The sequence below is a fragment of the Opisthocomus hoazin genome, chromosome 25 (assembly GCF_030867145.1).
Source record: "Opisthocomus hoazin isolate bOpiHoa1 chromosome 25, bOpiHoa1.hap1, whole genome shotgun sequence".
Classification (NCBI taxonomy): Eukaryota; Metazoa; Chordata; class Aves; order Opisthocomiformes; family Opisthocomidae; genus Opisthocomus; species Opisthocomus hoazin.
Genome location: NC_134438.1, coordinates 1,183,697 through 1,325,299, shown reverse-complemented (window position 1 = coordinate 1,325,299; position 141,603 = coordinate 1,183,697). Strand labels below are relative to the sequence as shown.

The following is a 141,603-nucleotide window of genomic DNA, read 5'->3' as shown; positions in this document are numbered from 1 at the left end:
TGCTCGCACAGGCAAAGAGACTGGGGCTGCTTGCTTGTCTTGCCATCTCAAACTTCAAACGTAGCTTTGGAAGTCAGTGCAGTCGGCCTCCGGCAGACCTGATCTGAAAATGCGAACGTCTGCGGAAACATCGCAGCCAGAAAGAGCTCGCCTGGAAAGCTGTTGCTCAGCCTCATCTGCCCATGGCACTGCTCGCACAGAGGCACAGAGACTGGGGCTGCTTGCTTGTTTTGCCACCTCCAACTTCAAACGTAGCTTAGGTGGTCCATGCCGGGCACCTACGGCAGCCCTGCTCTGAAAATGCGAACGTCTGCAGATAGCTCGCAGGCAGAAAGAGCTAGCCTGGAAAGCTGTTGCTCAGCCTCATCTGCCCATGGCACTGCTCGCACAGAGACACAGAGACTTTGGCTGCTTGCTTGTCTTGCTACCTCAAACTTAAAACATATATTAGGTGGTCCATGCCGGGCGCCTTCGGCAGCTCTGTTCCGAAAATGCGAATGTCTGCAGATAGCTCGCAGGCAGAAAGAGCTAGACTGGAAAGCTGTTGCTCAGCCTCATCTGCCCATGGCACTGCTCGCACAGAGGCACAGAGACTTTGACTGCTTGCTTGTCTTGCTACCTAAAACTTAAAACATATATTAGGTGGTCCATGCCGGGCGCCTTCGGCAGCTCTGTTCCGAAAATGCGAATGTCTGCAGATAGCTCGCAGGCAGAAAGAGCTAGCCTGGAAAGCTGTTGCTCAGCCTCATCTGCCCATGGCACTGCTCGCACAGAGGCACAGAGACTGGGGCTGCTTGCTTGTCTTGCCCCCTCAAACTTCAGACTTAGCTTTGGGGGTCCATGACGGGCGCCTCCAGCAGCCCTGCTCTGAAAATGCGAACGTCTGCAGATAGCTCGCAGACAGAAAGAGCTAGCCTGGAAAGATGTTGCTCAGCCTCATCTGCCCATGGCACTGCTCGCACAGGCACAGAGACTGGGGCTGCTTGCTTGTCTTGCCATCTCAAACTTCAAACGTAGCTTTGGAAGTCAGTGCAGTCGGCCTCCGTCAGACCTGATCTGGAATTGCGAACGTCTGCAGATAGCTCGCAGCCACAGAGATCTCGCCTGGAAAGCTGTTGCTCAGCCTCATCTGCAAATGGCACTGCTCGCACAGAGGCACAGAGACTGGTTCTGCTTGCTTGTCTTGCCACCTCAAACTTCAAACGTAGCTTTGGTGATCCGTGCAGGGGGCCTCCGGTAGCCCTGCTCTGAAAATGCGAACGTCTGCAGATAGCTCGCAGGCAGAAAGAGCTAGCCTGGAAAGCTGTTGCTCAGCCTCATCTGCCCACGGCACTGCTCGCACAGAGGCACAGATACTTTGGCTGCTTGCTTGTCTTGCTACCTCAAACTTAAAACATATATTAGGTGGTTCATGCCGGGCGCCTTCTGTAGCTCTGTTCCGAAAATGCGAATGTCTGCAGATAGCTCGCAGCCAGAAAGAGCTCGCCTGGAAAGCTGTTGCTCAGCCTCATTTGCCCATGGCACTGCTCGCACAGAGGCACAGAGACTGGGGCTGCTTGCTTGTCTTGCCACCTCAAACTTCAAACGTAGCTTAGGTGGTCCATGCCGGGCACCTACGGCAGCCCTGCTCTGAAAATGCGAACGTCTGCAGATAGCTCGCAGGCAGAAAGAGCTAGCCTGTAAAGCTGTTGCTCAGCATCATCTGCCCATGGCACTGCTCGCACACAGGCACAGAGACTCCGGATGATTGCTTGTCTTGCCCCCTCAAACTTCAGACATAGCTTTGGGGGTCCATGACGAGCGCCTCCAGCAGCCCTGCTCTGAAAATGCGAACGTCTGCGGAAACATCGCAGCCAGAAAGAGCTCGCCTGGAAAGCTGTTGCTCAGCCTCATCTGCCCATGGCACTGGTCGCACAGAGGCACAGAGACTGTGGCTGCTTGCTTGTCTTGCCCCCTCAAACTTCAAACGTATCTTAGGTGGTCCGTGCCGGCCGCCTCAGGCAGCCCTGCTCCGAAAATGCGAACGTCTGCAGATAGCTCGCAGGCAGAAAGAGCTAGCGTGGAAAGCTGTTGCTCAGCCTCATTTGCCCATGGCACTGCTCGCACAGAGGCACAGAGACTGTGGCTGCTTGCTTGTCTTGCCCCCTAAAACTTCAAACGTAGTATTGGTCAGTTTTGCAGGGGGCCTCTAGCAGCCCTGCTCTGAATATGCGAATGTCTGCAAATAGCTCACAGGCAGAAAGTATTAGCCTGGAAATCTGTTCCTCAGCCTCATCTGCCCATGGCACTGCTCTCACAGAGGCACAGAGACTGGGGCTGCTTGCTTGTCTTGCCACCTCAAATTTCAAACGTAGTATTGGTCAGTTTTGCAGTGGTCCTCCAGCAGCCCTGCTCTGAAAATGCGAACGTCTGCAGATAGCTCACAGGCAGAAAGAGCTAGCCTGGAAAGCTCTTGCTCAGCCTCATCTGCCCATGGCACTGCTCACACAGAGGCACAGAGACTGGGGCTGCTCGCTTGTCTTGCCACCTCAAACTTCAAACCTAGCTTAGGTGTTCCGTGCAGGGGGCCTCCGGCAGCCCTGCTCTGAAAATTGGAACGCCTGCAGATAGAACGCAGGCAGAAAGAGCTAGCCTGGAAAGCTGTTTCTCAGCCTCATCTGCCCATGGCACTGCTGGCACAGAGGCACAGAAACTGGGGCTGCTTGCTTGTCTTGCCCCCCTCAAACTTCAGATGTATCATTCTGGGTCCAAGCATGGGTCCTCCGGTAGCCCTGCTCTGAAAATGAGAACATCTGCAGATATCTCGAAGCCAGAAAGAGCTAGCCTGGAAAGCTGCTGCTCAGCCTCATCTGCCAAAGGCACTGCTCGCACAGAGGCACAGAGAGTGGGGCTGCTTGCTTGTTTTGCTCCCTGAAACTTCAGATGTATCATTCTGGGTCCATGCATGGGTCCTCCGGCAGCCCTGCTCTGAAAATGCGAACGTCTGCAGATAGCTCGCAGCCAGAAAGAGCTAGCCTGGAAAACTGTTGCTCAGCCTGAACTGCTCATGGCACTGCTCGCACAGAGGCACAGAGACTGGGGCTGCTTGCTTGTCTTGCCCCCTCAAACTTCAGACATAACTTAGGCGGTCCATCACGGGCACCTCCAGCAGGCCTGCTCTGAAAAAGCGAATGTCTGCAGATAGCTCGCAGGCAGAAAGAGCTAGCCTGGAAAGCTGTTGCTCAGCCTCATCTGCCCATGGCACTGTTCGCACAGAGGCACAGAGACTTTGGCTGCTTGCTTGTCTTGCTACCTCAAACTTAAAACATTTATTAGGTGGTCCATGCCGGGCGCCTTCGGCAGCTCTGTTCCGAAAATGCGAATGTCTGCAGATAGCTCGCAGGCAGAAAAAGCTAGCCTGGAAAGCTGTTGCTCAGCCTCATCTGCCCATGGCACTGCTCGCACAGAGGCACAGAGACTTTGGCTGCTTGCTTGTCTTGCTACCTCAAACTTAAAACATATATTAGGTGGTCCATACCGGGCGCCTTCGGCAGCTCTGTTCCGAAAATGCGAATGTCTGCAGATAGCTCGCAGCCAGAAAGAGCTAGCCTGGAAAGCTGTTGCTCAGCCTCATCTGCCCATGGCACTGCTCGCACAGAGGCACAGAGACTGGGGCTGCTTGCTTGTCTTGCCCCCTCAAACTTCAGACTTAGCTTTGGGGGTCCATGACGCGCGCCTCCAGCAGCCCTGCTCTGAAAATGCGAACGTCTGCAGATAGCTCGCAGACAGAAAGAGCTAGCCTGGAAAGCTGTTGCTCAGCCTCATCTGCCCATGGCACTGCTCGCACAGGCACAGAGACTGGGGCTGCTTGCTTGTCTTGCCATCTCAAACTTCAAACGTAGCTTTGGAAGTCAGTGCAGTCGGCCTCCGTCAGACCTGATCTGGAATTGCGAACGTCTGCAGATAGCTCGCAGCCACAGAGATCTCGCCTGGAAAGCTGTTGCTCAGCCTCATCTGCAAATGGCACTGCTCGCACAGAGGCACAGAGACTGGTTCTGCTTGCTTGTCTTGCCACCACAAACTTCAAACGTAGCTTTGGTGATCCGTGCAGGGGGCCTCCGGTAGCCCTGCTCTGAAAATGCGAACGTCTGCAGATAGCTCGCAGGCAGAAACAGCTAGCCTGGAAAGCTGTTGCTCAGCCTCATCTGCCCATGGCACTGCTCGCACAGAGGCACAGATACTTTGGCTGCTTGCTTGTCTTGCTACCTCAAACTTAAAACATATATTAGGTGGTCCATGCCGGGCGCCTTCTGTAGCTCTGTTCCGAAAATGCGAATGTCTGCAGATAGCTCGCAGCCAGAAAGAGCTCGCCTGGAAAGCTGTTGCTCAGCCTCATCTGCCCATGGCACTGCTCGCACAGAGGCACAGAGACTGGGGCTGCTTGCTTGTCTTGCCACCTCAAACTTCAAACGTAGCTTAGGTGGTTCATGCCGGGCACCTACGGCAGCCCTGCTCTGAAAATGCGAACGTCTGCAGATAGCTCGCAGGCAGAAAGAGCTAGCCTGTAAAGCTGTTGCTCAGCATCATCTGCCCATGGCACTGCTCGCACACAGGCACAGAGACTCCGGATGATTGCTTGTCTTGCCCCCTCAAACTTCAGACTTAGCTTTGGGGGTCCATGACGAGCGCCTCCATCAGCCCTGCTCTGAAAATGCGAACGTCTGCAGATAGCTCGCAGGCAGAAAGAGCTAGCCTGGAAAGATGTTGCTCAGCCTCATCTGCAAATGGCACTGCTCGCACAGGCAAAGAGACTGGGGCTGCTTGCTTGTCTTGCCATCTCAAACTTCAAATGTAGCTTTGGAAGTCAGTGCAGTCGGCCTCCGTCAGACCTGATCTGAAAATGCGAACGTCTGCGGAAACATCGCAGCCAGAAAGAGCTCGCCTGGAAAGCTGTTGCTCAGCCTCATCTGCCCATGGCACTGCTCGCACAGAGGCACAGAGACTGGGGCTGCTTGCTTGTTTTGCCACCTCCAACTTCAAACGTAGCTTAGGTGGTCCATGCCGGGCACCTACGGCAGCTCTGTTCCGAAAATGCGAATGTCTGCAGATAGCTCGCAGGCAGAAAGAGCTAGCCTGGAAAGCTGTTGCTCAGCCTCATCTGCCCATGGCACTGGTCGCACAGAGGCACAGAGACTGTGGCTGCTTGCTTGTCTTGCCCCCTCAAACTTCAAACGTATCTTAGGTGGTCCGTGCCGGCCGCCTCAGGCAGCCCTGCTCTGAAAATGCGAACGTCTGCAGATAGCTCGCAGGCAGAAAGAGCTAGCCTGGAAAGCTGTTGCTCAGCCTCATTTGCCCATGGCACTGCTCTCACAGAGGCACAGAGACTGGGGCTGCTTGCTTGTCTTGCCCCCTCCAACTTCAAACGTAGCTTAGGTGGTCCATGCCGGACACCTACGGCAGCCCTGCTCTGAAAATGCGAATGTCTGCAGATAGCTCGCAGGCAGAAAGAGCTAGCCTGGAAAGCTGTTACTCAGCCTCATTTGCCCATGGCACTGCTCTCACAGAGGCACAGAGACTGGGGCTGCTTGCTTGTCTTGCCACCTCAAATTTCAAACGTAGTATTGGTCAGTTTTGCAGTGGTCCTCCAGCAGCCCTGCTCTGAAAATGCGAACGTCTGCAGATAGCTCACAGGCAGAAAGAGCTAGCCTGGAAAGCTCTTGCTCAGCCTCATCTGCCCATGGCACTGCTCACACAGAGGCACAGAGACTGGGGCTGCTCGCTTGTCTTGCCACCTCAAACTTCAAACCTAGCTTAGGTGTTCCGTGCAGGGGGCCTCCGGCAGCCCTGCTCTGAAAATTGGAACGCCTGCAGATAGATCGCAGGCAGAAAGAGCTAGCCTGGAAAGCTGTTTCTCAGCCTCATCTGCCCATGGCACTGCTGGCACAGAGGCACAGAGACTGGGGCTGCTTGCTTGTCTTGCCCCCTCAAACTTCAGATGTATCATTCTGGGTCCAAGCATGGGTCCTCCGGCAGCCCTGCTCTGAAAATGAGAACGTCTGCAGATATCTCGAAGCCAGAAAGAGCTAGCCTGGAAAGCTGTTGCTCAGCCTCATCTGCCAAAGGCACTGCTCGCACAGAGGCACAGAGAGTGGGGCTGCTTGCTTGTTTTGCTCCCTGAAACTTCAGATGTATCATTCTGGGTCCATGCATGGGTCCTCCGGCAGCCCTGCTCTGAAAATGCGAACGTCTGCAGATAGCTCGCAGGCAGAAAGAGCTAGCCTGGAAAGCTGTTGCTCAGCCTCATCTGCCCATGGCACTGCTCACACAGAGGCACAGAGACTGTGGCTGCTTGCTTGTCTTGCCCCCTCAAACTTCAAAATTATCTTAGGTGGTCCGTGCCGGGCGCCTCCGGCAGCCGTGCTCTGAAAATGCGAACGTCTGCAGATAGCTCGCAGGCAGAAAGAGCTAGCCTGGAAAGCTGTTGCTCAGCCTCATTTGCCCATGGCACTGCTCGCACAGAGGCTCAGAGACTGGGTCTGCTTGCTTGTCTTGCCCCTTCAAACTTCAAAATTATCTTAGGTGGTCCGTGCCGGCCGCCTCAGGGATCCCTGCTCTGAAAATGCGAACGTCTGCAGATAGCTCGCAGCCAGAAAGAGCTAGCCTGGAAAACTGTTGCTCAGCCTCATCTGCCCATGGCACTGCTCTCACAGAGGCACAGAGACTGGGGCTGCTTACTTGTCTTGCCCCCTCAAACTTCAGACATAACTTAGGCGGTCCATCACGGGCACCTCCAACAGGCCTGCTCTGAAAATGCGAACGTCTGCATATAGCTCGCAGCCAAAAAGAGCTAGCCTGGAAAGATGTTGCTCAGCCTCATCTGTCCATGGCACTGCTCGCACAGGCACAGACACTGGGGCTGCTTGCTTGTCTTGCCATCTCAAACTTCAAACGTAGCTTTGGAAGTCAGTGCAGTCGACCTCCGTCAGACCTGATCTGAAAATGCGAACGTCTGCAGATAGCTCGCAGCCACAGAGAGCTAGCCTGGAAAGCTGTTGCTCAGCCTCAACTGCTCATGGCACTGCTCGCACAGAGGCACAGAGACTGGGGCTGCTTGCTTGTCTTGCCCCCTCAAACTTCAGAAATAACTTAGGCGGTCCATCACGGGCACCTCCAGCAGGCCTGCTCTGAAATGCGAACGTCTGCAGATAGCTCGCAGGCAGAAAGAGCTAGCCTGGAAAGCTGTTGCTCAGCCTCATCTGCCCATGGCACTGCTCGCACAGAGGCACAGAGACTGTGGCTGCTTGCTTGTCTTGCCCCCTCAAACTTCAAACGTATCTTAGGTGGTCCGTGCCGGCCGCCTCAGGCAGCCCTGCTCTGAAAATGCGAACGTCTGCAGATAGCTCGCAGGCAGAAAGAGCTAGCCTGGAAAGCTGTTGCTCAGCCTCATTTGCCCATGGCACTGCTCTCACAGAGGCACAGAGACTGGGGCTGGTTGCTTGTCTTGCCACCTCAAATTTCAAACGTAGTATTGGTCAGTTTTGCAGTGGTCCTCCAGCAGCCCTGCTCTGAAAATGCGAACATCTGCAGATAGATCGCAGGCAGAAAGAGCTAGCCTGGAAAGCTGTTGCTCAGCCTCATCTGCCCATGGCACTGCTCGCACAGAGGCACAGAGACTGGGGCTGCTTGCTTGTCTTGCCACCTCAAACTTCAGCTGTATCTTTCTCGGTCCGTGCATGGGTCCTCTGGCAGCCCTGCTCTGAAAATGCGAACGTCTGCAGATAGCTCGCAGGCAGAAAGAGCTAGCCTGGAAAGCTGTTGCTCAGCCTCATCTGCCCATGGCACTGCTCACACAGAGGCACAGAGACTGTGGCTGCTTGCTTGTCTTGCCCCCCTCAAACTTCAAACGTAGATATGGGGGTCCGTGCAGGGGGCCTGAAGCAACCCTGCTCTGAAAATGCGAACGTCTGCAGATAGCTCGCAGGCAGAAAAGCTATTGCTCAGCCTCGACTGCTCATGGCACTGCTCGCACAGAGACACAGACACTGCGGATGATTGCTTGTCTTGCCACCTCAAACTTGAGACGTATCTCTGGTGGTCCGTGACGGCCGCCTCATTCAGCCCTGCTCTGAAAATGCGAACGTCTGCAGATAGCTCGCAGGCAGAAACAGCTAGCCTGGGAAGCTGTTGCTCAGCCTCATCTGCAAATGGCACTGCTCGCACAGGCACAGAGACTGGGGCTGCTTGCTTGTCTTGCCATCTCAAACTTCAAACGTAGCTTTGGAAGTTCGTGCAGTCGGCCTTCGTCAGACCTGATCTGAAAATGCGAACGTCTGCGGATAGATCGCAGCCACAGAGAGCTCGCCTGGAAAGCTGTTGCTCAGCCTCATCTGCCCATGGCACTACTCGCACAGAGGCACAGACACTGGGGCTGCTTGCTTGTCTTGCCACCTCCAACTTCAAACGTATCTTAGGTGGTCCATGCCGGGCACCTACGGCAGCCCTGCTCTGAAAATGCGAACGTCTGCAGATAGCTCGCAGGCAGAAAGAGCTAGCCTGTAAAGCTGTTGCTCAGCCTCATCTGCCCATGGCACTGCTCGCACAGAGGCACAGAGACTCCGGATGATTGCTTGTCCTTCCACCTCAAACTTCCAAAGTAGCTTTAGGGGTCAGTGCCGGGCGCATCCAGCAGCCCTGCTCCCAAAATGTAAATGTCTGCAGAAAGCTCGCATGCAGAAGAGCTAGCCTGGAAAGCTGTTGCTCAGCCTCATCTGCAAATGGCACTGCTCGCACAGAGGCACAGAGATTCGGGCTGCTTGCTTGTCTTGCCACCTCAAACTTCAAACGTAGCTTAGGTGGTTCATGCCGCGCTCCTCTGGCAGGACTGCTCTGAAAATAAGAACGTCTACAGATAGCTCGCAGGCAGAAAGATCTAGCCTGGAAAGCTGTTGCTCAGCCTCATCTTCCCACGGCACTGCTCGCACAGAGGCACAGAGACTGGGGCTGCTTGCTTGTCTTGCCACGTCAAACTTCAAACGTAGATTTGGGGGTCCGTGCAGGGGGCCTGAAGCAACACTGCTCTGAATATTCAAACGTCTGCATATAGCTCGCAGGCAGAAAGAGCTAGCCTGGAAAGCTGTTGCTCAGCCTCATCTGCCCATGGCACTGCTCGCACAGAGGCACAGAGAGTGGGGCTGCTTGCTTGTCTTGCCCCCCTCAAACTTCAGACGTAGATATGGGGGTCCGTGCAGGGGGCCTGAAGCAACCCTGCTCTGAAAATGCGAACGTCTGCAGATAGCTCGCAGGCAGAAAGGCTGTTGCTCAGCCTCATTTGCCCATGGCACTGCTCGCACAGAGACACAGAGACTGCGGATGATTGCTTGTCTTGCCACCTCAAACTTGAGACGTATCTCTGGTGGTCCGTGACGGCCGCCTCAGGCAGCCCTGCTCTGAAAATGCGAACGTCTGCAGATAGCTCGCAGGCAGAAACAGCTAGCCTGGGAAGCTGTTGCTCAGCCTCATCTGCAAATGGCACTGCTCGCACAGAGGCACAGAGACTGGAACTGCTTGCTTGTCTTGCCACCTCAAACTTCATACCTAGCTTAGGTGTTCCGTGCATGGGTGCCTCCGGCAGCCGTGCTCTGAAAAGGCGAACGTCTGCAGATATCTCGCAGGCAGAAACAGCTAGCCTGGGAAGCTGTTGCTCAGCCTCATCTGCAAATGGCACTGCTCGCACAGGCACAGAGACTGGGGCTGCTTGCTTGTCTTGCCATCTCAAACTTCAAACGTAGCTTTGGAAGTTCGTGCAGTCGGCCTTCGTCAGACCTGATCTGAAAATGCGAACGTCTGCGGATAGATCGCAGCCACAGAGAGCTCGCCTGGAAAGCTGTTGCTCAGCCTCATCTGCCCATGGCACTGCTCGCACAGAGGCACAGACACTGGGGCTGCTTGCTTGTCTTGCCACCTCCAACTTCAAACGTATCTTAGGTGGTCCATGCCGGGCACCTACGGCAGCCCTGCTCTGAAAATGCGAACGTCTGCAGATAGCTTGCAGCCAGAAAGAGCTAGCCTGTAAAGCTGTTGCTCAGCCTCATCTGCCCATGGCACTGCTCGCACAGAGGCACAGAGACTCCGGATGATTGCTTGTCCTTCCACCTCAAACTTCCAAAGTAGCTTTAGGGGTCAGTGCCGGGCGCATCCAGCAGCCCTGCTCCCAAAATGTAAACGTCTGCAGAAAGCTCGCATGCAGAACAGCTAGCCTGGAAATCTGTTGCTCAACCTCAACTGCTCATGGCACTGCTCACACAGAGGCACAGAGACTGGGGCTGCTTGCTTGTCTTGCCACCTCAAACTTCAAACGTAGCGTAGGTGGTTTGTGCCGGGCGCCTCCGGCAGCGCTGCTCTGAAAATGCGAACGTCTGCACATAGCTCGCAGGCAGAAAGAGGTAGCCTGGAAAGCTGTTGCTCAGCCTCATCTGCAAATGGCACTGCTCGCACAGAGGCACAGAGATTCGGGCTGCTTGCTTGTCTTGCCACCTCAAACTTCAAACGTAGCTTGGGTGGTTCATGCCGCGCTCCTCTGGCAGGACTGCTCTGAAAATAAGAATGTCTACAGATAGCTTGCAGGCAGAAAGAGCTAGCCTGGAAAGCTGTTGCTCAGCCTCATCTTCCCACGGCACTGCTCGCACAGAGGCACAGAGACTGGGGCTGCTTGCTTGTCTTGCCACCTCAAACTTGAGACGTATCTTTGGTGGTCCGTGACGGCCGCCTCTAGCAGCCCTGCTCTGAAAATGCGAACGTCTGCCCATAGCTCACAGGCAGAAAGAGCTAGCCTGGAAAGCTGTTGCTCAGCCTAATCTGCCCATGGCACTGCTCGCACAGAGGCACAGAGAGTGGGGCTGCTTGCTTGTTTTGCCCCCTCAAACTTCAGATGTATCATTCTGGGTCCATGCATGGGTCCTCCGGCAGCCCTGCTCTGAAAATGCGAACGTCTGCAGATAGCTCGCTGGCAGAAAGAGGTAGCCTGGAAAGCTGTTGCTCAGCCTCATCTGCCCATGGCACTGCTCACACAGAGGCACAGAGACTGTGGCTGCTTGCTTGTCTTGCCCCCTCAAACTTCAAACTTATCTTAGGTGGTCCGTGCCGGGCGCCTCCGGCAGCCGTGCTCTGAAAATGCGAACGTCTGCAGATAGCTCGCAGGCAGAAAGAGCTAGCCTGGAAAGCTGTTGCTCAGCCTCATTTGCCCATGGCACTGCTCGCACAGAGGCTCAGAGACTGGGTCTGCTTGCTTGTCTTGCCACTTCAAACTTCAAAATTATCTTAGGTGTTCCGTGCCGGCCGCCTCAGGGAGCCCTGCTCTGAAAATGCGAACGTCTGCAGATAGCTCGCAGCCAGAAAGAGCTAGCCTGGAAAGCTGTTGCTCAGCCTCATCTGCCCATGGCACTGCTCGCACAGAGGCACAGAGACTGGGGCTGCTTGCTTGTCTTGCCCCCTCCAACTTCAAACGTAGCTTAGGTGTTTCGTGCCGGGCGCCTTCGGCAGCGCTGCTCTGCAAATGCGAACGTCTGCAGATAGCTGGCAGCCAGAAAGAGTTAGCCTGGAAAGCTGTTGCTCAGCCTCATCTGCAAATGGCACTGCTCGCACAGGCACAGAGACTGGGGCTGCTTGCTTGTCTTGCCATCTCAAACTTCAAATGTAGCTCTGGAAGTCAGTGCATTCGGCCTCCGTCAGACCTGATCTGAAAATGCGAACGTCTGCGGATAGATCGCAGCCACAGAGAGCTCGCCTGGAAAGCTGTTGCTCAGCCTCATCTGCCCATGGCACTGCTCGCACAGAGGCACAGAGACTGGGGCTGCTTGCTTGTCTTGCCCCCTCCAACTTCAAACATAGCTTAGGTGGTCCATGCCAGGCACCTACGGCAGCCCTGCTCTGAAAATGCGAACATCTGCAGATAGCTCGCAGCCAGAAAGAGCTAGCCTGGAAAGCTGTTGCTCAGCCTAATCTGCCCATGGCACTGCTCGCACAGAGGCACAGAGACTGGGGCTGCTTGCTTGTCTTGCCACCTCAAACTTCAGCTGTATCTTTCTCAGTCCGTGCATGGGTCCTCTGGCAGCCCTGCTCTGAAAATGCGAACGTCTGCAGATAGCTCGCAGCCAGAAAGAGCTAGCCTGGAAAGCTGTTGCTCAGCCTCATCTGCCCATGGCACTGCTCGCACAGAGGCACAGAGACTCCGGATGATTGCTTGTCCTTCCACCTCAAACTTCCAAAGTAGCTTTAGGGGTCAGTGCCGGGCGCATCCAGCAGCCCTGCTCCCAAAATGTAAACGTCTGCAGAAAGCTCGCATGCAGAAGAGCTAGCCTGGAAAGCTGTTGCTCAACCTCAACTGCTCATGGCACTGCTCGCACAGAGGCACAGAGACTGGGGCTGCTTGCTTGTCTTGCCACCTCAAACTTCAAACGTAGCGTAGGTGGTTCGTGCCGGCCGCCTCCGGCAGCGCTGCTCTGAAAATGCGAACGTCTGCACATAGCTCGCAGGCAGAAAGAGGTAGCCTGGAAAGCTGTTGCTCAGCCTCATCTGCAAATGGCACTGCTCGCACAGAGGCACAGACACTGGGGCTGCTTGCTTTTCTTGCCACCTCAAACTTCAAACGTAGCTTAGGTGGTTCATGCCGCGCTCCTCTGGCAGGACTGCTCTGAAAATAAGAACGTCTACAGATAGCTCGCAGGCAGAAAGAGTTAGCCTGGAAAGCTGTTGCTCAGCCTCATCTTCCCACGGCACTGCTCGCACAGAGGCACAGAGACTGGGGCTGCTTGCTTGTCTTGCCCCCCTCAAACTTCAAACGTAGATTTGAGGGTCCGTGCAGGGGGCCTGAAGCAACCCTGCTCTGAAAATTCAAACGTCTGCATATAGCTCGCAGGCAGAAAGAGCTTGCCTGTAAAGCTGTTGCTCAGCCTCATCTGCCCATTGCACTGCTCGCACAGAGGCACAGAGACTGGGGGTGCTTGCTTGTCTTGCCACCTCATACTTCAAACGTATCTTTGGTGGTCCGTGACGGCCGCCTCAGGCAGCCCTGCTCTGAAAATGCGAACGTCTGCCCATAGCTCACAGGCAGAAAGAGCTAGCCTGGAAAGCTGTTGCTCAGCCTAATCTGCCCATGGCACTGCTCGCACAGAGGCACAGAGAGTGGGGCAGCTTGCTTGTTTTGCCCCCTCAAACTTCAAATGTATCATTCTGGGTCCATGCATGGGTCCTGCGGCAGCCCTGCTCTGAAAATGCGAACGTCTGCAGATAGCTCGCAGGCAGAAAGAGGTAGCCTGGAAAGCTGTTGCTCAGCCTCATCTGCCCATGGCACTGCTCACACAGAGGCACAGAGACTGTGGCTGCTTGCTTGTCTTGCCCCCTCAAACTTCAAACTTATCTTAGGTGGTCCGTGCCGGGCGCCTCCGGCAGCCGTGCTCTGAAAAGGCGAACGTCTGCAGATAGCTCGCAGGCAGAAAGAGCTAGCCTGGAAAGCTGTTGCTCAGCCTCATCTGCCCATGGCACTGCTCGCACAGAGGCTCAGAGACTGGGTCTGCTTGCTTGTCTTGCCCCTTCAAACTTCAAAATTATCTTAGGTGGTCCGTGCCGGCCGCCTCAGGGAGCCCTGCTCTGAAAATGCGAACGTCTGCAGATAGCTCGCAGCCAGAAAGAGCTAGCCTGGAAAACTGTTGCTCAGCCTCATCTGCCCATGGCACTGCTCTCACAGAGGCACAGAGACTGGGGCTGCTTGCTTGTCTTGCCCCCTCAAACTTCAGACATAACTTAGGCGGTCCATCACGGGCACCTCCAACAGCCCTGCTCTGAAAATGCGAATGTCTGCAGATAGCTCGCAGCCACAGAGAGCTAGCCTGTAAAGCTGTTGCTCAGCCTGAACTGCTCATGGCACTGCTCGCACAGAGGCACAGAGACTGGGGCTGCTTGCTTGTCTTGCCCCCTCAAACATCAGACATAACTTAGGCGGTCCATCACGGGCACCTACGGCAGCCCTGCTCTGAAAATGCGAACGTCTGCAGATAGCTCGCAGCCACAGAGAGCTAGCCTGGAAAGCTGTTGCTCAGCCTCATCTGCCCATGGCACTGTTCGCACAGAGGCACAGAGACTTTGGCTGCTTGCTTGTCTTGCCCCCTCCAACTTCAAACGTAGCTTAGGTGGTCCATGCCGGGCACCTACGGCAGCCCTGCTCTGAAAATGCGAACGTCTGCAGATAGCTCGCAGGCAGAAAGAGCTAGACTGGAAAGCTGTTGCTCAGCCTCATCTGCCCATGGCACTGCTCGCACAGAGGCACAGAGACTCCGGATGATTGCTTGTCTTGCCACCTCAAACTTCAGACTTAGGTTTGGGGGTCCATGACGAACGCCTCCAGAAGCCCTGCTCTGAAAATGCGAACGTCTGCAGATAGCTCGCAGGCAGAAACAGCTAGCCTGGAAAGCTGTTGCTCAGCCTCATCTGCAAATGGCACTGCTCGCACAGGCACAGAGACTGGAGCTGCTTACTTGTCTTGCCATCTCAAACTTCAAACGTAGCTTTGGAAGTCAGTGCAGTCGGCCTCCATGAGACCTGATCTGAAAATGCGAACGTCTGCAGATAGCTCGCAGCCACAGAGAGCTCGCCTGGAAAGCTGTTGCTCAGCCTCATCTGCCCATGGCACTGCTCGCAGAGAGGCACAGAGATTGGGGCTGCTTGCTTGTCTTGCCCCCTCCAACTTCAAACGTAGTTTAGGTGGTCCATGCCGGGCACCTACGTCAGCCCTGCTCTGAAAATGCGAATGTCTGCAGATAGCTCGCAGGCAGAAAGAGCTAGCCTGGAAAGCTGTTGCTCAGCCTCATCTGCCCATGGCACTGCTCGCACAGAGGCACAGAGACTTTGGCTGCTAGCTTGTCTTGCTACTGCAAACTTAAAACATATATTAGGTGGTTCATGCCGGGCGCCTTCGGCAGCTCTGTTCCGAAAATGCGAACGTCTACAGATAGCTCGCAGCCAGAAAGAGCTAGCCTGGAAAGCTGTTGCTCAGCCTCAACTGCTCATGGCACTGCTGGCACAGAAGCACAGAGACTGGGGCTGCTTGCTTGTCTTGCCCCCTCAAACTTAAGACATAACTTAAGCGGTCCATCACGGGCACCTCCAGCAGGCCTGCTCTGAAAATGCGAATGTCTGCAGATAGCTGGCAGGCATAAGGGGCTAGCCTGGAAAGCTGTTGCTCAGCCTCATCTGCCCATGGCACTGCTCTCACAGAGGCACAGAGACTGGGGCTGCTTGCTTGTCTTGCCACCTCAAACTTCAAATGTAGCTTAGGTGGTCCATGCCGGGCACCTACGGCAGCCCTGCTCTGAAAATGCGAATGTCTGCAGATAGCTCGCAGGCAGAAAGAGCTAGCCTGGAAAGTTGTTGCTCAGCCTCATTTGCCCATGGCACTGCTCTCACAGAGGCACAGAGACTGGGGCTGCTTGCTTGTCTTGCCACCTCAAATTTCAAACGTAGTATTGGTCAGTTTTGCAGTGGTCCTCCAGCAGCCCTGCTCCGAAAATGCGAACGTCTGCAGATAGCTCACAGGCAGAAAGAGCTAGCCTGGAAAGCTGTTGCTCAGCCTCATCTGCCCATGGCACTGCTCACACAGAGGCACAGAGACTGGGGCTGCTCGCTTGTCTTGCCGCCTCAAACTTCAAACCTAGCTTAGGTGTTCCTTGCTGGGGGCCTCCGGCAGCCCTGCTCTGAAAATGCGAACGTCTGCAGATAGCTCGCAGGCAGAAAGAGCTAGCCTGGAAAGCTGTTTCTCAGCCTCATCTGCCCATGGCACTGCTGGCACAGAGGCACAGAGAATGGGGCTGCTTGCTTGTCTTGCCCCCTCAAACTTCAGATGTATCATTCTGGGTCCAAGCATAGGTCCTCCGGCAGCCCTGCTCTGAAAATGAGAACATCTGCAGATATCTCGAAGCCAGAAAGAGCTAGCCTGGAAAGCTGTTGCTCAGCCTCATCTGCCCATGGCACTGCTCTCACAGAGGCACAGAGACTGGGTCTGCTTGCTTGTCTTGCCATCTCAAACTTTAAATGTAGCTTTGGAAGTCATTGCATTCGGCCTCCATCAGACCTGATCTGAAAATGCGAACGTCTGCGGATAGATCGCAGCCACAGAGAGCTTGTCTGGAAAGCTGTTGCTCAGCCTCATCTGCAAATGGCACTGCTCGCACAGAGGCACAGAGACTGGGGCTGCTTGCTTGTCTTGCCCCCTCCAACTTCAAACGTAGCTTAGGTGGTCCATGCCAGGCACCTACGGCAGCCCTGCTCTAAAAATGCGAACATCTGCAGATAGCTCGCAGGCAGAAAGAGCTAGCCTGGAAAGCTGTTGCTCAGCCTCATCTGCCCATGGCACTGCTCGCACAGAGGCACAGAGACTGGGGCTGCTTGCTTGTCTTGCCACCTCAAACTTCAGCTGTATCTTTCTCGGTCCGTGCATGGGTCCTCTGGCAGCCCTGCTCTGAAAATGCGAACGTCTGCAGATAGCTCGCAGGCAGAAAGGGCTAGCCTGGAAAGCTGTTGCTCAGCCTCATCTGCCCATGGCACTGCTCGCACAGAGGCACAGAGACTGTGGCTGCTTGCTTGTCTTGCCCCCCTCAAACTTCAAACGTAGATATGGGGGTCCGTGCAGGGGGCCTGAAGCAACCCTGCTCTGAAAATGCGAACGTCTGCAGATAGCTCGCAGGCAGAAAAGCTGTTGCTCAGCCTCATTTGCTCATGGCACTGCTCGCACAGAGACACAGAGACTGCGGATGATTGCTTGTCTTGCCACCTCAAACTTGAGACGTATCTCTGGTGGTCCGTGACGGTCGCCTCAGGCAGCCCTGGTCTGAAAATGCGAACGTCTGCAGATAGCTCGCAGGCAGAAAGAGCTAGCCTGGAAAGCTGTTGCTCAGCCTAATCTGCCCATGGCACTGCTCACACAGAGGCACAGAGACAGGGGGTGCTTGCTTGTCTTGCCACCTCAAACTTCAAACGTAGGATTGGGCGTTTGTGCAGGGGGCCTCCAGCAGCCCTGCTCTGAAAAGGCGAACGTCTGCAGATAGCTCGCAGACAGAAAGATCTAGCCTGGAAACCTGTTGCTCAGCCTCATCTGCCCATGGCACTGCTCACACAGAGGCACAGAGACTGGGGCTGCTTGCTTGTCTTGACACCTCAATCTTAAAACATAGCTTTGGGGTCGGTGCTGGGCGCCTCGAGCAGCCTTGCTCTGAAAATGTGAACGTCTGCAGATAGCTCGCAGGCAGAAACAGCTAGCCTGGAAAGCTGTTGCTCAGCCTCATCTGCCCATGGCACTGCTCGCACAGAGGCACAGAGACTGGGGCTGCTTGCTTGTCTTGCCCCCTCAAACTTCAAACGTGGCTTTGGGGGTCCGTGCAGGAGGCCTCCCGCAGCCCTGCTCTGAAAATGCGAACGTCTGCAGATAGCTTGCAGGCAGAAAGAGTTAGCCTGGAAAGCTGTTGCTCAGCCTCATCTGCCCATGGCACTGCTCGCACAGAGGCACAGAGACTGGGGCTGCTTGCTTGTCTTGCCCCCTCAAACTTCAAACGTAGCTTAGGTGTTACGTGCCGTTCGCCTCCGGCAGCCCTGGTCTAAAAATGCGAACGTCTGCAGATAGCTCGCAGGCAGAAAGAGCTAGCCTGGAAAGCTGTTGCTCAGCCTCATCTGCCCATGGCACTGCTCGCACAGACGCACAGAGACTGTGGCTGCTTGCTTGTCTTGTTACCTCAAGCTTCAAACGTAGCTTAAGTGTTCTGTGCATGGGGCCTCCGGCAGCCCTGCTTTGAACATGCGAACGTCTGCAGATAGCTCGTAGGCAGAAAGAGCCATCCTGGAAAGCTGTTTCTCAGCCTCATCTGCCCATGGCACTGCTCGCACAGAGGCACAGAGACTGGGGCTGCTTGCTTGTCTTGCCCCCTCAAACTTCAAACGTAGCTTTGGGTGTCCGTGAAGGAGGCCTCCGGCAGCCCTGGTCTGAAAATGCGAACGTCTGCAGATAGCTCGCAGGCAGAAAGAGCTAGCCTGGAAAGCTGTTGCTCAGCCTCATCTGCCCATGGCACTGCTCGCACAGAGGCACAGAGACTGGGGCTGCTTGCTTGTCTTGCCACCTCAAACTTAAAACGTAGTATTGGTCAGTTTTGCAGGGGGCTCCAGCAGCCCTGCTCTGAAAATGCGAATGTCTGCAGATAGCTCGCAGGCAGAAAGAGGTAGCCTTGAAAGCTGTTGCTCAGCCTCATCTGCCCATGGCACTGCTCGCACAGAGGCACAGAGACTGGGGCTGCTTGCTTGTCTTGCCATCTCAAACTTCAAACGTAGCTTTGGAAGTTCGTGCAGTCGGCCTTCGTCAGACCTGATCTGAAAATGCGAACGTCTGCGGATAGATCGCAGCCACAGAGAGCTCGCCTGGAAAGCTGTTGCTCAGCCTCATCTGCCCATGGCACTGCTCGCACAGAGGCACAGACACTGGGGCTGCTTGCTTGTCTTGCCACCTCCAACTTCAAACGTATCTTAGGTGGTCCATGCCGGGCACCTACGGCAGCCCTGCTCTGAAAATGCGAACGTCTGCAGATAGCTCGCAGGCAGAAAGAGCTAGCCTGTAAAGCTGTTGCTCAGCCTCATCTGCCCATGGCACTGCTCGCACAGAGGCACAGAGACTCCGGATGATTGCTTGTCCTTCCACCTCAAACTTCCAAAGTAGCTTTAGGGGTCAGTGCCGGGCGCATCCAGCAGCCCTGCTCCCAAAATGTAAATGTCTGCAGAAAGCTCGCATGCAGAAGAGCTAGCCTGGAAAGCTGTTGCTCAGCCTCATCTGCAAATGGCACTGCTCGCACAGAGGCACAGAGATTCGGGCTGCTTGCTTGTCTTGCCACCTCAAACTTCAAACGTAGCTTAGGTGGTTCATGCCGCGCTCCTCTGGCAGGACTGCTCTGAAAATAAGAACGTCTACAGATAGCTCGCAGGCAGAAAGATCTAGCCTGGAAAGCTGTTGCTCAGCCTCATCTTCCCACGGCACTGCTCGCACAGAGGCACAGAGACTGGGGCTGCTTGCTTGTCTTGCCACGTCAAACTTCAAACGTAGATTTGGGGGTCCGTGCAGGGGGCCTGAAGCAACACTGCTCTGAATATTCAAACGTCTGCATATAGCTCGCAGGCAGAAAGAGCTAGCCTGGAAAGCTGTTGCTCAGCCTCATCTGCCCATGGCACTGCTCGCACAGAGGCACAGAGAGTGGGGCTGCTTGCTTGTCTTGCCCCCCTCAAACTTCAGACGTAGATATGGGGGTCCGTGCAGGGGGCCTGAAGCAACCCTGCTCTGAAAATGCGAACGTCTGCAGATAGCTCGCAGGCAGAAAGGCTGTTGCTCAGCCTCATTTGCCCATGGCACTGCTCGCACAGAGACACAGAGACTGCGGATGATTGCTTGTCTTGCCACCTCAAACTTGAGACGTATCTCTGGTGGTCCGTGACGGCCGCCTCAGGCAGCCCTGCTCTGAAAATGCGAACGTCTGCAGATAGCTCGCAGGCAGAAACAGCTAGCCTGGGAAGCTGTTGCTCAGCCTCATCTGCAAATGGCACTGCTCGCACAGAGGCACAGAGACTGGAACTGCTTGCTTGTCTTGCCACCTCAAACTTCATACCTAGCTTAGGTGTTCCGTGCATGGGTGCCTCCGGCAGCCCTGCTCTGAAAATGCGAACGTCTGCAGATATCTCGCAGGCAGAAACAGCTAGCCTGGGAAGCTGTTGCTCAGCCTCATCTGCAAATGGCACTGCTCGCACAGGCACAGAGACTGGGGCTGCTTGCTTGTCTTGCCATCTCAAACTTCAAACGTAGCTTTGGAAGTTCGTGCAGTCGGCCTTCGTCAGACCTGATCTGAAAATGCGAACGTCTGCGGATAGATCGCAGCCACAGAGAGCTCGCCTGGAAAGCTGTTGCTCAGCCTCATCTGCCCATGGCACTGCTCGCACAGAGGCACAGACACTGGGGCTGCTTGCTTGTCTTGCCACCTCCAACTTCAAACGTATCTTAGGTGGTCCATGCCGGGCACCTACGGCAGCACTGCTCTGAAAATGCGAACGTCAGCAGATAGCTTGCAGCCAGAAAGAGCTAGCCTGTAAAGCTGTTGCTCAGCCTCATCTGCCCATGGCACTGCTCGCACAGAGGCACAGAGACTCCGGATGATTGCTTGTCCTTCCACCTCAAACTTCCAAAGTAGCTTTAGGGGTCAGTGCCGGGCGCATCCAGCAGCCCTGCTCCCAAAATGTAAACGTCTGCAGAAAGCTCGCATGCAGAACAGCTAGCCTGGAAATCTGTTGCTCAACCTCAACTGCTCATGGCACTGCTCACACAGAGGCACAGAGACTGGGGCTGCTTGCTTGTCTTGCCACCTCAAACTTCAAACGTAGCGTAGGTGGTTTGTGCCGGGCGCCTCCGGCAGCGCTGCTCTGAAAATGCGAACGTCTGCACATAGCTCGCAGGCAGAAAGAGGTAGCCTGGAAAGCTGTTGCTCAGCCTCATCTGCAAATGGCACTGCTCGCACAGAGGCACAGAGATTCGGGCTGCTTGCTTGTCTTGCCACCTCAAACTTCAAACGTAGCTTGGGTGGTTCATGCCGCGCTCCTCTGGCAGGACTGCTCTGAAAATAAGAACGTCTACAGATAGCTTGCAGGCAGAAAGAGCTAGCCTGGAAAGCTGTTGCTCAGCCTCATCTTCCCACGGCACTGCTCGCACAGAGGCACAGAGACTGGGGCTGCTTGCTTGTCTTGCCACCTCAAACTTGAGACGTATCTTTGGTGGTCCGTGACGGCCGCCTCTAGCAGCCCTGCTCTGAAAATGCGAACGTCTGCCCATAGCTCACAGGCAGAAAGAGCTAGCCTGGAAAGCTGTTGCTCAGCCTAATCTGCCCATGGCACTGCTCGCACAGAGGCACAGAGAGTGGGGCTGCTTGCTTGTTTTTCCCCCTCAAACTTCAGATGTATCATTCTGGGTCCATGCATGGGTCCTCCGGCAGCCCTGCTCTGAAAATGCGAACGTCTGCAGATAGCTCGCTGGCAGAAAGAGGTAGCCTGGAAAGCTGTTGCTCAGCCTCATCTGCCCATGGCACTGCTCACACAGAGGCACAGAGACTGTGGCTGCTTGCTTGTCTTGCCCCCTCAAACTTCAAACTTATCTTAGGTGGTCCGTGCCGGGCGCCTCCGGCAGCCGTGCTCTGAAAATGCGAACGTCTGCAGATAGCTCGCAGGCAGAAAGAGCTAGCCTGGAAAGCTGTTGCTCAGCCTCATTTGCCCATGGCACTGCTCGCACAGAGGCTCAGAGACTGGGTCTGCTTGCTTGTCTTGCCACTTCAAACTTCAAAATTATCTTAGGTGTTCCGTGCCGGCCGCCTCAGGGAGCCCTGCTCTGAAAATGCGAACGTCTGCAGATAGCTCGCAGCCAGAAAGAGCTAGCCTGGAAAGCTGTTGCTCAGCCTCATCTGCCCATGGCACTGCTCGCACAGAGGCACAGAGACTGGGGCTGCTTGCTTGTCTTGCCCCCTCCAACTTCAAACGTAGCTTAGGTGTTTCGTGCCGGGCGCCTTCGGCAGCGCTGCTCTGCAAATGCGAACGTCTGCAGATAGCTGGCAGCCAGAAAGAGTTAGCCTGGAAAGCTGTTGCTCAGCCTCATCTGCAAATGGCACTGCTCGCACAGGCACAGAGACTGGGGCTGCTTGCTTGTCTTGCCATCTCAAACTTCAAATGTAGCTCTGGAAGTCAGTGCATTCGGCCTCCGTCAGACCTGATCTGAAAATGCGAACGTCTGCGGATAGATCGCAGCCACAGAGAGCTCGCCTGGAAAGCTGTTGCTCAGCCTCATCTGCCCATGGCACTGCTCGCACAGAGGCACAGAGACTGGGGCTGCTTGCTTGTCTTGCCCCCTCCAACTTCAAACATAGCTTAGGTGGTCCATGCCAGGCACCTACGGCAGCCCTGCTCTGAAAATGCGAACATCTGCAGATAGCTCGCAGCCAGAAAGAGCTAGCCTGGAAAGCTGTTGCTCAGCCTAATCTGCCCGTGGCACTGCTCGCACAGAGGCACAGAGACTGGGGCTGCTTGCTTGTCTTGCCACCTCAAACTTCAGCTGTATCTTTCTCAGTCCGTGCATGGGTCCTCTGGCAGCCCTGCTCTGAAAATGCGAACGTCTGCAGATAGCTCGCAGCCAGAAAGAGCTAGCCTGGAAAGCTGTTGCTCAGCCTCATCTGCCCATGGCACTGCTCGCACAGAGGCACAGAGACTCCGGATGATTGCTTGTCCTTCCACCTCAAACTTCCAAAGTAGCTTTAGGGGTCAGTGCCGGGCGCATCCAGCAGCCCTGCTCCCAAAATGTAAACGTCTGCAGAAAGCTCGCATGCAGAAGAGCTAGCCTGGAAAGCTGTTGCTCAACCTCAACTGCTCATGGCACTGCTCGCACAGAGGCACAGAGACTGGGGCTGCTTGCTTGTCTTGCCACCTCAAACTTCAAACGTAGCGTAGGTGGTTCGTGCCGGCCGCCTCCGGCAGCGCTGCTCTGAAAATGCGAACGTCTGCACATAGCTCGCAGGCAGAAAGAGGTAGCCTGGAAAGCTGTTGCTCAGCCTCATCTGCAAATGGCACTGCTCGCACAGAGGCACAGACACTGGGGCTGCTTGCTTTTCTTGCCACCTCAAACTTCAAACGTAGCTTAGGTGGTTCATGCCGCGCTCCTCTGGCAGGACTGCTCTGAAAATAAGAACGTCTACAGATAGCTCGCAGGCAGAAAGAGTTAGCCTGGAAAGCTGTTGCTCAGCCTCATCTTCCCACGGCACTGCTCGCACAGAGGCACAGAGACTGGGGCTGCTTGCTTGTCTTGCCCCCCTCAAACTTCAAACGTAGATTTGAGGGTCCGTGCAGGGGGCCTGAAGCAACCCTGCTCTGAAAATTCAAACGTCTGCATATAGCTCGCAGGCAGAAAGAGCTTGCCTGTAAAGCTGTTGCTCAGCCTCATCTGCCCATTGCACTGCTCGCACAGAGGCACAGAGACTGGGGGTGCTTGCTTGTCTTGCCACCTCATACTTCAAACGTATCTTTGGTGGTCCGTGACGGCCGCCTCAGGCAGCCCTGCTCTGAAAATGCGAACGTCTGCCCATAGCTCACAGGCAGAAAGAGCTAGCCTGGAAAGCTGTTGCTCAGCCTAATCTGCCCATGGCACTGCTCGCACAGAGACACAGAGAGTGGGGCAGCTTGCTTGTTTTGCCCCCTCAAACTTCAAATGTATCATTCTGGGTCCATGCATGGGTCCTGCGGCAGCCCTGCTCTGAAAATGCGAACGTCTGCAGATAGCTCGCAGGCAGAAAGAGGTAGCCTGGAAAGCTGTTGCTCAGCCTCATCTGCCCATGGCACTGCTCACACAGAGGCACAGAGACTGTGGCTGCTTGCTTGTCTTGCCCCCTCAAACTTCAAACTTATCTTAGGTGGTCCGTGCCGGGCGCCTCCGGCAGCCGTGCTCTGAAAAGGCGAACGTCTGCAGATAGCTCGCAGGCAGAAAGAGCTAGCCTGGAAAGCTGTTGCTCAGCCTCATCTGCCCATGGCACTGCTCGCACAGAGGCTCAGAGACTGGGTCTGCTTGCTTGTCTTGCCCCTTCAAACTTCAAAATTATCTTAGGTGGTCCGTGCCGGCCGCCTCAGGGAGCCCTGCTCTGAAAATGCGAACGTCTGCAGATAGCTCGCAGCCAGAAAGAGCTAGCCTGGAAAACTGTTGCTCAGCCTCATCTGCCCATGGCACTGCTCTCACAGAGGCACAGAGACTGGGGCTGCTTGCTTGTCTTGCCCCCTCAAACTTCAGACATAACTTAGGCGGTCCATCACGGGCACCTCCAACAGCCCTGCTCTGAAAATGCGAATGTCTGCAGATAGCTCGCAGCCACAGAGAGCTAGCCTGTAAAGCTGTTGCTCAGCCTGAACTGCTCATGGCACTGCTCGCACAGAGGCACAGAGACTGGGGCTGCTTGCTTGTCTTGCCCCCTCAAACATCAGACATAACTTAGGCGGTCCATCACGGGCACCTACGGCAGCCCTGCTCTGAAAATGCGAACGTCTGCAGATAGCTCGCAGCCACAGAGAGCTAGCCTGGAAAGCTGTTGCTCAGCCTCATCTGCCCATGGCACTGTTCGCACAGAGGCACAGAGACTTTGGCTGCTTGCTTGTCTTGCCCCCTCCAACTTCAAACGTAGCTTAGGTGGTCCATGCCGGGCACCTACGGCAGCCCTGCTCTGAAAATGCGAACGTCTGCAGATAGCTCGCAGGCAGAAAGAGCTAGACTGGAAAGCTGTTGCTCAGCCTCATCTGCCCATGGCACTGCTCGCACAGAGGCACAGAGACTCCGGATGATTGCTTGTCTTGCCACCTCAAACTTCAGACTTAGGTTTGGGGGTCCATGACGAACGCCTCCAGAAGCCCTGCTCTGAAAATGCGAACGTCTGCAGATAGCTCGCAGGCAGAAACAGCTAGCCTGGAAAGCTGTTGCTCAGCCTCATCTGCAAATGGCACTGCTCGCACAGGCACAGAGACTGGAGCTGCTTACTTGTCTTGCCATCTCAAACTTCAAACGTAGCTTTGGAAGTCAGTGCAGTCGGCCTCCATGAGACCTGATCTGAAAATGCGAACGTCTGCAGATAGCTCGCAGCCACAGAGAGCTCGCCTGGAAAGCTGTTGCTCAGCCTCATCTGCCCATGGCACTGCTCGCAGAGAGGCACAGAGATTGGGGCTGCTTGCTTGTCTTGCCCCCTCCAACTTCAAACGTAGTTTAGGTGGTCCATGCCGGGCACCTACGTCAGCCCTGCTCTGAAAATGCGAATGTCTGCAGATAGCTCGCAGGCAGAAAGAGCTAGCCTGGAAAGCTGTTGCTCAGCCTCATCTGCCCATGGCACTGCTCGCACAGAGGCACAGAGACTTTGGCTGCTAGCTTGTCTTGCTACTGCAAACTTAAAACATATATTAGGTGGTTCATGCCGGGCGCCTTCGGCAGCTCTGTTCCGAAAATGCGAACGTCTACAGATAGCTCGCAGCCAGAAAGAGCTAGCCTGGAAAGCTGTTGCTCAGCCTCAACTGCTCATGGCACTGCTGGCACAGAAGCACAGAGACTGGGGCTGCTTGCTTGTCTTGCCCCCTCAAACTTAAGACATAACTTAAGCGGTCCATCACGGGCACCTCCAGCAGGCCTGCTCTGAAAATGCGAATGTCTGCAGATAGCTGGCAGGCATAAGGGGCTAGCCTGGAAAGCTGTTGCTCAGCCTCATCTGCCCATGGCACTGCTCTCACAGAGGCACAGAGACTGGGGCTGCTTGCTTGTCTTGCCACCTCAAACTTCAAATGTAGCTTAGGTGGTCCATGCCGGGCACCTACGGCAGCCCTGCTCTGAAAATGCGAATGTCTGCAGATAGCTCGCAGGCAGAAAGAGCTAGCCTGGAAAGTTGTTGCTCAGCCTCATTTGCCCATGGCACTGCTCTCACAGAGGCACAGAGACTGGGGCTGCTTGCTTGTCTTGCCACCTCAAATTTCAAACGTAGTATTGGTCAGTTTTGCAGTGGTCCTCCAGCAGCCCTGCTCCGAAAATGCGAACGTCTGCAGATAGCTCACAGGCAGAAAGAGCTAGCCTGGAAAGCTGTTGCTCAGCCTCATCTGCCCATGGCACTGCTCACACAGAGGCACAGAGACTGGGGCTGCTCGCTTGTCTTGCCGCCTCAAACTTCAAACCTAGCTTAGGTGTTCCTTGCTGGGGGCCTCCGGCAGCCCTGGTCTGAAAATGCGAACGTCTGCAGATAGCTCGCAGGCAGAAAGAGCTAGCCTGGAAAGCTGTTTCTCAGCCTCATCTGCCCATGGCACTGCTGGCACAGAGGCACAGAGAATGGGGCTGCTTGCTTGTCTTGCCCCCTCAAACTTCAGATGTATCATTCTGGGTCCAAGCATAGGTCCTCCGGCAGCCCTGCTCTGAAAATGAGAACATCTGCAGATATCTCGAAGCCAGAAAGAGCTAGCCTGGAAAGCTGTTGCTCAGCCTCATCTGCCCATGGCACTGCTCTCACAGAGGCACAGAGACTGGGTCTGCTTGCTTGTCTTGCCATCTCAAACTTTAAATGTAGCTTTGGAAGTCATTGCATTCGGCCTCCATCAGACCTGATCTGAAAATGCGAACGTCTGCGGATAGATCGCAGCCACAGAGAGCTTGTCTGGAAAGCTGTTGCTCAGCCTCATCTGCAAATGGCACTGCTCGCACAGAGGCACAGAGACTGGGGCTGCTTGCTTGTCTTGCCCCCTCCAACTTCAAACGTAGCTTAGGTGGTCCATGCCAGGCACCTACGGCAGCCCTGCTCTAAAAATGCGAACATCTGCAGATAGCTCGCAGGCAGAAAGAGCTAGCCTGGAAAGCTGTTGCTCAGCCTCATCTGCCCATGGCACTGCTCGCACAGAGGCACAGAGACTGGGGCTGCTTGCTTGTCTTGCCACCTCAAACTTCAGCTGTATCTTTCTCGGTCCGTGCATGGGTCCTCTGGCAGCCCTGCTCTGAAAATGCGAACGTCTGCAGATAGCTCGCAGGCAGAAAGGGCTAGCCTGGAAAGCTGTTGCTCAGCCTCATCTGCCCATGGCACTGCTCGCACAGAGGCACAGAGACTGTGGCTGCTTGCTTGTCTTGCCCCCCTCAAACTTCAAACGTAGATATGGGGGTCCGTGCAGGGGGCCTGAAGCAACCCTGCTCTGAAAATGCGAACGTCTGCAGATAGCTCGCAGGCAGAAAAGCTGTTGCTCAGCCTCATTTGCTCATGGCACTGCTCGCACAGAGACACAGAGACTGCGGATGATTGCTTGTCTTGCCACCTCAAACTTGAGACGTATCTCTGGTGGTCCGTGACGGTCGCCTCAGGCAGCCCTGGTCTGAAAATGCGAACGTCTGCAGATAGCTCGCAGGCAGAAAGAGCTAGCCTGGAAAGCTGTTGCTCAGCCTAATCTGCCCATGGCACTGCTCACACAGAGGCACAGAGACAGGGGGTGCTTGCTTGTCTTGCCACCTCAAACTTCAAACGTAGGATTGGGCGTTTGTGCAGGGGGCCTCCAGCAGCCCTGCTCTGAAAAGGCGAACGTCTGCAGATAGCTCGCAGACAGAAAGATCTAGCCTGGAAACCTGTTGCTCAGCCTCATCTGCCCATGGCACTGCTCACACAGAGGCACAGAGACTGGGGCTGCTTGCTTGTCTTGACACCTCAATCTTAAAACATAGCTTTGGGGTCGGTGCTGGGCGCCTCGAGCAGCCTTGCTCTGAAAATGTGAACGTCTGCAGATAGCTCGCAGGCAGAAACAGCTAGCCTGGAAAGCTGTTGCTCAGCCTCATCTGCCCATGGCACTGCTCGCACAGAGGCACAGAGACTGGGGCTGCTTGCTTGTCTTGCCCCCTCAAACTTCAAACGTGGCTTTGGGGGTCCGTGCAGGAGGCCTCCAGCAGCCCTGCTCTGAAAATGCGAACGTCTGCAGATAGCTTGCAGGCAGAAAGAGTTAGCCTGGAAAGCTGTTGCTCAGCCTCATCTGCCCATGGCACTGCTCGCACAGAGGCACAGAGACTGGGGCTGCTTGCTTGTCTTGCCCCCTCAAACTTCAAACGTAGCTTAGGTGTTACGTGCCGTTCGCCTCCGGCAGCCCTGGTCTAAAAATGCGAACGTCTGCAGATAGCTCGCAGGCAGAAAGAGCTAGCCTGGAAAGCTGTTGCTCAGCCTCATCTGCCCATGGCACTGCTCGCACAGACGCACAGAGACTGTGGCTGCTTGCTTGTCTTGTTACCTCAAGCTTCAAACGTAGCTTAAGTGTTCTGTGCATGGGGCCTCCGGCAGCCCTGCTTTGAACATGCGAACGTCTGCAGATAGCTCGTAGGCAGAAAGAGCCATCCTGGAAAGCTGTTTCTCAGCCTCATCTGCCCATGGCACTGCTCGCACAGAGGCACAGAGACTGGGGCTGCTTGCTTGTCTTGCCCCCTCAAACTTCAAACGTAGCTTTGGGTGTCCGTGAAGGAGGCCTCCGGCAGCCCTGGTCTGAAAATGCGAACGTCTGCAGATAGCTCGCAGGCAGAAAGAGCTAGCCTGGAAAGCTGTTGCTCAGCCTCATCTGCCCATGGCACTGCTCGCACAGAGGCACAGAGACTGGGGCTGCTTGCTTGTCTTGCCACCTCAAACTTAAAACGTAGTATTGGTCAGTTTTGCAGGGGGCTCCAGCAGCCCTGCTCTGAAAATGCGAATGTCTGCAGATAGCTCGCAGGCAGAAAGAGGTAGCCTTGAAAGCTGTTGCTCAGCCTCATCTGCCCATGGCACTGCTCGCACAGAGGCACAGAGACTGTGGCTGCTTGCTTGTCTTGCCCCCCTCAAACTTCAAACGTAGATTTGGGGGTCCGTGCAGGGGGCCTGAAGCAACCCTGCTCCGAAAATGCGAACGTCTGCAGATAGCTCGCAGGCAGAAAAGCTGTTGCTCAGCCTCATTTGCCCATGGCACTGCTCGCACAGAGGCACAGAGACTGGGGCTGCTTGCTTGTCTTGCCACCTCAAACTTCAGATGTATCATTCTGGGTCCATGCATGGGTCCTCCGGCAGCCCTGCTCTGAAAATGCGAACGTCTGCAGATAGCTCTCAGCCAGAAAGAGCTAGCCTGGAAAGCTGTTGCTCAGCCTCATCTGCCCATGGCACTGCTCGCACAGAGGCACAGAGACTGGGGCTGCTCGCTTGTCTTGCCACCTCAAACTTCAAACGTATCTTTGGGTGTCCGTGCATGGGTCCTCCGGCAGCCCTGGTCTGAAAATGCGAACGTCTGCAGATAGCTCGCAGGCAGAAAGAGCTAGCCTGGAAAGCTGTTTCTCAGTCTCGTCTGCCCATGGCACTGCTCGCACAGAGGCACAGAGAGTGGGGCTGCTTGCTTGTCTTGCCCCCTCAAACTTCAGATGTATCATTCTGGGTCCGTGCACGTGTCATCCGGCAGCCCTGCTCTGAAAATGCGAATGTCTGCAGATAGCTCGCAGCCAGAAAGAGCTAGACTGGAAAGCTGTTGCTCAGCCTCATCTGCCCATGGCACTGCTCGCACAGAGGCACAGAGACTGTGGCTGCTTGCTTGTGTTGCCACCTCAAACTTCAAACGTAGGATTGGGCGTTTGTGCAGGGGGCCTCCAGCAGCCCTGCTCTGAAAATGCGAACGTCTGCAGAAAGCTCGCAGGCAAAAAAGCTAGCCTGGAAAGCTGTTGCTCAGCCTCATCTGCCCATGGCACTGCTCGCACAGAGGCACAGAGACTGGGGCTGCTTGCTTGTCTTGCCACCTCAAACTTCAAACGTATCTCTGGTGGTCCGTGACTGCCACCTCAGGCAGCCCTGCTCTGAAAATGCGAACGTCTGCAGATAGCTCGCAGGCAGAAAGAGCTAGCCTGGAAAGCTGTTGCTCAGCCTCATCTGCCCATGGCACTGCTCGCACACAGGCACAGAGACTGGGGCTGCTTACTTGTCTTGCCATTTCAAACTTCAAACGTAGTATTGGTCAGTTTTGCAGTGGTCCTCCAGCAGCCCTGCTCTGAAAATGCGAACGTCTGCAGATAGCTCGCAGGCAGAAAGAGCTAGCCTGGAAAGCTGTTGCGCAGCCTCATCTGCCCATGGCACTGCTCACACAGAGGCACAGAGACTGGGGCTGCTTGCTTGTCTTGCCACCTCAAACTTGAGACGTATCTCTGGTGGTCCGTGACGGCCCCCTCCGGCAGCCCTGCTCTGAAAATGCGAACGTCTGCAGATAGCTCACAGCCAGAAAGAGCTAGCCTGGAAAGCTGTTGCTCAGCGTCATCTGCCCATAGCACTGCTCGCACAGAGGCACAGAGACTGTGGCTGCTTGCTTGTCTTGCCCCCCTCAAACTTCAAACGTAGATTTGGGGTGAGTGCAGGGGGGCTCCGGCAGTCCTGCTCTGAAAATGCGAACGTCTGCTGATAGCTCGCAGGCAGAAAGAGCTAGCCTGGAAAGCTGTTGCTCAGCCTCATCTGCCCATGGCACTGCTCGCACAGAGGCACAGAGACTGTGGCTGCTTGCTTGTCTTGCCCCCCTCAAACTTCAAACGTAGATATTGGGGTCCGTGCAGGGGGCCTGAAGCAACCCTGCTCCGAAAATGCGAACGTCTGCAGATAGCTCGCAGGCACAAAAGCTGTTGCTCAGCCTCATTTGCCCATGGCACTGCTCGCACAGAGACACAGAGACTGCGGATGATTGCTTGTCTTGTAACCTCAAACTTGAGACGTATCTCTGGTGGTCCGTGACGGCCGCCTCAGGCAGCCCTGCTCTGAAAATGCGAACGTCTGCCCATAGCTCACAGGCAGAAATAGCTAGCCTGGAAAGCTGTTGCTCAGCCTAATCTGCCCATGGCACTGCTCACACAGAGGCACAGAGACTGGGGCTGCTTGCTTGTCTTGCCACCTCAAACTTCAAACGTAGGATTGGGCGTTTGTGCAGAGGGCCTCCAGCAGCCCTGCTCTGAAAATGCGAACGTCTGCAGAAAGCTCGCAGGCAGAAGAGCTAGCCTGGAAAGCTGTTGCTCAGCGTCATTTGCCCATGGCACTGCTCGCACAGAGGCACAGAGACTGGGGCTGCTTGCTTGTCTTGCCACCACAAACTTCAAACGTTATATTGGTCAGTTTTGCAGGGGGCCTCCAGCAGCCCTGCTCTGAAAATGCGAACGTCTGCAGATAGCTCGCAGGCAGAAAGAGCTAGCCTGGAAAGCTGTTGCTCAGCCTCATCTGCCCATGGCACTGCTCGCACAGAGGCACAGAGACTGTGGCTGCTTGCTTGTCTTGCCCCCCTCAAACTTCAAACGTAGATATTGGGGTCCGTGCAGGGGGCCTGAAGCAACCCTGCTCCGAAAATGCGAACGTCTGCAGATAGCTCGCAGGCACAAAAGCTGTTGCTCAGCCTCATTTGCCCATGGCACTGCTCGCACAGAGACACAGAGACTGCGGATGATTGCTTGTCTTGTAACCTCAAACTTGAGACGTATCTCTGGTGGTCCGTGACGGCCGCCTCAGGCAGCCCTGCTCTGAAAATGCGAACGTCTGCCCATAGCTCACAGGCAGAAATAGCTAGCCTGGAAAGCTGTTGCTCAGCCTAATCTGCCCATGGCACTGCTCACACAGAGGCACAGAGACTGGGGCTGCTTGCTTGTCTTGCCACCTCAAACTTCAAACGTAGGATTGGGCGTTTGTGCAGAGGGCCTCCAGCAGCCCTGCTCTGAAAATGCGAACGTCTGCAGAAAGCTCGCAGGCAGAAGAGCTAGCCTGGAAAGCTGTTGCTCAGCGTCATTTGCCCATGGCACTGCTCGCACAGAGGCACAGAGACTGGGGCTGCTTGCTTGTCTTGCCACCACAAACTTCAAACGTAGTATTGGTCAGTTTTGCAGTGGTCCTCCAGCAGCCCTGCTCTGAAAATGCGAACGTCTGCAGATAGCTCGCAGGCAGAAAGAGCTAGCCTGGAAAGCTGTTGCGCAGCCTCATCTGCTCATGGCACTGCTCGCACAGAGGCACAGAGACTTTGGCTGCTAGCTTGTCTTGCTACTGCAAACTTAAAACATATATTAGGTGGTTCATGCCGGGCGCCTTCGGCAGCTCTGTTCCGAAAATGCGAACGTCTACAGATAGCTCGCAGCCAGAAAGAGCTAGCCTGGAAAGCTGTTGCTCAGCCTCAACTGCTCATGGCACTGCTGGCACAGAAGCACAGAGACTGGGGCTGCTTGCTTGTCTTGCCCCCTCAAACTTAAGACATAACTTAAGCGGTCCATCACGGGCACCTCCAGCAGGCCTGCTCTGAAAATGCGAATGTCTGCAGATAGCTGGCAGGCATAAGGGGCTAGCCTGGAAAGCTGTTGCTCAGCCTCATCTGCCCATGGCACTGCTCTCACAGAGGCACAGAGACTGGGGCTGCTTGCTTGTCTTGCCACCTGAAACTTCAAATGTAGCTTAGGTGGTCCATGCCGGGCACCTACGGCAGCCCTGCTCTGAAAATGCGAATGTCTGCAGATAGCTCGCAGGCAGAAAGAGCTAGCCTGGAAAGTTGTTGCTCAGCCTCATTTGCCCATGGCACTGCTCTCACAGAGGCACAGAGACTGGGGCTGCTTGCTTGTCTTGCCACCTCAAATTTCAAACGTAGTATTGGTCAGTTTTGCAGTGGTCCTCCAGCAGCCCTGCTCCGAAAATGCGAACGTCTGCAGATAGCTCACAGGCAGAAAGAGCTAGCCTGGAAAGCTGTTGCTCAGCCTCATCTGCCCATGGCACTGCTCACACAGAGGCACAGAGACTGGGGCTGCTCGCTTGTCTTGCCGCCTCAAACTTCAAACCTAGCTTAGGTGTTCCTTGCTGGGGGCCTCCGGCAGCCCTGCTCTGAAAATGCGAACGTCTGCAGATAGCTCGCAGGCAGAAAGAGCTAGCCTGGAAAGCTGTTTCTCAGCCTCATCTGCCCATGGCACTGCTGGCACAGAGGCACAGAGAATGGGGCTGCTTGCTTGTCTTGCCCCCTCAAACTTCAGATGTATCATTCTGGGTCCAAGCATAGGTCCTCCGGCAGCCCTGCTCTGAAAATGAGAACATCTGCAGATATCTCGAAGCCAGAAAGAGCTAGCCTGGAAAGCTGTTGCTCAGCCTCATCTGCCCATGGCACTGCTCTCACAGAGGCACAGAGACTGGGTCTGCTTGCTTGTCTTGCCATCTCAAACTTTAAATGTAGCTTTGGAAGTCATTGCATTCGGCCTCCATCAGACCTGATCTGAAAATGCGAACGTCTGCGGATAGATCGCAGCCACAGAGAGCTTGTCTGGAAAGCTGTTGCTCAGCCTCATCTGCAAATGGCACTGCTCGCACAGAGGCACAGAGACTGGGGCTGCTTGCTTGTCTTGCCCCCTCCAACTTCAAACGTAGCTTAGGTGGTCCATGCCAGGCACCTACGGCAGCCCTGCTCTAAAAATGCGAACATCTGCAGATAGCTCGCAGGCAGAAAGAGCTAGCCTGGAAAGCTGTTGCTCAGCCTCATCTGCCCATGGCACTGCTCGCACAGAGGCACAGAGACTGGGGCTGCTTGCTTGTCTTGCCACCTCAAACTTCAGCTGTATCTTTCTCGGTCCGTGCATGGGTCCTCTGGCAGCCCTGCTCTGAAAATGCGAACGTCTGCAGATAGCTCGCAGGCAGAAAGGGCTAGCCTGGAAAGCTGTTGCTCAGCCTCATCTGCCCATGGCACTGCTCGCACAGAGGCACAGAGACTGTGGCTGCTTGCTTGTCTTGCCCCCCTCAAACTTCAAACGTAGATATGGGGGTCCGTGCAGGGGGCCTGAAGCAACCCTGCTCTGAAAATGCGAACGTCTGCAGATAGCTCGCAGGCAGAAAAGCTGTTGCTCAGCCTCATTTGCTCATGGCACTGGTCGCACAGAGACACAGAGACTGCGGATGATTGCTTGTCTTGCCACCTCAAACTTGAGACGTATCTCTGGTGGTCCGTGACGGTCGCCTCAGGCAGCCCTGGTCTGAAAATGCGAACGTCTGCAGATAGCTCGCAGGCAGAAAGAGCTAGCCTGGAAAGCTGTTGCTCAGCCTAATCTGCCCATGGCACTGCTCGCACAGAGGCACAGAGACAGGGGGTGCTTGCTTGTCTTGCCACCTCAAACTTCAAACGTAGGATTGGGCGTTTGTGCAGGGGGCCTCCAGCAGCCCTGCTCTGAAAAGGCGAACGTCTGCAGATAGCTCGCAGACAGAAAGATCTAGCCTGGAAACCTGTTGCTCAGCCTCATCTGCCCATGGCACTGCTCACACAGAGGCACAGAGACTGGGGCTGCTTGCTTGTCTTGACACCTCAATCTTAAAACATAGCTTTGGGGTCGGTGCTGGGCGCCTCGAGCAGCCTTGCTCTGAAAATGTGAACGTCTGCAGATAGCTCGCAGGCAGAAACAGCTAGCCTGGAAAGCTGTTGCTCAGCCTCATCTGCCCATGGCACTGCTCGCACAGAGGCACAGAGACTGGGGCTGCTTGCTTGTCTTGCCCCCTCAAACTTCAAACGTGGCTTTGGGGGTCCGTGCAGGAGGCCTCCAGCAGCCCTGCTCTGAAAATGCGAACGTCTGCAGATAGCTTGCAGGCAGAAAGAGTTAGCCTGGAAAGCTGTTGCTCAGCCTCATCTGCCCATGGCACTGCTCGCACAGAGGCACAGAGACTGGGGCTGCTTGCTTGTCTTGCCCCCTCAAACTTCAAACGTAGCTTAGGTGTTACGTGCCGTTCGCCTCCGGCAGCCCTGGTCTAAAAATGCGAACGTCTGCAGATAGCTCGCAGGCAGAAAGAGCTAGCCTGGAAAGCTGTTGCTCAGCCTCATCTGCCCATGGCACTGCTCGCACAGACGCACAGAGACTGTGGCTGCTTGCTTGTCTTGTTACCTCAAGCTTCAAACGTAGCTTAAGTGTTCTGTGCATGGGGCCTCCGGCAGCCCTGCTTTGAACATGCGAACGTCTGCAGATAGCTCGTAGGCAGAAAGAGCCATCCTGGAAAGCTGTTTCTCAGCCTCATCTGCCCATGGCACTGCTCGCACAGAGGCACAGAGACTGGGGCTGCTTGCTTGTCTTGCCCCCTCAAACTTCAAACGTAGCTTTGGGTGTCCGTGAAGGAGGCCTCCGGCAGCCCTGGTCTGAAAATGCGAACGTCTGCAGATAGCTCGCAGGCAGAAAGAGCTAGCCTGGAAAGCTGTTGCTCAGCCTCATCTGCCCATGGCACTGCTCGCACAGAGGCACAGAGACTGGGGCTGCTTGCTTGTCTTGCCACCTCAAACTTAAAACGTAGTATTGGTCAGTTTTGCAGGGGGCTCCAGCAGCCCTGCTCTGAAAATGCGAATGTCTGCAGATAGCTCGCAGGCAGAAAGAGGTAGCCTTGAAAGCTGTTGCTCAGCCTCATCTGCCCATGGCACTGCTCGCACAGAGGCACAGAGACTGTGGCTGCTTGCTTGTCTTGCCCCCCTCAAACTTCAAACGTAGATTTGGGGGTCCGTGCAGGGGGCCTGAAGCAACCCTGCTCCGAAAATGCGAACGTCTGCAGATAGCTCGCAGGCAGAAAAGCTGTTGCTCAGCCTCATTTGCCCATGGCACTGCTCGCACAGAGGCACAGAGACTGGGGCTGCTTGCTTGTCTTGCCACCTCAAACTTCAGATGTATCATTCTGGGTCCATGCATGGGTCCTCCGGCAGCCCTGCTCTGAAAATGCGAACGTCTGCAGATAGCTCTCAGCCAGAAAGAGCTAGCCTGGAAAGCTGTTGCTCAGCCTCATCTGCCCATGGCACTGCTCGCACAGAGGCACAGAGACTGGGGCTGCTCGCTTGTCTTGCCACCTCAAACTTCAAACGTATCTTTGGGTGTCCGTGCATGGGTCCTCCGGCAGCCCTGGTCTGAAAATGCGAACGTCTGCAGATAGCTCGCAGGCAGAAAGAGCTAGCCTGGAAAGCTGTTTCTCAGTCTCGTCTGCCCATGGCACTGCTCGCACAGAGGAACAGAGAGTGGGGCTGCTTGCTTGTCTTGCCCCCTCAAACTTCAGATGTATCATTCTGGGTCCGTGCACGTGTCATCCGGCAGCCCTGCTCTGAAAATGCGAATGTCTGCAGATAGCTCGCAGCCAGAAAGAGCTAGACTGGAAAGCTGTTGCTCAGCCTCATCTGCCCATGGCACTGCTCGCACAGAGGCACAGAGACTGTGGCTGCTTGCTTGTGTTGCCACCTCAAACTTCAAACGTAGGATTGGGCGTTTGTGCAGGGGGCCTCCAGCAGCCCTGCTCTGAAAATGCGAACGTCTGCAGAAAGCTCGCAGGCAAAAAAGCTAGCCTGGAAAGCTGTTGCTCAGCCTCATCTGCCCATGGCACTGCTCGCACAGAGGCACAGAGACTGGGGCTGCTTGCTTGTCTTCCCACCTTAAACTTCAAACGTATCTCTGGTGGTCCGTGACTGCCACCTCAGGCAGCCCTGCTCTGAAAATGCGAACGTCTGCAGATAGCTCGCAGGCAGAAAGAGCTAGCCTGGAAAGCTGTTGCTCAGCCTCATCTGCCCATGGCACTGCTCGCACACAGGCACAGAGACTGGGGCTGCTTACTTGTCTTGCCATTTCAAACTTCAAACGTAGTATTGGTCAGTTTTGCAGTGGTCCTCCAGCAGCCCTGCTCTGAAAATGCGAACGTCTGCAGATAGCTCGCAGGCAGAAAGAGCTAGCCTGGAAAGCTGTTGCGCAGCCTCATCTGCCCATGGCACTGCTCACACAGAGGCACAGAGACTGGGGCTGCTTGCTTGTCTTGCCACCTCAAACTTGAGACGTATCTCTGGTGGTCCGTGACGGCCCCCTCCGGCAGCCCTGCTCTGAAAATGCGAACGTCTGCAGATAGCTCACAGCCAGAAAGAGCTAGCCTGGAAAGCTGTTGCTCAGCGTCATCTGCCCATAGCACTGCTCGCACAGAGGCACAGAGACTGTGGCTGCTTGCTTGTCTTGCCCCCCTCAAACTTCAAACGTAGATTTGGGGTCCGTGCAGGGGGGCTCCGGCAGTCCTGCTCTGAAAATGCGAACGTCTGCTGATAGCTCGCAGGCAGAAAGAGCTAGCCTGGAAAGCTGTTGCTCAGCCTCATCTGCCCATGGCACTGCTCGCACAGAGGCACAGAGACTGTGGCTGCTTGCTTGTCTTGCCCCCCTCAAACTTCAAACGTAGATATTGGGGTCCGTGCAGGGGGCCTGAAGCAACCCTGCTCCGAAAATGCGAACGTCTGCAGATAGCTCGCAGGCACAAAAGCTGTTGCTCAGCCTCATTTGCCCATGGCACTGCTCGCACAGAGACACAGAGACTGCGGATGATTGCTTGTCTTGTAACCTCAAACTTGAGACGTATCTCTGGTGGTCCGTGACGGCCGCCTCAGGCAGCCCTGCTCTGAAAATGCGAACGTCTGCCCATAGCTCACAGGCAGAAATAGCTAGCCTGGAAAGCTGTTGCTCAGCCTAATCTGCCCATGGCACTGCTCACACAGAGGCACAGAGACTGGGGCTGCTTGCTTGTCTTGCCACCTCAAACTTCAAACGTAGGATTGGGCGTTTGTGCAGAGGGCCTCCAGCAGCCCTGCTCTGAAAATGCGAACGTCTGCAGAAAGCTCGCAGGCAGAAGAGCTAGCCTGGAAAGCTGTTGCTCAGCCTCATCTGCCCATGGCACTGGTCGCACAGAGGCACAGAGACTGGGGCTGCTTGCTTGTCTTGCCACCACAAACTTCAAACGTTATATTGGTCAGTTTTGCAGGGGGCCTCCAGCAGCCCTGCTCTGAAAATGCGAACGTCTGCAGATAGCTCGCAGGCAGAAAGAGCTAGCCTGGAAAGCTGTTGCTCAGCCTCATCTGCCCATGGCACTGCTCGCACAGAGGCACAGAGAGTGGGGCTGCTTGCTTGTCTTGCCCCCCTCAAACTTCAAACGTAGATTTGGGGGTCCGTGCAGGGGGCCTGAAGCAACCCTGCTCTGAAAATTCAAACGTCTGCATATAGCTCGCAGGCAGAAAGAGCTTGCCTGGAAAGCTGTTGCTCAGCCTCATCTGCCCATGGCACTGCTCGCACAGAGGCACAGAGAGTGGGGCTGCTTGCTTGTTTTGCCCCCTGAAACTTCAGATGTATCATTCTGGGTCCATGCATGGGTCCTTCAGCAGCCCTGCTCTGAAAATGCGAACGTCTGCAGATAGCTCGCAGGCAGAAAGAGGTAGCCTGGAAAGCTGTTGCTCAGCCTCATCTGCCCATGGCACTGCTCACACAGAGGCACAGAGACTGGGGCTGCTCGCTTGTCTTGCCACCTCAAATTTCAAACGTATCTTTGGGGGTCCGTGCAGGGGGCCTCCTGCAGCGCTGCTCTGAAAATGCGAACGTCTGCAGATAGCTCGCAGGCAGAAAGAGCTAGCCTGGAAAGCTGTTGCTCAGCCTGAACTGCTCATGGCACTGCTCGCACAGAGGCACAGAGACTGGGTCTGCTTGCTTGTCTTGCCCCCTCAAACTTCAGACATATCTTAGGCGGTCCATCACGGGCACCTCCAGCAGGCCTGCTCTGAAAATGCGAATGTCTGCAGATAGCTCGCAGGCAGAAAGAGCTAGCCTGGAAAGCCGTTGCTCAGCCTCATCTGCCCATGGCACTGCTCGCACAGAGGCACAGAGACTTAGGCTGCTTGCTTGTCTTGCTACCTCAAACTTAAAACATATATTAGGTGGTTCATGCCGGGCGCCTTCGGCAGCTCTGTTCCGAAAATGCGAATGTCTGCAGATAGCTCGCAGCCAGAAAGAGCTAGCCTGGAAAGCTGTTGCTCAGCCTCATCTGCCCATGGCACTGCTCGCACAGAGGCACAGAGACTGGGGCTGCTTGCTTGTCTTGCCACCTCAAACTTCAGACTTAGGTTTGGGGGTCCATGACGAGCGCCTCCAGCAGCTCTGCTCTGAAAATGCGAACGTCTGCAGATAGCTCGCAGGCAGAAAGAGCTAGCCTGGGAAGCTGTTGCTCAGCCTCATCTGCAAATGGCACTGCTCGCACAGAGGCACAGAGACTGGGGCTGCTTGCTTGTCTTGCCACCTCAAACTTCAAACGTAGGATTGGGCGTTTGTGCAGGGGGCCTCCAGCAGCCCTGCTCTGAAAATGCGAACGTCTGCAGAAAGTTCGCAGGCAGAAGAGGTAGCCTGGAAAGCTGTTGCTCAGCCTCATCTGCCCATGGCACTGGTCGCACAGAGGCACAGAGACTGGGGCTGCTTGCTTGTCTTGCCCCCTCAAAATTCAGATGTATCATTCTGGGTCCGTGCATGTGTCATCCGGCAGCCCTGCTCTGAAAATGCGAACGTCTGCAGATAGCTCGCAGCCAGAAAGAGCTAGACTGGAAAAATGTTGCTCAGCCTCATCTGCCCATGGCACTGCTCTCACAGAGGCACAGAGACTGGGGCTGCTTGCTTGTCTTGCCCCTTCAAACTTCAAAATTATCTTAGGTGGTCCGTGCTGGCCTCCTCAGGGAGCCCTGCTCTGAAAATGCGAACGTCTGCAGATAGCTCGCAGCCAGAAAGAGCTAGCCTGGAAAACTGTTGCTCAGCCTCATCTGCCCATGGCACTGCTGTCACAGAGGCACAGAGACTGGGGCTGCTTGCTTGTCTTGTCCCCTCAAACTTCAGACATAACTTAGGCGGTCCATCACGGGCACCTCCAGCAGGCCTGCTCTGAAAATGCGAATGTCTGCAGATAGCTCGCAGCCAGAAAGAGCTAGCCTGGAAAGCTGTTGCTCAGCCTCATCTGCCCATGGCACTGCTCGCACAGAGGCACAGAGACTTTGGCTGCTTGCTTGTCTTGCTACCTCAAACTTAAAACATATATTAGGTGGTCCATGCCGGGCGCCTTCGGCAGCTCTGTTCCGAAAATGCGAACGTCTGCATATAGCTCGCAGGCAGAAAGAGCTTGCCTGGAAAGCTGTTGCTCAGCCTCATCTGCCCATGGCACTGCTCGCACAGAGGCACAGAGACTGTGGCTGCTTGCTTGTCTTGCCACCTCAAACTTGAGACGTATATCTGGTGGTCCGTGACGGCCGCCTCAGGCATCCCTGCTCTGAAAATGCGAACGTCTGCCCATAGCTCACAGGCAGAAAAAGCTAACCTGGAAAGCTGTTGCTCAGCCTCATCTGCCCATGGCACTGCTCGCACAGAGGCATAGAGAGTGGGGCTACTTGCTTGTTTTGCCCCCTCAAACTTCAGATGTATCATTCTGGGTCCATGCATGGGTCCTCCGGCAGCCCTGCTCTGAAAATGCGAACGTCTGCAGATAGCTCGCAGGCAGAAAGAGGTAGCCTGGAAAGCTGTTGCTCAGCCTCATCTGCCCATGGCACTGCTCACACAGAGGCACAGAGAGTGGGGCTGCTCGCTTGTCTTGCCACCTCAAACTTCAAACGTATCTTTGGGGGTCCGTGCAGGGGGCCTCCTGCAGCGCTGCTCTGAAAATGCGAACGTCTGCAGATAGCTCGCAGGCAGAAAGAGCTAGCCTGGAAAGCTGTTGCTCAGCCTCATCTGCCCATGGCACTGCTCGCACAGAGGCACAGAGACTGTGGCTGCTTGCTTGTCTTGCCCCCTCAAAATTCAAACGTATCTTAGGTGGTTCGTGCCGGCCGCCTCAGGCAGCCCTGCTCTGAAAATGCGAACGTTTGCAGATAGCTCGCAGGCAGAAAGAGCTAGCCTGGAAAGCTGTTGCTCAGCCTCATTTGCCCATGGCACTGCTCGCACAGAGGCTCAGAGACTGGGTCTGCTTGCTTGTCTTGCCCCTTCAAACTTCAAAATTATCTTATTTGGTCCGTGCCGGCCGCCTCAGGGAGCCCTGCTCTGAAAATGCTAACGTCTGCAGATAGCTCGCAGCCAGAAAGAGCTAGCCTGGAAAGCTGTTGCTCAGCCTCATCTGCCCATGGCACTGCTCGCACAGAGGCACAGAGACTGGGGCTGCTTGCTTGTCTTGCCACCTCAAACTTCAGCTGTATCTTTCTCGGTCCGTGCATGGGTCCTCTGGCAGCCCTGCTCTGAAAATGCGAACGTCTGCAGATAGCTCGCAGCCAGAAAGAGCTAGCCTGGAAAGCTGTTGCTCAGCCTCATCTGCCCATGGCACTGCTCGCACAGAGGCACAGAGATTCGGGCTGCTTGCTTGTCTTGCCACCTCAAACTTCAAACGTATCTTAGGTGGTTCATGCCGCGCTCCTCTGGTAGGACTGCTCTGAAAATAAGAACGTCTACAGATAGCTCGCAGGCAGAAAGAGCTAGCCTGGAAAGCTGTTGCTCAGCCTCATCTGCCCACGGCACTGCTCGCACAGAGGCACAGAGACTGGGGCTGCTTGCTTGTCTTGCCACCACAAACTTCAAACGTAGTATTGGTCAGTTTTGCAGGGAGCCTCCAGCAGCCCTGCTCTGAAAATGCGAACGTCTGCAGATAGCTCGCAGGCAGAAAGAGCTAGCCTGGAAAGCTGTTGCTCAGCCTCATCTGCCCATGGCACTGCTCGCACAGAGGCACAGAGAGTGGGGCTGCTTGCTTGTCTTGCCCCCCTCAAACTTCAAACGTAGATTTGGGGGTCCGTGCAGGGTGCCTGAAGCAACCCTGCTCTGAAAATTCAAACGTCTGCATATAGCTCGCAGGCAGAAACAGCTTACCTGGAAAGCTGTTGCTCAGCCTCATCTGCCCATGGCACTGCTCGCACAGAGGCACAGAGACTGGGGGTGCTTGCTTGTCTTGCCACCTCAAACTTGAGACGTACCTCTGGTGGTCCGTGACAGCCGCCTCAGGCAGCCCTGCTCTGAAAATGCGAACGTCTGCCCATAGCTCACAGGCAGAAAGACCTAGGCTAGAAAGCTGTTGCTCAGCCTAATCTGCCCATGGCACTGCTCGCACAGAGGCACAGAGAGTGGGGCTGCTTGCTTGTCTTGCCCCCCTCAAACTTCAAACGTAGATTTGGGGGTCCGTGCAGGGGGCCTGAAGCAACCCTGCTCTGAAAATTCAAACGTCTGCATATAGCTCGCAGGCAGAAAGAGCTTGCCTGGAAAGCTGTTGCTCAGCCTCATCTGCCCATGGCACTGCTCGCACAGAGGCACAGAGAGTGGGGCTGCTTGCTTGTTTTGCCCCCTGAAACTTCAGATGTATCATTCTGGGTCCATGCATGGGTCCTCCAGCAGCCCTGCTCTGAAAATGCGAACGTCTGCAGATAGCTCGCAGGAGAAAGAGGTAGCCTGGAAAGCTGTTGCTCAGCCTCATCTGCCCATGGCACTGCTCACACAGAGGCACAGAGACTGGGGCTGCTCGCTTGTCTTGCCACCTCAAATTTCAAACGTATCTTTGGGGGTCCGTGCAGGGGGCCTCCTGCAGCGCTGCTCTGAAAATGCGAACGTCTGCAGATAGCTCGCAGGCAGAAACAGCTAGCCTGGAAAGCTGTTGCTCAGCCTCATTTGCCCATGGCACTGCTCGCACAGAGGCACAGAGACTGGGTCTGCTTGCTTGTCTTGCCCCTTCAAACTTCAAAATTATCTTAGGTGGTCCGTGCCAGCCGCCTCAGGGAGCGCTGCTCTGAAAAGGCCAACGTCTGCAGATAGCTCGCAGCCAGAAAGAGCTAGCCTGGAAAGCTGTTGCTCAGCCTGAACTGCTCATGGCACTGCTCGCACAGAGGCACAGAGACTGGGGCTGCTTGCTTGTCTTGCCCCCTCAAACTTCAGACATATCTTAGGCGGTCCATCACGGGCACCTCCAGCAGGCCTGCTCTGAAAATGCGAATGTCTGCAGATAGCTCGCAGGCAGAAAGAGCTAGCCTGGAAAGCCGTTGCTCAGCCTCATCTGCCCATGGCACTGCTCGCACAGAGGCACAGAGACTTAGGCTGCTTGCTTGTCTTGCTACCTCAAACTTAAAACATATATTAGGTGGTTCATGCCGGGCGCCTTCGGCAGCTCTGTTCCGAAAATGCGAATGTCTGCAGATAGCTCGCAGCCAGAAAGAGCTAGCCTGGAAAGCTGTTGCTCAGCCTCATCTGCCCATGGCACTGCTCGCACAGAGGCACAGAGACTGGGGCTGCTTGCTTGTCTTGCCACCTCAAACTTCAGACTTAGGTTTGGGGGTCCATGACGAGCGCCTCCAGCAGCTCTGCTCTGAAAATGCGAACGTCTGCAGATAGCTCGCAGGCAGAAAGAGCTAGCCTGGGAAGCTGTTGCTCAGCCTCATCTGCAAATGGCACTGCTCGCACAGAGGCACAGAGACTGGGGCTGCTTGCTTGTCTTGCCACCTCAAACTTCAAACGTAGGATTGGGCGTTTGTGCAGGGGGCCTCCAGCAGCCCTGCTCTGAAAATGCGAACGTCTGCAGAAAGTTCGCAGGCAGAAGAGGTAGCCTGGAAAGCTGTTGCTCAGCCTCATCTGCCCATGGCACTGGTCGCACAGAGGCACAGAGACTGGGGCTGCTTGCTTGTCTTGCCCCCTCAAAATTCAGATGTATCATTCTGGGTCCGTGCATGTGTCATCCGGCAGCCCTGCTCTGAAAATGCGAACGTCTGCAGATAGCTCTCAGCCAGAAAGAGCTAGACTGGAAAAATGTTGCTCAGCCTCATCTGCCCATGGCACTGCTCTCACAGAGGCACAGAGACTGGGGCTGCTTGCTTGTCTTGCCCCTTCAAACTTCAAAATTATCTTAGGTGGTCCGTGCTGGCCTCCTCAGGGAGCCCTGCTCTGAAAATGCGAACGTCTGCAGATAGCTCGCAGCCAGAAAGAGCTAGCCTGGAAAACTGTTGCTCAGCCTCATCTGCCCATGGCACTGCTGTCACAGAGGCACAGAGACTGGGGCTGCTTGCTTGTCTTGTCCCCTCAAACTTCAGACATAACTTAGGCGGTCCATCACGGGCACCTCCAGCAGGCCTGCTCTGAAAATGCGAATGTCTGCAGATAGCTCGCAGGCAGAAAGAGCTAGCCTGGAAAGCTGTTGCTCAGCCTCATCTGCCCATGGCACTGCTCGCACAGAGGCACAGAGACTTTGGCTGCTTGCTTGTCTTGCTACCTCAAACTTAAAACATATATTAGGTGGTCCATGCCGGGCGCCTTCGGCAGCTCTGTTCCGAAAATGCGAACGTCTGCATATAGCTCGCAGGCAGAAAGAGCTTGCCTGGAAAGCTGTTACTCAGCCTCATCTGCCCATGGCACTGCTCGCACAGAGGCACAGAGACTGTGGCTGCTTGCTTGTCTTGCCACCTCAAACTTGAGACGTATCTCTGGTGGTCCGTGACGGCCGCCTCAGGCATCCCTGCTCTGAAAATGCGAACGTCTGCCCATAGCTCACAGGCAGAAAAAGCTAACCTGGAAAGCTGTTGCTCAGCCTCATCTGCCCATGGCACTGCTCGCACAGAGGCATAGAGAGTGGGGCTACTTGCTTGTTTTGCCCCCTCAAACTTCAGATGTATCATTCTGGGTCCATGCATGGGTCCTCCGGCAGCCCTGCTCTGAAAATGCGAACGTCTGCAGATAGCTCGCAGGCAGAAAGAGCTAGCCTGGAAAGCTGTTGCTCAGCCTCATCTGCCCATGGCACTGCTCACACAGAGGCACAGAGAGTGGGGCTGCTCGCTTGTCTTGCCACCTCAAACTTCAAACGTATCTTTGGGGGTCCGTGCAGGGGGCCTCCTGCAGCGCTGCTCTGAAAATGCGAACGTCTGCAGATAGCTCGCAGGCAGAAAGAGCTAGCCTGGAAAGCTGTTGCTCAGCCTGAACTGCACATGGCACTGCTCGCACAGAGGCACAGAGACTGGGGCTGCTTGCTTGTCTTGCCCCCTCAAACTTCAGACATATCTTAGGCGGTCCATCACGGGCACCTCCAGCAGGCCTGCTCTGAAAATGCGAATGTCTGCAGATAGCTCGCAGGCAGAAAGAGCTAGCCTGGAAAGCCGTTGCTCAGCCTCATCTGCCCATGGCACTGCTCGCACAGAGGCACAGAGACTTAGGCTGCTTGCTTGTCTTGCTACCTCAAACTTAAAACATATATTAGGTGGTTCATGCCGGGCGCCTTCGGCAGCTCTGTTCCGAAAATGCGAATGTCTGCAGATAGCTCGCAGCCAGAAAGAGCTAGCCTGGAAAGCTGTTGCTCAGCCTCATCTGCCCATGGCACTGCTCGCACAGAGGCACAGAGACTGGGGCTGCTTGCTTGTCTTGCCACCTCAAACTTCAGACTTAGGTTTGGGGGTCCATGACGAGCGCCTCCAGCAGCTCTGCTCTGAAAATGCGAACGTCTGCAGATAGCTCGCAGGCAGAAAGAGCTAGCCTGGGAAGCTGTTGCTCAGCCTCATCTGCAAATCGCACTGCTCGCACAGAGGCACAGAGACTGGGGCTGCTTGCTTGTCTTGCCACCTCAAACTTCAAACGTAGGATTGGGCGTTTGTGCAGGGGGCCTCCAGCAGCCCTGCTCTGAAAATGCGAACGTCTGCAGAAAGTTCGCAGGCAGAAGAGGTAGCCTGGAAAGCTGTTGCTCAGCCTCATCTGCCCATGGCACTGGTCGCACAGAGGCACAGAGACTGGGGCTGCTTGCTTGTCTTGCCCCCTCAAAATTCAGATGTATCATTCTGGGTCCGTGCATGTGTCATCCGGCAGCCCTGCTCTGAAAATGCGAACGTCTGCAGATAGCTCTCAGCCAGAAAGAGCTAGACTGGAAAAATGTTGCTCAGCCTCATCTGCCCATGGCACTGCTCTCACAGAGGCACAGAGACTGGGGCTGCTTGCTTGTCTTGCCCCTTCAAACTTCAAAATTATCTTAGGTGGTCCGTGCTGGCCTCCTCAGGGAGCCCTGCTCTGAAAATGCGAACGTCTGCAGATAGCTCGCAGCCAGAAAGAGCTAGCCTGGAAAACTGTTGCTCAGCCTCATCTGCCCATGGCACTGCTGTCACAGAGGCACAGAGACTGGGGCTGCTTGCTTGTCTTGTCCCCTCAAACTTCAGACATAACTTAGGCGGTCCATCACGGGCACCTCCAGCAGGCCTGCTCTGAAAATGCGAATGTCTGCAGATAGCTCGCAACCAGAAAGAGCTAGCCTGGAAAGCTGTTGCTCAGCCTCATCTGCCCATGGCACTGCTCGCACAGAGGCACAGAGACTGGGGCTGCTTGCTTGTCTTGCCATCTCAAACTTCAAACGTAGCTTTGGAAGTCAGTGCAGTCGACCTCCTTCAGACCTGATCTGAAAATGCGAACATCTGCAGATAGCTCGCAGCCACAGAGAGCTAGCCTGGAAAGCTGTTGCTCAGCCTCAACTGCTCATGGCACTGCTCGCACAGAGGCACAGAGACTGGGGGTGCTTGCTTGTCTTGCCCCCTCAAACTTCAGACATAACTTAGGCGGTCCATCACGGGCACCTCCAGCAGGCCTGCTATGAAAATGCGAATGTCTGCAGATAGCTCGCAGGCAGAAAGAGGTAGCCTGGAAAGATGTTGCTCAGCCTCATCTGCCCATGGCACTGCTCACACAGAGGCACAGAGACTGGGGCTGCTCGCTTGTCTTGCCCCCTCAAACTTCAAACGTATCTTTGGGGGTCCGTGCAAGGGGCCTCCTGCAGTGCTGCTCTGAAAATGCGAACGTCTGCAGATAGCTGGCAGGCATAAGGGGCTAGCCTGGAAAGCTGTTGCTCAGCCTCATCTGCCCATGGCACTGCTCACACAGAGGCACAGAGACTGGGGCTGCTCGCTTGTCTTGCCACCTCAAACTTCAAACGTATCTTTGGGGGTCGGTGCAGGGGGCCTTCTGCAGCGCTGCTCTGAAAATGCGAACGTCTGCAGATAGCTCGCAGGCAGAAAGAGCTAGCCTGGAAAGCTGTTGCTCAGCCTCATCTGCCCATGGCACTGCTCGCACAGAGGCACAGAGACTGTGGCTGCTTGCTTGTCTTGCCCCCTCAAACTTCAAACGTATCTTAGGTGGTCCGTGCCGGCCGCCTCAGGCAGCCCTGCTCTGAAAATGCGAACGTCTGCAGATAGCTCGCAGGCAGAAAGAGCTAGCCTGGAAAGCTGTTGCTCAGCCTCATTTGCCCATGGCACTGCTCGAACAGAGGCTCAGAGACTGGGTCTGCTTGCTTGTCTTGCCCCTTCAAACTTCAAAATTATCTTAGGTGTTCCGTGCCGGCCGCCTCAGGGAGCCCTGCTCTGAAAATGCGAACGTCTGCAGATAGCTCGCAGCCAGAAAGAGCTAGCCTGGAAAACTGTTGCTCAGCCTCATCTGCCCATGGCACTGCTCTCACAGAGGCACAGAGACTGGGGCTGCTTGCTTGTCTTGCCCCCTCAAACTTCAGACATAACTTAGGCGGTCCATCACGGGCACCTCCAGCAGCCCTGCTCTGAAAATGCAAACGTCTGCAGATAGCTCGCAGCCAGAAAGAGCTAGCCTGGAAAGATGTTGCTCAGCCTCATCTGCCCATGGCACTGCTCGCACAGGCACAGAGACTGGGGCTGCTTGCTTGTCTTGCCATCTCAAACTTCAAACGTAGCTTTGGAAGTTCGTGCAGTCGGCCTTCGTCAGACCTGATCTGAAAATGCGAACGTCTGCGGATAGATCGCAGCCACAGAGAGCTCGCCTGGAAAGCTGTTGCTCAGCCTCATCTGCCCATGGCACTGCTCGCACAGAGGCACAGAGACTGGGGCTGCTTGCTTGTCTTGCCACCTCAAACTTCAAACGTAGCGTAGGTGGTTCGTGCCGGGCGCCTCTGGCAGCGCTGCTCTGAAAATGCGAACGTCTGCACATAGCTCGCAGGCAGAAAGAGGTAGCCTGGAAAGCTGTTGCTCAGCCTCATCTGCAAATGTCACTGCTCGCACAGAGGCACAGAGATTCGGGCTGCTTGCTTGTCTTGCCACCTCAAACTTCAAACGTAGCTTAGGTGGTTTATGCCGCGCTCCTCTGGCAGGACTGCTCTGAAAATAAGAACGTCTACAGATAGCTCGCAGGCAGAAAGAGCTAGCCTGGAAAGCTGTTGCTCAGCCTCATCTTCCCACGGCACTGCTCGCACAGAGGCACAGAGACTGGGGCTGCTTGCTTGTCTTGTCCCCCTCAAACTTCAAACGTAGATTTGGGGGTCCGTGCAGGGGGCCTGAAGCAACCCAGCTCTGAAAATTCAAACGTCTGCATATAGCTCGCAGGCAGAAAGAGCTTGCCTGGAAAGCTGTTGCTCAGCCTCATCTGCCCATTGCACTGCTCGCCCAGAGGCACAGAGACTGGGGTGCTTGCTTGTCTTGCCACCTCAAACTTGAGACGTATCTTTGGTGGTCCGTGACGGCCGCCTCAGGAAGCCCTGCTCTGAATATGCGAACGTCTGCCCATAGCTCACAGGCAGAAAGAGCTAGCCTGGAAAGCTGTTGCTCAGCCTAATCTGCCCATGGCACTGCTCGCACAGAGGCACAGAGAGTGGGGCTGCTTGCTTGTCTTGCCACCTCAAACTTCAAACGTAGTATTGGTCAGTTTTGCAGGGGGCCTCCAGCAGCCCTGCTCTGAATATGCGAATGTCTGCAAATAGCTCACAGGCAGAAAGTATTAGCCTGGAAAGCTGTTGCTCAGCCTCATCTGCCCATGGCACTGCTCGCACAGAGGCACAGAGACTGGGGCTGCTTGCTTGTCTTGCCCCCTCAAACTTCAGACATAACTTAGGCGGTCCATCACGGGCACCTCCAACAGCCCTGCTCTGAAAATGCGAACGTCTGCAGATAGCTCGCAGCCAAAAAGAGCTAGCCTGGAAAGATGTTGCTCAGCCTCATCTGCCCATGGCACTGCTCACACAGAGGCACAGAGACTGGGGCTGCTCGCTTGTCTTGCCACCTCAAACTTCAAACGTATCTTTGGGGGTCGGTGCAGGGGGCCTTCTGCAGCGCTGCTCTGAAAATGCGAACGTCTGCAGATAGCTCGCAGGCAGAAAGAGCTAGCCTGGAAAGCTGTTGCTCAGCCTCATCTGCCCATGGCACTGCTCGCACAGAGGCACAGAGACTGTGGCTGCTTGCTTGTCTTGCCCCCTCAAACTTCAAACGTATCTTAGGTGGTCCGTGCCGGCCGCCTCAGGCAGCCCTGCTCCAAAAATGCGAACGTCTGCAGATAGCTCGCAGGCAGAAAGAGCTAGCCTGGAAAGCTGTTGCTCAGCCTCATTTGCCCATGGCACTGCTCGAACAGAGGCTCAGAGACTGGGTCTGCTTGCTTGTCTTGCCCCTTCAAACTTCAAAATTATCTTAGGTGTTCCGTGCCGGCCGCCTCAGGGAGCCCTGCTCTGAAAATGCGAACGTCTGCAGATAACTCGCAGCCAGAAAGAGCTAGCCTGGAAAACTGTTGCTCAGCCTCATCTGCCCATGGCACTGCTCTCACAGAGGCACAGAGACTGGGGCTGCTTGCTTGTCTTGCCCCCTCAAACTTCAGACATAACTTAGGCGGTCCATCACGGGCACCTCCAGCAGCCCTGCTCTGAAAATGCAAACGTCTGCAGATAGCTCGCAGCCAGAAAGAGCTAGCCTGGAAAGATGTTGCTCAGCCTCATCTGCCCATGGCACTGCTCGCACAGGCACAGAGACTGGGGCTGCTTGCTTGTCTTGCCATCTCAAACTTCAAACGTAGCTTTGGAAGTTCGTGCAGTCGGCCTTCGTCAGACCTGATCTGAAAATGCGAACGTCTGCGGATAGATCGCAGCCACAGAGAGCTCGCCTGGAAAGCTGTTGCTCAGCCTCATCTGCCCATGGCACTGCTCGCACAGAGGCACAGAGACTGTGGCTGCTTGCTTGTCTTGCCACCTCCAACTTCAAACGTATCTTAGGTGGTCCATGCCGGGCACCTACGGCAGCCCTGCTCTGAAAATGCGAACGTCTGCAGATAGCTCGCAGGCAGAAAGAGCTAGCCTGTAAAGCTGTTGCTCAGCCTCATCTGCCCATGGCACTGCTCGCACAGAGGCACAGAGACTCCGGATGATTGCTTGTCCTTCCACCTCAAACTTCCAAAGTAGCTTTAGGGGTCAGTGCCGGGCGCATCCAGCAGCCCTGCTCCCAAAATGTAAACGTCTGCAGAAAGCTCGCATGCAGAAGAGCTAGCCTGGAAAGCTGTTGCTCAACCTCAACTGCTCATGGCACTGCTCGCACAGAGGCACAGAGACTGGGGCTGCTTGCTTGTCTTGCCACCTCAAACTTCAAACGTAGCGTAGGTGGTTCGTGCCGGGCGCCTCTGGCAGCGCTGCTCTGAAAATGCGAACGTCTGCACATAGCTCGCAGGCAGAAAGAGGTAGCCTGGAAAGCTGTTGCTCAGCCTCATCTGCAAATGTCACTGCTCGCACAGAGGCACAGAGATTCGGGCTGCTTGCTTGTCTTGCCACCTCAAACTTCAAACGTAGCTTAGGTGGTTTATGCCGCGCTCCTCTGGCAGGACTGCTCTGAAAATAAGAACGTCTACAGATAGCTCGCAGGCAGAAAGAGCTAGCCTGGAAAGCTGTTGCTCAGCCTCATCTTCCCACGGCACTGCTCGCACAGAGGCACAGAGACTGGGGCTGCTTGCTTGTCTTGCCCCCCTCAAACTTCAAACGTAGATTTGGGGGTCCGTGCAGGGGGCCTGAAGCAACCCAGCTCTGAAAATTCAAACGTCTGCATATAGCTCGCAGGCAGAAAGAGCTTGCCTGGAAAGCTGTTGCTCAGCCTCATCTGCCCATGGCACTGCTCGCCCAGAGGCACAGAGACTGGGGTGCTTGCTTGTCTTGCCACCTCAAACTTGAGACGTATCTTTGGTGGTCCGTGACGGCCGCCTCAGGAAGCCCTGCTCTGAATATGCGAACGTCTGCCCATAGCTCACAGGCAGAAAGAGCTAGCCTGGAAAGCTGTTGCTCAGCCTAATCTGCCCATGGCACTGCTCGCACAGAGGCACAGAGAGTGGGGCTGCTTGCTTGTCTTGCCCCCTAAAACTTCAAACGTAGTATTGGTCAGTTTTGCAGGGGGCCTCCAGCAGTCCTGCTCTGAATATGCGAATGTCTGCAAATAGCTCACAGGCAGAAAGTATTAGCCTGGAAAGCTGTTGCTCAGCCTCATCTGCCCATGGCACTGCTCGCACAGAGGCACAGAGACTGGGGCTGCTTGCTTGTCTTGCCCCCTCAAACTTCAGACATAACTTAGGCGGTCCATCACGGGCACCTCCAACAGCCCTGCTCTGAAAATGCGAACGTCTGCAGATAGCTCGCAGCCAAAAAGAGCTAGCCTGGAAAGATGTTGCTCAGCCTCATCTGCCCATGGCACTGCTCGCACAGGCACAGACACTGGGGCTGCTTGCTTGTGTTGCCATCTCAAACTTCAAACGTAGCTTTGGAAGTCAGTGCAGTCGACCTCCGTCAGACCTGATCTGAAAATGCGAACGTCTGCAGATAGCTCGCAGCCACAGAGAGCTAGCCTGGAAAGCTGTTGCTCAGCCTGAACTGCTCATGGCACTGCTCGCACAGAGGCACAGAGACTGGGGCTGCTTGCTTGGCTTGCCACGTCATATTTCAGACGTCGCTTTGGGGGTTGTTGCTTGGGGCCTCGGGCAGGCCTGGTCTGAAAATGCGAACGTCTGCAGATAGCTCGCAGGCAGAAAGAGCTAGCCTGGGAAGCTGTTGCTCAGCCTCATCTGCAAATGGCACTGCTCGCACAGGCACAGAGACTGGGGCTGCTTGCTTGTCTTGCCCCCTCAAACTTCAAACGTAGCTTTGGAAGTCAGTGCAGTCGGCCTCCGTCAGACCTGATCTGAAAATGCGAACGTCTGCAGATAGATCGCAGCCACAGAGAGCTCGCCTGGAAAGCTGTTGCTCAGCCTCATCTGCCCATGGCACTGCTCGCACAGAGGCACAGAGACTGGGGCTGCTTGCTTGTCTTGCCACCTCAAACTTCAAACGTAGCTTAGGTGGTCCATGTTGGGCACCTACGTCAGCCCTGCTCTGAAAATGCGAATGTCTGCAGATAGCTCGCAGGCAGAAAAAGCTAGCCTGGAAAGCTGTTGCTCAGCCTCATCTGCCCATGGCACTGCTCGCACAGAGGCACAGAGACTTTGGCTGCTTGCTTGTCTTGCTACCTCAAACTTAAAACATATATTAGGTGGTCCATGCCGGGCGCCTTCGGCAGCTCTGTTCCGAAAATGCGAATGTCTGCAGATAGCTCGCAGCCAGAAAGAGCTCGCCTGGAAAGCTGTTGCTCAGCCTCATCTGCCCATGGCACTGCTCGCACAGAGGCACAGAGACTGGGGCTGCCTGCTTGTCTTGCCCCCTCAGACTTCAGACTTAGCTTTGGGGGTCCATGACGGGCGCCTCCAGCAGCCCTGCTCTGAAAATGCGAACGTCTGCAGATAGCTCGCAGGCAGAAACAGCTAGCCTGGGAAGCTGTTGCTCAGCCTCATCTACAAATGGCACTGCTCGCACAGGCACAGAGACTGGAGCTGCTTGTTTGTCTTGCCATCTCAAACTTCAAACGTAGCTTTGGAAGTCAGTGCAGTCGGCCTCCATCAGACCTGATCTGAAAATGCGAACGTCTGCAGATAGCTCGCAGTCACAGAGAGCTCGCCTGGACAGCTGTTGCTCAGCCTCATCTGCCCATGGCACTGCTCGCACAGAGGCACAGAGACTGGGGCTGCTTGCTTGTCTTGCCCCCTCCAACTTCAAACGTAGCTTAGGTGGTCCATGCCGGGCACCTACGTCAGCCCGGCTCTGAAAATGCGAATGTCTGCAGATAGCTCGCAGGCAGAAAGAGCTAGCCTGGAAAGCTGTTGCTCAGCCTCATCTGCCCATGGCACTGCTCGCACAGAGGCACAGAGACTTTGGCTGCTAGCTTGTCTTGCTACCGCAAACTTAAAACATATATTAGGTGGTCCATGCCGGGCGCCTTCGGCAGCTCTGTTCCGAAAATGCGAACGTCTACAGATAGCTCGCAGCCACAAAGAGCTAGCCTGGAAAGCTGTTGCTCAGCCTCAACTGCTCATGCCACTGCTGGCACAGAAGCACAGAGACTGGGGCTGCTTGCTTGTCTTGCCCCCTCAAACTTAAGACATAACTTAAGCGGTCCACAACGGGCACCTCCAGCAGGCCTGCTCTGAAAATGCGAATGTCTGCAGATAGTTGGCAGGCATAAGGGGCTAGCCTGGAAAGCTGTTGCTCAGCCTCATCTGCCCATGGCACTGCTCGCACAGAGGCACAGAGACTGCGGATGATTGCTTGTCTTGCTACCTCAAACTTGAAATGTATCTTAGGTAGTCAGTGCTGGGCGCATTCAGCAGCCCTGCTCTGAAATGCGAACGTCTGCAGATAGCTCGCAGACAGAAAGAGCTAGCCTGGAAAGATGTTGCTCAGCCTCATCTGCCCATGGCACTTCTCGCACAGAGGCACAGAGACTGGGGCTGCTTGCTTGGCTTGCCACGTCATATTTCAGACGTCGCTTTGGGGGTTCGTGCATGGGGACTCGGGCAGGCCTGGTCTGAAAATGCGAACGTCTGCAGATAGCTCGCAGGCAAAAAGAGCTAGCCTGGAAAGCTGTTGCTCAGCCTCATCTGCCCATGGCACTGCTCGCACAGAGGCACAGAGACTGTGGCTGCTTGCTTGTCTTGCCCCCTCAAACTTCAAACGTATCTTAGGTGGTCCGTGCCGGCCGCCTCAGGCAGCCCTGCTCTGAAAATGCGAACGTCTGCAGATAGCTCGCAGGCAGAAAGAGCTAGCCTGGAAAGCTGTTTCTCAGCCTCATCTGCCCATGGCACTGCTCTCACAGAGGCACAGAGACTGGGGCTGCTTGCTTGTCTTGCCCCCTCCAACTTCAAACGTAGCTTAGGTGGTCCATGCCGGGCACCTACGGCAGCCCTGCTCTGAAAATGCGAATGTCTGCAGATAGCTCGCAGGCAGAAAGAGCTAGCCTGGAAAGCTGTTGCTCAGCCTCATCTGCCCATGGCACTGTTCGCACAGAGGCACAGAGACTTTGGCTGCTTGCTTGTCTTGCTACCTCAAACTTCCAAAGTGGCTTTAGGGGTCAGTGCCGGGTGCATCAAGCAGCCCTGCTCCCAAAATGTAAACGTCTGCAGATAGGTCGCAGCCAGAAAGTGCTAGCCTGGAAAGCTGTTGCTCAACCTCAACTGCTCATGGCACTGCTCGCACAGAGGCACAGAGACTGGGGCTGCTTGCTTGTCTTGCCCCCTCCAACTTCAAACGTAGCTTAGGTGGTCCATGCCGGGCACCTACGTCAGCCCGGCTCTGAAAATGCGAATGTCTGCAGATAGCTTGCAGGCAGAAAGAGCTAGCCTGGAAAGCTGTTGCTCAGCCTCATCTGCCCATGGCACTGCTCGCACAGAGGCACAGAGACTTTGGCTGCTAGCTTGTCTTGCTACCGCAAACTTAAAACATATATTAGGTGGTCCATGCCGGGCGCCTTCGGCAGCTCTGTTCCGAAAATGCGAACGTCTACAGATAGCTCGCAGCCACAAAGAGCTAGCCTGGAAAGCTGTTGCTCAGCCTCAACTGCTCATGCCACTGCTGGCACAGAAGCACAGAGACTGGGGCTGCTTGCTTGTCTTGCCCCCTCAAACTTAAGACATAACTTAAGCGGTCCACAACGGGCACCTCCAGCAGGCCTGCTCTGAAAATGCGAATGTCTGCAGATAGCTGGCAGGCATAAGGGGCTAGCCTGGAAAGCTGTTGCTCAGCCTCATCTGCCCATGGCACTGCTCGCACAGAGGCACAGAGACTGCGGATGATTGCTTGTCTTGCTACCTCAAACTTGAAATGTATCTTAGGTAGTCAGTGCTGGGCGCATTCAGCAGCCCTGCTCTGAAATGCGAACGTCTGCAGATAGCTCGCAGACAGAAAGAGCTAGCCTGGAAAGATGTTGCTCAGCCTCATCTGCCCATGGCACTTCTCGCACAGAGGCACAGAGACTGGGGCTGCTTGCTTGGCTTGCCACGTCATATTTCAGACGTCGCTTTGGGGGTTCGTGCATGGGGACTCGGGCAGGCCTGGTCTGAAAATGCGAACGTCTGCAGATAGCTCGCAGGCAAAAAGAGCTAGCCTGGAAAGCTGTTGCTTAGCCTCATCTGCCCATGGCACTGCTCGCACAGAGGCACAGAGACTGTGGCTGCTTGCTTGTCTTGCCCCCTCAAACTTCAAACGTATCTTAGGTGGTCCGTGCCGGCCGCCTCAGGCAGCCCTGCTCTGAAAATGCGAACGTCTGCAGATAGCTCGCAGGCAGAAAGAGCTAGCCTGGAAAGCTGTTGCTCAGCCTCATTTGCCCATGGCACTGCTCTCACAGAGGCACAGAGACTGGGGCTGCTTGCTTGTCTTGCCCCCTCCAACTTCAAACGTAGCTTAGGTGGTCCATGCCGGGCACCTACGGCAGCCCTGCTCTGAAAATGCGAATGTCTGCAGATAGCTCGCAGGCAGAAAGAGCTAGCCTGGAAAGCTGTTGCTCAGCCTCATCTGCCCATGGCACTGTTCGCACAGAGGCACAGAGACTTTGGCTGCTTGCTTGTCTTGCTACCTCAAACTTCCAAAGTGGCTTTAGGGGTCAGTGCCGGGTGCATCAAGCAGCCCTGCTCCCAAAATGTAAACGTCTGCAGATAGGTCGCAGCCAGAAAGTGCTAGCCTGGAAAGCTGTTGCTCAACCTCAACTGCTCATGGCACTGCTCGCACAGAGGCACAGAGACTGGGGCTGCTTGCTTGTCTTGCCCCCTCCAACTTCAAACGTAGCTTAGGTGGTCCATGCCAGGCACCTACGGCAGCCCTGCTCTAAAAATGCGAATGTCTGCAGATAGCTCGCAGGCAGAAAGAGCTAGCCTGGAAAGCTGTTGCACAGCCTCAACTGCCCATGGCACTGCTCGCACAGAGGCGCAGAGACTTCAGTGGCTTAATTGTCTTGCTACCTCAAACCTCAAACATATATTAGGTGGTCCATGCCAGGCGCCTTTGGCAGCTCTGTTCCGAAAATGCGAACGTCTGCAGATAGCTCTCAGCCAGAAAGAGCTAGCCTGGAAAGCTGTTGCTCAGCATCAACTGCTCATGGCACTGCTCGCACAGAGGCACAGAGACTGGGGCTGCTTGCTTGTCTTGCCCCCTCAAACTTCAGACATAACTTAAGCGGTCCATCACGGACACCTCCAGCAGCCCTGCTCTGAAAATGCGAATGTCTGCAGATAGCTGGCAGGCAGAAGGAGCTAGCCTGGAAAGCTGTTGCTCAGCCTCATCTGCCCATGGCACTGCTCGCACAGAGGCACAGAGACTGCGGATGATTGCTTCTCTTGCTACCTCAAACTTCAAAAGTATCTTAGGTGGTCCGTGCCGGCCGCGTCAGGGAGGCCTGCTCTGAAATGCGAACGTCTGCAGATAGCTCGCAGCCACAAAGAGCTAGCCTGGAAAGATGTTGCTCAGCCTCATCTGCCCATGGCACTGCTCGCACAGAGGCACAGAGACTGGGGCTGCTTGCTTGGCTTGCCACGTCATATTTCAGACGTCGCTTTGGGGGTTGTTGCTTGGGGCCTCGGGCAGGCCTGGTCTGAAAATGCGAACGTCTGCAGATAGCTCGCAGGCAGAAAGAGCTAGCCTGGGAAGCTGTTGCTCAGCCTCATCTGCAAATGGCACTGCTCGCACAGGCACAGAGACTGGGGCTGCTTGCTTGTCTTGCCCCCTCAAACTTCAAACGTAGCTTTGGAAGTCAGTGCAGTCGGCCTCCGTCAGACCTGATCTGAAAATGCGAACGTCTGCAGATAGATCGCAGCCACAGAGAGCTCGCCTGGAAAGCTGTTGCTCAGCCTCATCTGCCCATGGCACTGCTCGCACAGAGGCACAGAGACTGGGGCTGCTTGCTTGTCTTGCCACCTCAAACTTCAAACGTAGCTTAGGTGGTCCATGTTGGGCACCTACGTCAGCCCTGCTCTGAAAATGCGAATGTCTGCAGATAGCTCGCAGGCAGAAAAAGCTAGCCTGGAAAGCTGTTGCTCAGCCTCATCTGCCCATGGCACTGCTCGCACAGAGGCACAGAGACTTTGGCTGCTTGCTTGTCTTGCTACCTCAAACTTAAAACATATATTAGGTGGTCCATGCCGGGCGCCTTCGGCAGCTCTGTTCCGAAAATGCGAATGTCTGCAGATAGCTCGCAGCCAGAAAGAGCTCGCCTGGAAAGCTGTTGCTCAGCCTCATCTGCCCATGGCACTGCTCGCACAGAGGCACAGAGACTGGGGCTGCTTGCTTGTCTTGCCCCCTCAGACTTCAGACTTAGCTTTGGGGGTCCATGACGGGCGCCTCCAGCAGCCCTGCTCTGAAAATGCGAACGTTTGCAGATAGCTCGCAGGCAGAAAGAGCTAGCCTGGAAAGATGTTGCTCAGCCTCATCTGCCCATGGCACTGCTCGCACAGGCACAGAGACTGGGGCTGCTTACTTGTCTTGCCACCTCAAACTTCAAACGTAGCTTTGGAAGTCAGTGCAGTCGGCCTCCGTCAGACCTGATCTGAAAATGCGAACGTCTGCAGATAGCTTGCAGCCACAGAGATCTCGCCTGGAAAGCTGTTGCTCAGCCTCATCTGCAAATGGCACTGCTCGCACAGAGGCACAGAGACTGGTTCTGCTTGCTTGTCTTGCCACCTCAAACTTCAAACGTAGCTTTGGTGTTCCGTGCAGGGGGCCTCCGGTAGCCCTGCTCTGAAAATGCGAACGTCTGCAGATAGCTCGCAGGCAGAAAGAGCTAGCCTGGAAAGCTGTTGCTCAGCCTCATCTGCCCATGGCACTGCTCACACAGAGGCACAGATACTTTGGCTGCTTGCTTGTCTTGCTACCTCAAACTTAAAACATATATTAGGTGGTTCATGCCGGGCGCCTTCGGCAGCTCTGTTCCGAAAATGCGAATGTCTGCAGATAGCTCGCAGCCAGAAAGAGCTCGCCTGGAAAGCTGTTGCTCAGCCTCATCTGCCCATGGCACTGCTCGCACAGAGGCACAGAGACTGGGGCTGCTTGCTTGTCTTGCCACCTCCAACTTCAAACGTAGCTTAGGTGGTCCATGCCGGGCACCTACGGCAGCCCTGCTCTGAAAATGCGAACGTCTGCAGATAGCTCGCAGGCAGAAAGAGCTAGCCTGTAAAGCTGTTGCTCAGCCTCATCTGCAAATGGCACTGCTCGCACAGGCACAGAGACTGGAGCTGCTTGCTTGTCTTGCCATCTCAAACTTCAAACGTAGCTTTGGAAGTCAGTGCAGTCGGCCTCCATCAGACCTGATCTGAAAATGCGAACGTCTGCAGATAGCTCGCAGCCACAGAGAGCTCGCCTGGACAGCTGTTGCTCAGCCTCATCTGCCCATGGCACTGCTCGCACAGAGGCACAGAGACTGGGGCTGCTTGCTTGTCTTGCCCCCTCCAACTTCAAACGTAGCTTAGGTGGTCCATGCCGGGCACCTACGTCAGCCCGGCTCTGAAAATGCGAATGTCTGCAGATAGCTCGCAGGCAGAAAGAGCTAGCCTGGAAAGCTGTTGCTCAGCCTCATCTGCAAATGGCACTGCTCGCACAGAGGCACAGAGACTTTGGCTGCTAGCTTGTCTTGCTACCGCAAACTTAAAACATATATTAGGTGGTCCATGCCGGGCGCCTTCTGCAGCTCTGTTCCGAAAATGCGAACGTCTACAGATAGCTCGCAGCCACAAAGAGCTAGCCTGGAAAGCTGTTGCTCAGCCTCAACTGCTCATGGCACTGCTGGCACAGAAGCACAGAGACTGGGGCTGCTTGCTTGTCTTGCCCCCTCAAACTTAAGACATATCATAAGCGGTCCATCACGGGCACCTCCAGCAGGCCTGCTCTGAAAATGCGAATGTCTGCAGATAGCTGGCAGGCATAAGGGGCTAGCCTGGAAAGCTGTTGCTCAGCCTCATCTGCCCATGGCACTGCTCGCACAGAGGCACAGAGACTGCGGATGATTGCTTGTCTTGCTACCTCAAACTTGAAATGTATCTTAGGTAGTCAGTGCTGGGCGCATTCAGCAGCCCTGCTCTGAAATGCGAACGTCTGCAGATAGCTCGCAGACAGAAAGAGCTAGCCTGGAAAGATGTTGCTCAGCCTCATCTGCCCATGGCACTTCTCGCACAGAGGCACAGAGACTGGGGCTGCTTGCTTGGCTTGCCACGTCATATTTCAGACGTCGCTTTGGGGGTTCGTGCATGGGGACTCGGGCAGGCCTGGTCTGAAAATGCGAACGTCTGCAGATAGCTCGCAGGCAAAAAGAGCTAGCCTGGAAAGCTGTTGCTCAGCCTCATCTGCCCATGGCACTGCTCGCACAGAGGCACAGAGACTGTGGCTGCTTGCTTGTCTTGCCATCTCAAACTTCAAACGTATCTTAGGTGGTCCGTGCCGGCCGCCTCAGGCAGCCCTGCTCTGAAAATGCGAACGTCTGCAGATAGCTCGCAGGCAGAAAGAGCTAGCCTGGAAAGCTGTTGCTCAGCCTCATTTGCCCATGGCACTGCTCTCACAGAGGCACAGAGACTGGGGCTGCTTGCTTGTCTTGCCCCCTCCAACTTCAAACGTAGCTTAGGTGGTCCATGTCGGGCACCTACGGCAGCCCTGCTCTGAAAATGCGAATGTCTGCAGATAGCTCGCAGGCAGAAAGAGCTAGCCTGGAAAGCTGTTGCTCAGCCTCATCTGCCCATGGCACTGTTCGCACAGAGGCACAGAGACTTTGGCTGCTTGCTTGTCTTGCTACCTCAAACTTCCAAAGTGGCTTTAGGGGTCAGTGCCGGGTGCATCAAGCAGCCCTGCTCCCAAAATGTAAACGTCTGCAGATAGGTCGCAGCCAGAAAGTGCTAGCCTGGAAAGCTGTTGCTCAACCTCAACTGCTCATGGCACTGCTCGCACAGAGGCACAGAGACTGGGGCTGCTTGCTTGTCTTGCCCCCTCCAACTTCAAACGTAGCTTAGGTGGTCCATGCCAGGCACCTACGGCAGCCCTGCTCTAAAAATGCGAATGTCTGCAGATAGCTCGCAGGCAGAAAGAGCTAGCCTGGAAAGCTGTTGCACAGCCTCAACTGCCCATGGCACTGCTCGCACAGAGGCGCAGAGACTTCAGTGGCTTAATTGTCTTGCTACCTCAAACCTCAAACATATATTAGGTGGTCCATGCCAGGCGCCTTTGGCAGCTCTGTTCCGAAAATGCGAACGTCTGCAGATAGCTCTCAGCCAGAAAGAGCTAGCCTGGAAAGCTGTTGCTCAGCATCAACTGCTCATGGCACTGCTCGCACAGAGGCACAGAGACTGGGGCTGCTTGCTTGTCTTGCCCCCTCAAACTTCAGACATAACTTAAGCGGTCCATCACGGACACCTCCAGCAGCCCTGCTCTGAAAATGCGAATGTCTGCAGATAGCTGGCAGGCAGAAGGAGCTAGCCTGGAAAGCTGTTGCTCAGCCTCATCTGCCCATGGCACTGCTCGCACAGAGGCACAGAGACTGCGGATGATTGCTTCTCTTGCTACCTCAAACTTCAAAAGTATCTTAGGTGGTCCGTGCCGGCCGCGTCAGGGAGGCCTGCTCTGAAATGCGAACGTCTGCAGATAGCTCGCAGCCACAAAGAGCTAGCCTGGAAAGATGTTGCTCAGCCTCATCTGCCCATGGCACTGCTCGCACAGAGGCACAGAGACTGGGGCTGCTTGCTTGGCTTGCCACGTCATATTTCAGACGTCGCTTTGGGGGTTGTTGCTTGGGGCCTCGGGCAGGCCTGGTCTGAAAATGCGAACGTCTGCAGATAGCTCGCAGGCAGAAAGAGCTAGCCTGGGAAGCTGTTGCTCAGCCTCATCTGCAAATGGCACTGCTCGCACAGGCACAGAGACTGGGGCTGCTTGCTTGTCTTGCCCCCTCAAACTTCAAACGTAGCTTTGGAAGTCAGTGCAGTCGGCCTCCGTCAGACCTGATCTGAAAATGCGAACGTCTGCAGATAGATCGCAGCCACAGAGAGCTCGCCTGGAAAGCTGTTGCTCAGCCTCATCTGCCCATGGCACTGCTCGCACAGAGGCACAGAGACTGGGGCTGCTTGCTTGTCTTGCCACCTCAAACTTCAAACGTAGCTTAGGTGGTCCATGTTGGGCACCTACGGCAGCCCTGCTCTGAAAATGCGAATGTCTGCAGATAGCTCGCAGGCAGAAAGAGCTAGCCTGTAAAGCTGTTGCTCAGCCTCATCTGCCCATGGCACTGCTCGCACACAGGCACAGAGACTCCGGATGATTGCTTGTCTTGCCCCCTCAAACTTCAGACTTATCTTTGGGGGTCCATGACGAGCGCATCCAGCAGCGCTGCTCTGAAAATGCGAACGTCTGCAGATAGCTCGCAGGCAGAAAGAGCTAGCCTGGGAAGCTGTTGCTCAGCCTCATCTGCCCATGGCACTGCTCGCACAGGCAAAGAGACTGGGGCTGCTTGCTTGTCTTGCCATCTCAAACTTGAAACGTAGCTTTGGAAGTCAGTGCAGTCGGCCTCCGTCAGACCTGATCTGAAAATGCGAACGTCTGCGGAAACATCGCAGCCACAGAGAGCTCGCCTGGACAGCTGTTGCTCAGCCTCATCTGCCCATGGCACTGCTCGCACAGAGGCACAGAGAGTGGGGCTGCTTGCTTGTCTTGCTACCTCAAACTTAAAACATATATTAGGTGGTCCATGCCAGGCGCCTTCGGCAGCTCTGTTCCGAAAATGCGAACGTCTGCAGATAGCTCGCAGCCAGAAAGAGCTAGCCTGGAAATCTCTTGCTCAGCCTCAACTGCTCATGGCACTGCTCGCACAGAGGCACAGAGACTGGGGCTGCTTGCTTGTCTTGCCCCTTCAAACTTCAGACATAACTTATGCGGTCCATCACGGGCACCTCCAGCAGCCCTGCTCTGAAAATGCGAACGTCTGCAGATAGCTCGCAGACAGAAAGAGCTACCCTGGAACGATGTTGCTCAGCCTCATCTGCCCATGGCACTGCTCGCACAGGCACAGAGACTGGGGCTGCTTGCTTGTCTTGCCATCTCAAACTTCAAACGTAGCTTTGGAAGTCAGTGCAGTCGACCTCCGTCAGACCTGATCTGAAAATGCGAACGTCTGCAGATAGATCGCAGCCACAGAGAGCTCGCCTGGAAAGCTGTTGCTCAGCCTCATCTGCCCATGGCACTGCTCGCACAGAGGCACAGAGACTGGGGCTGCTTGCTTGTCTTGCCACCTCAAACTTCAAACGTAGCTTAGGTGGTCCATGCCGGGCGCCTCCGGCAGCCCTGCTCTCAAAATGTGAACGTCTGCAGATAGCTCGCAGCCAGAAAGAGCTAGCCTGGAAAGCTGTTGCTCAGCCTCATCTGCCCATGGCACTGCTCGCACAGAGGCACAGAGACTGCGGATGATTGCTTGTCTTGCCCCCTCAAACTTCACACATATCTTCGGGGGTTCGTGCCGGGCGTCTCCAGCAGCCCTGCTCTGAAAATGTGAACGTCTGCAGATAGCTCGCAGCCAGAAAGAGCTAGCCTGGAAAGCTGTTACTCAACCTCAACTGCTCATGGCACTGCTCGCACAGAGGCACAGAGACTGTTTCTGCTTGCTTGTCTTGCCTCCTCCAACTTCAAACGTAGCTTTGGGGTTCCTTGCAGGCGGCCTCCGGTAGCCCTGCTCTAAAAATGCGAACGTCTGCATATAGCTCGCAGGCAGAAAAAGCTAGCCTGGAAAGCTGTTGCTCAGCCTCATCTGCCCATGGCACTGCTCGCACAGAGGCACAGGGACTGGGGCTGCTTGCTTGTCTTGCCACCTCAAACTTCAAACGTAGATTAGGTGTTCCGTGCCGAGGGCCTCCGGCAGCCCTGCTCTGAATATGCCAACATCTGCAGATAGCTCACAGCTTAACAGGAAGAATGATGTGCGGAGTTGGAAACTTAAGAATGGGTCATTCCTCCCTTTTCCCCACCGCTGTTTGAGCAGGAGCGGAGTGTAGTTCCGCAGGCATTTGTGACCAGCTGCAGTTCGCGTAACGCACTTTCCATGGGACTCGCACCACAGATGGGGAAGATACTGCGGAAAAGTCACCTGCTGTGCTTACACGTGACAGGCAGTGATGGTCTGGGGCTGTGACTGCCCTGAGGTGGGGGTCCTCGCTGCTGCAGAAAGCCAGCAGCAGTCAGTTAATACAGAGTTGTTGCAAAGTGTTTCCTCCTCATCCCTCCCAAATGAATAGAGACAGTGTTTATGAGGGAACTCGGTCACCAAGATGTGTGGGTTTTTTATTCTTTCAACCCTCAGACTTACGGCAAGAGCTAGCAGTACGGGAGAGGCAACAAGAAGTCACCCGAAAGTCAGCGCCCAGTTCTCCGACTCTAGACTGTGAAAAGATGGATTCGGCTGTCCAGGCATCTCTCTCCTTGCCAGCTACACCTGTTGGAAAAGGATCAGAAAATAGTTTTCCTTCCCCAAAATGTATAATTTGTAGAATCTGTGTCTAGTTGTTAGGCAGTACCTGCAGCTTGTTAACAAACAATTTCAGGCCAGGTGCTTGTTGGTGAACTTCAAGTAAGTGTAGGTAGGTGTGGATCCCACCTGCATTGGATCAGGTGTGTTTAAATCCGGGGGCAGCATCAGGTGCATTTAAGGAGTATAATCAGTAAACAGCATGGAGAAGCAGGATGGTGAAGCTTAGATACTGCTTTTACCGGGGCAAGGGTTTGTGCTCTGCAGTGGATGCCTGCAGCAGAGCTCTGAAGACCTTTGAGATCGCAGGGAAGTGCAGTGGCTGATATTTCTGCTTAAATGTGGGGCAGCAGTGGTGAGTAAATAGTGGGCAGTAATTCAAACAGTCTAGACTGCCCCTGTTACAACACACACTTTTTGGGGGTCTTGTTTTCTCTATGAGGCAGCAGGGTGTTAGTCCAGTCCGCTTCCCTGTCTGGAAGGCTCTGGACAACTGCAAGGATTAATACGTTATTTTTCAAATTAGAAAGAATAGATTCCAGGGGAAGCTCTGGCTGGATTAGATGGATTGCGGGCAATAGCCTTGCAGATGGAGAGTGCGAGAACTCTGTGTGTAGTTCTAATGGGAAAGAGGGCAGTGGACAGGAATTAAGCTTTTTCATTTTTCCATGGCTAGTGATCATGTAGTCTGCGTGTTATTGTGGGGTAATTGTGTGAATAGCCTGCAGTAGGATTTTAGATTTACTTTTTTAGGTTGGAGTTGATTTATTGAAATTGAAACAAACAAAAAAAAACCAAATAAAAAAACCTGTGGAGAAGTGCAGCAGGTAATAAAATGTGTCTGTGTTTGCAGCTATACCAAATGGATTTGGTACCAGCCCCCTTACTCCTTCGGCTAGAATATCTGCGCTCAACATTGTGGGAGATCTGTTGCGGAAAGTAGGGAGAGTGCTCTGAACTGAAGTATTCCTGTCTCGGTGGGGTTGTCACTGAGCTTTCATCCTTGTGCACAATCACAAGGTCTTGGCCTGTGCTGTAGTTTCCAAAGCATCCATATTCAGTGTTTAGTATGTGATAATGTATTTTTTTAATGATCTTGATTTGTAAAGCATATTACTAAGGTTCTGATTCCAACTTTGGGTGATAAAATTCATATTTGGAGTAAGAAGTTTCTCAAGCACTTTTGTGTATGGGGTTAGACATTGTCAGCCACTTGTTCTTACCTCAGGTGTGGCCTGTGGCTTCCTCTCTAGTGAGACCCAGGTGCAGAACTGGCACTCAGACTCTGGGTGCCTGCTGCACAGTAACTGTGTGTCATGGGAGGGGAGCTGAGATCATGCCTGGGGAGATCTGCAACAGGTGCTGAAAACAGAAAAAAAAGTAGAAGCCTGTGATAAGAAAGTGAGGAAATAAATCAGGAGAAAGCCAAATGTTCCCATCTGTAGTTGATGGGGAATTGAAATGCGTGAGCCTTTAAAGGGATTACCACAATAAGCAAGGAAGAAGTGGTTTAAACATCTGTTACAGTGTTGTTTAGGATGCCAGGCTTTCCAGTTGAATGAAGGCGACTCTTGAGTTATGAGAAGCTTGTTGACATGCCTCAGTGGCTGATGTTCTGAGTGGAAGCATGGGTAGCCTCCGTGTCTCGCCGCCGGTGCTGGCTTTCCTCTGTCTCTTGTGGTTAGCACTGAGAACAGCAATAGCTGCAGTACAGGCAGTTGTTTTAGCAAAGTTTGAAATTAAAAATTAACTCATTGTTCATGTTTGGAGTCGGTGAGCTCGTAGCTGGTTTGAAAGGGCAGCAGGATAACTCGGGGCTATGGAGTAACATGTTTAAAATGGGATCATTGTGAGTAAGAGTCTGCAGGGGATTTAGAGAGCTTAAGCACAATCCCGTGTGATTACTCTGCAAGGACAGGAAATTCCAAATAAGAATGCTTGTTCCCAGCCTGCTCCGAGACACACGCTCTGCCACTGGTACAAAATTCCAGCTCATGCATTTGTTCAGTAATGATTAGAGGATGTTTAGGATTTCTGTGGCTTTGGCTACTCATAAGATGCCTCATCCTGAGCCTCAGACTCCATTTCTCTGCAAGAAGTTTCCCCTCAGCTTTCTTGCATGCAGCTGAGATAGAGTCACTTGGCACAGATCACACAGGCTATTTCCAGCTGATAGGTGCTTTGAGACCAAGAGGTAGGTAGTTATCTATATCTCACAGGGTCACAGAATGGTGGGGGTTGGAAGGGACCTCTGTGGGTCACCCAGTCCAGCCCCCTGACCAAGCAGGGTCACCCAGAGCAGGCTGCACAGGACCTTGTCCAGGAGGGTCTGAGTATCTCTAGAGAAGGAGACTCCACAGCCTCTCTGGGTAGCCTGTTCTAGTGCTCTGTCACCCTCAGAGTGAAGAAGTTGTTCTTCATGTTCAGCTGGAACTTCCTATTGTTCAATTTGTACCTGTTGCCCCTTGTCGCTGGGCACCACTGAAAAGAATCTGGCCCCATCCTCTTGACACCGACCCTGAAGATGTTTCTAGGCAGTTATAAGGTCCCCTCTCTGCCTTCTCTTCTCCAGGCTGAACAAGCCCAGCTCCCTTAGCCTTTCCTCGTAGGAGAGATGCTCCAGTCCCCTCACCATCTTTGCAGCCCTCCGCTGGACTCTCTCCAGTAGCTCCTCATCTTTCTTGAACTGGGGAGCCCAGAACTGGACAGACTACTGCAGATGGGGCCTCACTAGGACCAAGTAGAGGGGAAGGAGAACCTCCCTCGACCTGCTGACCACAATATATCTGCCTATATAGCCACTGAGTAAGCTTGCATGGATTTCTAGAACACTGTGTAGTGTTCACTTACTTGTGATAGCGTGCCAGTGTCTTATCAGTGGAATATTTTTCTACGTGGAATGGGACCAAGCCCCGTGTTTGGGGAGATGAGGTTTTGTCTCCGCTGTATGCATTTGCAAGTGTATGAATGCTCCCATGCGCAGGGTGGATGTAATAAATTGTTGCAAGGACTTTCTGCTAGACCGGACTGCTATTGAAGCAAAGCCTCAGTTTGTGACAGACAGCAGAAAGGGCAGGGGGTGTGCTGCAGTGAAGGAGAGAATCAGGATTTTGGCCTCCCTTCTGGCAGGAGTCAGCAGATGAGGCAGAGACTGTCACCTTGTACAGGGGAACAAGATCTCACCAGGCTTGCTGCGAAGTAATACAGATGAGGTACAGACCACAGAGACAGGCTTAGTTGCTGCCTTGGGTTCCTCATCTGATGCTGTAGCACTTCTTGTTCTGAAGCATACCAATGGCACTTAACAAACTGGCTTTGTTTTGCAGGCCAAGATTAAGAAAGAAATGCTAGAAGGCATTGCCCTGGAGAAAAAAATTCGAATTTCCAAATACAAACTCCCAAATACAAAGTCCCTCGTAAAACTTGAGGATTCTGCTTTAGGCTCTGTCTTAGACTTCTGATTAGCTTATGCCAGCCTTACTGCAGCTGCTGAAGCAGGAAGTTTTGGTAACTGCTGCTAGGAATTGGCTTCCTTATTTTAGGTAATTAATTGAGTGTTGATATGTTGTAAAATCTGAGCCCTGATGGAGCTGAGTCACGCGTGGCAGTCTGCGTCAGCATCTCGTTGTGTGGGTTTCCTTTGTGGTTGGATGACAGAGAAAATGACAGCTTTGTTCCCATTCAGTTCAGCTTTCGCCAAAGGTGATCACACTGGGTTCCTGATCGTGGTGATCTTGGGGTCATGACACAGCCTGAACTTGAGCAGCAAAATACTTCCTCTTAATGGTATTATTTTTTTGACGTCATTTTTTTTTTTCCCCTTTCACAGGCCTTAGAATCCAAATTAGCTGCTTGCAGAAATTTTGCAAAGGACCAGGCATCACGGAAATCCTACATTTCAGGGAATGTTAACAGCGGCGTGATGAACAGCAATGGCACAAAGTACCCTCATCCGGGACATACTTCTTTCTTTGACAAAGGGTAAGTAAGGATATGCTTTTATCCTGAAAGGGAGTGTGTTTCAGGATGCTACTTGGAGCAGAAGTTATTCTTGGTTTGTCTTTAGCCCACCACAGCTTTCATCCTATAGGACAAATAAATTGTGGAGCCAGTCTCAAGGGGATGGGGAGGGTGACAGTGCTGATTTCTGTAAAGCACAGAGCAAAGCAAGCGTGATTGTCTCGTAGCTGGCAGGGGGTCAGTGCCTGTCCTGTCCCTCTGCTGCCGAATCTCTTGGCAGCTGCATCTCAGGTAATAAAAAAATCAACCCAGGCAGCAAACCTGCTGGTGAAGTGAACGTGCCCTTCGAAAGGATCTCAAGTAAGTAGCGGTGGAGTTGCCATAGCTACTGGTGTGCTCACACGGGGGAAGTACGTGATGGCAAATCTGGAGGTTCCCTTGGTGAGAACAGCTGAGTGCAGGCAGCAAATGCTCGCTTGGAGGGTGGTGTCCTGTTTGCTCTACTTCCCCCTCTATGAGGGGAAAAAGAAAACGTCATTAAGGGCATAGTTCTGGCTGATCGAGGGAGCAACTGCTTCCATGCTGTCTGTGCTGTGCGTCAGCCGTGAAGCCAGAAACTGCTTTCACAGGAGAAACGACCCCGTGTGTCTCCCGTGACTCGCCCGTGGTCAGGGCTTTCCGCACATCCTCAATGCAGAATTTATTTTGGAGAAGTAAATGAGCAGTTGCCGACTGAGCTGAGCTTCCTACATTCATCCTCGTTTGAGCTGAATTGTGTTGCTACGTGGGTAGCGGGGCAAGTTGCATCTTAGAAACTGGTATTCAGAGTTTTTTTAGAGTCACTGTTGTTTGCTGGTTTTGGAAAAGAAGACTTTGGAGACATAACAAAGTCAGTGTCCTGTGTAAATCGGACAGACTTTTGGGTCGTCTGTGCACTGCAAGGCTGGCTGGGGTCTGTGCATCACCACGGCAGCTCACACTTGCAGGGCACGGGCGATATTTCAGGTACAAGCTGTCAGGGTAGTTGCTAGGGAGAGATTATAGCTGTTCTTAGGATGCAGCATGGCTATATCGAGTTGTGGTGTGACAAATAACCTGATTGCTGTGTGGGGTGGGGTCACTTTTAATTATCTGGATTGTCATCACACTTGCTATCTGGGCTGGCTGCCTGGAGTTACCAGCAGGTTGTAGCTGAAAAAGGTTTAGAAACCCACCCTCCTGAAAACTAACTTCTACAGCAGAGCTGGAGGATGTTAGTGGGCTAGAAAAGGGGGTGGAAATGACTGACGTCCTTATCGGCAGGTTGTTAGAGATCCCTGCTGTCCTGTCCTCCTCCTCTGCGCGCCCACATGCTGTTGACAGCGGATGGCCCGTGCCTCTTCCCCGCATCGGCTCCTGCTCAATCTTGCTGCCCCTGTGGAGGTCTCTGAGTGCTGGGGCTGATGGCAGTGTCTGTGCTGGGCACGCGTCTCCGTGGCTGCCGTGTAAAACCTGTACAACTTTGCATGTGTAAGCTGAACCGAGCTCTGAACCGCAATGTGGTCAGCCCCATCACGCCCGCACGCTGCAGCAGCCGCCCAGCTCCAGCCGCGCTGGCAGGAGTCGGACCTGGAGCATGCGGCGGTGGCTGGGCACGAGGGGTTGAGGCAAGGCATGCCTTGCTTATCCCCTCTCCTCCTCTCTCCCCAGCCCCTGTACTCTCCTCCCTGCCCTTCATTGTTGCTGGAGCCTGAAACAGCCACATGTGATTGTAGATGCCATCCCATCTGCAGCCGCTGCCTAAAGAGCAGCCGGTTGTTGGGTGGTGGGAATGGGACAGAGGTAACTCAGCTGCAGCATTACATTTCCACTTACTTTCCTTCCTCTGCCATTTTGTTGGTTAAAGTGTTTGGCCAGTCTCCATCTCCTGTCAAACATCTGTTCTTTGCTTGCTGAGCGGAGCTGAGCAGGCAGCCGAAGACAGCGATGGGCAGGAGCTGACATAGGGGAGCGTCACTTTAGCAGAGGCCTGGAGGACAGCTGGGCCCGCAGCGAGGCTTTGCTGGGGAATTGGAAGAGTCAGGACTTGCCTACTTTTTCAAAACTCAGTGTCTGCTGTGAGATTAGATTCCTGCAGACTTGTTCCTTCAGGAATGTGCTGTTACTGTTCGGATGCCTGGGCATGGCAGAACAGCACCTGAGGATGTTCTCGAATAGATACTTGTTTTTTTTGGTGTTGTAATATTTCTTAATTGGTTATTAACTTCGATCCAGTTGGGGAACAAAATGGCTCTGACTTTGATGGGCTCTGCAGAGCCTTGGCACTTGAACAGCAGAGCTGAGGCAGCATGTGAGCCAGCATGTAGTGTTTGTTGCTTGAGGCATGAACTCCGTGTTCACTGCTCCCCCACTCCCCTGCCCGCACTCTTATCAAAGTCCTTGTAGATGGTGTTTATGCTTAGGTTATTTTGGTCAATCTGCTGGGCTTTGTTTTATTCAAACAAGCTCAGGTTTGAATGTGAGAAGCACCTCTGCTTGCACACTTGTAGCAGTCCCGTGAAGCACGTAGGGATATTTACACAGTGCACACAGTTACCCCAACCCTGATCGTAATACATCAGGCAGTGAAAGCAGGGCGGTCTTCCCGTTCCCTAGTCCGCCTTATGAAAAAGTTTTCCTGGAAAAGAGGGACGTGTGGGTACCTCGGATGCAGGTGAGTAATCCCATGTCCTGTAACGTGCTTTGCAATGCTCCAGGCTTTTATCTGGGTCACGCGCTTGCGGCCGTGGAGTATGGTGGGAGTGCTGGTTTTTGCTGAAATAGGACCCCTCGTCTGCCCGGGCAGAGGTGGAAGGGGAGAGGTCTGGTGAGGTTCAGCTGAACACCTTTGCTTTGCCCCATTCCTTGCGTCCAGGGTTAGGGCCAAGAACGTCTTTATCGTGTGCATAAACTGTTTCAATTTTTCTCCACTAGGCGTGAAAAGGTCGTATTCCCCACCTTGGTCATGGGTAAATGAATTCATTTGCAATGATAAGCTGCATGCGTTTTAACTCGGTGCTTGGAGGTGCAGAGTCGGTGGTTGTGCTAACTGCGTGGGGTAGTTCTCTCAGCGTTACAAACTAATGGTCCATGATCAAAGCCTGAGGCCGCAATCCCTCTCTTTCTCCTTACTTTAGATAAACTCCTCTGCTGCTGTGACCTGTTGCAAACATAAGATTGAGTGCTGCTTGCTTTCTTGATCTAATCAATAGTTCTTCAAATACATGCATGGTTCTGATTGAATCAGTCACATCAGAGATACAGGATGAAGTATCCCTGCTGTTAATTTAGTGAATTTTGAAAGTTAGTTTGCCCTTTGGTCGTGTATTTCCTTCGACGTTTCATTGCTGTCGTCTTGTCGATGCTCGGTTGCCGTGGTTCTGGCCGATGGGAAAGCCAACAAAGGCACAGATGTGCTGGGAGCCAGCCAGGGTTGCAGAGCAGGGGCGGAGGACGGTGTGATCAGCAGCGTGCGCGTTGAGACAGCAGTGCTCCGGCTCAGTGCCACCGTCCCTGCCCGCCACAGCCGTGCCAGCTGGAAGAAGCCTGCGCAGACCCCGGGGTCCCGGGCTCTGTGGGGGGATCCTGGGCACAGGGGCTCGGTGCAGGCACCACCTCCAGCATCCAAGGGTCTGGCTCGTCTCCCTCATCTGCCTCTCGAGGGAGCGCGGAGAGTTCCCTGTGCTGTCGAAAGGTGCAGGTCCCTGCCAGGTTCATCTGCCACAGCCTTGTCCCCATCTTCACAGAATCACAGAATCACAGAATAGTAGGGGTTGGAAGGGACCTCTGTGGGTCATCTAGTCCAACCCCCCTGCCGAAGCAGGGTCACCTACAGTAGGCTGCACAGGATCTTGTCCAGGCGGGTCTTGAATATCTCCAGAGAAGGAGACTCCACAACCTCCCTGGGCAGCCTGTTCCAGTGCTCCGTCACCCTCAGAGGGAAGAAGTTCCTCCTCATGTTCAGACGGAACTTCCTGTGCCTCAGTTTGTGCCCATTGCCCCTTGTCCTGTCAGTAGGCACCACTGAAAAGAGCTTGTCCCCATCCTCCTGACACCCACCCTTCAGATATTTGTAGGCATTTATAAGGTCCCCTCGCAGCCTTCTCTTCTTCAGGCTGAACAAGCCCAGCTCCCTCAACCTCTCCTCGTAGTGGAGATGCTCCAGTCCCCTCACCATCCTTGTAGCCCTCCGCTGGACTCTCTCCAGTAGCTCTTCATCCTTCTTGAACTGGGGAGCCCAGAACTGGACACAGTACTCCAGATGAGGCCTCACCAGGGCAGTGTAGAGGGGAAGGAGAACCTCCCTTGTCCTGCTGGCCACACTCTTCTTGATGCACCCCAGGATCCCATTGGCTTTCTTGGCAGCCAGGGCACACTGTTGGCTCATGGTTAACCTGTCGTCCACCAGGACACCCAGGTCCCTCTCTGCAGAGCTGCTCTCCAGCAGGTCCACCCCAAGCCTGTACTGGAGCCTGGGGTTGTTCCTCCCCAGGTGCAGGACCCTGCACTTGCCCTTGTTGAACCTCATCAGGTTCCTCTCTGCCCAGCTTTCCAGCCTATCCAGGTCACGCTGAATGGCAGCACAGCCTTCTGGTGTATCTACCACACCTCCCAGTTTGGTGTCATCAGCAAACTTGCTGAGGGTACATTCTAACTCTTCATCCAGGTCGTTGATGAAGAAGTTAAACAAGACTGGGCCCAGTACTGACCCCTGAGGGACACCACTTGTCACCAGCCTCCAACTAGACTCAGCGCCGCTGATGACAACCCTCTGAGTTCTGCCATTCAGCCAGTTCTCAATCCACTTCACCGACCACTCATCCAGCCCACACTTCCTCAGCTTCCCCAGGAGGATATCATGGGAGACTGTGTCGAAAGCCTTGCTGAAGTCAAGGTAGATAACATCCACGGCTCTCCCTTCGTCTACCCAGCCAGTCATGTCATCGTAGAAAGCTATCAGATTGGTCAGGCATGATTTCCCCTTGGTGAATCCATGCTGACTACTCCTGATAACCTTCTTTTCTTCCACTTGCCTCATGATGGCCTCCAGGATAAGCTGCTCCATCACCTTTCCCGGGATGGAGGTGAGGCTGACCGGCCTGTAGTTCCCTGGGTCCTCCTTCTTGCCCTTTTTGAAGATTGGAGTGACATTGGCCTTTCTCCAGTCCTCAGGCACCTCTCCTGTCCTCCAGGACCTCTCAAAGATGATGGAGAGTGGCTCAGCAATGACATCCACCAGCTCCCTCAGCACTCGTGGGTGCATTCCATCGGGGCCCATGGATTTGTGGATGTCCAGATCGCTTAAGCGATTCCTCACACAGTCCTCCTCGACCAAGGGAAAGTCGTTCTCTTTGTAGGCTTCATCTCTTACCTCCGGGGCCTGGGATTCCTGAGGGCCAGTCTTAGCACTGAAGACTGAAGCAAAGAAGGCATTCATTAGCTCTGCCTTCTCCGCATCCTCCGTCACCAGGACACCCTCCTCATTCAGCAGCGGCCCCACGTTGTCCCTAGCCTTCCTTTTGCTGCTGATGTAGTTGAAGAAGCCCTTCTTGTTGTTTTTGACATCCCTTGCCAGCTTCAATTCCAGGTGAGCCTTGGCCTTCCTCGTCGCATCCCTGCATGCTCTCACTACGTTTCTGTACTCTTCCCAAGTGGCCTGTCCCTCTTTCCACATTCTATGCACCTTTCTCTTCTGCCTGATCTCCGCTAGAAGCTCTTTGTTTAACCATGCAGGTCTCCTGCCTCCTTTGCTAAATTTCTTTCTCAGGGGGATGCATTGCTCCTGTGCATGGAAGAAGTGTTGTTTAAAAAGCGACCAGCTTCCTCCTTGCATCTCCGTGCTGGGCGTTCCTCTGCCTCCTTGTGCTGTTACTGCTGCTTGGGTGTGTTTCAAAGCACTGCCCTGCCTGAAAACTCCCTTTTCCTCTTGTTTTATTGGGGGGCTGGTCTCCAAGCATGCTTTGAGCCCATCCATTTACTCCTCAGCCTGGGCTATTCAGCAACAGCAGAATTTTCTGCTGAGGCTTTGTTGGATACTTAGAGTTGAGAGAGTCTTGGAGATAAGGTGCCAAGCACAAAATACAGCTTGGAATAAAGATTAATATGTAAAAATCTGTCTTTAGCAATCACAGGGCAGAGAGAGCAGTTGGAAACGGGCACAAGGTCCACGTCACTGCACGGGCAGGCAGTCAGGAGCATCCATCAGAAACCACTGCTGGGGCTGTTCCCAGCAGGGACTGGGGCTTCGGCTCCCTGTGAAGCACCCCTGAGCCCAGTTTCTTAGGAAGCCCAGAGCAAGGGCGCAGCGCGGGCCCCGCAGAGTGGGTCGGGTCTGAGGGATGGCGAAATGAGGCAGAAGCAGCAGGCAAGTGATCTGGCTGGGATTAGTGGCTGCGGACAGGTCTCCAGGCTGTCGGGCAGCGTCAGCTCCGTGCAGGATCCCCGCGCCTGTGTCAGGCCTGGGCAGAGCAGCTGAAGGCTGGAGCGATGCATGTGCTCCTCCCAGCACTGTCGGAGACCTTGGAGACCGGGCGCAAGAACTTCTCTTCCCCGCTCTCCTCTGGGAGGTTAGCCAGGAGTCATCCAGCATACTTTATTTGTTATTTTTCACAGTTCCTCTGTTTAATGTATTTTAATTTCACAGAATCACAGAATGGTAGGGGTTGCAAGGGACCTCTGTGGGTCTCCAGCCCAACCCCCTGCCCAAGCAGGGTCACCCAGAGCAGGCTGCACAGCACCGCATCCAGGCGGGTCTGGAATATCTCCAGAGAAGGAGACTCCACAGCCTCCCTGGGCAGCCTGGGCCAGGGCTCCGTCACCCTCAGAGGGAAGAAGTTCTTCCTCGTGTTCAGCTGGAGCTTCCTCTGCTTCAGTCTGTGCCCGTTGACCCTTGTCCTGTCGCTGGGCACCTACTTACTGCAGGGGGATGGGCTAGATGGCCTCTGAAGGTCCCTTCCAACCCAAACCATTCTGTGAAAGAGCAGCCCGGAGTTTAGTGCAGGAAACGTGACAGAGTTGTAGAGCTGGGCTTGAACGCAGCTCATCAGACCTGAGCACACCCAGGCTGCTGACGTGGAATGCCACTTTTCTCTGATCCTTTCAGAAGGGAGCAAAGTACCACGTTTTAATCCAGTTTGGGTTGTTTTTTTTTTGTTGTTGTTTGGTTTTGTTTCCCCCCCCCATCCTACTTGTCAGAGGTGCTTCCGAGCTGTTAACTAATTTGCAGAGTCGTGTCAGGATCAGGTTGGCTTCATGGCCCGTCATCCAAATGTAGACAGTGAGATACGTCTGCCCCTGAGCTTCTTCCAGCAGCTTTTTACTGCGTGCAGCCAGGGAGGCACCTCCCTGTATCAAGGCAATGCTCGAATGGGAGTTGAAGTTTCCAGCTCAATGGGGAGGAGGTGGGAAAGGTGGTTTCTCCCTGCTCTGAGCCAGGCTGTGCTAGTGTGGGTGTTTAACAGCGAGGCTTTCGACACGGTTTCCCATAACATCCTTCTAGGGAAGCTCAGGAAGTGTGGACTGGAGGAGTGCTCGGTGCGGTGGATTGAGAACTGGCTGAATGGCAGAGCTCAGCGGGTTGTCATCAGTGGTGCCGAGTCTGGTTGGAGGCCGGTAACTAGTGGTGTGCCTCAGGGGTCAGTACTGGGCCCAGCCTTGTTCAACTTCTTCATCAATGACCTGTATGAAGAGACTGAGTGTACCCTCAGCAAGTTTGCTGATGACACCAAACTGGGAGGTGTGATAGACACAGCGGAAGGCTGTGCTGCCATTCAGCGTGACCTGGACAGGCTGGAGAGCTGGGCAGAGAGGAACCTGATGAGGTTCAACAAGGGCAAGTGCAGGGTCCTGCACCTGGGAAGGAACAACCCCAGGCACCAGTACAGGCTGGGGCGGACCTGCTGGAGAGCAGCTCTGCAGAGAGGGACCTGGGTGTCCTGGTGGATGACAGGGTGACCATGAGCCAGCAGTGTGCCCTGGGTGCCAAGAAGGCCAATGGGATCCTGGGGTGCATCAAAAGGAGTGTGGGCAGCAGGGTGAGGGAAGTTCTCCTTCCCCTCTACTCTGCCCTGGTGAGGCCCCATCTGGAGTACTGTGTCCAGTGCTGGGCACCCCAGTTTAAGAAAGATGAAGAGCTACTGGAGAGAGTCCAGCGCAGGGCTATGAGGATGGTGAGGGGACTGGAGCATCTCTCCTACGAGGAAAGGCTGAGGGAGCTGGGCTTGTTCAGCCTGAAGAAGAGAATGCTGAGAGGGGACCTTAGAAATGCTGATAAATATCTGCAGGGTGGGTGTCAGGAGGACGGGGCCAGACTCTTTCCAGTGGTGCCCAGCGACAGGACAAGGGGCAATGGGCACAAACCGAAGCTGAGGAAGTTCCAGCTGAACACGAGGAAGAACTTCTTCCCTCTGAGGGTGACGGAGCCCTGGCCCAGGCTGCCCAGGGAGGCTGTGGAGTCTCCTTCTCTGGAGATATTCCAGTCCCGCCTGGACGCGGTGCTCTGCAGCCTGCTCTGGGTGACCCTGCTTGGGCAGGGGGTTGGGCTGGGTGACCCACAGAGGTCCCTTCCAACCCCCACCATTCTGAGATTCTATGGGGAAAGGAAACAGCCTGACTCCCTGCGGCAGCGAGCTGCGTTACCATGGGAATCTGTTCTTGCTAGCGACTGTCGGGATTTTAGCTCTTCATGGAAGGAGCTTGTGACTGCCCAGTGCAACGGCAGCAGCCTCTGAGGTTGCTGGCGGGGTTTTTTCATCCCTGACGCAGGAGCTGCAAGGTCACAGGTGAATGTGCGCAGCACAGGAACGGGAGTGCGGAAACTGCACTGCTCTGCCCGGGGATGCAGTAGTGAGCCACCGCGCGTGGGCTGGTGGCATCTCGGTCCCGTGGGCAGTGACGGCAGCGAGCGGGATGTGCTCCGCGGAGTGGACGCAGCCTGGGACCCCGGAACTGCCGGTTCCTGGCTTGGCTTCGAGCTCGTCAGGAGAGCCCTCGGCTTCTCTTCCTTCTTGCTTCTACTCACCGCAGCTCTGGGCAGCAGAGGCTGTCTCCTCAGGTGTTCCCTCTCCCAAACGTAGCTCTGCCAGGAGGGATCTCAATGGCATCTTCTGGGGTGCCGGTGGTTCGGGCGAAGCTGGTGAAGGGCTGCAGAGGCAGCACTTGGGAGCCAGCAGATGTCGAGGTAGGGACCTTGCATGGCTGGGGGAGTTCTCCCTCGCCTTTGTTATTACAAACCCGACTGTGAGGGCAGGGTGCTGGTTCTGGGACAACAGTGGGGGTGGACGTGCTGTCCTGATATGGGGATGCCATCGCTTCTGGTTGTCAAGGCTGTGGTGGTGGTGATGATCAGCAGATGGTGATCCTGGGCAGACGCTGTGTGTTGAGCCTGATCACAGAAGATCTGCCAAAGCCAGAACGGAGTAGAGATGGAAAAGCTGTCAGACCCGTGTTCTCCTCTCGCAGCCCACCAGCACCCGTGAAGAGGGGAGGGGAGCTGGCCGTGGGGAGCGAGCCTGCAGCGCTGCTGTGCCCGGCCCCTCAGCTGCCCAGAGCCCGGCGTGGGGGCCTGGGGTCTGCGCAGGAGCTGCTTGTCCTCCTGGGGTGGTCATCAGGCAGCACCCACCACCTCCAGGCAGCGGGGTGAGCACCCACCTGCGCCTGTCCCTGGCTGCGGGTGGGCGCAGCCATGGGAGCCCTGTTGTGGTCACAGTGGCCTTGCAGCCATCGTACAGCCAGGGTGAGGTGAGAGGGGAGGAGAGGGGTCTGTTCTCCAGCTGCTGGGGCCGGGAGGGGTGAGCGGTGCCATCTCCTGGGGCTCATCACTTACCGGCCTGTCTCTTCTTGCTCCTCAGGGCAGTAAACGGCTTTGCTCAAGGTCCCCCCGGACTGGGAGCCTCTCGACCGTCCTCGGCGCCTGGCATGCTCCCCCTGAGCGTATGAGCCCGCAGGAGGTCGTGTTTGGACTTGCGGATGCTTTTCTCAGCCCACCATGAGCAGAACTGCTCCCGATTGCTGCCCATTCCTGCCCCGCTGGAACACGACCTGCGCCCTGCTGCCCGAGGAGACCCTGAGCTCATGGCCCTCCATGTCACATTAATACAGTTTGTTTTCTCCTGTCGCTGTAGCGGACGTTCTCTGCCTTGGCCCCACACCCCGTGCTGCTCAAGCTGCCACCCACAGTGCTCTGTTTCACGGGCTGCAGGAGTCTTGCTCGGCCCGGCGGTCCTCAGCCCCTCACCGTATCTCTTCTCTAACTTAGGTTTGGCAGTGTTTCTCCCTGCCTGCTCCAGCATCCTGCTGCTCAGGACGGGCAGCTGCTGCCCTCCCGGTAAGGCTCAGACCTCAGACCCCTGGCTGAGGCTGCGCCGCGGCTCTTTGGACAGGAATCAGGTCCATGACTCAGTTACCGCAGCTTAATAAATCACTGCGGGGCCAGCGCGTGGCTGTGGGTTGGAGTGGGCATGGGAGGCTGAGCTGCGCAGCCCTACGGGGGGGAGGGATGGAGGGGCTGGGGGCACGGGGGTGACTGTCCCGTGCCCAGCACTTGTCAGTCAGAACATCGCATGCCTTGCTGGGTGCTGGCGTGGCTGAGCCGTGCTGAAGCGGCCCCTCGGCGCTCCCCCACCCGTGCAGCAACGCAGCGAGCGGCTGGAGCGTGCTCCCGGTGCCTTCGTCAGGCAAGCATCCACGCACCGCCACACTGGGAACTCCGCCGGAGCGTTAGGAAGCCACAAATCCACAAAGCCCCCTCCTGGGACCCTGCCACCACCCCACCCCTGTTCCGATCCATGTAATATAGGACTGGATCTCACAGCGTCACCTGCGCGCTTCTGCGACAGTGTTGGGCGACTGCGTGTACCTCGTGGGTCTTTCGAGCAACGTGTTTGTGCGAGTTCTCTGTCCGTGTGCCTCGGAGTCGGTGGATTTTATACAAAGAACCAGCAAACCCAGCCGGGGTTTGATCTGTGGGTTTAGAAATCTTCATTCCCGCTCGGGGCCGTCACGTTCACTTGGCTCTGCAGCTCCAAGCTGGTTTATTTACAAGTGCTGAGAAAAAAACCATCGGCCCCAGCAGAGGGGAGGCGGGAAGCCCCCCCCTCGCCGTCAGGGTTTGTATGGTCGTCCTTTCCTGTGCATCCTCTGCTGCATTTGACTGTTTACATTTGTTTTAATGTACATAGGTTTGTAAACATAATTATCTTTGCCGAAGATCTTTGTACATAACTTGGGCTTTGTAGCTTTATTTATTCGAAATCTATATGGCATGTTGCAGTAGGACAGTGTACCATACCACCGTGGTGACACAGATCGTGAAGGGGTTTTCAAAAAAAAAACCAAACCCAAATTACCGCCATCTTCCAAAAATAAAGGTCTTTTAATGTGAAATCAGTGGATTTTGCAGAAGCGGTGGCAGTGGCCGTGGTTTTGTCACGTAGCGATGCTGCTGTGCGCCGCTGAGAAGCGCTTGCTGCCTTTCCCTTGCAGTGTTACCTCCCCCTTCCCTCTGCGCAGAGAGGGGAGCGGCGGCTGAGCAAGCGCCTTCCCTCTATGGCACCGACTGTCTTGGACCTCAAGATCTGATTTTTGGGAAGAGCCTGCAAAGCGACGGAGGCCTCCAGCTCCCGCCAGAGCCCCAGTGCCATGCAGGGGGAGGCCACACAGCTCCCCCCACCCTGGGACCAGCTCCCTCCTCGGGGGAGCAGGAACACCCTCCCCTTAAAAAATCCCCAGTAAGAGGATGCTGTTCTTGCACAGAGCCTGGGCCTTCTGCATGTTCATGGAACCATAGGATGGTCTGGGTTGGAAGGGGCCTTACAGGTCATCCAGGTCCAGCCCCCCATGTCATGGGCAGGGATCCCTTCCACCAGCCTGGGGTGCTCCAAGCCCCCTCCAACCTGGCCTTGAACCCTGCCAGGGAGGAGGCAGCCACAGCTTCTCTGGGCAGCCTGGGCCAGGGCCTCACAACCCACAGAGTGGAGAATTTCTTTCTCACGTTCAATCAAACCCTCCCTTCTTGCAGCTTGAAGCCATCACTCCTTGGCCTATCACTCCATGCCCTTGTCACAAGACCCTCTCCAGTTCTCTCGCAGGTCCCTTCAGGCTGCTCTTAGGTGTCCCCGGAGCCTTCCCTTCCCCAGGCTAAGCAGCCCCAGCTGTCCCAGCCTTTCCTCCCAGCAGAGGGGTTCCAGCCCTCAGATCATTGCTGGGGCCTCCTCTGGCCCCGCTCCACCAGCTCCAGGTCTGTCCTGTGCCGAGGGCTCCAGAGCTGGATGCAGGGCTCCCACGGAATCACAGAGTGGTGGGGGTTGGAAGGGACCTCTGTGGGTCATCTGGTCCAACCCCCCCCCCACCCCGCCGAAGCAGGGTCTGTAGCCATCCATGACAGCATGCCAGTCATGCGAGCTCTCCCACCACATTTCTGTGATGACGACCTAGCTGTCCTGCTGTACAATGGCTTCCAGCTCCTCCTGTTTATTGCCCATGCTACGTGCATTAGTGTAGATGCACTTGAGCTGGGCTGTCGATCTCCCCCTGACCCTGCCATGACACACCTGGGCTCATCCCTAGTGATGTGATCCCCCTTGGAACCTTGTTTAAAGCCCTCTCAGTGAATCCTTTTTCCCCTTTGAGACAGCTGTACTCCGTCTGTCCCCAGCAGGCCCGGTGCTGTGTGCACCTCCCCATGATCAAAGAAGCCAAAATTCAACCGAAGGCACCAGTCCCTGAGCCACTTGTTAACCAGGTGAGCTTTCCTCCCCTTTCAGTGCTGTTCCCTGCCACTGATGGGATGGAGGAAAACACCACCTGTGCCCCCGATCCCTCGACCAGTGCCCTGAAGTCCCCTTTGATGGCCTTGGGACTTCTCTCCGCGATCTTGTCCCCGCCAACCTGCATTACCAAGAGGGGGTAACAGTCAGAGGACCACACCAGACCAGGGAGTTTCCAAGCAACATCCCTGACCCGGGCCCCAGGGAGGCAGCAGACTTCCCTTGGGATGGGTCCTGTCAGCAGATCGGGCCCTCTGTTCCCCTCCGCAGGGAATCGCCTGTGACAGTTACCCTCCTTTTTTTTCTTAGCTGAGGCAGCCGTAATGCGTGGGGCTGACCGACTCATCCTGGGCAACCTCCTGGTTGGAGCTTCACCCGCATCCTCATCAGCCGGGCCCTCACATTCCAAAGCCCTGTACCCCGGGGGGTCTCACCAGCGTGGGGCAGAGAGGCAGAATCCCCCCCTTGCCCTGTGAGCACACACGGCTGGGTCGTGTCCAGCTTCTCACCCAGCAGCACCCCAAGCCTTTCTCCTCAGGGCCGCTCTCGCTCCCATTCTCTGCCCAGCCTGTGTTTGTGCCTGGTAGTGGCCCAACCCCTGCCCTGAGGTATGGAAGCCATGAGAGAGGCAGCGAAAAGCCCTTCAGCATCCCCTGCCCCCTCCCCAGTATGGTCCTCACAGCAGGAGGAGCAGCAGCCACTGCCTTGAAGGAGACACCTGAGGTAACGGTACCCCTGACTGAACTGGGTTCCAGGAGTGGGTGCCTGGGATCAGCTCTGGTCCCCAGCAGCCCTTCGGTGCTGGAGGCTCCCTCAGCCCAGGCTTGCTGGCACCAGAGGGACCACTGACAGCAGCCCTGGACTGTAGAGCCCAGGCAGGGGCTTCCTGCTCTCCCCCACCCCTCTCCTCTCACTCCAGTTTTAAGCCCACCATCTCCCTGCTCCTATCAGCTCCCCACGCTCGTCCACCTTCTCTGTGCAGGGACCAGCCCCAGGGCACCAGTGACAGCCTTGGCCTTACCCAACGCCATCACTGCCTTGGGCCAGGGGAGCAGGTACTGCACACTGGGACCTCCGAAACAGGAGATTCCACCGCCCAGCAGAAAGCCCAGACCCCGCTGAAGGCAGCCATGGGGCCTCTGCCTGGGTCCCAGCCCTGCAGGTCAGCAGGAGGGGACTTTGGACTCTAATGGCAACACAAAGGCTCAGCCCTGACCAGGCCATTTACACTGTGTTTAGGTCAAAAGAGAAAAAAAACCCTGAGCAAACAAAAGAGGAAGAAGGGTAAATGCAGCTTCCAGTCATATTCTTGTTTATTAAGGTCTAGGCCAGCCTCAGGAGATAGCTCTTCCTGTAAGTAAACAGAGCAGGCGGCCACATCTATAATGAATAAATTTATTGTCTTACAAAAATCATTGTCTAGAAATATGGGTATACAAGAAAACAAGATATTTGCAGTCAGATGCCTGGTGGTCAACAGCCAGTTTGATTAAAAGTATCCAAACACACACAACAAAACCTTTGTGACAGATGTTAAAGCTTTTAACCAAAAAAGGAAATCCATGGTTTTTGATTATGTGGTGGAGGAAGGTTCCTAGTTAACACTGATTCATTGTCACTAATATCAATAATACCACTTGGACTAGAGAGGTACGTGATATGAAGCACAGTCAAAATTAATACATTAAATCATTGTTATATAGGCAAATTATATATGTAACATTGTCTTAGTACTGTAGTGTCTAAGGCACTTTCTGTAATGTCAGATTTTCAGCTATTTAAACAAAAAGAATGCTAACTACTCGCTGTAATACTGTTCAAAATTAAAAAAAAAAAAACACCACAGCAACAACAAAAAGGATTCACATCCACTGGCATGTCAACTCCTAGGCAGGCAACATCCGTCGCTGAACCCCTGTCACCGCCGGCTCCGCACCCGCCCCGCGCGGCCCCGGAGCCGCTCCCGCCGGAGCCGCCGCACCGCCTCGGCCTCCATGCACCGTGCAGCCGCTCGGCTCTGCGGCTTGAAGGCTAACTCGGCCCTAAATTAATAAATTAATTTCGCCTGCGTTGTCTGTTTATTTTCCACTGGTGTTCACATTATAGTAGCCTTAATATATACACAGATCTGTCGGGCGTGGTGATAGCGGGTCTCTACAAACGCAGAAGTACTGTACAGATGAGGAACGGCGACGCTGTTTCAGTTTGCCTGTACTGCAGGAACGCTAACTGATGAAGCAGGTGCTGAGAACACTTCAAAAGGGTATTGCAGGTTAAAAATGGACACTACTCGTTCATCCCTACATCTCCCTCTAACACTTCCCAAGGCCTTTTCACAGTTCGCTCGCTGACTGTGTGCTGATCACAACAATTAGGAGAAAAGAAAAAAAAAATACAGGTGCAGTTTGGTCTTCAATGATCCACCAGACTTGATACAGCCACGGGCCGCCTGAGCACAGGAGAAACGGAAGGATGCTGTCTGTACAACAAAGCATGCATAGTCATGACGACGGGTCTGCCCCAACCACCTACCCTCTGGGAATGAAGTTTCCGTGTTGATAAAAAAAAAAGTTCCATCCTTCACATGATGCTTTATAAAATGGCTATACAATGAGTATCTGGAAAATAGATGCACTGAACAGAGACAACTCCATTTTATTTACTACAGAAAAAAAGCAGTTGTAACTATATCTGAAGCAGGGTACAGTATGGTGAGGCTGGAGAGCCTTAAGACATAGTTGACCTAGGATAAGTAACCTTGTAGCATGCCGATGTCTCGTAAGGCAGATTGATGGCCACAAGGCAGTTGGGTGGTCAGGAAAGTCCTCCTCCTCCTGCCGACTGTTGTGTCAAAGGTCTCTGCATGCAAGCGGTGTGATGGGGCTCTACTCGGCGGGCGCCGGCTACGCTTCGTTCACGTCGCTGCCTTTGCTCTCCGCATCGTCGTCCGAGAGCTCCAGCGAGGCCCCTTCGAAGTGCAGCTTGCATCTCCCGGATCGACTCGAGGAGAAGGTGATGGGGCCCCCCCTTCCTGCAAACAGCAACCAGACAATACACGAAGGGTCGTGGCTCGCCCACAGCCCACGGCCCCATGCTGGTGGCTGCTCCGGGAAGACCTCCGCACTGAACCATGGAGGAACAGTTTGCCCCCAGCCACGGGGCAAATTTCACACACAGGGTCTTGAAACCCCTTCTCTGACCAAGGAGAAGACAGGCTGTGCGCAAACATTCCAGTATTCTGGTATTCCTACTTACCGTGTACCATCATCTTAATTTTGCAAGTCCCAAGCAACCTAAAATGTTGCCTCTGTACAAGCACCAAGCACAGACCAAGTCCTAAACAGAGCAGGGTCTCTAAAATAATACCAACTACTCGTTTGTGTAGCGCTGCGCTGCAGCCCTCCTGCCGCTCCTGTAAGCCTCTCTCCACCCCCGAGATGGTTTTGTTCTGCAGCAAACTCACCACTGCTGTCTCCCATCTGTACTCGGTAGAGACCTTGATCTCCAAGAGCTGCTCTCAAGGAAAATGCTGAGACATTCCCACTGGAGTGGGTATGGGAAAAAAAGGGATTGGTGCCAGCCACTGGAAAAATCACATAACCACAGAATGGTGGGGGTTGGAAGGGACCTCTGTGGGTCACCCAGCCCAACCCCCTGCCCAAGCAGGGTCACCCAGAGCAGGCTGCACAGCACCGCGTCCAGGTGGGGCTGGAATATCTCCAGAGAAGGAGAATCCACAGCCTCCCTGGGCAGCCTGGGCCAGGGCTCCGTCACCCTCAGAGGGAAGAAGTTCTTCCTCGTGTTCAGCTGGATCTTCCTCAGCTTCAGTTTGTGCCCATTGCCCCTTGTCCTGTCGCTGGGCACCACTGGAAAGAGTCTGGCCCCGTCCTCCTGACACTCACTCTGCAGATAATTATCAGCATTTCTAAGGTCCCCTCTCAGCCTTCTCTTCTTCAGGCTGAACAAGCCCAGCTCCCTCAGCCTCTCCTCGTAGGAGAGATGCTCCAGTCCCCTCACCATCCTCATAGCCCTCCGCTGGACTCTCTCCAGTAGCTCCTCATCTTTCTTGAACTGGGGAGCCCAGCACTGGACACAGCACTCCAGATGAGGCCTCACTAGGGCAGTGTAGAGGGGAAGGAGAACCTCCCTCGACCTGCTGCCCACACTCCTTTTGATGCACCCCAGGATCCCATTGGCCTTCTTGGCAGCCAGGGCATGCTGCTGGCTCATGGTCAACCTGTCGTCCGCCAGAACACCCAGGTCCCTCTCTGTGAGCTGCTCTCCAGCAGGTCCGCCCCAGCCTGTACTTGTGCCTGGGGTTGTTCCTCCCCAGGTGCAGGACCCTGCACTTGCCCTTGCTGAACCTCATCAGGTTCCTTTCTGCCCAACTCTCCAGTCTGTCCAGGTCTCGCTGAATGGCAGTACAGCCTGCTGGTGTATCTACCACTCCTCCCAGTTTGGTGTCATCAGCAAACTTGCTGAGGGTACACTCCGTCTCTTCATCCAGGTCACTGATGAAGTTAAACAAGACTGGGCCCAGTACTGACCCCTGAGGCACACCACTAGTTACCGGCCTCCAACCAGACTCGGCGCCGCTGATGACAGCCCTCTGAGCTCTGCCATTCAGCCAGTTCTCAATCCACCGCACCGAGCACTCATCCAGCCCACATTTCCTGAGCTGAACATCCCTAACACCAGCAGCGCCACAGCTGGATACTCCCCAAGGATGCACTGCGGAGAGTCTGTGGGCACACGAGGGCTCAGACAAACCCTGCCCACCGCCACTGGCACCACCTACCTTAGCCTGTTCTTCAGGGGGCTGATCTCCCGGCTCAGGCCCTCGTTAGCCTCTGTGGCATCGTCCAGCTCACGCTGAAGTTTACATCGGGAAGCATTTGCAAGTGTGGCTTCCTCTTCATCCTCCTCCAGCTGGCGTTTGAGCTGCTTCATTCTGGCATTTGCCTTTTCCATCTGAAATATAAACCCAGGGACTCAGGATCAAACTAGACAGCTGCAACGCCACGACCAGGAGTTAGCCAACGTCCTGTCCACACAACCACTCCAGCTGGAGATGAACCAACACAGCCTCACTGCAGACTCCAGCCCGGGCTCCTGGAAACACTGCAGAGCTCCTGGGTCTGGGAGACCAGGATGCGTAACGGACCGTCACATCAGAGCTATCACGGGGAGGTTTTGACCACTGGGAACTACTCTAGTGGTTTAGTCATCAAGATAGATTCCCCAACATCTTTTCATTAACATACTTCTTAGCAAGCCCTTTCTACTTAAAGTATGGTTTTATTTACCTTTTCTGAGAAATAGGCCTCAAAAGCTAAGCCCTTCCACCTACCGGCTCCTTGTACTGGTCTGCGTGTCGACGCTCATCCTCCACCTGCATGAAGACTTCCTTCAATTTCTTCTCCGTACGACGGACCAGTTTGTTAGCAGCTGCTCTTTCCCTAGAATAATCAAAAGCCGTCATTTGTCCCAGTACTTGAAGGCCAGGAAGACAAAATCTGTTCCTTCTGAAAGGCTCTCGCCTCATGGTGTAACTGATACTTGAGTTCTCCTAACACGCCTGCCACCATCAACAGCAGCAACAGTTTTAGCGTGCTGGTGGTTGGCTGGGATGCAGCTTTGAAAACATGAAGCCTTTGCACTGGAGCAATACCAGTATGGTATGCAGGCTCAAAAGAGGGATATCAAGGTGCTTCTTACAGAGTTATTGCTAACCAGTAACATGTTCCTCCCATAGAGCCAAAAGCACAGAAAGAACAAAGATTGTTATAAGACCTTCAGATTCTGGGAGGAACTAGCTTAAAACAAATACATATATTTGGAGGACCAAGATGACAAGGATAGACAGGAAGAGCTCACTGCAGAAAGACTTCTGCAGAGTACAGGATTCATCTCAACCAACTAAAGCTGTCACACCTAAGCTCTTCAACTGGCTTCCTCTAACCAAAGAGACCAGGTGTCTCAAGGCGATGTTTCATCTTGTCTCAAGAAACTTCTGCATCACCTTGTGCATCCTGGGACTACCAGTCAACATATTCACCTGGTTAATGTCCAGAGTTAATTCAGCAGCTTTAGTTACGGAGCAAATCGTTTCTGAAAGTTTCAACCCCAGTTACTTTGCAGCTCTCTTGTCAAAATGTGTCCCCCAAACAGTAGGTTTCCTGATCAGAAACCCCAATGCCTTTGCCGGAAGCTCATATCTCAGCCCTACAAAAACCTAAGGCACAGAGGTTTCAGACATGGCAAACACAAGCAAACAGATTTCTTTTTTTTCTTTTTCTCCTTACTTGGCTTCCTGCTCAAGCTGTTCTTCTAGCTGCACAATCTTGGCTTCTAGAGTAGAAATTGTTGCCTTGAACTTCGACTTCACAGATCCCTCCAGTTCCCGCAACTTGGCTTTCAGCTCTTTGTTCTGCCTTTCTAGCTGCTGCCGTGCGTTTTCACTCTTCTGGGCAGCACTCCGCTCCCCAGCTAGCTCAGAATTCAGCGTGTCAATCTTTCAGAGGAGAACGATAGAAGATCATTTGGTGCTATTGAGATCCTCCACTTATCTGCACACTGAAACATAGATTGCCCCTACAGCATTGCCACCAACGGACTCACCTGCAACGTGGTCTTTAGGAACCGCTCATTGAGAAGCTCCATGTTGCTCTGCTCTTCCTCGAGCTCTTCCTCCAATTGTGCAATCCGAGCTTCCAGCCGGCGCTTCTCATCCAGCAGCGCTGACCTAGAAAAGAAGTATTTGGGTCAAGACACGCGCAGATCTGATACAAAGCAACCAGCTATTTTGCTTTTGATACTTTAGACATTCCAAACTGTAACGAGAAGCTACTGTGTAAGCAATTCTGTTCGTAACAAGAAGCAATTTTTATCGGGACAACAGGTCAAAACAGAAATTGCAAGCAGGCTACCAAGAACTGCAGCTGCTGGTGCCTGAAGTTCTTCAGATGCACAATTAATACATTTGATGACTCACTTTCCCGAAGCACTGTTTGCAATCTCATCAGCCAACTCATCCCTTTCTTGCTCAGCATGACGACGAGCTCTTTCAGACGCAGCAAACTCCTGTGAAGGTTTAGGAAATATTCATTACAGCATTAGGAATCTCAAAACTTCTGCAACAATTATGCCTTCTAATAACTTCTGGGAGATGCTGTGAAGTGTGATATCGCCGAGGTCTTTTCATGGATAAACAGAATCAACAGCTGTAAAAGCTAGCAGGACGCATCACCTTGATCTTTCCCTCCTGTAACTGCCACATGACTACTATGAATTTACTTCTCCCCGTCCCCTGAAAAGGCCAGTAACATTCAAGCCCTAAGCAGGAGGAGAAAACCGTTCTGTCACATGCTCTAATTCATTAAGTATAACGTGGGCACTAAATTAAGCAAATTTTTTAGGTTCCTACAGAGTACGTAGCATGACTGAAAGCAAAGTATAGAAAATGAATTTTTAGCACAAAAGTATAACAGTACTGAATCTTGTATTGTGAAATTGTATTGAGTGGTAGAAACACCCAGACATTCACCAAGAAGGACACAATCTAATGCACTGCAAGTGCAAGACTGACAAGTTTGAAGTCTGTGAAAGAATGACATGGAGAAGCTCTAGTAAGTTGTAGGTAAAAGTCTCAAACATTAAGTGCAGTGTAAGCTGAGTGATTGCTTCAACCTTTGCAGCTAACAGGGTAAAAAGAGGTCGTCTCTCACACAAGGCAATTCTGTTGCCTTCAAACCTCAAACGTTTAACCTTGTGGCAGACAACGGAGATAATCGGGGATAAGTGACAGTGATATGTAGCACGACTTGGAGCTCTTACATGAATTGCCAACAATGAGGGAACAGATGCCCGTAAAAGAAAGGGATGAGGACCTCAGATAGCAGAGAGATAAACCTCCACAGACTTACATGGTGCACTGAGGTACTGGAGAGATTGTTAGGTTTTTATGTACTTCCAATGACCAGTTTTAGTACTGACAGTGTGCACCACAGCTTCCAGAGACTCTCAAACCACCTTGTAAATTTTAGTGAGGCTTGAAATCTGTTTAAGCAGTAGTAAGGCTTCCCTGCTACCCAGGCAGGGAAAGGAAGTCCAGACTACTAGAAGGATTCCTACAAAGCTATAAGAAGCTCACTAATGACCTGGGGCAGTGAGGAAGAGAAACATCTCCAGGCTCCCACTTTTCTGTTCAACTCACTGGATGGCTTTTTACTTTTTCTTTTTTTAAAAAAACACAAACACCCTCTGGCCTTCCCCTTTTCTCTAGAAAGAAAAACAGATTTCTTGGATTTCAATCTCATCTCTTGGAGCTGGAGTATTTCTGCTTCAAGACATTTGAGCTTCTTTTCACTTTCTTTGGACTGTGCAAAGATCTCATCTCTGGATGCAAGGGCTTCTTCTAGCTCCAGCTGGTAGTCTTTCATTTGAGCCTGCAGTTGGAGAGCAGAGGAAAGAATAAGCCATGATACAGCAGGACAACCACAAGATTTATTAGTAGCTCTGAAGCTTTTTTGCCCTTAGGAGGCAAGACCTTCCTCCTAAAGTGGCTTCATTCCACTTAAATATATTTATTTTCAGTTCTTATTTTCATAGAATTATAGAATGGTTTGGGTTGGACAGGACCTTTAAAGATCAGAGTTCTATCCCTCTGCCACGGGCAGAGACACCTTCCAGGCTGCTCAAAGCCCCATCCAACCTGGCCTTGAACACTGCCAGGGAGGGGGCAGCCACAGCTTCTCTGGGCAACCTGGGCCAGTGCCTCATCACCCTCAGAGTGAAGAATTTCTTTCTTATATCCAATTTAAAGCTACCCTCTTTCAGTCTAAAACCTTCATTTTCTCATCTTTCCATCACTCACTCCTCATCAGAAATATCCCATTAGAAGACTTCACTTCATTTATTAGTATATTTCTTGTAGGAAAAAACCTCTAGTAGAGGTAGTAGAGATACCTTTGTAGTAGATAGGTAATGCTCTTGCAATTGTCTTGGAAAAAAACAAACCTATTTACTTAAATTGACTGATAAAACCTATTACAAGTACTCAAGGTAAGAAACTTCTCAGTGTAGAAGTACCACAATTCACCATTTTGCACATATAACGTAGAAGCACATACTTTCCTTCCCGTAAGACACTTAACACAGACTGATATCTTAATTCACACAAGTTTGACTTCAGATGCTAAAAGAATAAAGCTAGAGAAACTGCATTTAAGTTGTACCTGCATCTTCGCAATACCACTAGTCATGAGACCACTTATTTCAGGTGCTTGCATGAAAGTGTACAGAGATCAGGTATGAACTCTGTAACTGACTCAGCCTCTGGGAATAGAGAAGCCGCTACTGCTAGGTACCAGCATTTCTTGCTTTAATCTCCATTCCCTTCTCATCCAGCGCCTGGACCAAGTTCCAAAATTGCCCTCATTCAGTTGAAGTAGGATTGCCAAGGAATAGAGTGGACAGGGCAGAAAGGCAATGCAGTTTGCTCTATGCTTTACATGGTCTTGCCATGGCCTCATACTCCTGCAGCTTTGGGCCATGGCACTGAAAGCCTTGGGAAAACTGACCTCTACTAAAGATGGAGTATTTCTCTGGGAATGGGAAATAAATCCTTGACACAAGTACTGGATTCTTCTTGCCAATCTAAAAAGAATAGGCATCTTGGAGCTTTTTCAAAGCAACTAAAATTTACTCCTCCTATTTCTCTGGAGCATTTTTGGCTTCCTCAACTAGAGGAAGTAGCAATCAGCAAGAGCTGAGCTGAAATCAGTAAATTCAAAGATACAAACAACCATAAATTTTAAAGATTCAGCCTCAAAAGCAATCCTCAGTAAATCCTTATGCAAAGCATTGAAAATGATGACTATTGAATAGAAGTACGTGGGGGACAATCTTAACTCCTTAGCAACAAAAGGATGAGAGGAGTTTTGAGCGGCTGATAAGTTCAGGCCAGATACTGTGACGTGTGCCAGCATAGCTGAGTCTGATACTCCTTCTTGCCTTCACACTACAAATGCATGTAACGAAAAGCAGCACCCTTGACACACTGTCAGCAGGAGGGAAAGCAGCTCAGCTGATTTGCTGTGCCTACCTGGAGCTTACGTAGCTGTTTGATTGCTTCACCTCGAGCCTTGTTTGCAGCTTCTATCTGACCTTCCAGGTCTTTCGTATCCATCTCCATTTCCTTCTTGGCTGCCACAGCAAGAGCCCTCTGTTTGCACTCATCTTCCAGTTCTGCCTCCAGCTCTCGCACCTGTGAAATCAAGGGATTTAACAGGCTCAAGCTCCAGGAACAGAGCAAACACAAAATCCTAACAAAATGGCTGATGAATCCAAAAGGCCTTTGCAGATCAGAATTAGCATTACTTGATTCGAAGAGCCTACAGAACTCAGCTACATGGGAAGACACTGCAGACGGCAAAAAAATCCACAAACTGGAAGCAGAGATCTCTGAACTGACAAAAGGAAAATAAAGAAAAGAGCTCAGCATCTGAAGCATTTCCATTTCATCTGTTCAGCTACTTCATGATCAGCTTCTGGCCCAGTACATCTGTCTACATTTAGGTATGACTTGGGGGCAGATGTTGCTAATTCTGATCGAACCACTAAGAGGAAAATACGACATAGAATCACCACACATTCTCAAGAAAAAAAAAAAGAAATAATTCTCTTTGAAACAGATGTGCTACTAGAATGTATACACCAACAACTTTTCTTTTTTTCAAAAGAAAACAGAGAAGCAAAGTATCTAAGAAAACAACTAACAAGAACTAAGATGAACTCATACAACAATAAAAGTGAGCCAGAAGTGCCACAGGTTACCAACATGAAGGAATATGTTTCTTTTGAATCAAGCCTCCCTCCTCATGCCAGGTCAGGAGCTTTTGTCCAGTGCAAAACAATAGCAATTCAGCATTGCAGGGAACATCAAAAGCCTTCCAGGTCAATGCTTTTATTTATTTCTAGGAGATCTCTATACAGGTGATTCTCAGTAAGTTTTTGTTTTCTTGTGATAAATCTTGAAATATTCGGTGCTTTTTCCTTAAAGCTTTAGAAATGTTAATTTAGATCTATCTTCTCCTACAAGCATGAAATTTTAAAGGCATTTCTTTAGAACTCTAGTATCATAAAACAGATCTGAAGAGACTCAAGTCTGGCAAATCTGGAATCTTTGCTACGTTTTTCATTTAAGAAACTGTTCACTTAATTACAGTCTTTCAGTCTATGTCGGCATCCATGGATTTGTTGCTGTACACCAAACAGGACGGGCTTGAAGGACACCCATGCAGCAACAGCCAAATCTACTTGCATGTTGAGTGCTTTTGAGGCAAGGTACAGTTGAATTGGAGGACCATCACTGGCAGACTAACATGAACAGTGGCTAATCCACAACAAGACCTATTGTCTTGTTGGTAAAGATCCATGCTTGGGACTTCTATAGGATGGGATCTTTAAGCATAGAGTTTTATTTTCCTGGTAGCAAGTTCTCAAAGCCATAGAGCTTTGTCAAAGATCATCACGCCCTTCCCACTATGAAGCACAGTAAGATACATACTTGTTTAACCAGAATCCTCTTTTTCTCTTCATTCTGTTCATCTCTGGCTTGCAGATCTCTCTCAAACTGGGCTTTCATAGCTTGCATGTTCACCTCCAAACGAAGTTTAGCATCTTCTGTGGCCTGCAGTTCATCTTCCAGTTCCTCAAGCTCAGTCGTCATCTCTTCAACCTGTAGCTCTAAAGTTCTTTTTGATTTCTCCAGTTCATGGACCTAAGCCACAAACATTAATCAGACCCTCTCAAAATCAGCAGTTAACAGCAAAAGTAGACATTATATGAACTCAGTACACCACACTTTGTGATGCTCCAAACTGGACAATCAGAACAGGGAGAGCAGCATCTCTAAGATACAGATTAGAGAACCAAACAAACATCCGTGCAGATGAATGGAGAGATGAGCTGTGCAATATTCACAGAGAAAAAGTAGTAGTAGTAAGACAAGCTCTTAAATCCAGCACAAGTGCCATTAGGCATTTGGCCAGCAACTGTTGCTCTCCAAGTCTTCACATCTTTTGAACAGGCCTCATCTTAATAGAGACCACCCTCTTGTTCTGAGCATTAATTCCTCCAGAATTCTGGGTTACAAATCAGCCTCAAAACGTTCCATATTTGTGTCAAAAACACTTCTCCAACCAGGGAATTTTCCTGTGTTGTTCCCTGTGCAGTTCATAACAAAATAGGGTCTGGAAAGTTACTTACATTTTTGCCCACATCATCTTTCGAGCTCATTAAGTCTTCCATATCTGCCTGCAACTGTTTGTTCTGTCTTTCAAACTCTTCCTTAGCTTCCAGGGCTTCTTCCAAAGCCCGAGCCAGAGACAGTGCTTTGGTTTCCTTCTCCCTTGCCTCTGCTTCAGCACGATCTCTTTCCTCTGCATATCTGGCAGAAATGTTCTTTTCTTCTGCCAGCATCTGAATATAAGAAACAATTAATCCATCTCATCAGTTCTATAATCAGGTCCTTCCTGCCTCAGAGGTGTTTTAGTCACTGAAGTGGTGAATGCTCTAAGTTTAACTGGCATTCAGAAGCTGTCTAGTCTCTCAGTCTTGATCCAAAGGCTAGTAAGAAAACAGCTACAGCTACTCTGGAATGAGGTGAGGAAAGCAAGCTACTAATAAAGATGAAATAATTTTCCTATTATTTCCATCGTTCAGTCTTCACACTCTTTCTTAGTCTATCCTGAGGGATTACAATAATAGTCTGAAGTTTTTGTTCCAATAGAATTTCTTTTTTGTATATAAAGAGCTTATTACTTGATCTAACAAGACTCCAAGATGGCATTTAGCTCACTGAAATTAGAAGCAACAAGTTACTCCTAACAAAGGCCAAGCTGCTCCCAAAAGATTTATCAATCAACACAAACAAGATGCCATTTAAAAATCATAGAAATCAGCAAGATGACAGGAAACTAGACTACCTGATCAAACTTCTTCAGCTTTTTCTTCAGGCTATAAACAATCTGGCGCTGATGATCTAGGTCTACCACCACGTAATCCAGCTCTTGCTGCAGGCGATTCTTTGTCTTTTCCAGTTTGTCATAAGCCATTGCCTTCTCCTCTAGACTTTGGCTTAAGGACTCCGCGTCCTTCAGTAATTTCTTTTTGTTTTCCTCCAAGCCTTCAATGGTTCCCAAGTCATCATCTACCTTTTTCTTAGCATCAGCCAACTGAAATTAAATAAAAGAAAATAATGTTCCTTGGTACATCATGAAAAGGAAAGAAAGGCAACAAGTCAAAAACACAAAACTAGGTGTTATTGCTAGCTAGAGTAACACAAAAATTATGAGCTAACAGGAGTCCAAGTAGGGGAAAGTCCTGTCCACTGCAGTTAGTTGTACTGGTCACTATGGCAATTGAGAAAGTCCATGGAAAATTTTATTCCAAAGTGTGGTCGAGCATACGTGCAAGTTACATGACATTTTTCCAAGAGGTTTAGGACACCAATTCATCTCACCTGGAACGTGCAGCCCTTACAGAAGTCTTGCCATGTACAACAGCTTACCTGTGATTGTAAGGCAAGCATCTGTTTCTCCAGATTCTTTCTGGCCTCCTCTTCCTCTTCCTGCTGCTCTTCCAGGTTGTTCTTCTCCTCTTCCAGCTGCCTAATCCTACTGCTCAGGTTGAGTTTCTGGCGGGTTTCTTCCTGAAGCAGCTCCTGTTACACAAACAGGCATATTCAAAGTTCAGTTTGGTTCATAGAGTGTTAAGTGTGGCCTTGGCCCACCACCCTCCATTACTCTACTTGGAGGTTCAGGTTTGATTATTTTTCTCTCAGCAGTTTTGTACAACGACATGCTTATGAAGCCATCCGTAATCTGGGTTTTCAAAAAGGTACTGCTCAGTCATTTGGGGCACACTTAAGCCTTTATGAAGCGTATTTCTCAGAGAATCCATGCCACTGTCTGTTCAGAGAAGCCAATGGATGATACTTTTCTATCTTCAAAGGGACAAGCACAGCAGTTGCCTTCAAAATATATCTTTCTTTTCCAACAAGCATATAGAGTCCCTATTTTAAACCACCTGAGACGAATATATAGCAACAAATCCTGCAATGACAGCATGCTTTCAAGATTCACTGCATTGCTTAAATGTAAAGGTCAGTTTAAAGACAGCTGTAATTTGGCAGTGGAAATTTCTGTCATAACCGAGACTAATGAAAAGTGTAACCACCAGCCCTCTCTTCCCTCACCCTGTTCCTCACAGAACTCTCCAACTGTAATGAACATTACTCGAATAGTCACCATTAGCATTTTTATACAGGGGAAAAAAAAAAGAGTATATTTAAGTGATGAATACATGTATCAAGCTGCACTATTTAACCCAAAAAGCAAACACTGGCAGTTTCAACAACTTAAGCTGAAGTCAGTAAAGAACTTCAGCCTAAGTCAGTAAAAGACAGGGTATTGTCCCTCGTGCCTTTCACACACCCCAAGGACCTTATTTGCATTAACATCCTACTTGGAAAGGTTTTTTTGACTTAATGCTTATCTCCCACAGAGACTAAGAAATAAAAAAGAGAAACTGAAAGGCTACAGTCTATCAAGCAGTAAATCTTAGATAATGAAAAACTGGCTCCACATGTAGCTGAGCAATCATCATACATCGCATTTCACTAGACTTCAATAGGAAATACAGCTTCTACCCATGGGGCTTTCCAAACCATGAATGAAAATGTATTTTCTGTTATGCAGTTAGCATTTCAATGAGGAACAAAGCTTCAGCGTTAAGTTCAAGCTTCACTGCACACACACCTGTGTATCCTGAAGCTGAGATTCCAAACTAGCCGCATCCTTGGCAAACTTAATGCCTTTCTTCTCTGCTTCCTCCAGGAGACTTGAGACATTATCCAACTCGTTCTGCAAAGCAAGCAGTCTAAAGGTAATAACGCGCAGCAGATCCATGGCAAAGCCTACATCTGACACGGAACACAAAACCTCCACAAATTCCGTGGAAGGCAAGACAACAACACATCCCAGGTACAACAAGCTAAGAATACTGAAGTTTGGTTAGAAACGTGTCAGTCCTGAACTTAAGACAGAACATAATAAGAGTTAGCCATGGTATTTAGCAGAGCATGTCATTCCAAAATCTACAGTCATATTTAAAGCTATTTTTCATTATAGGATCATGTATTTTATAGGACCGTGTATTTTACAGTGCCATTAATTCAAGGATTATCAGGGTGGCAGCTGGGTTTAAAGCATCACTGCAAGAGAAAAGGTCAATGCCAGGTGCCAATTCTTGCTATTTTAGGCTATGCTACTTGTATATACAGTGAGAGACTGCCAAAACGCTTCCCCCAAAAAGAATGGGGCCATTCCCTTTTTCAAGCACTTTAGCTTGATTTACTCATAATACTCTTTGCTGTGGCTAAGAAGTCAGCTCTGACTGCATTTTGTCTGTTTTCTCCATTTCGCAGAGGAACAGCCCTTTACTTGCAATCCCTATCTGTCAAGTTCCTTTTGAAGCACAAAAGGAAACGTGTGGCCATCATCAATCAGTACATTTTTGCTCAAGCCTACAAATGAGCTCAGCCCACTCTACTCAACTCCACATCCAAGCCAAAAACCTGTAGGCCAGCTGTCAGCAGAGCCTCCTACAGGATTTGGTCTCCAAAATGGGAAGCCATGTACTTCAAAGCCACTGTGATTCTTACATAGTCCAAAAAGTTCAGGATTCATGTCATGGCTCTCCAGCTATCTGAGGTGTGTCACCACTTTCAAGCCCCTCAAGTACACGAGTACATGACTGAGATCGCCTCCCACATCAACTACAGTCCCCGTTCCTGTAGACCTAGCTGCATCTTTGATAGTCATTCCTCCTAGCCACTTCTGTATATGGTTAAAGCTTTTACTTTCTTGTGTATAGTTCAGCAGTTTAGGAATTCCATACAGCCTTACCTGCAGCTTGTTAGCTTTCTCCACCAGCTCCACCCTCAGTCTTTCTCCTTCTGTGACCCTAGCAGTTAGCTCTTGCACCTGAGCATCGAGCTTCTTCCTCTCATGTTCAGACTCTGCCTCAACCTGCTGCAGTACCTTCACTTCACAGGCCAACTCCTTGTTGTCGGACTCTAGGCCTTGCTTGTTTTGTTCAAGATTTGCTTTGAACTAGGAAAAACAAAAGGGAAGAACTTCAACGCTTTTTTACATATCAATAAAGTTTTCTGCTAAAAATATTCAGTCCAGCAAATCAGGATTATAAGCTCAAAGATAAAACAACTGCTCAGCAAGTTGTAAGTAGGGAGCATTTAAAATCCTGCTGTGTAACATTTTGCATATGTTAGCCAAAAAAATTAAGGTAATGCAAGTTAATCCACTCTCAGATATCACAGGTAACAGCGAGGACCAGAAGATATTTCTATGAATTCAGTAAGATCTGGGATGTCAGTGCTGTGAAAGTGAGTAGCACTGAGCAGGAAGGAATGTGCCCATTAACAGATCAGCATGGCTCATCTCACAGAAATAAAAGGAAAGATATCAGCTACAGCTGCCCTGATTTTCGTAGGCATAGCAGCCTGGAGGTGCATAATAAAGCACTTTTCACCACTGCGCTGACATTTGTCAAAAACCTTTTTAAAAAGGTAGTAATTGCCATAAGGGATGTTTAAGTGCCATTCTTACTATATTGCCAGAACTGACAATCTTATCACAGGACCTTTGTTTAAGATTGTAGGGTATTTTTCTGTCTTTTTATGCTCTTATTGAGAATATTTAATGAATAAGGACCACAGGAAACACGTAAGATTTTCAGGTGAATAAACTATAATTTCCATCAGGTTTAACTACTATATTTCTCACGTAGTATTTTAAACTAAGGAGGCTTCTGAAATATTCCTACACAAAAATATTACTACAGTATATGAACTGTCCACACCTATATCTGTGAATGACTAGAAATAAAATTTTACAAGCTAGAGATACTTTTTTTTTTTTTGGCAGTGTTGGATTAATTCTACTTCTGAACAAAGACACTGAAGCTGCACTGGTAGGAACCACGTTGTCCAGGTGTGCCGCTTCCTCTGCTCTGGCAGGGGTTACCAGAGACACAATATAACTCTGCAAATCAGCAAGATACTCCACAGATATCTAGCACTGGAGGTCACGGTACAAGCATAAAGTGAAGAGTGGCTGGAAGAACTTTTACGCTACCCGTACTCACAGTTTGTTATTTGTGAGTGTTGACATGACAATTACCTTATTTGCAACCATTCCGCAGTTCGCTTAGGCAGAGAACTGCTTTTCACCAAATAAGCACATAGGCTGCTCGAGAATTCCGACAAAAGTACTACATCAATTTATCTCTAGGTGCACTGTTTCCAGGTCTAACAAACACTTTTAGATAGTCTTGGCATCTATCTGAAAAGTTGCTATATGTTCAAACCAGCAGGATATATTTGATTCGACTGCAGTAGTTAAGTATGTACAGAGGACAATCACTGGAAGTGACCACGCCACTTATGTTACTTATAAAAGTCCTGAAGCTGAAAAATGTATTTCTGTAATTAATTTTCTGCTCACCCTTTTGGCCTGTTCCAGTTGTTCAGAGAGCTCTTCCAGGGCAGTAGCATGCCTCTGCCTGATTTCCTGGATCTGTGCTTCATGGTTTTTGGTTTCCTCTTCAATTGCTTTCTTCAGTTCAGCCACCTCCTGCTCTCGCTTTGTCCTAGAGGAAGCATCAATAGTTATCAAAAATCAACATTTTAGTCTTTTGTAAATTCAAGGTGAATTTTAATGGTGCCTGCTTATACAGACACATGATCCTACCTCAGCTCTTGCTGTGCTGCAGTGGTATCCAAGGTATCTTCTTGTTCAGTTTTTAAAGCCTCCAGCTCTTCACTTAAATCTCTTTTCTGCTTTTCCGCCTTGTTGCGAGATGTCTTCTCCTCCTTTTTTTGTCTTCTCCTTTTTTTTTGTCTTCCCCTTTTTTTTGTCTTCTCCTCCTTTTTTAAGCACTCTATGGAAGTAAAGGATTACATTTATAAGCAATTTTTTCCTGTTGTTATCCTCAGAAGGTTCAGGGGCAGGGCAATGGGACAGCAAGAAGGGTGGGAAGTTTAATATACACTGTGTCAATTCTTTCTCCAGACTGCAGCTGGAAGGGTGACTGGGAAAGATGAAATAGCAAAGTAGAACTGCATGATTCAGATAGAAAGTCAAGAAAAAGTCAATGACTGGAGAAAAAAATTTGAAGTAAGGTAACAAACATAATCACATGTTGACAGAAAAATAAGGAATAGAATCTAACAGAAGAGCAGTTTGAGCTGCTCGGCCAGGTGATCGCAGACATCAGGATTCAAAAATGAAGAACTACGGACTGGAAAAAATTATGGCTTGCATAGTTGTGGAAGGGCTAGGCTAGACTCCAAAAGGTCTACTGGAAAATAGTGTAACTTAAAGAAAACTTGGATACACAATTTTTGCAAGTATCTGTACCACTAACTCACATCCCATTGATATTTAGCAAGACTTTGCAACCCTGATAGCCTCCAGTAATTTCCTTGTGTAGCCAAGATACTCCTGCCCTAAGGTATTTCTTTGTGAAAACCATCCAGTTATCAGTGCCCTAGCAATAAAATACATTTAGATGATCTGCCTGTGGTCTGATTAAGATAGTTATTGGCTGCATTGTCTACAGTTAGCTAATGACCAGGTATGTAATATATTGAAGTCACAGGAAGGTTTTGCTTAGCATAGCATTAGCACAATTCAACATCTATTAGAATAAATGTAAGTTATTAGACTTGTTCAATACTTTGTGGGTTCTCAGTGCAGGGGTTTCTCACACCCCTCCTAAGTCTGCTACAAGATCAGGACATCTTCTACATGGAGCCATATTCAAGAATCATATCTTAGAGCTACCGAGGGGTATTTGGGATTTTCCAGACAATCTAAAGTAACATTGTTTTTCTCTAAACAGCTCCTCATTCAAAAAAAAAAAATAGCACTTTTCTCTGTTTTTACATTATATTTCTGGCAGGTGACAGAAGAGTGGCATAAGACACAATTTCGCAATGGGGAAAACTCACAGTAAACTGAATTAGTGGGGTTTTTTTTGGGTTTTGTGGGTTTTTGTTGCCCCCCCCCCAAATTTCAGTACTTACCTGTGTCAAGACGCTAGCAGAGTGACCTTCATGGCTTCTTGAATTGTCTCAAAGAGTATCATTTTACTGTGCTTTACTAGCCAAGCAGTTGCATGCCTTATATTTAAGCTTTAATTTCCATTTCTAAGGCCATCACTCTGGGAACAGCACCATAACCAACCACATCTGTCAAGTATCTTCAGAAACACTAGTCCCAATTTAAGTACACAACTACTCAAGCATTATTTTCCAATGAGTACAGCTTACTTATGCCCATATTAAAGTCCCTTGAATAGGCTTTTTAAATAAAAGGTACATCAATCATCTATTATTCCTATTACTTCAATACCTTCCTACACAGATAAGACTAAACTTTGGTATTTTTCCATAAGCGCATCAGTATTAAAATATGTAGCAAGACAACCCATAACAGTAAGTGAAAAAAATATTTCCAAATTAGGGCAGATAGCAACATTGCCTTATATTTTGCAACTTTGGCTTGGCAGTTTATTAATGTTGCACAATACCTATTTACAACCATAAGTAATTAAAAAACCCACCATAACATCATGAAAGGTTACATATAGGGCTAATTCAGTCGTGACAACACAGGCAAAACAATCAGAAATAAATGGCCAAAGAAATTGAACCATTTTAGATAAACAAAGCATCAAGAAAGGCAGAACAATTCGGATTTGCTTATTCAAAAAATATTAGAAGACTAATGAATCCCTACTAACATTTTTCCAGAAATATGTTGTTCTAATGTGTTATTATAGAAAAGTGTAGCGCCTTCCCAAGAGACAGATGTTTTACCTTGTTACTAAGGGATGCATGCAACAACATGAATTTCTGGAGTGTATCATTAAATAAAATGGATTCTCAAAAATGAAAAGCTAACAAATTAAACACGAGAAAGACTGAGCAGCCAAATGCAACAAGGCTTGCAAGCAATAAATTATTCTTTCAAGATTTAGATAAAAGCAACAGCTATTAAGGTATCTACATATAAGGTTACACTTAGCAGACTGGACCAGATACTGCATACACTGTAATAAGTGATCCACTCCTTTCTCGCATGATGTACAACCTGTTAACAGGCAAATGTAGCAAGAACAAACCTTCCAAATCAGTGATCATCATTTCCTGTTTGTTCTTGAGTTTGGCCAAGTTTTTGGCCTTTTCTTCTTCTTCAGCCAGCTGAGAAGTACATTCAGCAATTGGATCCTCCATCAGCTTCTTTTCCTAGCCATGAGAAAGGGGAGAAAGAATAACTTCTACAATAGAATTTGAATCACAGAATCACAGCATTGTAGGGGTTAGAAGGGACCTCTGTGGGTCACCCAGTCCAACAACCCTGCCGAAGCAGGGTCACCCAGACCAGGCTGCACAGGACCACGTCTAGGCAGGTCTTGAATATCTCCAGAGAAGGAGACTCCACAACAATAGTCTCTAAGCAACACAAATAACTGAATATACAAAATCCATACAGAGGTCTCATACACCAGATATAATACAGATTTCATTTCAAGTGACTGACCTGTCAATACTACGGATCAACTGGAACCGTACAGAGACATGAACACTTGTTTTCCAAGAAAGCGAGACTTGGAATTGAACACACAGGAGGTCTGGTTTTAGCACAGCATTTGTTTTACACTTTTGGAACTCTGTTTGCAATGAACAACAGTAGCTATGATAAACACTGTTTCCAGCTCTTAGGTTTGGAAGACCCATGGAATTGGAAAGAATGCATGGCAAATATCTCCCTTTTAAAGCTCTCAGTGTCTCAGCTTCCACTTGGTCAAACCCCACAAGTCTTCAGGCGCAAACTCTATAGATAACGCAACAGCAGCCTGAAATGCTTTGAGAGCTATCACTTGGTACTACCATCACTTAAGAGCAGAATCTCCACCACGCATACTGGTCTCACCTTCAGAAATTTGGAATTTTGGTCCTCCAACAAACAGAAAGGGGGGCTTGCAAGACAAGCAAGACTTCAATTAGTCAGACTGGCCAGGCCTCCGGCAGCCCTGCTTTCCACAGTTTTGACAAACAACAACAAAAATAAACCCACAACACCAAGTAACTGTCTCGACAGCCTTAGTCACTGCAAGGTGTTTTTGTATGGATAAGATCATCACTATTTTTCAAAAAATCAAAAAGGTTATGAAAGAACCAAGAGGAAAGCAATACTTACAGAGCCTGTGGCTTTGTTTTTGCCCTGTACTTCAAGTACTTAAGAAAGGCAATCCTACAATCGAGACAGAAGCTTTCTTTCAAGAATTACCGTCCACATGAGAAACAAAGTCTTAAAAAACTGGAATACCTTTAACTTTTGCCAGAAAGAAGGGTAAATGGAACATGAGTGTAATAAAGCAAAACAAAAAAATCCCCAAAATCCAAATTTGCAGTTTCTGCAGAAACGCAGAAATTTTCAGTTCCCCTATTCCCTTGTCTCAGTCAGCAAATGTAACAATCTTGAGCTTCACACCGGAGAGCCTAGGGAGAAAACGTGGTGGTGAAACTCAGACCACAAGAAATTTTCACACCAAGACAGATGCACACTTCTTCCGTTTATGTCTACTAATTTAAATAACTAGCAACTAGCACTGTTTTAGTGAAGAATAACAGGTTTTGACAGAGTTCTGTAAAGCAGCTAGCAAAGGTTTAGTTTACTCAGCTAAGTGATGTGAATTTTGCAAAGCTGCATCATACCTGCTCAGAAAACAACTCAGGATCTAAAAATAAGGTTAGATGTTTCAGTATGAAGCTACCGCTCCTTCCGAAATCACTGGAGAAGGATAGGTACACCTGGGAACATAAGAGGCATTTCTTTTGCTTATCTTCAGACAGGATAGACTGCTTCCTCAGGGTGTCCATCTCTGTCCTCACTTAGAAACAGAACGGAACATAATCAGACACACACTTAACTTCTGTGTTTCAATTAGGGCAGTTAAAGCTCATCCGGGAAATCCTCACCAAGGGGAGCTTCAGTCTGAATGAGCCTACCCATGATCCTGTACTTCAAAGCCAATTATATTTCTTCTGAAATTCATAAAACAGATTAAACAATTTAGTATTTCAGCTACAAAGGCAAATGCAGTCACTGAAAGCCATCATTAACCTGCAAGTACCAGTAATTATGTTATGGTTGAACTCGATGACCTTAAAGGTCTTTTCCAGTTTAAGTGATTCTATGCTTCTATTTCTGAAGCTTAAAACGGCACCACCTAGAAACCTGAATTTTAGTGACAATAAGAGTGGGTTTGGGATGTGAAGGCTTTGAGGAGCAGGGAAGTGAACAAAAGTCTAATTCCATTCACCTGAACCAGAGGTACACAGTACCAGAATGCCTAGAACTGGATACAGCGGTGGTAGATGGATGCAGTTATTTATAGAACTTTACTTCGCACACTACCACGATGGAACACACCTGCCCATTTCAGGTATCTGACCATGAATAGGGTCCAGGTATGGCCACAGTCCAGCTTAGAGTACCCCCTTAACCTCACGCAGCCTGGAGAACCTGCAAGTTCATGGCAGCCCCCAGGCAGTGAGTGACAACCAGCACTTTTCCTTCTTTTGGAAAGCTGTGTATGCAAACTTTTTTTTAGTTATTTCTACATTTTGCACTGACTTCCCTCCCCATTCAAAAACACAAAGTTTCTAAACTAAAGCAGAGCCCAAGAGTCAGAATTAGGACTCATTACTTAACCTTATTAAAGCAGCTCTAACACATGCATTAACACGATTTCATTCTTTTCTCTCTTTCCCATGCCACTTAGTGCACACAGGAGTGATGAGCCACAAAGCCAAGTAGTTTAGAAGACTCTGTTTACTCCCTACCCTCCTTGCTTAATCTGTCAAAAACCCTCTCTGGACACATGAGCCCCCCCCTCCACTCACCAGTTACCTGTCCTTGTTCTCTTCCTCACCCTTTCATTCTAAATAACCTTTTCTCCACACCACCTGAGTCTACAGAGGAATAATTGAGAGCAAAGGCAAGAGAGGCTCCTATGCTGGCCTAGGAGCATGGGATAGCTGACCAGACCAACAGACACCAGTGTGGGTCACCTTTGGTCTGAGATGCCCAGGCTAAAGCACAATGGTTGCCTTTAGAAAGCTGGTCCATGTATGACCTGGTTAACAACCGAATAAACCACAATATGCCTGGTGCAGATAAAATTTGCAGATTTACTGGTAAAGTTCTTAACACTACCACCCCACTCCCCCCAAATTCATTAGAGCGCAGATGTGTTGGATGTGAAGCTAAAGCTTCCAGTTATTTACAACAGATATCTTCCATCTTTTCTCCCTTGCTACGCACCAACTAGAACTGTACACGTGTTAGTTCTGATGCTCAACCAAGCACACTGCAGACAAGGATTCAGGCTCACTTTCATTCCACCTTCAATCTATAGATGAGCCTGTTCATAACTCACTGCCGTGCGCTTCTCCCTGCTCTCCATCACCTGGCTCTAGAAAGCCCAGACTCAATTCCTAATTGAAGGGACTACCCTAGTCTCACCTAGCTCTGCCAAGTCCCACAAGCACTAAAGCTTCTCTTCTACCTTTTTACCACCACCACCCACCCACGCTTCCTAGCACTGTGCCCAAGACAATACCTTTAACATTCTTTGTGATTAAACAGAAACGAGACAGTGTGGCTACAGATTCAAACACTCAAAAACCAGGAAACGTTAGTATTCAGGCTGTTCGGCGCTGTAATTCCACCCTCCGTGGTTACACTGTGTTACTGGCTCCGTTCCCCACAGGACCCCTGTGCCTGGGGATGACGTGCCAAGGGATACGCAGGACTCCTCTGCAGGCACACAGCCACCAGCTGTGATGAAACAGGGCGGCTGGGAAAGAAAAGTGTCACAGACAAACAGCTGAATGCCAGACACAAGAAGGCTGTTGAAGGGATGAGTAGAGCTCCTATGTGATGCTCCTTGCGTAAGCCAAGCATTTCACAGCCAGTGCCGCTGGAGAACGTACATGGTGAGCATTTGTGGCATGGCAGACCATTACTGTTACTCTGGCCATGGCCTGAGGTGTCAAACTGGGGGCTGCGTTTGTTTGTAATACTTCTACAGCACCCTGTAAAGGTTTACCTCTCAGGCAAAAGAGACAAAGTTAACCCTACACTTCAGAATGGTGTCGGGAAGATAATTATTCATTCATCAGCATACAAATTGTTCATAAAAAAAAATCCATGCAATTTTCAGAAGTCTCAGTAATATGCATAGCACTGATAATTATTCGTTACAGGATGGATAAAAGTAAATCCATGACTTGCTGTCTATTTAACAAGCCTGTTTAGCATCATCTTTGTGCACAGGTCAGTGCAAAGGCTGTACAGATGGATACTACGGATCACCACCAGCCCTCTACAGTTTTCTAATGTATATGTGAACAGGAACAAGTTAGGGCTGCTTAAATATAACCAATTCTGACACTTCCTAACTTTTGAGTGTTAGGTGTGTAGATTAGACATTCTTCATCTGCAGTATATAAATAAAAATTAATTGTTACAGAAGCGAGACTCATTTGTGTTTTCAAAACGGTTTAGGTTACGTGAACATTTTGCATTTTTCATAAACATATACTTCATTCAGTGCTTACTATAGCAGTGCATTGAATGAAGCGCACAATCAAAGTATCAAACTTCTATTCAGGACACTACCCTATTCTTTTTACTGTGTCTGAACTATGTTTTACAAAGAATAAAAACTTTTCCAGTCTTCATCATGACAGTCTTCGATGGCTCACGAAGCAGCTGATTACACCCACCATCTTAAACTCCTGTCCCATTTGATCACGCTGCTAAGTAGAGAATAAGATTCCAGTTCAACCAGCAACTTAAACAGAATTAGCCAGCACTGCATTAGACTGAGCAACTCATCCTTCCCTTCATCAACATCTTCTACCCCAGCTTTTTTCTGTGCCTTCACTTCATATCAGTTATGCAGCCACGCAACAAACAGAGGAAACTTGTTTCATCTAAAGCCAGATGGACTTCATTTCTTCCCCATGAGGGTGATGAAACACTGGTCCAGGTTGCCCAGAGAAGCTGTGGCTGCCCCCTCCCTGGCAGGGTTCAAGGCCAGGTTGGATGGAGCTGTGAGCAACCTGGTCTGGTGGAAGATGTCCCTGCTGATGGCAGGGGGGTTGGAACCAGATGATCTTTAAGGCCCTTTCCAACCCAAACCATTCTATGATTCTATGACTTTCAGAACAGTAGTTTGAGCCTGCAGTCTCCAAGCCCAGTGAGTGGCCACAGGAATTGTTACGATGACAAAACTCAAAAAGGGGACTACTTTTAGCACAGGTACTGGCACAAAGTGCTTATGGAAACACAGCCAAACAAACAAGGAGTACTTTTTAAACCCCTATTTTTGACTGTTTAAGTGGTTAAGCACAGGAAAAGTTTTGCAGAAAGGTTGTATAATCTTCATCACACAAGGTTTTCAAAACTCAGCTTTAAAGGGAAGCATATTTTGAAAGGAGGCTCGACAAGAGGCTCACAGAAGTCTCTTCAACCTGGTGCATTCCAAGCTGTCAATAGTGTGTTTAGAAGTACTTGGTATACAAACTCTGTGCAGTTCCATTCTCTGCATAATTCCCTTCCCCCAAAAAAAGTTGTAGGCAATTATACTCCTGTAGAAATTTTAAAAACACTAGTTTTGTTCAAGGCTGCACAGCCATAAATCCAAGAATATTTATAAATCAAAACCCACACAGAAAACAAGTTCTGAAGGATGACTTTCTAAATAGCCTTCTGCAGAGCCATGTATTCCCCTAGCACATGACAATGCTAATGCTGCCGACACTCCAGTCACAGCATCCTCCTAAGGCCTCCAAATCTATCTGCAGAGCAATCTTTCCCTCTCTCCAACTTCAAATTATTGCTTTTTTTCCTTCACAGACTGGTCAAAAGTCCTCTCCTGGTTTTCTAGGAGTTTGAGTCTTGACACATTCCAGAATATCTTAATATTAAGTGTTATACACTAGAAATTACAGAAGCTGATGCTTCTGAGTCTGATATAGTTTGAAAACTTCCAACCACATACGCCAGTATCGAATATAGCAAGCCACTTGCTTCTAGCAAGTTGAATTAATATTCCACTGCAAAGAGATCCAAGTGCTCATAGCAACAGATATTCAAACCCATTCATATCTTGTAAAGCAAAATATTGATAAAAACTCATTGTGAATTTTGAAGTCTAGCAGTAAATCTGAAGAAAGTTCTACATAAATCAGTTAGTGACAAGTTACCAAAAAACCCAAGACTCTGACATAAGTGCATATGCTTTTGTCTGTAATGTACTAAAACTAGAGCTTTTTATTAGCTGCTCGCTTGTAGACATATCAAGTCTACAGCAGTTTTGAAGCTTGATGATTTTTCTTATCTACAAGATAATTTTTGAAAGAACAGAAAGCTTGTTCACAAATATAGTACTGAAAACTGCATCTGAGGGAACCAAATTCACTAAGACTTGCCCAAGTTAATTAAATTTGTGGAAAACTGGCATACACTGCATCAGAAAGCTTTGATACCATTCCTAGTTACAATGGTTGCATAAAGCCTTTAATTTCAGAAGAGAAGTTAAACAGCTAACATCAACTGGAAATTTTAATGGAACTGCTCATTTCAGCCCCTACTAAAGAGAAAATAACGGTTGAGAAAATTATGTGGATTACATTCCAGCTTATCTTTAATAAAAAAGTGATGTTTTTTTTTAAATGCAAAGATGGTGGTTTTCAAAAAGAACAATAAACAAATGACAAAATATCCCAACTTACGGGAATATTATGGTCCTTTCTTCCTTTATGGGAGGAACCAACACGAGCAAGGTGTTGAATAACCTTCTTCGGGTTTTCAGTCTTCCCAGCACCAGATTCACCTCTGCAAAACATTTCAGACATTTTCCTCAAAACTGATTTTCAACAACTTATGAAACCTTTGTTTAAAGCAACCTCATTTCATTCCATTTACGGCTTTGACTACACAACAGACCTTCACTGTCTAGAACAAAAAGCACCGATGTTGCAGGGAACTACATGGTGTTTGTTTAAAATACTTTCTTCATCCTAAAGATCATCTTAGCATTAAGATGTTGATACAATGCATCACATTAGTGTGATTAAAAGCTTTTTGCTATGTGCCTGAATTCCTGTGTTACCTTAAGTAACAAGAAACAGCCCTGTCCTCTGCCTTGATCACAAGTCCAGAGACAGATTTATTCAGAGTGCAGAGACATATATATTAGTTTTCTTAAAATCATTATGCACACACACTTTTATATTTAACATCATTTTAATATATTGTATATACCAGGAGCTGGTTATGAGTATTACCAAGTTGATGGAAACATTCAGTATCTTTAGAAGCCAGTTTCAAAGTACAGTAAAACATATTTTAAAGAAACAGATTCTTTGCACTGCTTATCACAGACTCTTAGCTAGTTAAAAAATATATTTCTGGCCACACGGCTACATGAATTCATTAAGAAATGAATTTATTCGTGCAGAGTGGTACAGTACAGAGATAAATAAAGACAGCAAATGCACATTTACTTCTTAAGACAGAGGTAGAGTTAAAGCAGAACGTGTTTAGACAGAATTTATTGTAGTGTTTACATACACGATATTGTAGGCAGGAAGCGTGACCAAGTTCATATCACTATAATTACAAATGATGTTACTACAGCTCTTTTTAAAAAAATAAAAATTAGGTCTTGTCTTCAGATAAGTCCAGGCACATCAATGGGATTACCAGGTCTCACTTAGCCCTGATTAACTGACAGTAGATTACTGGAGAAAGATCCTATTTCAAGCGAGACAGTGACTGCCACTAGCAACTCTGATGGGTGTGAAGCAGAAACGCATTTCATTAGAGGGATTTGTGTGGAAAAAGTCAAAGTAGTTCCGTCATTCAACAGTCCTTCAGAAATTAAAGGTTGGAAACCAACTACTTTAAGAATGACAAGTGTACATTTTGCATGCTTGCATATTTCTCAGCTAAGATACTCAGAACAGCAATGTTAATTTAGCAGGGGGAGTTTAAGCACATTCTTACAGTCTTCACCTTCCTCCACCATGCTGCATACGTCAGTTTTGCAGCTAGTCTGCATTCACTTGGGTATTTAGTACCTTCAGACCTGCACTTCTTGATCAGATAGGCAGCTTAGAAGCATCCCTATCCTCACATTACACTTAACCTCTGCAAAAATGAGACAATATAGCACTTGAAATTTTAACTTTGCATATACAGAAAGGATATCACCCCAGAAAGGATATCACCCCAGAAAGGATATCACCCCAGATGTTCAAAGAGAATGGACTCTAAAACAATCTCATTTCTTCTTACCTTCCAACCTTCTCAAATGACGGAAAGCCCACGGGACAGCTGCGCTAGCAGAGGTGACCTCTTGCTATGAGGTGGCCATATGTGCACTCCTCCACCCATGAGCAAGCAGCAATGGAGACTGAGGAAGTGCACTCACAGCAGCTTAGCAAACCCATCACGGAAAAGTAGCCTACAAGAGCTAGGTACAAACTTCAGGTGAAACAGCTTATCTGTTTGACCTGACAGAACAGTATCAGTCCCTAGGTTTTGCAGGAGAAAACTTTTAACTGAAAACACTAAAAAAAAAAGTTGATTCTGCAGACAAGCTATGGGATATTTATCACAGCCTCAGTTACCAAGTTGTGACCTGCAATACTAGAGGGTTAATCAAGGCACCTGATTTTATTGATGGCATACATCAATAAAACAGACCCGCTCTCTCGGACCGCACCGGCGCCGCACGCTCCCGAATTCTCAGAAGCAACTACATCAACCTGTACAAAACCATTTTGTTCCATTGTTCCTCATAAGACAAACATCACTGAAAAATAATACAGAATACCAGAGATTAAAAATCACTGTGCTCAATTAGTCAAAACTTTCCAGTGATTGAGAGAGTAGTTCCTTGAAACTTGTTGACTATGCTAGCTTTACTCATTGCATGGGAAAACTTGGAAGGTATTACTTGAAGAGCTGGTTACAAGGAAGATTACTCTGAAAATTAGCTAATGGATAACTCGGTTTCCTTTTAGCCAAGATACCATCGATGTGCAACACAAACTGGGTGTACTTTGGGACCGCTACAAGTGGAAGAACACACTTTGACTCTTAATGAACAATCCCATTTCTACCCAGTCCAGAGTCTCCACATACAAGACAAATGTGAAGACTGACAAGCAGGAATAAAAGACCTCAGGTGCCAATACAGTCTCCCTTTTACTACAGTGTTTACATTAACATAATTCATGACTTCAAGCAATATAATAATATAATAAAAGCAGTCTTGCCTGTTTCTAGATGTGTATTAAAATATGCTTAATGCTAAAACTATTCTAGCAGATAAGAGAAGCAAGAAGAGTAGTACAGCAAAATATCCATTTACGTTTTAAAACAATACCGTTTGTTCTAACTGTCATCAGAGCTTGGGAACGCATTATTAGTCGTGCCTTTAAAATTGCACAAAATCTTTTCTGCCAAATCATAGAAACAAAGTTTATCAAAATTTAAAGGAGGAAAATCTACTCTGACACATCCAGTGACGAGAAAATAGTAGAATAAATACAGTCCAGATGTCGACTTTCTAAAAGGGCAGCACACATTGGAAGAGTCCAGTAATCAACGGGATTTTCTGGCATACGCACCAGTAAAGCTTCATACAGCACAGGAAGGTCGAAAGCTTGCAATACATTCCTTTTGCTAAAAAGCCTTTAAATCTAATAGTGATTTTTTTTTTTCCTCGAGAAAATCTTTATGCAAGTTCTCATTCAAAAGCAACGCTAATGGATGTTATCATCCTAGTTCTCCTCTCCCTGGAGCTTACAAGTATGCCAAATATTTCCTGCAGGACGGAGTGTTAGATAGCTCTGCTGCCATATACTATAAAAGAATTAGAAGATTTAGGATTAAGTCCTTTTCATTTACAGAAATAATGACATCTGCGTACTTTAGTTCTTTCCTAGGAGTGCAAACACACAGATTATAAAAATAAATTAAAATCTACCTCTATCATCCTGTCCAAAAAAGGTAAACTTTTAGTAACACTATGTACAATATTTATGGAATGGAGATTGTATCACGAAGCTAAAGATTAACTTTTTCAAAACCTTATTTTAATACAGCTCAATTAATATGTTACCATAAATTTAACAACCAAAACCCTTGGCAGAGATCCTAGCCTTACTTCAGTCAATGGCAGCTTTGCTAATGACTTCAGTAAGGTCGTAATTTCACCTGCTTTATTTCAGTCTCAATTCCACTACCAGTAGAAACAAAACTTACCAGCCTGAATTCAAATGCTGTATCAACTCCAGCCAGGGGCTACGGCAAACAGCGCATCCAAGCAAGCAAACCGTCCTTAGCAATAGCCTCAGGCTGGAGGTACAAGGTTATTCCATCAATTAACTGAAGGATCTCTCCATTACAAACTACGTTACAGAGACAGGTCAAGGAAAGTCTGACAGTCGCTGGTAAATTGATGCAGTATCTAGAATTAAAGCTTTTTCCCTAGAGCAGCAAAAGCTTCTGCTCTGAAGCAGCTTCAAACACATTTAAAAGACAAAAAGCTCAGCTGGCATAAGCACTTTGAAGTTTCTACATGGTTTTAAATTCATTGCGTGTAAAGCTATAGAGTCCTTTCCAATAAAGGAAAGTACTTTTCAGGCAAATTTATCTCAGCTACAATTTGGTTAGCAAAAATTAGTGACTGACTTCTCAACCAGCTGCAATTTCCCCCCCAAGCAACTTGAGCCCAGATCTTGCACAGAAGTAAAAGGCATTTCCTCTGCTGAACAGATCGCCATCGAGAAAACAAGTAAAGCAAACATAGCGGGAGAGGACTCGCAGGTCATAAAGCAAATCAGCAACACGCAGGAACGGAAGCCAGTCTTCTGACTTCCAGGAGAACAGCATGCTCTTCCCATGCGGCCCACTTCTAGTGGCAGTTGTTATTCCACGAACAGGTCAAACGCCTGCCTGGGAAAGACGCTGTTCTAAAGGAAAACGGTAGCAAAACAGTTGCTTTTCTTATTGTCAGGCAGGTTTGCAACATCTGCACATCTTCTTGTGACAGCTACAGTGCTTTGGTTTCAGCTGCCGCCGGCAACAAAAGCGCCACACGGCCCCCCCTCCCCCCCGCTGCGGTGCGGAGGAGAATGGAAAGAAAACAGGCAGAAAACCGGCGGGTCGGGATAAGGGCAGTTTAACAGAACAGCAAACAGAGGGAAACAGGAACAACAACGATACAGATAAGGAGAAAACACGAGAAAAAACAGACCCGCTCTCTCGGACCGCACCGGCGCCGCACACTCCCGAGCCGCGAGAGGGTTCTCGCCGAGCCGCCCCCCCCACCGGAACCCAGTGTGACGTCACAGGGTATGGAACACCGGGCTCTGTTTGGCCAGGTGGGGTCAGCCCCCACCCCCCGGCTGTGCCCCTTCCTGGAGTCCGGTGAAAATTAACCCTGTTCTGGCCGAACCCAGGACATACAGCACTCAGCACTGGCAGGACAAGGCAACACCACCACCTCTTCCTGAACTGGTAAATGAGTTTCTGGATTTTAGGGAAGTCTAACTAGTTTGAAATTCCTTACTGAAATCGCACTGCGAGAACTGGCACCCTTCCACCACCACCCAGCTAGCCGTGAATGTCACTAGCAGATCAGGGGCTCCGCAGAACGTGCAGTGTAGTGCTGCGAGTCACGTAGACAGAAGGACACAAAATGACACATGCAAAGAAAGCTTTAAAATTCAAAGACAGACTTCTCTTCCTCTTGCTACCTTTGCACAAAGTCTACTGCAAGCTAACAATATTTCCAAAGATAAACATCTGGAGTATATTAGGATGGTCAGATGCAGTTAGTGTCATCTGTCCCATTACAGATCATATCTGTGACTTAAATTGCTGAAAAACTGTTTTGGTTTCGGCTGCCGCCGGCAACAAAAGCGCCACGCAGCCGCCCCTCCCCCCGCCGGCGTGCGGAGGAGAATGAAAAGAAAGAGGCAGAAACAGGTGGGTCGGGATAAGGGCAGTTTAACAGAACAGCAAACAGAGGGAAAACAGGAACAACAACGATACAAATAAGGAGAAAACACAACAACGAACCGTACAACCCAGACAGCCGCTCTCCCGAAACAGGACCGGCGCTGCGTCCCCCCAAGCCGCGAGTGCCTTCCCGCCGCCCCGCCCCCCCTACCGGAACCCAGCGTGACGTCACAGGGTATGGAATACCGGGCTCTGTTTGACCAGGTGGGGTCAGCCCCCACCCCCCGGCTGTGCCCCTTCCTGGATTCCGGTGAAAATTAACCCTGTTCTGGCCAAACCCAGGGCATTATCCACCCCTTATTCCATACCGTCTACGTCATGCCCAGGTCCCCCATTGTCCAGTTGATCACCACCACTTCTCCTGTCTCCAGATATCATTCCCTTAGTCTATGGATCATCACTCTAAAGTGTCCATTGAGTTCATTTAATCCATGACTTTGGGCTCCATCTGTCGTAATGGTCTTCCGTGGCAGGAGGGGTGATGTGTGGTGATGGTCGGTCACTTGCTGCATCCGGAGCTCACGGCTGATGTATCTGGTGCGGCCCGTGCCCACAGTCTGCAGGAGATGTTGATCTTGATGAAGTTGCTGGATGCCAGTTGTTGAAAACCAGGTCCAGTTCCATCATCGCTGTGCTCTGCTAGGTTTTCATCGAAAAAGTCCATCCTTCTTTAATCTGGATGATTCTTACTATGCTACTACTGGTACAAAATATAACAATTATAACAGTGATGACAGACAGTGACAGGGTTATTTAACAATTAACTTTATACAATTTATTTATGGACTATTCTCGCCCGTAATCAAATCCCCATGAGGTACACATCGGACTTCCCCATCCTTCCGCATTACCCACCAGGTACACCCAGGACCTTGAGCATAAAGAATCCCGCGGACGGGCTTGCCTTCGTCCGAGGCAGGACTAACCCAAACCGTCTTCCCTAACATGTTCCGCATGTGCACTACAGGGACTTTATCTCCTTCTACGGGGCGCTGAGGTTTTGACTGGGCAGGACCAGGCTGGTTGGTGGATCCCCGGCTGTTAACCAACCAGGTGACCTTTGCTAAATGGGGATCCCAGTTTTTGAAAGTCCCACCCCCCATTGCCCTCAGATAGGTTTTTTAGCAGCCCGTTGTACCGTTTGATCTTTCCAGAGGCTGGTGCATGGTAGGGGATGTGATACACCCACTCAATACCGTGTTCTTTGGCCCAGGTGTCTATGAGGCTGTTACGAAAATGAGTCCCGTTTTCTGACTCAATTCTTTTGGGGGTGCCATGTCACCACAGGACTTGTTTTTCAAGGCCCAGGATGTTATTCTGGGATGTGGCATGGGGCACAGGGTAGGTTTCCAGCCATCCGGTGGTGGCCTCCACCATTGTGAGCATATAGCGCTTGCCTTGGCAGGTTTGTGGCAGTGTGATGTAGTCAATCTGCCAAGCCTCCCCATATTTATATTTTAGCCATCGTCTTCCATACCACTGAGGCTTTACCTGCTTGGCTTGCTTGATTGCAGCACATGTTTCACGTTCATGGATAACCTGTGCGATCGTATCCATGGCCAAGTCCACCCCTCGGTCACGAGCCCATCGGTATGTCGCGTCTCTTCCTTGGTGGCCCGAGGTGTCATGGGCCCACCGAGCTATAAACAGTTCACCCTTATGTTGCCAGTCCAGATCCACCTGAGCCACTTCAATCTTAGCAGCCTGATCTACCTGGTGGTTGTTTTGATGTTCCTCAGTGGCCAGACTCTTAGGGATGTGAGCGTCCACGTGACGGACTTTTATAGCCAACTGCTCTAGCCGGGCAGCAATATCTTGCCACAATGGGGCAGCCCAGATAGGTTTGCCTCTGCGCTGCCAGTTGTTCTTCTTCCATTGCTGCAGCCACCCCCACAAGGCATTGGCCACCATTCAGGAGTCGGTGGAAAGATAGAGCACTGGCCACTTCTCTCGACTGGCAATGTCTAAAGCCAACTGGATGGCTTTCACCTCTGCAAACTGGCTGGACTCACCTTCTCCCTCGGCAGTTTCCGCGACTTGTCGTGTAGGGCTCCATACAGCAGCCTTCCACCTCCGCTGCTTCCCCACAATGCGACAGGACCCATCCATGAACAGGGCATACTGTTTCTCATCTTCTGGCAGCTGGTTATACAGTGGGGCCTCTTCAGCACGTGTCACCTCCTCCTCTGGCGATGCTCCAAAATCTTTGCCTTCTGGCCAGTCCATGATTACCTCCAGAATTCCTGGGCGACTGGGGTTTCCCATTCGGGCGTGCTGGGTGATCAGATCGACCCACTTACTCCACGTATCATCAGTGGCATGAAGCGTAGAGGGGACCCTCTCTTTGAACATCCAGCCCAGGACCGGCAACCGTGGTACTAGGAGGAGCTGTGCTTCAGTGCCCACCACTTCTGAAGCACCTCGAACGCCTTCATATGCTGCCAGAATGTCTTTTTCAGTGGGAGTATAGCGGGCCTCGGATCCTATGTATCCCCGGCTCCAAAACCCCAGGAGTCGACCTCGAGTCTCCCCTGGTGCTTTCTGCCAGAGACTCCAGGTTGGGCCATTCTCCCCGGCTGCAGTGTAGAGCACGTTTTTAAAATCTTGCTCTGATCGGACTGGACCAAGGGCTGCGGCATGTACTATCTCCCGTTTAATCTGTTCAAATGCCTGTCGTTGCTCAGGGCCCCATTCAAAATCATTCTTCTTCCGGGTCACGTGATACAGAGGACTCACAATTTGGCTGTAATTTGGGATGTGCATCCTCCAAAAACCCACAACACCCAGGAAAGCCTGTGCTTCCTTTTTGCTGGTTGGTGGAGACATAGCTGCTATTTTGTTGATGACATCCATTGGGATTTGACGGCGCCCATCCTGACATTTTATCCCCAAAAACTGGATCTCTTGCGCAGGTCCCTTGACTTTACTTCGCTTAATGGCGAAACCGGCTTTCAGAAGGATTTGAACTATTTTCTCCCCTTTCTCAAAAACCTCCTCCGCTGTGTCGCCCCATATAATGATGTCGTCAATGTACTGCAGATGTTCTGGGGCTTTACCCTTTTCCAGTGCAGTCTGGATTAGTCCATTGCAAATGGTGGGACTGTGTTTCCACCCCTGGGGCAGTCGGTTCCAGGTGTACTGGATGCCCCTCCAGGTGAAAGCAGACTGTGGCCTGCACTCTGCTGCCAAAGGGATGGAGAAGAATGCATCAGCGATGTCAGTTGTCGCATACCACTTGGCTGCCTTTGACTCCAGCTGATATTGAAGTTCTAGCATGTCTGGCACGGCAGCACTCAGCGGTGGTGTGACTTCATTCAGGCCACGGTAGTCTATTGTCAGTCTCCACTCTCCAGTAGATTTTCTTACTGGCCATATGGGACTATTAAAGGGTGAGCGAGTTTTGGTGATCACTCCTTGACTCTCCAGCTGGCGGATCAGCTGATGAATGGGGAGAAGGGAGTCTCGGTTGGTACGATACTGTCGCCGGTGCACCATTGTGGTTGCGATGGGTACCTGTTATTCTTCAACCCTCAGCAACCCCACAACGGAAGGATCCTCTGAGAGACCAGGCAAAATCGACAGCTGTTTAATTTCTTCCGTCTCCACAGCAGCTATGCCAAAAGCCCACCGATACCACTTTGGGTCCTTGAAATAGCCTCTCCTAAGATAGTCTATCCCAAGGATGCACGGAGCCTCGGGGCCAGTTACAATGGGGTGCTTCTGCCAGTCCTGCCCAGTGAGGCTCACTTCAGCCTCCAGTAGACTCAGCTCTTGGGACCCCCCTGTCACCCCAGAAATGCAAATGGACTCTGACCCTTTGAACTCTGATGGCATTAAAGTACACTGTGCACCAGTGTCCACTAGAGCTTTATACTCTTGTGGATCTGACGTGCCAGGCCACCGAATCCACACCGTCCAATAAACACGGTTGTCCCTTTCCTCCACCTGGCTGGAGGCAGGGCCCCTCTAATCCTCGTCAGAGAATTTGCTGCTCACCTGCTGTAAAAATAACTTGGAGGTCCCCTCCAGAGGATCGGAATCAAGGTCAAACTGTCTACCTGGTCTGGAGAGCTGGCTTCTGGAAACTGGAGCGGCACTTTTCCTAACAGAATCCCTTTTGGTGATTGTTTTACCTCGCAACTCACGTACTCGGGCCTCTAGACTTGAGGTGGGTTTTCCATCCCACTTCCTCATGTCCTCTCCGTGGTCACGCAAGTAGAACCACAGGGTGCCCCGGGGTGTATAGCCTCTGTATTCCCTCTCCTGAGCAGAGAAACGCCTGCCCCTAATAGCTGAGACACTGGCCCGTACAGGTGGGGAGTAGGACATATTCCTGTCTAGTCGCTTGACCAGTTTCTCCACGGCTGAGACAAGGGAGGAAGAGAGACTTTCCTCATATTGGCGGAGTCTGACAGCCACCTCATCCACTGTTGGTGCGTCTTTACCTTTCCAGTTTACAACTGCCAGTGAGTTAGCATGCAAGGAGGGTGCGCTCCACACAAACTTCCTCCACATGGATTGTGAGCACTGGAGTTCATCTGGGTCTGTGGGTACCTGCTCATCGTCTGTGTCACAGTAAACCAGCTCCCGCACAGCTAATTCCCTCAAGTACTGAATACCCCTTTCCATATTGGTCCACTTGCCAGGGTAGCATACATAATCGTCACTGAAGGGGTACCTCTCCCTCACGCCTGACAGAAGTCTCCTCCAGAGGCTGAGGATTTGTTCCTTTTTCCCAACGGCCTTGTCAATGCCCCCATCCCTGGCCAGGGATCCCAGCTGCTTGGCTTCCTTGCCCTCTAATTCCAAGCTGCTGGCCCCGTTATCCCAGCACCGCAGCAGCCAGGTGGCAATGTGCTCGCCAGGGTGGCGGCTGAAATCTTTCCGCATGTCCCGCAGCTCGCCCAGGGACAGGGACCGGGTGATGATCTCTGTCTCTATCTCCCGTGATGACCCTGGCTCATCATCATCCCTCCCAGAGCGATCTGCTCTCTTTGCGTCTTTCTTTAGTTTTACAGGGGCGACTGCTACCGGCACAGGTTGGTCACTGGGCTCAGCCACGCTGCCTGCAGCTGAAGCTGGGGCTGGAGCAGCTGCTGTGCCCGCTGGGGAAACCGAGGTAGACCCTGCAGCTGTGGCAGCGGCGCTGCCAGTATGGGGGGCTGTGACTGCCTGCTGGGCTGGAGGGGCTGCAGGGCCGGCTGGGGGGGCAGCGTCAGTCGCAGCGCCTGCCGCTTCGCTTCCCCCCCTTTCCCCTTTAAGGCACTGAACAGTGTTGAACATGGCTCGGTAGGCATGGGCCAGACCCCAGCACATTGTGGTGATCTGTGTCTCTCTGGAGTTCCCAGGGTGGCAGCACACTTTTTTCAGATATTTTACTAGTTTTTCCGGATTCTGTATTTGTTCGGGGGTGAGTTTAAAACACACTGGTGGTGCCCACTGCTCTAGACATCTGCCCATGCTGTCCCACACACCCAGCCACTCACAGCTATCCAGCCCCGGGGCAGGTCTCTGCAGGATGTTCTTAACGACTTGCTTAACCCTAAACAAAACCCAGAACCCGTTCAGCAGGCAGAACAAAAGGAGAGTGCTGCCCTGAGCATCCCACGGGTACTCGAAATTCTCAAAAGCAGTTAGGACCAGCCTGAGGAAAAGAGGGGGGGCGAAAGAGTGGGGGAAGGTATCCCCTTCGGTTTTCCCCACAGGCTGGGTTTGATTATTAACAAAATCTAAGACATAGGATCCGAGGTACGGAAATGACCGCAGTGCCGCATGCAAATACAAGCCTAATTTCATGCACAGTGATGTTATCATATCATAAGTCGATATTGTACAGTACAGCAAAATCATCATCCTGATCTTTTTTCCCGAGGTAACAAACAGCACGGCGGCAAACACATACAGCAAGTAAGGATTTACGTAGCACAGATATTTGATCAAAGTCAGAAACATTTTTACCGGCGACTTTAACTAGCACAGTAAATGCGTATAATAAATTTTAACAAAATCTATGAAAGCAGTTTTAACACCCGCTGCTCAGCCCTGCCGTTATCCCCGCTCCACGTCTGGGTGCCAATTTAATGTTTCGGTTTCGGCTGCCGCCGGCAACAAAAGCGCCACGGGACCGCCCCTCCCCTTGCCGGCGTGCAGAGGAAAATGAAAAGAAAAAGGCAGAAACTGGTGGGTCGGGATAAGGGCAGTTTAACAGAACAGCAAACAGAGGGAAACAGGAACAACTACGGTACAAATAAGGAGAAAACACAACAACGAACCACACGACCCAGACAGCCGCTCTCCCGAACAGCACCGGCGCCGCACCCCCCCCAAGCCGTGAGTCCCTATCCGCTGCACAGCCCCCCCAGCAGAAGCCAGCGTGCTGTCACATGGTATGGAATACCGGGCTCTGTTTGGCCAGGTGGGGTCAGACCCCACCCCCCGGCTGTGCCCCTTCCTGGAGTCCAGTGAAAATTAACCCTGTCCTGGCCAAACCCAAGACATCGAGACACCTACAGCAGGCTGCACAGGACCTTGTCCAGGCGGATCTTCAATATCTTCAGAGAAGGAGACTCCACAACCTCCCTGGGCAGCCTGTTCCAGGGTTCCATCACCCTCAGAGGGAAGAAGTTCTTCCTCATGTTCAGGTGGAACTTCCTGTGCCTCAGTTTGTGCCCATTGCCCCTTGTCCTGTCACTGGGCACCACTGAAAAGAGCTTGCCCCCATCCCCCTGACACCCACCCTTCAGATATTTATCAGCATTTATTAGGTCCCCTCTCAGCCTTCTCTTCTTCAGGCTGAACAAGCCCAGCTCCCTCAGCCTCTCCTCGTAGGGAACATGTTCCAGTCCCCTCACCATCCTTGTAGCCGTCCGCTGGACTCTCTCCAGTAGCTCCTCATCTTTCTTGAACTGGGGAGCCCAGAACTGGACAGCGTACTTCAGATGAGGCCTCACCAGGGCAGTGTAGAGGGGAAGGAGAACCTCCCTCGTCCTGCTGGCCACACTCTTCTTGATGCACCCTAGGATCCCATTGGCTTTCTTGGCAGCCAGGGCACACTGCTGCCTCATGGTTAACCTGTCGTCCACCAGGACACCCAGGTCCCTCTCCGCAGAGCTGCTCTCCAGCAGGTCCACCCCAAGCCTGCACTGATGCATGGGGTTGTTCCTCCCCAGGTGCAGGACCCTGCATTTGCCTTTGTTAAACCTCATCAGGTTCCTCTCTTCCCAAATTTCCAGCCTATCCAGGTCATGCTGAATGGCAGCACAGCCTTCCGCTGTGTCCACCACACCTCCCATTTTTGTGTCATCAGCAAACTTGCTGAGGGTACATTCTAACTCTTCATCCAGGTCGTTGATGAAGAAGCTAAACAAGACTGGGCCCAGCACTGACCCCTGAGGGACACCACTAGTTACCAGCCTCCAACTAGACTCAGCGCCACTGATGACAACCCTCTGAGTTCTGCCATTCAGCCAGTTCTCAATCCACTTCACCGATCACTCATGCAGCCAACACTTCCTGAGCATCCCTAGGAGGATATTATGGGAGACAGTGTGGAAAGCCTTGCTGAAGTCAAGTCAACACAACAGAACACAACACGTGAGAACACATCAGAACACAACAGAACACAACAAAACACTACACATGAGAAAACATCAGAACACATCAGAACACAACAGAAGACACAGAACACAACAGAACACCACTGAACACAACACAACACAACACATGAGAACACAGCAAAACACAACAGAACGCAACAGAACACAACAGAACACTACAGAGCACAAGAGAACACTACACATAAGAACACATCAGAACACAGCAGAACACTACAGAACACAACAGAACACATCAGAACACAGCAGAACACAACAGAAAACAACAGAACACAACAGAACAAAACAGAACACTACACATCAGAACACAACAGAACGCTGCAGAACACAACAGAACACAGCAGAACACAGCAGAACACAAAAGAATACATCAGAACACAACAGAACACAACAAAAAACAACAGAACACTAAACATGAGAACACATGAGAACATATCAGAACACAACAGAACACAAGAGAACACTACACATGAGAACACAACAGAACACATCAGAACACATCAGAACACAACAGAAAACAACAGAACGCTACAGAACACAATACATCAGAACACAACAGAACACATAAGAACACAGCAGAACACAACAGAAAACAGAACACAACAGAACACAACACAATACTACACATGAGAACACATGAGAACACAACAGAACAAAACAAAAAACAATAGAACACTAAACATGAGAACGAATCAGAACACAACAGAACACAGCAGAACACATCAGAACACAACAGAATACATCAGAACACAATAGAACACAACAAAAAACAAAAGAACACTAAACATGAGAACGCGTGAGAACATATCAGAACACAACAGAACACAGCAAAACACAACACAATATTACAGAACACAGGAGAACACTACACGTAAACACAACAGAGTACAAGAGCTCACAACAGAACACAGCTGAACACTACACATGAGAACACATCAGAACACAACAGAAGACACAGAACACAACAGAACACCACTGAACACAACAGAACACTACACATGAGAACACTTCAAAACACAACAGAACGCAACAGAACACAAGAGAACACTACACATAAGAACACATCAGAACACAGGAGAACACTACAGAACACCACAGAACACAATACATCAGAACACAACAGAACACATCAGAACACAGCAGAACACAACAGAAAACAACAGAACACAACAGAACAAAACAGAACACTACACTTGAAAACACAACAGAAGACAACAGAACACAAGAGAACACAGTAGAACATAACAGAACACATCAGAACGCTACACATTTGAACAGAACAGAACACAACAGAACACAACAGAACACTACAAGTGAACACAAGAGAACACAAGAGAACACAACACAACTGAACACAACAGAACACAGCAGAACACAACAGAACACAACAGAACACAACAGAACACAACAGAACACTACACGTGAGAACACAACAGAACACTACACATGAGAACACATCAGAACACAACAGAACACAACAGAGCATTACAGAATCACACAGAATCACAGAATAGTAGGGGTTGGAAGGGACCTCTGTGGGTCATCTAGTCCAACCCTCGTGCCGAAGCAGGGTCACCTACAGCAAGCTGCACAGGACCTTGTCCAGGCGGGTCTGGAATATCTCCAGAGAGGGAGACTCCACAACCTCTCTGGGCAGCCTGTTCCAGTGCTCCGTCACCCTCAGAGGGACGAAGTTCTTCCTCATGTTCAGACGGAACTTCCTGTGCCTCAGTTTGTGCCCATTGCCCCTTGTCCTGTCACTGGGCACCACTGAAAAGAGCTTGGCCCCATCCTCCTGACAGCCACCCTTCAGATATTTGTAAGCGTTTATAAGGTCCCCTCGCAGCCTTCTCTTCTTCAGGCTGAACAAGCAGAACATCAGAACACATGTGAACACATCAGAACACAACAGAACGCAACAGAACCTTACACATCAGAACACAACAGAACACAACAGAAGACTACAACTGAGAACACAATAGAACACAACAGAACAGAACACTGCACCTGAGAACACATCAGAACAAAACAGAACACAACAGAACACTACACATGAAAACACAACAGAACACAAAAGAACACAACCGAACACAACACAATACTACACATGAGAACACATCAGAACACAACAGAACACGAGAACACTACACATGTGAACAGAATTGAACAGAACAGAACAGAACAGAACACTACACATGAGAACACAACAGAATAGTACACATGAGAACACATCAGAACACCAGAGAACACAACAGAACACAATATAACACAACAGAACACATCAGAACACAGGAGAACAATATAAATGAGAACACAAGAAAACATATCAGAACACAATAGAACGTCAGAACACATCAGAACACAACAGAAAAAAAACAGAACACAGCAGAACACAACAGAACACAGCAGAACAAAACAGAAAAAAACAGAGCAATACAGGTGAACAAAAGAGAATACAACAGAACACTGCACATCAGAACACAACAGAACACAAAAGAACAAATCAAAAAACAACAGACCACTAAACATGAGTACACACCAGAACACAGGAGAACACAACACAACACTACAGAACGCAACAGAACACTACATGTGAACACAACAGAAGAGAAGAAGGAAAGAAAACAGAATTAGTTGCCTGGACAGGTTGCAAAAAAAATATATACGTATTCCCTCAGGGATAGGTTCTTACCTATGTACACTTTCCCTATGTCCAAACAAAAAATTAATTCAAATAGTGTTACATGTCCTTACAGAAACTGTATATCTGATGTTTCCTTCTTCAGTAGTTATCCCTAAACAAATTTTCTTCTGTGCTAAACACATATGCTTCTAGTATTAGGGCATGTAGATCGCAGCCAGAAGAGGTTTACCTGGAAAGCGGTTGCTCAGCCTCATCTGCCCATGGCACTGCTCGCACAGAGGCACAGAGACTGGGGCTGCTTGCTTGTCCTGCTATCTGAAATTTCAAAAGTAGACCAGGCGTGCCTGCCGGGCGCTTTTCGCAGCCCTGCTCTGAAAATGCGAACGTCTGCAGATAGCTCGCAGCCAGAAAGAGCTAGCCTGGAAAGCTGTTGCTCAGCCTCATCTGCCCATGGCACTGCTCGCACAGAGGCACAGAGACTGGGGCTGCTTGCTTGTCTTGCCCCCTCAAACTTCAAACGTAGCTTTGGGGGTCCATGCCAGGCGCCATTCACAGCACTGCTTCAAAAATACGAACGTCTGCAGATAGCTCGCAGCCAGAAAGAGCTAGCCTGGAAAGCTGTTGCTCAGCCCAATCTGCCCATGGCACTGCTCGCACAGAGGCACAGAGACTGAGGCTGCTTGCTTGTCTTGCCCCCTCCAACTTCAAACGCATATCTGGGGGTCCGTGCAAAAGGCTCCGGCAGCCCTGCTTCAAAAATGCTAACGTCTGCAGATAGCTCGCTGCCAGAAAGAGCTAGCCTGGAAAGCTGTTGCTCAGCCTCATCTGCTCATGGCACTGTTCGCACAGAGACACAAAGACTGGGGCTGCTTGCTTGCCTTGCCACCTCAAACTTCAAACGTATATTAAGGGGTCCCTGCTGGGCCCTTTTTGCAGCCCTGCTCCCAAAACGCGAACATCTGCAGCTAGCTCGCAGCCAAAAGTGGCTAGCCTGGAAAGCTGCTGCTCAGCCTCATCTGCCCATGGCACTGCTCGCACAGAGGCACAGAGACTGGGGCTGCTTGCTTGTCTTGCCACCTCAAACTTCATACGTATCTTTGGGGGTACATGCCAGGCGCCATTCGCAGCACTGCTCCAAAAATACAAACGTCTGCAGATAGCTCGCAGCCAGAAAGAGCTAGCCTGGAAAGCTGTTGCTCAGATCCATCTGCCCAGGGCACTGCTCGCAGAGAGGCACAGAGACTGGGACTGCTTGCTTGTCTTGCCACCTCAAAGTTCAAACCTAGCCTGGGAATGGGAGGAGTCTCTGCCAGGCGCCTGCACAGCATTGCTCCGAGAATGCGAATGTCTGCAGATAGCTCGCAGGCAGAAGGGGCTAGCCTGGAAAGCTGTTGCTCAGCCTCATCTGCCCATGGCACTGCTCGCACAGAGGCACAGAGACTGGGGCTACTTGCTTGTTTGCCCTGTCAAACTTCAAACGTAGCTTTGAGGGTTCGTGCCGGGCTCCTCCGGCGGAAGAGCTCCGAAAATACAAACGTCTGCACATAGCTAGCAGCCAGAAAAAGCCAGTCTGGAAATCTGTTGCTCAGCCTCATCTGCCCATGGCACTGCTCGCACAGAGGCACAGAGACTGGGGGTGCTTACTTGTCTTGCCCTCTCAAATTTCAAACGTAGATTTGGGTGTCCGTGCTGGGGGCTACGGCATCCCTGCTAAAAAAGTGCGAACGTCTGCAGATAGCTCTCAGCCAGAAAGACCTAGCCTGGAAAAATGTTGCTCAGCCTCATCTGCCCATGGCACTGCTCGCACAGAGGCACAGAGAGTGGGGCTGCTTGCTTGTCTTGCCACCTCAAACTTGAAACGTATCTGTGGTGGTCCGTGACGGCCGCCTCAGGCAGCCCTGCTCTGAAAATGCGAACGTCTGCGCATAGCTCGCAGCCAGAAAGAGCTAGCCTGGAAAGCTGTTGCTCAGCCTCATGTGCCCATGGCACTGCTCGCACAGAGGCACAGAGACTGTGGCTGCTTGCTTGTCTTGCCACCTCAAACTTCAAACGTAGGATTGGGCGTTTGTGCAGGGGGCCTCCAGCAGCCTTGCTCTGAAAATGCGAACGTCTGCAGATAGCTCGCAGGCAAAAAGAGCTAGCCTGGAAAGCTGTTGCTCAGCCTCATCTGCCCATGGCACTGCTCGCACAGAGGCACAGAGACTGGGGCTGCTTGCTTGCCTTGCCACCTCAAACTTCAAACGTAGCTTTGGGTGTCCGTGAAGGAGGCCTCCGGCAGCCCTGCTCTCAAAATGCGAACGTCTGCAGATACCTCGCAGCCAGAAAGAGCTAGCCTGGAAAGCTGTTGCTCAGCCTCATCTGCCCATGGCACTGCTGGCACAGCGGCACAGAGACTGGGGCTGCTTGCTTGTCTTGCCACCTCAAACTTCAAAAGTATCTTAGGTGGTCCATGCTGCGCGCATCCAGCAACCCTGCTATGAAATGCGAACGTCTGCAGATAGCTCGCAGGCAGAAAGATCTAGCCTGGAAAGCTGTTGCTCAAACTCATCTGCCCATGGCACTGCTCGCACAGAGGCACAGAGACTGTAACTGCTTTCTTGTCTTGCCACCTCAAACTTCAAACGTGTCTTTGGGTGTGCGTGCAGGAGGACTCCGGCAGCCCTGCTCTCAAAATGCGAATGTCTGCAGATAGCTCGCAGGCAGAAAGAGCTAGCCTGGAAAGCTGTTGCTCAGCCTCATCTGCCCATGGCACTGCTCGCACAGAGGCACAGAGACTGGAACTGCTTGCTTGTCTTGCCACCTCAAACTTCATACCTAGCTTAGGTGTTCCGTGCAGGGGGCCTCCGGCAGCCCTGCTTTGAACATGCGAACGTCTGCAGATAGCTCGCAGGCAGAAAGAGCTAGCCTGGAAAGCTGTTGCTCAGCCTCATCTGCCCATGGCACTGCTCGCACAGAGGCACAGAGACTGTGGCTGCTTGCTTGTCTTGCCCCCCTCAAACTTCAAAAGTAGATTTGGGGGTCCGTGCAGGGGGCCTGAAGCAACCCTGCTCCGAAAATGCGAACGTCTGCAGATAGCTCGCAGGCAGAAAAGCTGTTGCTCAGCCTCATTTGCCCATGGCACTGCTCGCACAGAGGCACAGAGACTGGGGCTGCTTGCTTATCTTGCCACCTCAAACTTCAAAAGTATCTTAGTGGTCCGTGCTGTGCGCATCCAGCAACCCTGCTCTGAAATGCGAACGTCTGCAGATAGCTCGCAGGCAGAAGGGGCTAGCCTGGAAAGCTGTTGCTCAGCCTCATCTGCCCATGGCACTGCTCGCACAGAGGCACAGAGACTGGGGCTACTTGCTTGTTTGCCCTGTCAAACTTCAAACGTAGCTTTGAGGGTTCGTGCCGGGCTCCTCCGGCGGAAGAGCTCCGAAAATACAAACGTCTGCAGATAGCTCGCAGCCAGAAAGAGCTAGTCTGGAAATCTGTTGCTCAGCCTCATCTGCCCATGGCACTGCTCGCACAGAGGTACAGAGACTGGGGGTGCTTACTTGTCTTGCCCTCTCAAATTTCAAACGTAGATTTGGGTGTCCGTGCTGGGGGCTACGGCATCCCTGCTAAAAAAGTGAGAACGTCTGCAGATAGCTCTCAGCCAGAAAGACCTAGCCTGGAAAACTGTTGCTCAGCCTCATCTGCCCATGGCACTGCTCGCACAGAGGCACAGAGAGTGGGGCTGCTTGCTTGTCTTGCCACCTCAAACTTGAAACGTATCTGTGGTGGTCCGTGACGGCCGCCTCATGCAGCCCTGCTCTGAAAATGCGAACGTCTGCGCATAGCTCGCAGCCAGAAAGAGCTAGCCTGGAAAGCTGTTGCTCAGCCTCATCTGCCCATGGCACTGCTCGCACAGAGGCACAGAGACTGTGGCTGCTTGCTTGTCTTGCCACCTCAAACTTCAAACGTAGGATTGGGCGTTTGTGCAGGGGGCCTCCAGCAGCCTTGCTCTGAAAATGCGAACGTCTGCAGATAGCTCGCAGGCAAAAAGAGCTAGCCTGGAAAGCTGTTGCTCAGCCTCATCTGCCCATGGCACTGCTCGCACAGAGGCACAGAGACTGGGGCTGCTTGCTTGTCTTGCCACCTCAAACTTCAAACGTAGCTTTGGGTGTCCGTGAAGGAGGCCTCCGGCAGCCCTGCTCTCAAAATGCGAACGTCTGCAGATACCTCGCAGCCAGAAAGAGCTAGCCTGGAAAGCTGTTGCTCAGCCTCATCTGCCCATGGCACTGCTCGCACAGAGGCACAGAGACTGGGGCTGCTTGCTTGTCTTGACACCTCAAACTTCAAACGTAGCTTTGTGGGTCCGTGCAGGAGGCCTCCGGAAGCCCTGCTCTGAAAATGCCAACGTCTGTAGATAGCACGCTGGCAGAAAGAGCTAGCCTGGAAAGCTGTTGCTCAGCCTCATCTGCCCATGGCACTGCTGGCACAGCGGCACAGAGACTGGGGCTGCTTGCTTGTCTTGCCACCTCAAACTTCAAAAGTATCTTAGGTGGTCCATGCTGCGCGCATCCAGCAACCCTGCTATGAAATGCGAACGTCTGCAGATAGCTCGCAGGCAGAAAGATCTAGCCTGGAAAGCTGTTGCTCAGCCTCATCTGCCCATGGCACTCCTCGCACAGAGGCACAGAGACTGTAACTGCTTGCTTGTCTTGGCACCTCAAACTTCAAACGTAGATTAGGTGGTCCGTGCTGGGCGCCTCCAGCAGTCCTGCTCTGAAAAGGGAAACGTCTGCAGATAGCTCGCAGGCAGAAAGATCTAGCCTGGAAAGCTGTTGCTCAAACTCATCTGCCCATGGCACTGCTCGCACAGAGGCACAGAGACTGTAACTGCTTTCTTGTCTTGCCACCTCAAACTTCAAACGTGTCTTTGGGTGTGCATGCAGGAGGACTCCGGCAGCCCTGCTTCAAAAATACGAACGTCTGCAGATAGCTCGCAGCCAGAAAGAGCTAGCCTGGAAAGCTGTTGCTCAGCCCCATCTGCCCATGGCACTGCTCGCACAGAGGCACAGAGACTGAGGCTGCTTGCTTGTCTTGCCCCCTCCAACTTCAAACGCATATCTGGGGGTCCGTGCAAAAGGCTCCGGCAGCCCTGCTTCAAAAATGCTAACGTCTGCAGATAGCTCGCTGCCAGAAAGAGCTAGCCTGGAAAGCTGTTGCTCAGCCTCATCTGCTCATGGCACTGTTCGCACAGAGACACAAAGACTGGGGCTGCTTGCTTGCCTTGCCACCTCAAACTTCAAACGTATATTAAGGGGTCCCTGCTGGGCCCTTTTTGCAGCCCTGCTCCCAAAACGCGAACATCTGCAGCTAGCTCGCAGCCAAAAGTGGCTAGCCTGGAAAGCTGTTGCTCAGCCTCATCTGCCCATGGCACTGCTCGCACAGAGGCACAGAGACTGGGGCTGCTTGCTTGTCTTGCCACCTCAAACTTCATACGTATCTTTGGGGGTACATGTCAGGCGCCATTCGCAGCACTGCTCCAAAAATACAAACGTCTGCAGATAGCTCGCAGCCAGAAAGAGCTAGCCTGGAAAGCTGTTGCTCAGATCCATCTGCCCAGGGCACTGCTCGCAGAGAGGCACAGAGACTGGGGCTGCTTGCTTGTCTTGCCACCTCAAAGTTCAAACCTAGCCTGGGAATGGGAGGAGTCTCTGCCAGGCGCCTGCACAGCATTGCTCCGAGAATGCGAATGTCTGCAGATAGCTCGCAGGCAGAAGGGGCTAGCCTGGAAAGCTGTTGCTCAGCCTCATCTGCCCATGGCACTGCTCGCACAGAGGCACAGAGACTGGGGCTGCTTGCTTGTCTTGCCACCTCAAACTTGAAACGTATCTGTGGTGGTCCGTGACGGCCGCCTCAGGCAACCCTGCTCTGAAAATGCGAACGTCTGCGCATAGCTCGCAGCCAGAAAGAGCTAGCCTGGAAAGCTGTTGCTCAGCCTCATCTGCCCATGGCACTGCTCGCACAGAGGCACAGAGACTGTGGCTGCTTGCTTGTCTTGCCACCTCAAACTTCAAACGTAGGATTGGGCGTTTGTGCAGGGGGCCTCCAGCAGCCTTGCTCTGAAAATGCGAACGTCTGCAGATAGCTCGCAGGCAAAAAGAGCTAGCCTGGAAAGCTGTTGCTCAGCCTCATCTGCCCATGGCACTGCTCGCACAGAGGCACAGAGACTGGGGCTGCTTGCTTGTCTTGCCACCTCAAACTTCAAACGTAGCTTTGGGTGTCCGTGAAGGAGGCCTCCGGCAGCCCTGCTCTCAAAATGCGAACGTCTGCAGATACCTCGCAGCCAGAAAGATCTAGCCTGGAAAGCTGTTGCTCAGCCTCATCTGCCCATGGCACTGCTCGCACAGCGGCACAGAGACTGGGGCTGCTTGCTTGTCTTGCCACCTCAAACTTCAAAAGTATCTTAGGTGGTCCATGCTGCGCGCATCCAGCAACCCTGCTATGAAATGCGAACGTCTGCAGATAGCTCGCAGGCAGAAAGATCTAGCCTGGAAAGCTGTTGCTCAGCCTCATCTGCCCATGGCACTGCTCGCACAGAGGCACAGAGACTGTAACTGCTTGCTTGTCTTGGCACCTCAAACTTCAAACGTAGATTAGGTGGTCCGTGCTGGGCGCCTCCAGCAGTCCTGCTCTGAAAAGGGAAACGTCTGCAGATAGCTCGCAGCCAGAAAGATCTAGCCTGGAAAGCTGTTGCTCAAACTCATCTGCCCATGGCACTGCTCGCACAGAGGCACAGAGACTGTAACTGCTTTCTTGTCTTGCCACCTCAAACTTCAAACGTGTCTTTGGGTGTGCGTGCAGGAGGACTCCGGCAGCCCTGCTCTCAAAATGCGAATGTCTGCAGATAGCTCGCAGGCAGAAAGAGCTAGCCTGGAAAGCTGTTGCTCAGCCTCATCTGCCCATGGCACTGCTCGCACAGAGGCACAGAGACTGGAACTGCTTGCTTGTCTTGCCACCTCAAACTTCATACCTAGCTTAGGTGTTCCGTGCAGGGGGCCTCCGGCAGCCCTGCTTTGAACATGCGAACGTCTGCAGATAGCTCGCAGCCAGAAAGAGCTAGCCTGGAAAGCTGTTGCTCAGCCTCATCTGCCCATGGCACTGCTCGCACAGAGGCACAGAGACTGTGGCTGCTTGCTTGTCTTGCCCCCCTCAAACTTCAAAAGTAGATTTGGGGGTCCGTGCAGGGGGCCTGAAGCAACCCTGCTCCGAAAATGCGAACGTCTGCAGATAGCTCGCAGGCAGAAAAGCTGTTGCTCAGCCTCATTTGCCCATGGCACTGCTCGCACAGAGGCACAGAGACTGGGGCTGCTTGCTTATCTTGCCACCTCAAACTTCAAAAGTATCTTAGTGGTCCGTGCTGTGCGCATCCAGCAACCCTGCTCTGAAATGCGAACGTCTGCAGATAGCTCGCAGGCAGAAGGGGCTAGCCTGGAAAGCTGTTGCTCAGCCTCATCTGCCCATGGCACTGCTCGCACAGAGGCACAGAGACTGGGGCTACTTGCTTGTTTGCCCTGTCAAACTTCAAACGTAGCTTTGAGGGTTCGTGCCGGGCTCCTCCGGCGGAAGAGCTCCGAAAATACAAACGTCTGCACATAGCTAGCAGCCAGAAAAAGCCAGTCTGGAAATCTGTTGCTCAGCCTCATCTGCCCATGGCACTGCTCGCACAGAGGCACAGAGACTGGGGGTGCTTACTTGTCTTGCCCTCTCAAATTTCAAACGTAGATTTGGGTGTCCGTGCTGGGGGCTACGGCATCCCTGCTAAAAAAGTGAGAACGTCTGCAGATAGCTCTCAGCCAGAAAGACCTAGCCTGGAAAACTGTTGCTCAGCCTCATCTGCCCATGGCACTGCTCGCACAGAGGCACAGAGAGTGGGGCTGCTTGCTTGTCTTGCCACCTCAAACTTGAAACGTATCTGTGGTGGTCCGTGACGGCCGCCTCAGGCAGCCCTGCTCTGAAAATGCGAACGTCTGCGCATAGCTCGCAGCCAGAAAGAGCTAGCCTGGAAAGCTGTTGCTCAGCCTCATCTGCCCATGGCACTGCTCGCACAGAGGCACAGAGACTGTGGCTGCTTGCTTGTCTTGCCACCTAAAACTTCAAACGTAGGATTGGGCGTTTGTGCAGGGGGCCTCCAGCAGCCTTGCTCTGAAAATGCGAACGTCTGCAGATAGCTCGCAGGCAAAAAGAGCTAGCCTGGAAAGCTGTTGCTCAGCCTCATCTGCCCATGGCACTGCTCGCACAGAGGCACAGAGACTGGGGCTGCTTGCTTGTCTTGCCACCTCAAACTTCAAACGTAGCTTTGGGTGTCCGTGAAGGAGGCCTCCGGCAGCCCTGCTCTCAAAATGCGAACGTCTGCAGATACCTCACAGCCAGAAAGAGCTAGCCTGGAAAGCTGTTGCTCAGCCTCATCTGCCCATGGCACTGCTTGCACAGAGGCACAGAGACTGGGGCTGCTTGCTTGTCTTGACACCTCAAACTTCAAACGTAGCTTTGTGGGTCCGTGCAGGAGGCCTCCGGAAGCCCTGCTCTGAAAATGCCAACGTCTGTAGATAGCACGCTGGCAGAAAGAGCTAGCCTGGAAAGCTGTTGCTCAGCCTCATCTGCCCATGGCACTGCTGGCACAGCGGCACAGAGACTGGGGCTGCTTGCTTGTCTTGCCACCTCAAACTTCAAAAGTATCTTAGGTGGTCCATGCTGCGCGCATCCAGCAACCCTGCTATGAAATGCGAACGTCTGCAGATAGCTCGCAGGCAGAAAGATCTAGCCTGGAAAGCTGTTGCTCAGCCTCATCTGCCCATGGCACTCCTCGCACAGAGGCACAGAGACTGTAACTGCTTGCTTGTCTTGGCACCTCAAACTTCAAACGTAGATTAGGTGGTCCGTGCTGGGCGCCTCCAGCAGTCCTGCTCTGAAAAGGGAAACGTCTGCAGATAGCTCGCAGCCAGAAAGATCTAGCCTGGAAAGCTGTTGCTCAAACTCATCTGCCCATGGCACTGCTCGCACAGAGGCACAGAGACTGTAACTGCTTTCTTGTCTTGCCACCTCAAACTTCAAACGTGTCTTTGGGTGTGCGTGCAGGAGGACTCCGGCAGCCCTGCTCTCAAAATGCGAATGTCTGCAGATAGCTCGCAGGCAGAAAGAGCTAGCCTGGAAAGCTGTTGCTCAGCCTCATCTGCCCATGGCACTGCTCGCACAGAGGCACAGAGACTGGAACTGCTTGCTTGTCTTGCCACCTCAAACTTCATACCTAGCTTAGGTGTTCCGTGCAGGGGGCCTCCGGCAGCCCTGCTTTGAACATGCGAACGTCTGCAGATAGCTCGCAGCCAGAAAGAGCTAGCCTGGAAAGCTGTTGCTCAAACTCATCTGCCCATGGCACTGCTCATACAGAGACACAGAGAGTAAGGCTGCTTGCTTGTCTTGCACTCTCAAACCTCAAACATAGCTTAGGTGTTCCGTGCTGCGCGCATCCAGCAGCCCTCCTCTGAAATGCGAACGTCTGCAGATAGCTCGCAGCCAGAAAGAGCTAGCCTGGAAAGCTGTTGCTCAGCCTCATTTGCCCATGGCACTGCTCATACAGAGACACAGAGAGTAGGGCTGCTTGCTTGTCTTGCACTCTCAAACCTCAAACATAGCTTAGGTGTTCCGTGCTGTGCGCATCCAGCAGCCCTCCTCTGAAATGCGAACGTCTGCAGATAGCTCGCAGCCAGAAAGAGCTAAACTGGAAAGCTGTTGCTCAGCCTCATCTGCCCATGGCACTGCTTGCACAGAGGCACACAGACTGGGGCTGCTTGCTTGTCTTGCCACCTCAAACTTCAAACGTAGCTTAGGTGTTCCGTGCATGGGGCCTCCGGCAGCCCTGCTTTGAACATGCGAACGTCTGCAAATAGCTCGCAGGCAGAAAGAGCTAGCCTGGAAAGTTGTTGCTCAGCCTTATATGCCCATGGCTCTGCTGGCACAGAGGCACAGAGACTGGGGCTGCTTGCTTGTCTTGCCCACTCAAACTTCAAACGTAGATTATGTGGTTCCTGCTGGGCGCCTCCGGCAGCCCTGCTCTGAAAATGCGAACGTCTGCAGGTAGCTCGCAGGCAGAAACAGCTAGCCTGGAAAGCTGTTGCTCAGCCTCATTTGCCCATGGCACTGCTCGCACAGAGGCACAGAGACTGTGGCTGCTTGCTTGTCTTGCCCCCTAAAACTTCAAACGTAGTATTGGTCAGTTTTGCAGGGGGCCTCTAGCAGCCCTGCTCTGAATATGCGAATGTCTGCAAATAGCTCGCAGGCAGAAAGTATTAGCCTGGAAAGCTGTTGCTCAGCCTCATCTGCCCATGGCACTGCTCGCACAGAGGCACAGACACTGGGGCTGCTTGCTTGTCTTGCCCCCTCAAACTTGAAACGTATCTCTGGTGGTCCGTGACGGCCGCCTCAGGCAACCCTGCTCTGAAAATGCGAACGTCTGCAGATAGCTCGCAGGCAGAAAGAGCTAGCCTGGAAAGCTGTTGCTCAGCCTCATCTGCCCATGGCACTGCTCGCACAGAGGCACAGAGACTGTGGCTGCTTGCTTGTCTTGCCCCCCTCAAACTTCAAAAGTAGATTTGGGGGTCCGTGCAGGGGGCCTGAAGCAACCCTGCTCCGAAAATGCGAACGTCTGCAGATAGCTCGCAGGCAGAAAAGCTGTTGCTCAGCCTCATTTGCCCATGGCACTGCTCGCACAGAGGCACAGAGACTGGGGCTGCTTGCTTATCTTGCCACCTCAAACTTCAAAAGTATCTTAGTGGTCCGTGCTGTGCGCATCCAGCAACCCTGCTCTGAAATGCGAACGTCTGCAGATAGCTCGCAGGCAGAAAGAGCTAGCCTGGAAAGCTGTTGCTCAGCCTCATCTGCCCATGGCACTGCTCGCACAGAGGCACAGAGACTGGGGCTGCTTGCTTGTCTTGCCACCTCAAACTTCAAATGTAGCTTTGGGGGTCCGTTTAGGGGGCCTCCAGCAGCCCTGCTCTGAAAAGGCGAACGTCTGCAGATAGCTCGCAGCCAGAAAGAGCTAGCCTGGAAAGCTGTTGCTCAGCCTCATCTGCCCATGGCACTGCTCGCACAGAGGCACAGAGACTGTAGCTGCTTGCTTGTCTTGGCCCCTCAAACTTCAAACGTAGCTTAGGTGGTCCGTGCTGGGCGCCTCCAGCAGTCCTGCTCTGAAAAGGGAAACGTCTGCAGATAGCTCGCAGCCAGAAAGATCTAGCCTGGAAAGCTGTTGCTCAAACTCATCTGCCCATGGCACTGCTCACACAGAGGCACAGAGACTGGGGCTGCTTGCTTGTCTTGCCACCTCAAACTTCAAACGTGTCTTTGGGTGTGCGTGCAGGAGGACTCCGGCAGCCCTGCTCTCAAAATGCTAATGTCTGCAGATAGCTCGCAGGCAGAAAGAGCTAGCCTGGAAAGCTGTTGCTCAGCCTCATCTGCCCATGGCACTTCTCGCACAGAGGCACAGAGACTGGAACTGTTTGCTTGTCTTGCCACCTCAAACTTCATACCTAGCTTAGGTGTTCCGTGCAGGGGGCCTCCGGCAGCCCTGCTTTGAACATGCGAACGTCTGCAGATAGCTCGCAGCCAGAAAGAGCTAGCCTGGAAAGCTGTTGCTCAGCCTCATCTGCCCATGGCACTGCTCATACAGAGACACAGAGAGTAGGGCTGCTTGCTTGTCTTGCACTCTCAAACCTCAAACATAGCTTAGGTGTTCCGTGCTGCGCGCATCCAGCAGCCCTCCTCTGAAATGCGAACGTCTGCAGATAGCTCGCAGCCAGAAAGAGCTAGCCTGGAAAGCTGTTGCTCAGCCTCATCTGCCCATGGCACTGCTCATACAGAGACACAGAGAGTAGGGCTGCTTGCTTGTCTTGCACTCTCAAACCTCAAACATAGCTTAGGTGTTCCGTGCTGGGCGCATCCAGCAGCCCTCATCTGAAATGCGAACGTCTGCAGATAGCTCGCAGCCAGAAAGATCTAGCCTGGAAAGCTGTTGCTCAGCCTCATCTGCCCATGGCACTGCTTGCACAGAGGCACAGAGACTGGGGCTGCTTGCTTGTCTTGCCACCTCAAACTTCAAACGTAGCTTAGGTGTTCTGTGCATGGGGCCTCCGGCAGCCCTGCTTTGAACATGCGAACGTCTGCAAATAGCTCGCAGGCAGAAAGAGCTAGCCTGGAAAGTTGTTGCTTAGCCTTATATGCCCATGGCTCTGCTGGCACAGAGGCACAGAGACTGGGGCTGCTTGCTTGTCTTGCCCACTCAAACTTCAAACGTAGCTTAGGTGGTTCCTGCTGGGCGCCTCCGGCAGCCCTGCTCTGAAAATGCGAACGTCTGCAGGTAGCTCGCAGGCAGAAAGAGCTAGCCTGGAAAGCTGTTGCTCAGCCTCATTTGCCCATGGCACTGCTCGCACAGAGGCACAGAGACTGTGGCTGCTTGCTTGTCTTGCCCCCTAAAACTTCAAACGTAGTATTGGTCAGTTTTGCAGGGGGCCTCTAGCAGCCCTGCTCTGAATATGCGAATGTCTGCAAATAGCTCGCAGGCAGAAAGTATTAGCCTGGAAAGCTGTTGCTCAGCCTCATCTGCCCATGGCACTGCTCGCACAGAGGCACAGAGACTGGGGCTGCTTGCTTGTCTTGCCCCCTCAAACTTGAAACGTATCTCTGGTGGTCCGTGACGGCCGCCTCAGGCAACCCTGCTCTGAAAATGCGAACGTCTGCAGATAGCTCGCAGGCAGAAAGAGCTAGCCTGGAAAGCTGTTGCTCAGCCTCATCTGCCCATGGCACTGCTCGCACAGAGGCACAGAGACTGTGGCTGCTTGCTTGTCTTGCCCCCCTCAAACTTCAAAAGTAGATTTGGGGGTCCGTGCAGGGGGCCTGAAGCAACCCTGCTCCGAAAATGCGAACGTCTGCAGATAGCTCGCAGGCAGAAAAGCTGTTGCTCAGCCTCATTTGCCCATGGCACTGCTCGCACAGAGGCACAGAGACTGGGGCTGCTTGCTTATCTTGCCACCTCAAACTTCAAAAGTATCTTAGTGGTCCGTGCTGTGCGCATCCAGCAACCCTGCTCTGAAATGCGAACGTCTGCAGATAGCTCGCAGGCAGAAAGATCTAGCCTGGAAAGCTGTTGCTCAGCCTCATCTGCCCATGGCACTGCTCGCACAGAGGCACAGAGACTGGGGCTGCTTGCTTGTCTTGCCACCTCAAACTTCAAATGTAGCTTTGGGGGTCCGTTTAGGGGGCCTCCAGCAGCCCTGCTCTGAAAAGGCGAACGTCTGCAGATAGCTCGCAGCCAGAAAGAGCTAAACTGGAAAGCTGTTGCTCAGCCTCATCTGCCCATGGCACTGCTCGCACAGAGGCACAGAGACTGTAGCTGCTTGCTTGTCTTGGCCCCTCAAACTTCAAACGTAGCTTAGGTGGTCCGTGCTGGGCGCCTCCAGCAGTCCTGCTCTGAAAAGGGAAACGTCTGCAGATAGCTCGCAGCCAGAAAGATCTAGCCTGGAAAGCTGTTGCTCAAACTCATCTGCCCATGGCACTGCTCACACAGAGGCACAGAGACTGGGGCTGCTTGCTTGTCTTGCCACCTCAAACTTCAAACGTGTCTTTGGGTGTGCGTGCAGGACGACTCCGGCAGCCCTGCTCTCAAAATGCGAATGTCTGCAGATAGCTCGCAGGCAGAAAGAGCTAGCCTGGAAAGCTGTTGCTCAGCCTCATCTGCCCATGGCACTGCTCGCACAGAGGCACAGAGACTGGAACTGTTTGCTTGTCTTGCCACCTCAAACTTCATACCTAGCTTAGGTGTTCCGTGCAGGGGGCCTCCGGCAGCCCTGCTTTGAACATGCGAACGTCTGCAGATAGCTCGCAGCCAGAAAGAGCTAGCCTGGAAAGCTGTTGCTCAGCCTCATCTGCCCATGGCACTGCTCATACAGAGACACAGAGAGTAGGGCTGCTTGCTTGTCTTGCACTCTCAAACCTCAAACATAGCTTAGGTGTTCCGTGCTGCGCGCATCCAGCAGCCCTCCTCTGAAATGCGAACGTCTGCAGATAGCTCGCAGCCAGAAAGAGCTAGCCTGGAAAGCTGTTGCTCAGCCTCATCTGCCCATGGCACTGCTCATACAGAGACACAGAGAGTAGGGCTGCTTGCTTGTCTTGCACTCTCAAACCTCAAACATAGCTTAGGTGTTCCGTGCTGGGCGCATCCAGCAGCCCTCATCTGAAATGCGAACGTCTGCAGATAGCTCGCAGCCAGAAAGAGCTAAACTGGAAAGCTGTTGCTCAGCCTCATCTGCCCATGGCACTGCTTGCACAGAGGCACAGAGACTGGGGCTGCTTGCTTGTCTTGCCACCTCAAACTTCAAACGTAGCTTAGGTGTTCTGTGCATGGGGCCTCCGGCAGCCCTGCTTTGAACATGCGAACGTCTGCAAATAGCTCGCAGGCAGAAAGAGCTAGCCTGGAAAGTTGTTGCTCAGCCTCATATGCCCATGGCTCTGCTGGCACAGAGGCACAGAGACTGGGGCTGCTTGCTTGTCTTGCCCACTCAAACTTCAAACGTAGCTTAGGTGGTTCCTGCTGGGCGCCTCCGGCAGCCCTGCTCTGAAAATGCGAACGTCTGCAGGTAGCTCGCAGGCAGAAAGAGCTAGCCTGGAAAGCTGTTGCTCAGCCTCATTTGCCCATGGCACTGCTCGCACAGAGGCACAGAGACTGTGGCTGCTTGCTTGTCTTGCCCCCTAAAACTTCAAACGTAGTATTGGTCAGTTTTGCAGGGGGCCTCTAGCAGCCCTGCTCTGAATATGCGAATGTCTGCAAATAGCTCACAGGCAGAAAGTATTAGCCTGGAAAGCTGTTGCTCAGCCTCATCTGCCCATGGCACTGCTCGCACAGAGGCACAGAGACTGTGGCTGCTTGCTTGTCTTGCCCCCCTCAAACTTCAAACGTAGATTTGGGGGTCCGTGCAGGGGCCTGAAGCAACCCTGCTCCGAAAATGCGAACGTCTGCAGATAGCTCGCAGGCAGAAAGATCTAGCCTGGAAAGCTGTTGCTCAGCCTCATCTGCCCATGGCACTGCTCGCACAGAGGCACAGAGACTGGGGCTGCTTGCTTGTCTTGCCACCTCAAACTTCAAACGTGTCTTTGGGTGTGCGTGCAGGAGGACTCCGGCAGCCCTGCTCTCAAAATGCGAACGTCTGCAGATAGCTCGCAGGTAGAAAGAGCTAGCCTGGAAAGCTGTTGCTCAGCCTCATCTGCCCATGGCACTGCTCGCACCGAGGCACAGAGACTGGAACTGCTTGCTTGTCTTGCCACCTCAAACTTCATACCTAGCTTAGGTGTTCCGTGCAGGGGGCCTCCGGCAGCCCTGCTTTGAACATGCGAACGTCTGCAGATAGCTCGCAGCCAGAAAGAGCTAGCCTGGAAAGCTGTTGCTCAAACTCATCTGCCCATGGCACTGCTCATACAGAGACACAGAGAGTAGGGCTGCTTGCTTGTCTTGCACTCTCAAACCTCAAACATAGCTTAGGTGTTCCGTGCTGCGCGCATCCAGCAGCCCTCCTCTGAAATGCGAACGTCTGCAGATAGCTCGCAGCCAGAAAGAGCTAGCCTGGAAAGCTGTTGCTCAGCCTCATCTGCCCATGGCACTGCTCATACAGAGACACAGAGAGTAGGGCTGCTTGCTTGTCTTGCACTCTCAAACCTCAAACATAGCTTAGGTGTTCCGTGCTGGGCGCATCCAGCAGCCCTCCTCTGAAATGCGAACGTCTGCAGATAGCTCGCAGCCAGAAAGAGCTAAACTGGAAAGCTGTTGCTCAGCCTCATCTGCCCATGGCACTGCTTGCACAGAGGCACACAGACTGGGGCTGCTTGCTTGTCTTGCCACCTCAAACTTCAAACGTAGCTTAGGTGGTTCCTGCTGGGCGCCTCCGGCAGCCCTGCTCTGAAAATGCGAACGTCTGCAGGTAGCTCGCAGGCAGAAACAGCTAGCCTGGAAAGCTGTTGCTCAGCCTCATTTGCCCATGGCACTGCTCGCACAGAGGCACAGAGACTGTGGCTGCTTGCTTGTCTTGCCCCCTAAAACTTCAAACGTAGTATTGGTCAGTTTTGCAGGGGGCCTCTAGCAGCCGTGCTCTGAATATGCGAATGTCTGCAAATAGCTCACAGGCAGAAAGTATTAGCCTGGAAAGCTGTTGCTCAGCCTCATCTGCCCATGGCACTGCTCGCACAGAGGCACAGACACTGGGGCTGCTTGCTTGTCTTGCCCCCTCAAACTTGAAACGTATCTCTGGTGGTCCGTGACGGCCGCCTCAGGCAACCCTGCTCTGAAAATGCGAACGTCTGCAGATAGCTCGCAGGCAGAAAGAGCTAGCCTGGAAAGCTGTTGCTCAGCCTCATCTGCCCATGGCACTGCTCGCACAGAGGCACAGAGACTGTGGCTGCTTGCTTGCCTTGCCCCCCTCAAAATTCAAAAGTAGATTTGGGGGTCCGTGCAGGGGGCCTGAAGCAACCCTGCTCCGAAAATGCGAACGTCTGCAGATAGCTCGCAGGCAGAAAAGCTGTTGCTCAGCCTCATTTGCCCATTGCACTGCTCGCACAGAGGCACAGAGACTGGGGCTGCTTGCTTATCTTGCCACCTCAAACTTCAAAAGTATCTTAGTGGTCCGTGCTGTGCGCATCCAGCAACCCTGCTCTGAAATGCGAACGTCTGCAGATAGCTCGCAGGCAGAAAGATCTAGCCTGGAAAGCTGTTGCTCAGCCTCATCTGCCCATGGCACTGCTCGCACAGAGGCACAGAGACTGGGGCTGCTTGCTTGTCTTGCCACCTCAAACTTCAAATGTAGCTTTGGGGGTCCGTTTAGGGGGCCTCCAGGAGCCCTGCTGTGAAAAGGCGAACGTCTGCAGATAGCTCGCAGCCAGAAAGAGCTAGCCTGGAAAGCTGTTGCTCAGCCTCATCTGCCCATGGCACTGCTCGCACAGAGGCACAGAGACTGTAGCTGCTTGCTTGTCTTGGCCCCTCAAACTTCAAACGTAGCTTAGGTGGTCCGTGCTGGGCGCCTCCAGCAGTCCTGCTCTGAAAAGGGAAACGTCTGCAGATAGCTCGCAGCCAGAAAGATCTAGCCTGGAAAGCTGTTGCTCAGCCTCATCTGCCCATGGCACTGCTCGCACAGAGGCACAGAGACTGGGGCTGCTTGCTTGTCTTGCCACCTCAAACTTCATACCTAGCTTAGGTGTTCCGTGCAGGGGGCCTCCGGCAGCCCTGCTTTGAACATGCGAACGTCTGCAGATAGCTCGCAGCCAGAAAGAGCTAGCCTGGAAAGCTGTTGCTCAGCCTCATCTGCCCATGGCACTGCTCATACAGAGACACAGAGAGTAGGGCTGCTTGCTTGTCTTGCACTCTCAAACCTCAAACATAGCTTAGGTGTTCCGTGCTGCGCGCATCCAGCAGCCCTCCTCTGAAATGCGAACGTCTGCAGATAGCTCGCAGCCAGAAAGAGCTAGCCTGGAAAGCTGTTGCTCAGCCTCATCTGCCCATGGCACTGCTCATACAGAGACACAGAGAGTAGGGCTGCTTGCTTGTCTTGCACTCTCAAACCTCAAACATAGCTTAGGTGTTCCGTGCTGGGCGCATCCAGCAGCCCTCCTCTGAAATGCGAACGTCTGCAGATAGCTCGCAGCCAGAAAGAGCTAAACTGGAAAGCTGTTGCTCAGCCTCATCTGCCCATGGCACTGCTTGCACAGAGGCACACAGACTGGGGCTGCTTGCTTGTCTTGCCACCTCAAACTTCAAACGTAGCTTAGGTGGTTCCTGCTGGGCGCCTCCGGCAGCCCTGCTCTGAAAATGCGAACGTCTGCAGGTAGCTCGCAGGCAGAAACAGCTAGCCTGGAAAGCTGTTGCTCAGCCTCATTTGCCCATGGCACTGCTCGCACAGAGGCACAGAGACTGTGGCTGCTTGCTTGTCTTGCCCCCTAAAACTTCAAACGTAGTATTGGTCAGTTTTGCAGGGGGCCTCTAGCAGCCGTGCTCTGAATATGCGAATGTCTGCAAATAGCTCGCAGGCAGAAAGTATTAGCCTGGAAAGCTGTTGCTCAGCCTCATCTGCCCATGGCACTGCTCGCACAGAGGCACAGACACTGGGGCTGCTTGCTTGTCTTGCCCCCTCAAACTTGAAACGTATCTCTGGTGGTCCGTGACGGCCGCCTCAGGCAACCCTGCTCTGAAAATGCGAACGTCTGCAGATAGCTCGCAGGCAGAAAGAGCTAGCCTGGAAAGCTGTTGCTCAGCCTCATCTGCCCATGGCACTGCTCGCACAGAGGCACAGAGACTGTGGCTGCTTGCTTGCCTTGCCCCCCTCAAAATTCAAAAGTAGATTTGGGGGTCCGTGCAGGGGGCCTGAAGCAACCCTGCTCCGAAAATGCGAACGTCTGCAGATAGCTCGCAGGCAGAAAAGCTGTTGCTCAGCCTCATTTGCCCATTGCACTGCTCGCACAGAGGCACAGAGACTGGGGCTGCTTGCTTATCTTGCCACCTCAAACTTCAAAAGTATCTTAGTGGTCCGTGCTGTGCGCATCCAGCAACCCTGCTCTGAAATGCGAACGTCTGCAGATAGCTCGCAGGCAGAAAGATCTAGCCTGGAAAGCTGTTGCTCAGCCTCATCTGCCCATGGCACTGCTCGCACAGAGGCACAGAGACTGGGGCTGCTTGCTTGTCTTGCCACCTCAAACTTCAAATGTAGCTTTGGGGGTCCGTTTAGGGGGCCTCCAGGAGCCCTGCTGTGAAAAGGCGAACGTCTGCAGATAGCTCGCAGCCAGAAAGAGCTAGCCTGGAAAGCTGTTGCTCAGCCTCATCTGCCCATGGCACTGCTCGCACAGAGGCACAGAGACTGTAGCTGCTTGCTTGTCTTGGCCCCTCAAACTTCAAACGTAGCTTAGGTGGTCCGTGCTGGGCGCCTCCAGCAGTCCTGCTCTGAAAAGGGAAACGTCTGCAGATAGCTCGCAGCCAGAAAGATCTAGCCTGGAAAGCTGTTGCTCAGCCTCATCTGCCCATGGCACTGCTCGCAGAGAGGCACAGAGAGTGGGGCTGCTTGCTTGTCTTGCCACCTCAAACTTCATACCTAGCTTAGGTGTTCCGTGCAGGGGGCCTCCGGCAGCCCTGCTTTGAACATGCGAACGTCTGCAGATAGCTCGCAGCCAGAAAGAGCTAGCCTGGAAAGCTGTTGCTCAGCCTCATCTGCCCATGGCACTGCTCATACAGAGACACAGAGAGTAGGGCTGCTTGCTTGTCTTGCACTCTCAAACCTCAAACATAGCTTAGGTGTTCCGTGCTGCGCGCATCCAGCAGCCCTCCTCTGAAATGCGAACGTCTG

The 141,603-nt window shown here is 51.9% G+C and overlaps 1 protein-coding gene across 1 annotated transcript; it reads right to left on the bottom strand.

Annotated features, from left to right (window-relative positions):
* Positions 1 to 81,676: 81,676 nt before the first annotated feature.
* LOC142364178 (myosin heavy chain, embryonic smooth muscle isoform-like) lies at positions 81,677 to 119,453 on the bottom strand. Its single transcript, XM_075443299.1, has 19 exons — positions 119,443 to 119,453; positions 100,775 to 100,820; positions 99,963 to 100,086; positions 97,526 to 97,715; positions 97,280 to 97,424; positions 95,663 to 95,869; positions 94,514 to 94,618; positions 93,265 to 93,417; positions 92,681 to 92,929; positions 91,962 to 92,174; positions 91,261 to 91,473; positions 89,797 to 89,958; positions 87,986 to 88,138; positions 86,686 to 86,774; positions 86,313 to 86,436; positions 85,997 to 86,205; positions 85,042 to 85,150; positions 84,490 to 84,662; positions 81,677 to 82,718 (listed from the first exon to the last, which is right to left on the bottom strand). The coding sequence occupies exons 1-19, from the start codon at positions 119,451 to 119,453 to the stop codon at positions 82,595 to 82,597; spliced, it is 2,799 nt and encodes a 932-aa protein (XP_075299414.1). The 3' UTR covers positions 81,677 to 82,594.
* Positions 119,454 to 141,603: the final 22,150 nt, after the last annotated feature.

Excerpts from the sequence above, each read along its gene's own strand:
- LOC142364178 (XM_075443299.1), bottom strand. Across the intron at positions 95,870-97,279 it reads AACTGGAACAGGCCAAAAGG|TTCAAAGCAAATCTTGAACA; the intron begins GTGAGCAGAAAA and ends TGTTTTTCCTAG. Across the intron at positions 92,930-93,264 it reads TGCTTGCCTTACAATCACAG|TTGGCTGATGCTAAGAAAAA; the intron begins GTAAGCTGTTGT and ends ATTTAATTTCAG.